At 38.6% G+C, this 144,179-nt stretch overlaps 4 protein-coding genes, 3 long non-coding RNA genes and 1 pseudogene across 11 annotated transcripts in view; 4 read left to right on the top strand and 4 right to left on the bottom strand.

Moving 5' to 3' along the window:
* Positions 1-21,275: 21,275 nt before the first annotated feature.
* On the top strand, positions 21,276-23,142 carry LOC106415640 (AAA-ATPase At1g43910). Its single transcript, XM_013856397.3, has 3 exons — positions 21,276-21,791; positions 21,889-22,465; positions 22,541-23,142. Exons 1-3 carry the CDS (start codon positions 21,358-21,360, stop codon positions 22,973-22,975), a joined length of 1,446 nt encoding a protein of 481 aa, XP_013711851.2. The 5' UTR covers positions 21,276-21,357; the 3' UTR covers positions 22,976-23,142.
* A 4,268-nt stretch (positions 23,143-27,410) lies between these two features.
* On the top strand, positions 27,411-31,449 carry LOC125589058. Its single transcript, XR_007325250.1, has 2 exons — positions 27,411-28,678; positions 28,762-31,449. It is a non-coding gene; the product is annotated as an uncharacterized LOC125589058 (long non-coding RNA).
* LOC106411486 (ras-related protein RABC1-like) lies at positions 31,284-33,071 on the bottom strand. Of its 2 annotated transcripts, none has more exons than XM_013852256.3 (7): positions 32,926-33,071; positions 32,689-32,850; positions 32,537-32,605; positions 32,085-32,150; positions 31,843-31,964; positions 31,633-31,761; positions 31,284-31,545 (listed from the first exon to the last, which is right to left on the bottom strand). In XM_013852256.3, exons 2-7 carry the CDS (start codon positions 32,822-32,824, stop codon positions 31,429-31,431), a joined length of 639 nt encoding a protein of 212 aa, XP_013707710.2. In that variant the 5' UTR covers positions 32,825-32,850; positions 32,926-33,071; the 3' UTR covers positions 31,284-31,428. The 2 variants fall into 2 exon arrangements, with proteins under 2 accessions (XP_013707710.2, XP_048617183.1); XM_048761226.1 differs by having other exon boundaries at positions 32,918-33,020.
* Positions 33,072-60,844: 27,773 nt separating this feature from the next.
* On the bottom strand, positions 60,845-63,591 carry LOC111207439. The gene is made up of 2 exons (XR_002659638.2): positions 61,390-63,591; positions 60,845-61,289 (listed from the first exon to the last, which is right to left on the bottom strand). It is a non-coding gene; the product is annotated as an uncharacterized LOC111207439 (long non-coding RNA).
* Positions 63,592-63,935: 344 nt separating this feature from the next.
* Positions 63,936-66,182, top strand: LOC125589057. The gene is made up of 2 exons (XR_007325249.1): positions 63,936-65,339; positions 65,987-66,182. It is a non-coding gene; the product is annotated as an uncharacterized LOC125589057 (long non-coding RNA).
* Positions 66,183-84,162: 17,980 nt separating this feature from the next.
* On the top strand, positions 84,163-94,969 carry LOC125588272 (annotated as a pseudogene).
* On the bottom strand, positions 94,733-98,722 carry LOC106407780 (transcriptional corepressor SEUSS). Of its 4 annotated transcripts, XM_048761225.1 has the most exons (11): positions 98,496-98,722; positions 98,049-98,292; positions 97,453-97,967; positions 97,238-97,357; positions 97,072-97,120; positions 96,736-96,950; positions 96,590-96,658; positions 96,386-96,483; positions 96,213-96,306; positions 96,025-96,094; positions 94,733-95,916 (listed from the first exon to the last, which is right to left on the bottom strand). In XM_048761225.1, exons 2-11 carry the CDS (start codon positions 98,143-98,145, stop codon positions 95,108-95,110), a joined length of 2,136 nt encoding a protein of 711 aa, XP_048617182.1. In that variant the 5' UTR covers positions 98,146-98,292; positions 98,496-98,722; the 3' UTR covers positions 94,733-95,107. The 4 variants fall into 4 exon arrangements, with proteins under 4 accessions (XP_048617182.1, XP_048617180.1, XP_048617181.1 ...); XM_048761223.1 differs by having other exon boundaries at positions 97,453-98,292; XM_048761224.1 differs by having other exon boundaries at positions 98,049-98,577.
* A 45,183-nt stretch (positions 98,723-143,905) lies between these two features.
* LOC125589056 (protein TRACHEARY ELEMENT DIFFERENTIATION-RELATED 6-like) overlaps positions 143,906-144,179 on the bottom strand; it is a 6,725-nt gene continuing 6,451 nt past the window's right edge. The window contains exon 2 of the mRNA XM_048761221.1: positions 143,906-144,179. This exon is cut by the window's right edge and continues 115 nt beyond it. Coding sequence (XP_048617178.1) covers positions 144,040-144,179 — 140 coding nt within the window. The 3' untranslated portion in view covers positions 143,906-144,039.

Here is a 144,179-nt window from a genome sequence, read left to right as displayed (position 1 = left end):
TAATGGAGTTTAAGTTTAAAATTTTTATTATAAATTTTAAAATTTTAGATTTATGACTTTGTATGTAATGTTTAAGTTTGGAGTTTAGGGTATTAAATTTAGGTTGTAGATTTAAGATTAGTGTTTGAAATTTAGGTTTCATTTAATGATATAAGATTAACAAAATGATTAGATTTAAAATTTAAATAAACAAGTTTAAGCTAAATAAAACTGATGATATAAAATTAACAAGATGATTAATGAGTTTAGGGTTTGGAATATAGTGTTTTGAGGTGTGTGATTTAGGATTTAGGTTAATAGATTTAGGGTGTAGATTTAAGATTTAATTTAAATTTGAAACCGTACATTGAAAAAGATCTAATTTTAGTTAAAATTTAAGATTTAAGTTATATACTATCAAAATATTGAAGTTTTAAAGTTTAGTGTAGGGGCTAGGGTTGAAACCTAAAACTTTAATCACAACTCTTAAAACTTAATTATTTTCATAGACTATACATTTTAAAATATTATATTTTATGTAAACAATGATTTTAATGTTTAAAAATAGAGTTTGGAGTTAAAAGATAAATTCAGGGTTTAGGGAATGTTTAGGGTTTAGAACATGAAGTAAAAAAATATTATTTTTGTTAGATTTATTATTAGTGTTGGATTTTCTTTTTTATGATATTACTTTTGTGTTATCTTTGGATTTTATGGTTAATTATTATCAGTAAGTAAATAACTAAAATAAATTTTCATTGACCATTTTAGACATAATCTTGCTCATTACTCATTAGAAACCAGAAGTGATCCAACATATAAAAGCTACAAATGCCATAATAATATCAATGGCAATCGGACTTCCTCTGCTTCTCCAAGGCAACCACTACATTCACTAACTACCATCCAAAATATACATAAGGCCAAAATAATTCATAAGTTAACAAATATACCAACATATATAAGACTAATAACTTCCTTAATATTTCCCAAGCTGGACTCAATCGTCGGAACGAGGAACCGCCGTTGAGGGTCCTTCCCCGCTAGTCAGCCCCAGCTGGGCCGCTATTATTGCATTCAGATCAAGAAGAGTACCCATCTTCTTTGCCTCGGTAACTTGTTTTTGGATGTCTCTCGGGAAGATGTCTAGTCGCTTAGCGCGAACGGGAAGAACGGTCGGAAGATCGGATCTCCACTCTCCTGAAAACGTAAGGAAGAAGGGTCAGGACGCGACGAATAAAACTTACGACTAAAAGAGCACAGTCTATAGCTGCGAGAGAACGTACTTCGAGCGATTCGATCTTTAAGCTCACGGATCTTCTCGACGGAGATCTCTGACCAACGATAGATTCGAAGCAGAGCGACGGCACGAACACTCCTCAAGAAATCTTCGGGATAAACTGGGGAGGTAGGATGGCCAACTGCATACAAAGCAAAAAAAAATGGTTGGTTAGAATCGACAAATCGCTTACGGTTCGCGACAGAATATTCTACCGCAAGAACGGTTCCAAAGAACTCGATAATCATCTTGGGGAGGCTCCTCGAAGGCCGAGCTGTCGGACTTAAGGAAGAAGTAGGAGCGCTGCCAGTTCTGCGTCTTATTCGGATGACCGGCACACACATTGCAGTTCGGTCGCATCTTCACCGAGTAGCTGCCATCCTTCATGTCGGTTATCGAGGTCATCTCCTCGAACGACCTAACACTCATCGGCATGTCGATCTGCTCCGCCAAAACCGACAAAGTGACCGCTAGTCGCAGCGAGCCATTCAGCAGCTGACTGATCGCGAGATCTCGACGTCTGGCGTATGCTGTGATCAGTCGCGGGATGGGGAACCAGCAACGAGTGTCTTCCTGAAAATAGGATTCGTACACCGTCTGCCGTCTGGTACCCCATCGGAGGAGACCAGGGTCTCTGCGCTTCCGTAGGCACAAGGAAGGTCACGCCTACGGCACCCGCAGCCCGAAGAACCCTCTTCATGCTTCCAGGAGTCGGTTCGTCTTCTCTACGCCCTCCCAGTCCTGACCGGCCAAGAAGGCAGGACGCAATAAGTCGGGATGGAGTTGAGGAAGCTCTTCGAAAATTCCGTTGGGGTAAAAGGTAGTCGGGAAAAACTCGGCATCAGAATCATCGTCCCCCGAGAGACCGACCTCCGCAGGTCGAGCTCTCAGGGCGACCGAGTCAACAGGCATCGCCCCGCTCTGCCCGTCTCTCGAACATTCCATTGCATCCCTCGCAACGACGTTCTGGCTTCCTTCTCTCGCGAGTCTCGCAGCATCCGCAACCAGAAGTCGCTGAGAGCGAGATAGATTCGCCGTATCCATCATCACCGCGCGATGAATCGCCTCCGGATCTCCGACACGACCCCCGTCGGGATTCCTTGTCGGATTCGACGTCGCTGCGACTGCCTTTCCCTTCTGTTGCTTCGATAGCCTCTGACCCGACGACATCGCGGAACGGAACGGTGAAGAATGCTTCGAATGAATCTAACAACGCTTAGAGAGATAAAGGTAAGAGAGACAAAGTACCTTTGATCGCGGAGAAAAACTATAAGAAATGAGAGGGGATCTGCGTATTTATAAGGAAAAGAGAGGGGGGGGGAAACTCGAGGCGCCATCATTAGGTCTATTCGGGCCTAAACGGGCCTCGAAATCCGCCCTAAAAACCCAGCGGACCCTCGCGACGTTTCGACTTCTCGGTGCATTTAAAAGAGAAAAAAGGGGGGGAATTCGAGGTGTCGTCATTAAGCCTAAACGGGCCTAAATGGGCCTCGAAACTCTCCCAAATGTCCAGCGGACCCTCGCGACGGTTCCGCTTCTCGTCTAGATCGGACGTCGGTCATCTTAAAATCGGAACAAACCAACGGTTAATCTAGATATGTCGGTCGGCCTCCCTGCGACACAACGATCAAAAGGAGCGATAAAGCCTCTACTGCTCGCTTCCGAGAGAACGACGTTGTGCGACTCGTCGACCAACCGCTCTAACCTTCCGACAGGCCTTCTATTCCCTCAAACCTTCAAACCTTAGAATCCATCACGAGCCATAAAGCACTTCGCTCACTAATGGACTAGGGGGGGACTTACTGTAGAGGATGGATTTGACCATCCCACAAGGCCCGAGGAATAGAAAGGACTGGCCCGGATAAGGTAGAGCGACGGCTCGATCGGTCGGCTCAAGAGTCAGGTCTCTCGGCTTGACTCTTGAGTACTTTTTGTCAATCATCATCGACTAAAGTACATTCGGCTCAGCGGCTGCTCGGACGCTTACGGGCTTCTCGGCCCAGCAGAGGAGGCCCACCAAGATGGCGTAAATTAGGTCAAGGACGAGGCATCAGGACGTCTATATAAGGGAGAGGGGAGACAACGAGAGAAGGATCCGAAATCACTGACTAATACTTGGCGGCTAGATTAGGGTTTTCACCTTTGCTTCATCTCGCCGTTAGTTGTACTTTTCCGGTAGCTCATCGAGCCACCGGCTTCCTTTCTGTCGCACTCTCTTCTTTTCCTTTGTAACCGACTAAACGTTTTTCTTCGACCATTAATAAAACGTCTTTGTTTAAACCCACATCTTATTTATTACCGTTTTCCGATCAAACACTTAAGAAAAGCTGTCTCAGCCTGCAAGAGAGAGAAGAGGATGAGAATATTTGTAAGAAGTATATAAACAAAGAGACAGAGAAAGAAGAAACAGAACCTGTTCAGCCATGGCTACTGGTGCATTCGTCTCTCTTTATCGAATCAGAGGCGTTGGGATCTGAGGAGACGCACGAAGGAGTGAAATTGAGGGGTTTGCGAGGTCTTGCGGAGATGATTATGAGACGTAATCGTCGTTCAAGGAGAGATCGTGGTTTAGGGTTTGGTGGAGACGATGATGATTGATATACAGAGTGCAAAATGGAGGAGTTTGGGAAAGACGAGATCCCATCCTTATGTGGTTTCTTCGATTGGGATGAATAAGATGAAAAAAAAAAACCAAACTGAAGTAGAAGATGGAGGATGAACAGAGAGATTGAAGTAAACAACGAAGAAGAAGACAAAGAAAATGAATTAATTATTTTTTTCTTTTTTGAAAGAATACCATTACTTAGGCAAAAAAAAATATTATTTTTATCAAAATGAAATATTTTGGTGCCAAAATGAAAATTTGCCAAGTGTTTTCGCCTCCAAAATGACATTCTAGCTATAGAGTACTGATTTTTGGGTTTTCGCTTAATGAAAATCTTTCGTAGCACGATTTTACTGCTACGATAGAGTTGTGCTTTGATTTTTTACACTTTTAGTAGCAGTTAGTGAATTCGTTCTACCGCGAACTGCTACCAATACCCATTTTTTTTGTAGCGCTAATCTGTCATGCTAGGACTGCTAGAGAGAGCTAACCGCTGATCTAGGAGACTAGTGAGCATTATCAACCCGCGCCTAGGGCTTAGCTAGAAGCTATCGATCGATATTGTCATCTGACAATCGATTGATATTGCGAAAGATGTATCGATCGATATCCATATAGGATCATCGATCGACACTTTCTTGTGATCAAAAGACGACAGTTGAGATCCAAGATCTAGTTAGTTAACCAATGAAACACTGCCATCGCTGATCACTGTGATTAAGGAGTTGAGCTCTAATATATCATGCATGCAACTGTTAGGCATCTATAGGATTATAATCTCTAACACCTGAATAGAAACTCTGCATCTAATATCTTCCAATAAAGTTACACCCCAAATCATCTTGTTAGTCGAGCAATAGACTTGCTCAATTAGAATTGCTATTTACTTTTAAACCATAAAACAACAAATACCTAGAATTAATAACCAGACTAGATTTAATAGGTTCCCTAGCTCCTTGTGGATTCGATCCCTAAGTACTGCAACTGAACCTCTTATTTGAGAGAGTAATTCACTCCTTAGGGTAATTTGAGTGGTATCAAATTTGGTGCCGTTGCCGGGGAGCTTTGATCGCCATTAGATTTAGTGTTATTGATTCTTATTCTTTTTTCTACCCTCATTCTGTCACAAAAATTTTTCTTGTCTTTTCAGGTGCATGCCCAGCAATACCAGAAGCAACAAGGACAAACACCTGCTATTCTCAGAAGATCCTGCTCACTTGGAACGCACGATCCGAAAAGACCAACGTTCCACATCGCTCGACGCAGCAGCTTTCACGTTGACTGATTCTCGCACGCAACCGTCGACCGACACCCGACCTTCATCGTCGACCTATCTACATCGTTCGACATCGATCGATACTACACCGCGTACATCGATCGATCATCAGTCGCGAAACATGGTTGCGATTGTTATTCTCAGACAGGACGAGAATGGAAACCTGTATGACCAAGATGGTCATCTGCGTAATGCAACAGGTCAAAAACTAGACGCTCAAGGGAATGTAATCCCTGATACTGATGCTACAGGAGCTGCTCAACCTGTAGAAGAGGCTGCTCGACCAAGGACACTGGCTGACAACAATCGTCCAGATGAGTACTACGCCAACATATCAGCTATTCGACTTCCAGAGATTCAGAAGCAGAATTTCGAGTTGAAGCCTCAGTACTACACACTCGTGTCGCAGATGATAAATAACTGGTATGTTTTTCTATTTTTTGAAAGTTAATGGTATTTTTTGAATGAATCGATTCGATCACGGCTTTGGTTCAGCAAAACGCTTATAAGCTGATCCGACAAATGAGCGAATAAACAAATACGATGGCGACAGTTACCACTGTCTTTACACGGCTGAGTCCGATAGATAACGCCGGATAAACCAACACTCGAAGACACGTCTTCTCCCCCATTTCATGTTTCACGTTGAATCCAATTTCCCTCTACACTTCTGAGTTTCTGTCGATTGAGATCAGTAACTAACATATAAGGGATTCTGATTTTTTTGGTTCTGTTTGGATGATGAAACAGACACGGGAAGAGATGAAATATATAATGAAATATTCATTATAAATAACAAAGTGTAGAGACCTCAACAAGCAAAACGGGTTTAGCTCAGTGGTTTATTCTTTAGACTCGGGTTCGAATCTCCTCCTCCACATTTTATGAAAGCAATTGTTTTAAAATATTTATTATTTTAAATGTAAAAGCCACGTAGGATTTTCTAACTTCCGGTGATTTATTCTTTAGACTCGGGTTCGAATCTCCTCCTCCACATTTTATGAAAGCAATTGTTTTAAAATATTTATTATTTTAAATGTAAAAGCAACGTAGGATTTTCTAGCTTCCACAAAATATTTTTTATAGACAGATAAGCGAATTTTAATGGACAGATCAGATTCAGTTATATTTGACTAACGGTTTAGTGGTCAATGTATGTCGAATCTTATCTTTCTTGATTCATGTATGAAATTTGAATTAAAATGATGTTGGTATATGTTTTCGCACAGCTTGTGTGTGTATGTACTGATCGGGAATGCAGCATTCTGTTGATGTATGAATTAGCCGATTTCCTGTGTCGTGACTATCGTGTTACTCTATCATGTTTTCATGAGGTCTTAGGTTAGATATAAGGTGTTTAATATCGTGTTACTCTATCATGTTTTCACGACCGATGTGTCGTTTTTCAAATTTTTCGAAAGCCGTTAGCAGGATAGCCTTGTTGTGGTGGGTTTCTCACCAAATGGTCCTATTATTTTTACTAGACGGGTCAATCTGCTGGATTTAGGTGGTGCATTCTTAGGGGCACATGTCCCACTTCGGCTTCCAACGAACTGTTCATGATTTTATTTTTTTTTGGTAAAACCTGTTCATGATTTGCCAATAACAACTTATTTTAGAATTCTTCGAAGACTAAAGATACATGTAACCATCGTTTAGTTCGCAGTTTATTTGTAGTGTCTACTTCATGTTGCTTTCTTACAACAATTGTGTTAATTATCATTATTTTGCAGTTTATTTGTAGTATCCACTTCAAGTTGCTTTCTTACAACAATTGGGTTAATAACAGGTATAATACTCACCTCAAAATAAATCAGTTTACTCCGTAGGTGCAATTGTCGTGGACCAGAATATACTGCATTGTTTTGGAAAAAAAATCTATACTTTAATATAACTATTTTTCTTCTTGAATGTCTGACTCACAAACCAATTTAAGTTGGCCAAGTAGGCAAGTAGCATCATCGTTAAATCGTTAGATGTAATTACTTTTTAGTAAATCACACTTAGCAATGTTAATTATATATGAAAGAAACCCACTATATATACTTTTTTGACTAGATTCATGTTCACACGATGATATATATTGCTTTTCTAATTCAAACTTTTCATCCAATTGTTTTTTCCATCTGGCACCGCAACCATCTTAACATTAGTCTTTCAATAATATTTTAAAAAACAATAATCAAACAAATTGCCACCCTCCATTCAGAATCTTTGTAACTTCGCCAACAAGTACTTTCTTGTTTATTTATTTTCCCTTTTTCTTTTCTTTGAAATAGACCGACCAGTCTCTTTTGCTGTACATATAAAGTCCATTCATATGTCAGCTTCCACTTATTTCCTTGCGTGTCATATTTTACATACAATATCATTTTTTTTTAAAAAAATTCAAGCATGCCAATTGTTTTGTTGTCTAGTGTTAACAACAATGGCGGAGCTAGACCAGAATTTTATAGGGGGCATACTATATGTAATAAGAGAAAATATAAGTGAAATTATTATTAAAACTAATAAAATGACAAAATTTGGAAGAAAAATCAGAAAAAGATGAAAAGGGGGCAACATGAGATTTGAACATAAATTCATAGAGGGCATTAGAAGAGATATTTTACCATTGAAACTATGGGATTTTCTAATTATCATTAAAGATGCAAATTATTTGAACATTTTATAAGGGGCAACTGCCCCCTTTCTCCTCTCCCCCACCACTGGTTTACGAGTATTAGGTTACGCCGTTACGGCACCTACGCTCAATCGGGCGGTTTAACTATAAAACTCAAGAAATGAAACTGAAAGCGTATATCTTGGTTTAAAACTCATCTTATACCACTTCAATATATCATGGTTGTGGTAGGAGATGAATTACATCCCTCCACAAGGCTCATCGAATAACATGCCCTAATTCAGTAAGTTGGATTAGTTTAGTCGGCTCGGCGGCTAAAGACGTCAGCTCGACCTTAAAGTACTTTTAGCCGGTCGACTAAGCCGACCCGAAGTACCCGGCTTGGAGAGAACTTTGCCCAGGCCTGTATACTCGTCCTCTCACATCAAGGCCCAAAGAGGTACGAAATTAGGGCATCAAGAGCAGGAGACCTATAAAAGGGGAGGAGGAAGCAACAAGAAAGGGGACTTTGGGATTTTACACACTGAGCGGCTAGATCTAGGGTTTTAGTCATCTCTTTGATCTTGTGGCTTTGAGATTTCTGGGTTGTCTTTCTCACTTTCTTGTCACTCTTGTAACCCTTTGGTTCAAATCTAATAAAACGTCTTTAGTCATCCCATTTCCGAGTTCTTTCAACCTAGTCGACTGAATCCCGTTCAAACAATTGGCGCCCACCGTGGGGCTGACTAAAGTAACGTTCTAGATCTATATGGCTCAAGACGACGCCACATTCGGCGCTCCGGGCAGAGAACCAACCCCTACGCCTGAAGCCGCACCACCCATCACCGCAGATTTCATGAGCTCTATCATGGCTCGACTCGCTCATCAAGACGAAGTTAAAAAAACGACAAACGACCAACTAGCTGCTTTAGTCGCGGCACTCACAGCTCCTGATGCCCAAACGAGCCGTCCCTAGCAGATATGCCGTCGCCTCTTCAACACAAACCTAACAGCAACCGGAGGCGACCACGTCTCAGACGACTCGGAGCCTAATGAAACCCTTCTCGCCGATACCCCCCAAGTAGGCTCAGATCTCGCAACCATACGCGAGATCGCCGAGCTCAAACTCAGCTTCCAACAAATGAGCGAGAAGATCCATCAGGTAACCAACGCGGCCCCGTAAATCGAGAGCGTACTCGCCGCAACCTCGCGCACCCCTTTCACTAATGCGTTGACTAGTGTGCAACTCAGAAAGATAGAGAAGCTGCGCCTACCAGAGTACAAACCCGGCGGAGACCCGGTGGAACACATGACAGCTTTCAACATCGCGATGGCGCGGGCTCGACTCTCCGACGAAGAAAGGGACGCAGGCTACTGCCAACTATTCGTCGAGACTCTCCACGAGCAAGCCCTAACCTGGTTCTCCCAGTTAGAGGACAACTCAATCGGAAGCTTCCGTGACTTGTCAGCAGCTTTTCTCAAAACATACATTATGTTCACAAAGCGCAGCGCTACTGCCTCTAGCTTGTGGAACCTCAACCAAACCAAAGACCAGAGCCTCCGCGACTACATGGAGAAGTTCAAAGTCGTAGTCTCGAGGATTGAAATCCCAGACAGTATCGCCATCGACGCCCTGCGGAACACGTTGTGGGTTCGTTCTAAGTTCTGAGAAGACTTATACCAAAACCCAACTACGCCACTCCAAGACGCTATCGAGCGTTCTGATAACTTCATCCGAATGGAAGAAGATACTAATGCAATTCTCAGCAAGATGAACGCACCCAAAGCTCAAGCGGCTAAAAACGCCAACACGCGACAAAAACCACGCCAGCATGCCCCAAGCGACAAAAACGGCTGCAAAGACGGATACATGTATGTCGTCAACGAGAATAACATGCCTATTTAAACTCTCGTAGTCCGTGGAGAAGGTTGGAACAAGTGGATAAGGGAGCTCGATTCGTCTGACAAACCAGTCAACGCTGTTTGCGCGACCCAACCTACAACAACAGCAGGTTCATCGGCAGGCCCTTCCAGAACCGTCGATCTCACCAAGCACTGCAAATATCACGACGTCAAAGGGCACGATACGACAGAGTGCAAGTCACTCTATGCGCACTACCTCTCATCTCTCGCAAGTGGCGACTTTAAGTTCGAACCCCTAAAAGCTAAGCCAAAGAACGACAAGTGCTGGAACAAGAATAAAGAAAGGAGAGCCCAACGCAAAGCTACAGGCAAAGGTCGACAAAGCGAAACTCAACAACGAGACGACGAGGAGGACACTCCGAGGGGTAACGGCGAGGGAGACTCCTCAGCCGACGAAGAGCAACCAGCTAATCGCAGGCGCATTGAGGTTATACTCTCTCAGCAAACCTTATCGTCGGACGACAAAAACGACGACACGCCTGTACTCGAAGATTTGAGAGACGTTCTGAAACGAAAGTTCGAGCCCGAAGATAGCAACAGCTCCAAGCACAATGATCTCCGAACGACGTTGGATGCACGGAAGTCCCGGGGTATCTCGACAGGTGACCTTCGAGATAAACTCAACGCTGGCGCATGCGATCTTCGCATCTGTCTCAATCGTTCGAAATCCACGGACCTCCGAAGGCGTTTGGAGCAAACTAAGACGTCAAGCAACGACAGTCCGTCGTAAAACAACGACAATAACATATAAACCGATTTACGCGCCTTCTTAGACTCCAAGCGAGTAAAAACGAGACAGCAGCTAAACGTCATTATGGGCGGATCACCTCCTTGCGGCAATTCTGTTCGCTCTGTCAAGGATTACCGTCGACAGGTCGCGACTTCGCAGAGGTGGCCGACTAGGCCGTTAAGTCACCCTCCGATAACTTTTTCGCCGGATGACACCGAGGGGATTCACGTACCCCACAACGACCCTCTTCTTGGCGTCCTTGGAATTGGGGAGTACGACGTCACCAAGGTCCTCGTTGATACAGGAAGCTTCGTCGACCTCATCTTCGAGGAACTCTGCAGAAGATGGGAGTCGATCTAGACGACATAAAACCGTCCTCCAGAACATTAACCGGCTTCAACGGATCCTCCGAAATAATACTGGGAACAATCCGCCATCCGGTACGCGTATGTGGAGTCACTCGAACTGTCAAGTTTGCTGTTGTAAGCACTTAGACTGGAACCCCCTGGATACACTCAATGCAGGATATTCCACCTACTTATCATCAGTGTGTCAAGTTCCCCGGTACAGACGGGAAAATCAAAACATTGCGAGGAGATCAAAAAGCCGCTACGGAGCTCCTAGTCGCCACAATCAAACTCCAACGATCGTCTCTATCCGTTAACTCTGTTTCTCCTGCAACCTCTAAAGTCTGCTCCCAGGAAGGCGAAGTTCTCGAGTTACCTATTGACGATACCGATCCAAGCCGGACCGCAAGAATTGGTGCATATCTGTCTGAGGATATGCAGCAGTCAGTTCTCAACTTCCTCAAGAAGAATGTGTCCACATTCGCGTGGTCCATGGTGGACATGAAAGGAATTGATCCGGCTATAACGACTCACGAACTAAACGTCGACCCGACATTCAAGCCTGTCCGACAGAAGCGACGCAAACTTGGTCCCGACAGGCCAAAGGCTGTAAACGAAGAGGTCGACCGGTTACTCGGCGCTGGCTCAATTGCTGAGGTGCGCTACCCCAAGTGGTTAGCAAATCCAGTAGTCGTTAAGATGAAGAACAGGAAGTGGCGCGTCTGCGTCGACTTCACTGACTTAAATAAAGCCTGCCCAAAGGACAGCTATCCTCTCCCCAACATCGACCGTTTAGTCGAATCCACAGCTGGAAACGAGATGCTCACCTTCATGGACGCTTTCTCCGGGTACAACCAAATCATGATGCACAACGACGATCGCGAGAAGACGGCCTTTATCACAGATAGAGGAACCTACTGCTATAAGGTCATGCCATTCGGCTTGATGAACGCAGGAGCAACCTACCAACATCTTGTGAACAAAATGTTCGCAGATAAGCTGGGCGTCACCATGGAAGTATACATCGATGACATGCTTGTCAAGTCGCTACATGCCCATGATCACTTCCGTCATTTGCAAGATTGCTTCGAAACTCTCAAATAATACGGCATGAAACTGAACCCGGCAAAGTGCACGTTCGGGGTTTCTTCAGGCGAGTTCCTTGGTTACATATTCACACAGCGGGGAATCGAAGCCAACCCAAAGCAGATCTCCGCGGTCCTGAACCTCCCAAGCCAAAAAAATAGTAGAGAAGTACAACGGCTTACGGGTAGGATAGCTGCACTCAATCGGTTCATCTCTAGATCCACCGACAAATGCTTGCCGTTCTACGATCTCATACGAGGTAACAAGAGTTTTATCTGCGATGAGAAATGCAAGGAGGCATTTACTCAACTCAAGCATTATTTGACAACACCACTCGTACTCGCCAAGCCAGATGTCGGCGACGTTCTATCTCTTTACGTCGCAGTGTCGCAAGCAGCAGTCAACAGCGTTCTGATAAAAGAGGACCGTGGTGAGCAAAAGCCAATCTTCTACACAAGCAGGTGCATGACCGGACCAGAAACGTGATACCCAACTCTGGAGAAGATGGCGCTGGCAGTCGTCGAAGTGGCGAGAAAGCTTCGCCCATACTTTCAGTCACATTCAGTGGAAGTATTAACCGACCAGCCCCTCCGAACGATACTCCAAAATACCAACAGGTCCGGAAGACTAACGAAGCTCGATATCACGTACAAGAACCGAACCGCGGCAAAATCTCAGGTTCTTGCGGATTTCTTAGTCGAATTGGCCCCTGAATTGGAACAAGATTTCACACTCCCAAACCCAAACTGGACACGGCATGTCGACGGATCTTCGATTAACAAGGGCGCAGGTGCCGGAGTCCAACTACAGTCCCCGACCGGAGAACTGATCAGACAGTCTTTTAGCTTTGGCTTTCCAGCTTCGAACAACGAAGCAGAATACGAATCTTTGATCGTTGGACTCCGCTTAGCAAAAGCTGTCAAGGCTAAATGCCTAAGCGCCTACTGCGACTCGCAGTTAGTTTCCAGTCAATTTAGCGATGACTACGACGCCCGCAACGATCGGATGGACGCCTACCTTAAGATAGTACAAGGCTTAGCCGCAGAGTTCGAATTCTTCAAACTCATCAAAGTTCCCAGAGGGGAAAACGTCTGTGCCGACACCCTCGCAGCCCTTGGAAGCAAGCTCCGGGATCAAGTTAAATGAACCATCCCAATACACCGCATTGAGAAGCCGAGCATCGATATCTCGACCGACCAAACCGTCATCATAGCCCCAATCACCGAAACTGACACGCCCGATACTGTTGGATTCGGCCCTGACTGGAGAACTGAGTTCATTGACTATCTCTCAAAGGGAGAACTTCCAACCGAGAAATGGGCAGCCCGCCGACTAAAAACACGCAGTGCCCATTATGTCGTCCTAGACGACGAACTCCATCGATGGACTGCGAGTAAAGTACTCCTCAAATGTATCCATGGTGATGAGACAGTAAGGGTTATGGCCGAAACGCATGAAGGCGCTGGAGGAAACCATTCAGGCGGACGAGCATTAGCGATCAAAGTGAGAAGCCTAGGCTTTTTCTGGCCGACGATGAACGCAGATTGCGAGTCCTACGCTAGAAGCTGCGACAAATGCCAACGACACGCACCAAGCATCCATTGTCCAACTGAAATGTTACGAACGACGACCACGCCGTACCCGTTTATGCGATGGGCAATGGATATCATAGTACCCATTCCCTGCTCCCGCCAGCGACGTTTCATTCCCGTCCTCACTGATTACTTCACCAAATGGATCGAAGCTAAAGCCTACGCTCAAGTCACAGACAAAGAAGTCCGTGGTTTCGTCTGGAAAAACATTATCTGCCGCCATGGTCTACCTTATGAAATCGTTACTGATAATGGATCACAGTTCATGTCAGGAAACTTCAAGGAGTTCTGCAGTAAGTGGAACATTCGATTAAGCCCTTCCACCCCTCGTTACCCACCAGGAAACGGCCAAGCGGAATCTTCCAACAAGCTCAACATCGACGGCATTAAGAAACGTTTAGACCTGAAAAAGGGTCATTGGACCGACGAACTCGACGGAGTCCTATGGAGCCACCGCACAACACCAAGGGGATCGACTAAATCGACACCTTTCTCTCTTGCATACGGTACCGAGGCTATGGCTCCCACAGAAGTTGACGTTTCAAGCCTCCGACGTTCGAAAATGCCCCAGTACGTCGGACTCAACAAGGAGATGCTGCTTGATGCCCTCGACGAGATTGAAGAACGACGGGACCAAGCTCTGCTACGAATCCAAAACTATCAACATCAGATAGAGAGTTACTACAACAAAAAGGTTCGGGCCCGACCCCTTGAACTCGGTGACCTTGTCATGCGCAAAGTGTTCGAGAACACTAAGGAGCTGAACGCCGGTAAACTCGACGCTAGGTGGGAAGGACCTTACAAAATCATCAAAGTTGTCAAACCAGACATCTACCGACTTCAAACATCACGCGGAGAAGAAGTGCCTCGAGCATGGAACTCAATGCATCTATGACGTTTCTACTCGTAGGGACATCATCATCATTTAAAAAAAAACCGAGTAGATGCACCTCCGCGGTCACTTCTACTCGACCGAGTAAATGCGCCTCTAACGGCTACTTTTACTCGGGAAAAACGAACTACGAATGGCTTGATCCTCTACCGAGGTACGTAGGCAGCCTTAACCGGTCCAGCTGTAACAAAACCAAAGCCAAAATCATGTCCTTTGTTTCGACCTCAATCGAGTAAATACCGGTTATCGAACCCAACGGCTCCCGTATCTCCAGCAGGAGGTACGCGGATACTCACGTTCCATTGCCTAGCTATGTCATGATCAGACACTTAGCCTAACGACCCAACGGTCGCGAGTTACCTATGCCCAAAGAGCATTGACCGACCAAACAGAGTGAATCTTTACCTTTTCTCGACTAACGCGTAACGGATTAGCTACCCAATTACTCGATTGTCATTGAGAAAACGGATGAAAGAACCTTCCACTCTTAGATTCAGTTTCTTGTTTTCGAAATACAATGACGCGTAACGGATTAGCTACCCAATTACTTGATTGTCATTGAGAAAACGGATGAAAGAACCTTCCACTCTTAGATTCAGTTTCTTACAAAATCACCAAAGTTGTCAAACCAGGCATCTACCGACTTCAAACGTCACGCGGAGAAGAAGTGCCTCGAGCATGGAACTCAATGCATCTACGTCGTTTCTACTCGTAGGGACATCATCATCATTTAAAAAAAACGAGTAGATGCACCTCCGCGGTCACTTCTACTCGACCGAGTAAATGCGCTTCGAACGACCACTTTTACTCAGGAAAAACGAACTACGAATGGCTTGATCCTCTACCGAGGTACGTAGACAGCTTTAACCGGTCCAGCTGTAACAAAACCAAAGTCAAAATCTTTTCCTTTGTTTCGACCTCAATCGAGTAAATACCGGTTATCGAACCCAACGGTTCCCGTATCTCCAGCAGGAGGTACGCGGATACTCACGTTCCATTGCCTAGCTATGTCCTGATCAGACACTTAGCCTAAGGACCCAACGATCGTGAGCCACCTATGCCCAAAGAGCATTGACCGACCAAACAGAGTGAATCTTTACCTTTTCTCGACTAGCGCGTAACGGATTAGCTACCCAATTACTCGATTGTCATTGAGAAAACGGATGAAAGAACCTTCCACTCTTAGATTCAGTTTCTTGTTTTCGAAATAGAATGACGCACCTAGATGTTATCTCAATCGAAATATGACAAGAGCTGAACAAAGTCCCTTAGCGGGTTATTTCGTTATCTATTTGCAAAAGCTGAAGGTCAGGAATCTATTGTTTCTTAGCGAGTATATCGCGAGACTCTAAAGATAACTGAAATTTACTTAGAAAAATCGCAAGTACAGATAAGGACTACGACAACACACAAATTTAAAGTCCGCTTAAAAGAGCTACTTACCGACAAAATGAAAGTATGTCTAGTCGTACAACAGCAGGGTCTATCAAGACCACAAACACAAAAGGCACAAAGAAAAACAAAAAAATGCAAAGCGTCAAGGCACAGAATCTTGATCGTCCTCCTCCGGCGTTCCAAGAGTAGCAGGACCGACTGGGTCTTCAGTAGAGGCAGCAGCCGGGTCTTCCACTCGAGTAGGAACAGGGACAAGGGACTCCACAGTAGGAGGCAAGGGGTTTGGAACGTCTCTATCCCCGACTTCGTTGGTCGTCTCTTCCTCGACAGGCTGCGGCGGCGACGTTTCCTCGGCTCTATCATCTTCCTCCTCTTCGTCTTCTCGTCCTTCGGAGGAAGAATCCGAGACGCGGACAGGATCCTCGATGCCCACGTTCTCGGTCTCTTCCTCTCGAACCAGAGTGTCGCCTATCTCGAGGTTGTCCTTTTCAGGGACCTCCTCCAGGTTCTCATTCCCTCGACGTTCCTCAAGACCACCTCCCTTTGGGACCTCGACGTGCTCAGCGGGGACCGACGTGACGTCAACCAATGGCTCTTCTGATGGCTTCTCGGTAATTTCGAGCGAGGTAATGAGCTGAGAAGCCTTCTCCGGTCAGATCAAATTTACGTTCGATCCATAAGGATCAAACGATGCTCTAAACCTGTCCTCGACGAAGTGAGAAGGAAGAACCAACGGAGAAAGAGTGAGGTCGCTATCAGATAGCGGACCTACACAAAGTTTCGTAGCCTCCGCCTCATGGATCTTCTCCTGCTCAGCGAAGACGTCAATCATTTCTTGTGGGATCTCCGTCCCACTGGCCTTTATCATCTCAAGGCACTTTTTCATCCCCGAAGCTTGACCGTACAAGTTCTTCGCTTTCCTAAAGGCATCCAAGCGAGTAAAATGGTCGCGTACGCGACCAAAACAACGATTTGCCTTCTCGACCATAACAACTTCAACCCTTTCTCTCTCACGAGTAACCTCCAACCCCCGGGAGTCCCTCAAGCGTTGCCTCTCTCTGATCAATTTCTCCACTGCAGCGTCCCTTTCTGCGAGTAGCTCAGCCTTCTCCTTCTCAAGGGTCACAGCCGCTTGCTCCAAACGAGTGTTCTCTCGGGCAAGCTCTTTCTTCGCCGCTCTGTCGGATTTGAGCTTACCCTCCAACTCTTCGAACTTCACTCGAAGAATTTCCTTCTCCTTCTCAGCCTTCTCGTTAGCCTTCTTATGCTCCGCCCTTACTCTCTCGATGGCCTTTAACCTCGCCTGAGCAAGCTTCTCTGAAGATCCCAACTGGATCATCGTCTGCTTCAGAGCACTGTCGTACTTCTCGACAAGGAAGTTCATGCTCCTGTCACTCTGCAGAATGATAAACACGGACTACGTGAGATGGATGAACCCAATAAATCAACAAGGAGATAAAAGATAAAGGGTAGCGCAGTTACCTGCGCTCTCGATGAAGCGGCGTCAATGTATTCATTCCTGAAGTAAAGATCTTCCAGTTGCGGCATCTCTTTCGTCCCACCACGAATTTGGCGCGTCAGTTCCGCGCATCTAAGGGGATTAAGGATTAGGGGAGTTGTCTCATCATAAGAAAACTCGACGCGATCAGGGAATTCGATCCTCCTTCTCTTTGCTAGAGAACCTTCAGATCGAGAACTTTTTCTCGCAGAAGAGTCGGGAGCAGACCTCTCATTCGCAATAGGCTCATCACCAGAACCCCCTTCTCGCGAGCTGGTTTTCCTCCTCTCCTCCGACAGGTTTTCAGGAGTGCCGCTGTCCTCCCCAACAACGTCGACTAAGGTCGCATCAGCAGCATTCGTGTCGGAGGTAGAAGGACGGGGCTCTGCCTCAACAGACCTCTTAGTTCTCTTCTTTGGGCGACCATCTGGCGCCGCCCCGACTAAAGCACCCTCTCGCCCTTCTGTTAGGCCCTCATCTCTATCAACAGAGGAAGCTGCCCCGCCATGAGACCTTTTTTTCCGTCCTTCTTCCTTTTTGCCTTCGAACCCTCGGAAGTCGCATCGAGGGAAGCAGACTCTTCGGGAGGAACCTCGTCGGTCGCTCCCCCCTTAGTCTTTTTGCTCTTTTTCTTCTTCTTGGGACCTGAAGCAGAAGTCTCCGCTCCGACCCCTTCATCGACTACAATAGGGGCCCCCTCTCTGGAGGCTCCTTCTTTGGAGGCCCCTTCTCTGGAGGTTTCACCACCTTCAGAAGCACCGTCGACTCCGGAGTTAGACGGTCCCTGAGGATCGACTGTAGTCGATTTCTTCGAGAGCAATTGCAACTTCCCTTTCAACAGGGCGCTTAGATCCGAGACTCCATCCATTTTTCTAGCTTTGTCGAGAAATCTCTGTTGTTTGCGAGTAAACAAAGGAAGGCGCGACTTATGGGAACCGAGAACACAAGGAAGACTCGAATCCCAATCAACTACAAAAGCAGAGAATCAACATGAAATTCGCAAAAAAAACAAACCTCGAATAGTCCCTAAAAGTAACCAGCAGGCTTACCTCTAGCGATCCTAGCTTGCTGGCGACGTATCCACTCTCGACTGAGATCCGGCCAACGAAGATGATTGTGCGCCGCGATCGCTTGAGCACTCTTAAAGAACTTCTCAGGGTAGGCGATCGTATTCGGGTGACGAACTGCAAATACAAGGATAAGAAGGGTTAGAGCTAACGACTAAAACAAAACTCCAATTGACGAGCCTCTACCGAGTTGCTGGTTCCACAAAACGCGGTAGTCGTCCCCCGGCGGCTCTTCAAAAGCATGTTCATCAGATTTCACGAAAAAGTACGCGTGTTGCCAATCATGCGTCTTATTTGGATGACCGGTCAAGACGTTGTAGTTCGAACGCATTTTCACTGAGAAAATCCCGTTTGGCTCCGCCTTCGTGAAAATCAGCTCCTCGAAGACCCTCACGCTCATCGAGATGTCCATCTCAGCTGCCATTACCATCAACATGACGACTATTCGCAGCGACCCGTTCAAAAGTTGACAGATGGCAATGTCTCGGCGGAATGCATAAAACGTCACCAACCGAGGGATCGGAAATCAAAGCTTCGTATGCTCCCCGAAGTAGGACTCATACACGCACTGGTAACCAACCAGAGGCGACCAGGGACGCTGCTCAGGAGACGGGATGATGTAGCTAACGCCAGCACCGCCGTTCGCCCTTAACAGATCCTTTACAGTATGGTGAGAAGCACGTGATCCAAACACATTCCCCCACGACTGAGCCCGCGGGTCGCGCAACAGTCCAGGCGGCAGCCGAAGATGCTCCTCGAAGATCCCACCAGGATGATAAATAGTTGGACGACAGTCAATTTGGTCGAAACGAACTCTCTTGTAAACCCGCCTCGAAGGCGTCGGGGACCGACCAGACGCATCAGCGTCGCCACGTTCGGAACCAGCTGCAGTATCGCTTTGGTCTCCCCCTCTGTTCTCACTTCCGCTCACGTCGCTGCTCCCGAATTCAACGCGATCTGCGCCTTCATCACGAATCAGCCTATGGGCATCAGCGACCAAAAGACGCTGAGATAGAGTCATGTTTTCTGTGTCCCGGAGAGCATCGCGATGAATCAAGTCGAAATCGTCCAATGGGCTGCCGGTCGCTGGCGCATCTCTGGTCGGACTTGGAGAATCTGCGATGTCCTTCCCTTTCTCCTCTCGCGACAGTCGACTTCTCGGAGGCATGTTCCTTAACTCAGGAGACAACTAAAACTGCCGAACGATACCAACGAGTCTATACGAAGAAAAACTTATCTAGAGAGAGAAAGTAAAAGTAGAGAGAAGGGAGAGAAAACGGAATACCTGAATCTGCAGAGAAGAATGACGAAAGCAAAGACGAGAAACCTATTTATAGAAAAAATGAAGGCACGTTTTACGAGCGCAATTATTAGGTCTACGAAGGCCTAAATGGGCCTCAAAGGCCGCCTAAATGCCCAGAAACTTACTCGCGACGGTTCAGTTTCTCGCTTGAACCGGTTTTCAATCAAGTAGTCAGACCGGAATCAATTCCTGGTCTCGATTTAAACCGGTCCCCGGTTAACCAAAAACTGATCCCCGTCGTTTTATCCGAAATAATCTATCACCCGAGTAAACCGTGTCTCATCATAAAGACAGAGAGGCAAGTAGGCGAGTCAAGACAAGCGCTACTCGGAGCGACCAAAGACACCTACAGAACATCATGCGACTAAAAGCACATACCGACGACTAAACGGGAAGGATCATCCCTTGCATTAGAGCCAGCTATCCGAATAAATCTGACCCACAAATTCACTAAGACCGCCACGTCGCTCACAAGTGAACTGGGGGGGGGTACTTATTGTAGGAGATGGATTACATCCCTCCACAAGGCCCATCGAATAACATGCCCTAATCCAGCAAGTTGAATTAGTTTAGTCGGCTCGGCGGCTAAAGACGTCAGCTCGACCTTAGAGTACTTTTAGCCGGTCGATTAAGCCGACCCGAAGTACCCGGCTTGGAGAGAACTTTGCCCAGGCCCGTATACTCGTCCTCTCACATCAAGGCCCAAAGAGGTACGAAATTAGGGCATCAAGGGCAGGAGACCTATAAAAGGGGAGGAGAAGCAACAAGAGAGGGGACTTTGGGATTTTACATACTGAGCGGTTAGATCTAGGGTTTTAGTCATCTATTTGATCTTATGGCTTTGAACTTTCTGGGTTGTCTTTCTCACTTTCCAGTCACTCTTGTAACCCTTTGGTTCGAATCTAATAAAACGTATTTAGTCATCCCATTTCCGAATTTTTTCAACCTAGTCGACTGAATCCCGCTTACAAATGTTATAAAGATTTTCTTGTCATTGCCGATCTAATTAGATTTTGTAATCTTCGAAACTCCACAAACCATCATGTTGTTGACCATTTTTGGTACCTTAAGAAATTTAAAGTTTTTGGAAGCCCTCCAAAAGCATTTATATACTTTTATCACTTAATCATAATATATTTGCACGCCTCTAACCCGGTCACGTGAGCTTATTAGATTCATTGTTTTTTTGATGAAAGGCTCCCGATCCTTTCCCAGTTGAGAAACATTTTTAAAATAACATTGCGTTAATGTTTTGATTGACAAATATATCATGCTAATGTCTTATTACCACAAGTAGTCTCACATCAAATATTAATCATTTTTATTATTATTGCCATTGATTTAATTTACAATGTATTAAATGCAGTCTCTTGACCAAAGATGAATGACACATATTTATTATGTAAATACATTCATTTTAGAACTGTAAACAAATATAGTGATATGTACAAAAAAAAATCAGTTTAATTTGTTTTAAAGTCTGTGTACGTAATTTTCTAAAAGTGAGATGTGACTCGCCTTGTCTTTTTCTATTGACGTAAATGACGTCTTCCACTTTCTCATCTATGCTCGGAGCTTTCCACCAAGTTTCCTACACTTACCCTAAAAACCAAAATTTTCTTTTTCTATTTTCATTAAATGATGAAAATGACAACTTTTATTAATTTAAATGTTAAAAATGCAAACTTTCTTGTTCACCACTCTATATAACTAAGTCTCTCACTCTTTACCAAAGCTCTTCATCACCTTACTTCAAAGCAAAAGCAAAAAAAAAAAAAAAAAAATGGCGACTCTCTATAATCAAGTTCCTTCGGTATCTGCAATTTTCTCTCTCTACACATCTTTTTCTGCCATCACGATGCTCTTTCGTACAATCCTCAACGAGATTGTTCCCAAGCGAATCCGAGAATACGTCGCTCTGAAAGCTATGGACTTCTTCTCATCTTACTTTCAGTCAAATTTCACGTTCGTGATCGAGCAACGGTGGGAGTTTGTGGAGAACCAGACTTTCCGTGCGGCTGAAGTTTACTTACCAACACGTCTAGCCGGACTCTCCACAGGCAAACTCCTCGTGGGTTCGAGCAATCTTAAGAATCCAGCGGCTGAGCCAAAACTTGGAATCCCTGTGAATACTAAAATCATAGATGAGTTTGAAGGGATTCATCTTGAATGGACTCTACACTCTGTTGAGACTAAGAAGTATCTCCCAGAGAAACGGTAGGCTATTTTTTTTTTCCTTTGAATCTTTTTTTGTTTTTTTTTTTGTTTTTGTTCTTACATTACAGTGTTGGTTTGTGGTTGTTTAATGTTTAAGGTACTTTCACTTGACATGTAAGAAGGAGTTTCGTGAGAAAATAATGACAGATTACTTCACGTACTTGGCGAAATCAGCAGAGAAAATAATGAGCCATAGAGAGAATCTCAAGATCTATACTTACAACCAAGACCGGTCCAAATGGGAATCCGCCATTTTCGAGCACCACACGACCTTTGAGACCCTAGCCGTTGAGCCGCAACTGAAGAACACCTTGATCGAAGATCTTGATGCTTTCTCTAAAGGAAAAGACTTCTTCAAGAGTGTGGGACGTGCCTGGAAACGTGGATATCTTCTTTACGGTCCTCCCGGAACTGGAAAATCATCTATGGTCGCTGCAATAGCAAATCACATGAAGTATCATATATATGATCTTCAGATACAGAGCGTTAGAGATGACGGTGAGTTGCGTGAGATTCTCACCTCCACTAAGAACCGCTCAATTCTTCTAATTGAAGACATTGATTGTGGAGCCGATGCTTCTCGTAGACGTCAGACCAAGAAAAAGAAAGATGATGGCGATGAAGGTGATGGTGATGGTGAGCCACACAAGGGCAAGAAGAAGTTTGAAGTTGGTGTAAGTTGACAAAACATCCTCTGTTTTTTTTTTTGTTATAGCCCCTCTACCTTATGAATCTTCTCTTCTTGACAGATATCGTTGTCCGGTCTACTGAATTTTGTGGATGGACTTTGGTCGAGCTGCGGAGAAGAAAAGATCATAATTTTCACAACGAATCACAAGGAGAAGCTCGACCCGGCGTTGTTGAGGCCGGGAAGGATGGACGTTCACATTCTCATGGACAATTGCACACCCTTTGTGTTCAAGAAGCTTGTGGCTATGTACCTTAAGACTGATGACCACGCCCTGTTTGATCCCATTGAGAAGCTTGTCCTTGAAGTGAGTGCAACTCCGGCTGAAGTCACACAGCAGCTTATGGCCAGTAAGGTCGCTGACATTGCGCTCAAAGTTCTCCTTGAGTTCCTGAAAACCAAGAAGACGAAAAAGGAAGAAGATACCAAAGTGGAGGAAGATGGAGAGATTGAAGATGCTGAGACTAAAGAAGCAGAACCAGAAGAAGAAACTTAAGTGGATCTCTAGTGCTATTGATTATGTCTTGAAGTAGTAGTAGTAATCTTGTATTTCAGTTTCGTTTTGCAAATTAGAATCGTTTGCTGAGAGAAGATGAGACAAAATTGTGGCTGAACTACAAGTTTTTATGTATGAAAAATTTGGGACATAGAGTCTCATAAGTATATCTCTTTTTCATTTTAAAATCCGCTGAAGACGAAAAATTAACAACAAAACAATCTTAAGTCTCATAAGTATAACTCACTGTTTGGTTGAAAAAAATCCGCTGAAGATGAAAAATTAATAACAAAACACTATGGCATTAACTTTCTTTTAAGAAACCTTGAATCGAATTACAACAATGCAAGTACTATGGTCGCAGTTACCCCATGCGTATGTGTCTTGAAACCGTTTATTTGATGATATTCCCTGTTGGAGACGGGTTTCACCCCACTACAGACTCCCGGTCCAACGTACGTCATTAGGATTTGAGACAAGACGATATAAGTAGACAACGGTTATCTAGGCCCATCCCAAACTAAGAGAATGAATTGATAAAGGAACAACTAAAGAGAGCCCACGCGCCGATATCCTGAATTTAAAGTAGAACTTATATGGAGCTTTCCAAGAAGATGAATTGTACTGGAAACAGAAGAGTAGGGTTATCACATGAGTCTTCTACTTAAACATGGTGTTTGCCAAAAAAAAAAAAAGAAAAAAAAAGAGAGGCACATTACGACATTTATGGTTTTGATACCGAGCGGGTATATTCTGTAATGTGAAATTGGTTTCTGTCGATATAGGGCAAGTTTATCCGGGGAGACTAGGTAGTTTCTTAGCGAGGTGGCCCCAACAAAACACAAAAAACGGTAACAGAAAGCCCAGATTAATGATCGACTATTGTTCGGGTGTTGGACTGTTCGCGGACCATACTGACACGGTCCGCGGTTGGTACATTTTTTTAATTTTTTTTTTAATCAGAAAAAAAAATTAATTTTTTTTTTTCAAGAAACTCATTAAGGGTTTTATTGGATAATCATGGTCTAATGAAAGTAATATTAATGTGATATTAGTTTATATTTGAGAAATAAACCATAAATGTGAGAGTAACTGTCGATATTAATGTGAGGTTGGTTTACTAAAAGAAGATTTATTACGGGCCTTTAGGTTCACCAACCAATAGGATTATGTTATTTCATATTCGATATCTTTAAAAAAAACAAAATATTATCGAATTATATTATGTTTTTAAAATAAAAGAATAAATAAAAATAAATAAAAACATAGTAGTAATTACAATTTTTTTTTTAATGTCAGCAAAACACTAAACCCTAAATCCTAAATCCTAAACCCTAAACCCTTGGGTAAACCCTAAATACTTGAATAAATCCTAAACTCTAAATCAAAAACACTAAAACACTCGAGGGTTTAGGGTTTAGATTTAGGGTTTAGGGTTTTAGTGTTTTTTATTTAGAGCTTATGATTTATCCAAGGATTTAGGGTTTATCCAAGAGTTTAGGGTTTACCAAAGGGTTTAGGGTTTAGGAGGGATTAAGATTTAGGGTTTAGTGTTTTGCTCACGACGTTAAATTTTTTTTTTAAAGTTTTTAATTCTTTTTTTTCTGTAACTACTATTTTTTTTTTAAACATAATATAACTTGACAATATTTTGTTTCCTTTTTTTTAAAGATATCGAATTTGAAATAATGAAATCCTATTGGTTGGTGAACCTAAATGTTTACCCTAGGGGGTGAACCCAAGAATAACTCTTAAAAGAAACAACCCACAAATTCTTAAGTTAATGCAATGAATTAAGCGTAGGTTAATAAAATAACTAAACTTCAAAAACGTAGGTTAATAAAATAAACAATTTGTTTTGTTGTTTTAGAATTAAATGGTTTTTAAACTGAAATGGTGAATATATACTAGACAAACATTTATATTGGAGTTTGCATTTATATTCTATAATAGCTTGATATAATTGATCTGAACACTAACATGTGAACAGAGTTTGCCAGTGATTTTCTTCAAAAATTTAATTTTTCGATATGTATCTGGAGTGGAACTAATTTTTACAGATGTCCATCTTTTTTAAATGGTCACTTATGTAATTCACAGAAGAAATTAAAAAAAAGAAACAAAATCAATGAAACAGAAACGAGAACGAAAGCACAATTTTTATAGAAGTAAAAATGAAATCATTTATGAAGAGTCAATAGTAAACAAATTGAGTATATAAAACCTAATTCTCTTTCGTCATTTTACAATCGATGTTTTTTTTCTGACCGAATGTTAAATTTTATTCATAAAAAAAACTCTTTACATCAAGTGCATCCTTTGTTTAAACAACTCTACCCTTTTACTACTTATGTAACTACTTTCAATATATGAAAATATTCACAATCTTGTACCAAACCAAAATTGCAAGATATCTTCCATTCCCTTTACTCCCTTCGATCTCAAAAGACTGAGCTTATTTCTGATCCCTTTGTCAATCATCTTCTTCAAAACTGTCATAGGCAACATTTTATCACTATGTTTGACCTTGTTCCCTTCACGCCACAACACATACATTGCTACACGAAGCGCATATCTTAGATAGAATTGAGACTTCTTTTCCATATTCTCATCTTTGATCAGATGCACAATGGCAGTCCAGACATTAGTATAAGAGTTTCTCAGGATCCCTTTGGTGAGATTCTCCCAAAACTGAGAGGAATAATAACACTCAAAGAACAAATGATTTTGAGTTTCTGGAGCTTTCTTACATAACACACAAACTGTGTCAACTCCTTGATTCCAATGTGAAATTCTATCCATAGTAAATAGTCTATTCAGAATGGCCAACCATGTCATGAAAGCATACTTAGGTGTGGCCTGAAAGAACCAAACACCCCAAGCCCAATCACATTTTATCTTCGCCTCCCTTATTAACATCCAGGTCTCATGAGTCGATTTTTTTTGTTTACACCCTGACTCCCTTCTCCACAGGCTAGCATCTTCCACCGTATCACACAAGCTCTCTTTTATTTGTACCGGATCATCTTCGATGTTTCCTATCTGGTTTTGGTGATTTATATTAGCCGCAAAACTTAATTTCTTTTTGTGCATATGCAATTTTAAAATAATTAAAATGAGATGTAATACGTTAACTCTTCAACAACGATGATACATTTAAGAGACAAACATTTGTATTTGTCATTTTATGATCAATAAAGATTGTAATGTTGCAAAATATAAAAACTATTTAATGGACAAACATTAATATAAAAAACTTACTCCGCACATGTGTGTGGTTTATCATCTAGTTTTCCGTTATAATAAATGATGTACTTGTTACATCACAATACTAAAAGCCAAATAAGAGCTCCAATGAGCCTATCCACATAGGTTTCAAAAATCAACCAATGAAAAACTTGATTTTTACCACGTCACCTCAGCTTATTAGAAAATGAAAAAAAAATGGGTTCTTTGTGTGGACTCATCCTATTTCGTTTTGGCCCAAATCAACCCACTTCCGAAACCCTAATATCCTATGGAAGTGTCGATCAGTTCTGACTCACACTCTTCGTCTTCTCATTTTCGTGTTCATTATCTCTGTTACTGCGATCCATATCCTATCAATCAATATGTTCTTCACTCCCATCTTTATGGATTCTTTTCAAATCCTTTTTTTTCCATTAATTTCAACCCTAAAACGAGGATCTGAAACAGTACAATCGTCCGGTGTACCGGAGAAACGTCGGCTCTAGGTTACAAGGCTTCAACCTTAGTCACAAACAAACAATCTAATAGCAGAGAGGAGAATGGTATGAGCAAAAGAAGGCTCGAGAAACTGAGTTCCGACCCCGAATTGAACACCAGCAGTCGGCATTCCGGTGGGCCGCGACTTCACGCTGGGGCGTCCACAACCAGCGCAAGATCCGTCGACAGTTCACCATCATGCTTGATCACCTTCGGAGGAGCCCCGCGGCCGCAAAACGCCGGGATCTGAAGACCCGACTCCAAACCCTAACCGCTTCCAGATCGTCCGTAGCGCCGTCGTCACACAGGTCCGAGAAATCCGCGCACTCCGCCTTCTCGTTCCGTTGGAGAGAAGAGACCACGCCTGAAAGGAGAGCAACCAGAAGAACCACCATCCCCTTTGATGGTCCCGTCGTCGGCGGTCTCTCTTCACCAGATCCGACACAATAGCTCTAGATCCCGATGATCAACTTGTGGTACCGGCTTCTACTCCGTCGTCCTCATAACAGAGCGTGTCAGCCAGAAGATCCGACGAACCACCAGGACCGTTGAGCTAACGTTGAGGCCCACCGCTACAGAGACCTACCCGGATCTCAGAGAAGAAGGAGGAGTGCCTCCAAATAACGCCAAAACAAAACTGTTCCGACAACGTAGAACGAGATCCGAAAGAGAAAGAGGGGTGGGAGACCGCCGACGAACCGACAAAGTCGCCGGAAAGCTGAAACTCTGACAATGAGATCCACCGAAAAGTCTCCAGTCGTCCTGTATTTTAAAGCCATCTCAGCCGAATCAGAACTACTGCCTTCCAGTTCGTCTTGTGACCTATGTTGTTCTCCCATACCAAAATATCATCATCCACCAGCGTATTGCCTTCCGGTTCGTACTAGGTTCGTAAGTGAATTTTTTTTGTCTTCTTTTTTCCACACGTTTGAAACGCTCCCATCATACAACACATGAATAACAACCACTTCTTATGCAGCTCTGTCACTGTCTATTTAACTCTGTAGGATGATGCCGGGCAACATTCAGTTGATTTTTTAAAGAGAATTTATGTTCTTTGACACATGCACATGTTGAGATTAATGAGTTTGGTGGAAGCTCAATGTTAGCAAAGATGAATTCTACTTGACACCAGCAAATTATATTAAAGAACTTGAGGAAACTATGCTTCAGATTAACATAGATGAATTCAAGTTACTTCTCTTTATATCCATTTCTGGGTAAAATCTGGTTTGAGTTATTGAAAAGTCTTTATACTAACGAGAACTATGCAGTGTCAGATTATTTATGTTGTGGTGAGATTACGAAGGGAATCTCTAAGAGTATCTGTTCTGAGGAAGAATCATGTTCCTATAAAAGGGCCGTATTATCTGTTGTAGAGAAGACTCTGGACATGATATATCAGAAGAGTTCATCCCTTAGCAAGGTAGTTTAGTTACCATGTTCATATCTATTTATTTACACAATTATGGTTCCTATTTAAATTATTTTTTCTGTTTGAAGATCAGGTCGCACGTGTTTGCAACAGCGTAGTTATAACATATACCATCATTGATCCCATTGCTTGGCTTGCAAAGTTAAAGGTGTGCTCTAGATATTTATATAGTAATAGTTGAACTATAAAAACAATGTTAAAACTTATATCTCACTCTAATTATTATTATTTTGCAGCGTTTATTAGTTTTATCTTGAACCACCAACTTTTATTGGAAACACGTACGGTATGTTACAAGCTGCTGATACACTTTATTTGATTTCAGTAGTTCACATATTAGGACGAAACAGGCTTGAGATTAACGTACTGTGTGACATGCATCTTTGTGAAACAGCCTGAGAGGCTTTTCCAAAGGAATTAGTTAGGTGTCTGTAGTGAAGCTTTCGCTACAAGTTGTAGCCTACAATTAGGCCTGGAGCTGCTCCAATGGCTCCTGATATGCGAGTTAGACTATCTCAGATAGAGCCTGACTTCCTAACCAGGTCAGTTATTTTCCTTTACTGTTTAAACCATCATGGAATCCATTTTGTTATCTTATCATTTTCGTGTGATTCCTTCTTTGCAGAGATTAATGAAGGGTCAAAATAATAAGGATAATTCTAAGGGTTCACGATGCTTTTTTTACCTTTTTAAAGTTTAACTTTTAAAGCGATATGTATTCATTTCTTATGATTAGATAATTGAGCTTATAAGGTCTGTCATACACTCTGATGCCAAATTACAAATATCATCTGGTTTATGAAAATTAAGCTCACCAGTTTTAGGAAGATACAAGTATTGTTGTATATATGAAAATATTTTTGGGTTCGCACAAAAGTAAGCTCAAAGGTTTTGTTACTCTTTAACATGTTTCTCCCAAGAAACATAGAATCGGAGCTCTTTGCGTTTGCATCATCACGATTTCCTCCCCTCTCCCACATGTAATGTTATAGAGAACAATTGAATTAAGTAAAAAAAAATATATATAATTTGAAACCAACGAAAATATTATTTATACATCCGTCACGTTTTATATACACATTTCTCTGAAATGCCTTTTTGGCATGAATTACTATATTTTCCAGAATAAAAATCGAGAAATACAGTGTTCTTCTCTCACATAATGACAATATTTTATAAGAAACATAAGCTAATTCTTCAATATAAAATAGTCTTAATAGAAGGACAATTTTCTCGAATAGTTCTTTTTAAGTGTTTGTCACAAAAATAGCATACAAGAAAAAAAAAAAGACCAAAATAGCTTTTTTTTTTGAAATTTTTAATATTTATTTTTTTTAAATTTGAAACCTTATCCTCAAAACTCCACCTTTTAACTCTTAACTCTAAACTCTAAATCTAGATTAATTAACCCTAGGGTAAAAATGTGTGTTTTACCCTTTAATAAAACTTATTTTGGTCATTTTCTTCATTGAGGGCTATTTTGTGACAAAAACTTAAAAACGGCTATTTTAAAGAAATTCTCTTAATAGAATATTAAATTTGAACTAATATCTCAATAGTATATTCCGTTAGTAATGTATTCTATAAATATAAATTTAATATAGTCTTATGTTTTAATATAATAGATATAAGTGAAAATTACCTCAAATCAAAAAGCATACTAGAATCAATATAAGGATGTATGTAGTAGGAGAGGAATATTTTAAAAATAAAAACCTACTAATAATTATATCACAATAATAAACAAACTACAAACACAAGGGCTAAAACAAAAACAAAACAAAAATATAGCTAAACATATAAAAAAGCCTAGAGGAAACACATAAACAAAAAAACTAAAAACCAAAGATAATTAAATACTTAGGAAAAACAACTGAAAGCAATTAACGTCCAAAACTGAGAAATTAAAAAAAAAAAGATATTGTAGCCCTAAGACACAATTGAAAAGTATGTAAAAAAAAAGAAAGGTTTAATGAATTTTTTTTATCATAGTTTCACATTCGTGTGGTTAACTATATAAAAAATGAAAAACAAATACTTTCACAAAACTATTGCACATCGAAGAGCGAAAATGAAAATAATGTTGATAACGATCATTAATCCCAAATTATGAAAGATTAGAGATCCATATTACTTGATATCTCTTAAAAAATCATAGTGCAAGATAATTAGTCATAACTCCAAAAACATTTTTAGCTAAAAAAACACCAGAAACATAAATTAAAATTTCAAATAAAATTAAGAAAAAAAATACAGGAAATAGATACCACGTAGAAAGTCAACAAATATCAACGATTAAAAAAAAAATAACACCAAACTCAGTGTGTTAATCATGCAAATTATTTTTGATTTAAAGAATTGTAAGCATATTTTACGATAGCAAAAATATGTCGTATAGACTACATTGTGTTAGCAAATCATATTCCAAATTTATAAGAACCAAAGGAAAATATTGAAATTTATAAAACCAGTAAATATTTATAAAGAATATAAATCAAACAAAACAATCCACATAATAGTAAAAATGATAAATTAACAAATTTAAAATATATACGCGCGGTAAAATCCCTAGTATACATAATTCTTTTGGAAACCAGATTCATAATAGTTTTAGATCGTAAAAAATCAGCTTTGAGAAAAAAACGAGATTCATAAGTTTTAGATCGGAGAAATCAGCTATGATAAGTGTCCACTGGCAGATCAGTGAAGTATCATCCTAATGTCTCCGCTCAGAAAACTCTGCTTATAAGTTCCGAGATCAACATTAAGGATGTTGAAGTCACTGACTCACTGCAAACATGTTTGAGTTTCTTGTACTGCATGCAACGAGGAGTCGAGACCAATAATTTCTCAGGAAGATTTGAAGAATTTGACGGTGGAAACATCTGACCAGGTGAGATTTTTATAGTGCATCGACCAGAGTGAGATCCTTATTGAATCATTTGACAAATTTGTTGCCAGTAGAGCCTGGTGAATGGTAGAGAACCATTTAACAATGTCATGCTCTTACATTATAACAATGTCTTGGCTACGGGCACGTGAGAAACAAACTAAAACTGAACTAAAGTTCTGAACTGTGACACTTTCTTTAGCATGAAAGTAGGTAGAAGTATTAACATTTTTTCTGAATAAGATGGGATGATCTCAGATTAGAAAACCAGTGAACACAACTTTGAAAGTAGGGTTAAGATTTACATCCAAGATGCTGCAGTTTTTTTGGGAAACAGAGAGACAATCAAGAACAAGAAGACAAACAAGAGTGGCGTTTTGTGTCATAAACCGTAAAGCGTGTCTAAGACGAGCAGCAGTAACTCGATGAAGCATTGCTGGTGTGTGCTGGGTTTTGTTTGAAGATGTTCTTCTTCCCTCCAGACGAACCTTCAGCAGTAAGACTCGGCGTTTCCAAAATCTGTAGATAAATAAATCTTAAATACTTAAACGAACATACCCTTCCTTAGCAACAAAAGCTTGAAGAAAGGTCGCAGATTTTACTAACCTTAAGAACAAGCTCTTCAAAACATTGCTCAACATTGACTCGAGTCTTTGCACTGCACTCCAGAAACAAACATCCGTACACCCGAGCAAAGTCTATGCCTTCTTTTTTAGATACAGCTCGTTCACTCTCCTGGAGATTACACTGAGGTTAAAAGGGTTCCAAAATAATAGAAACTTAGACATGGACGACGACCAAAGAGAACTCTCTTACCTTGTCGACTTTATTCCCAACAAGCATCTTGATGCAATCCTGATTAGTCGAGTAGAGGTCGATTTCCTTGGCCCATATATCTGATAGATTGGTGAATGTTTCTCGTCGTGTCACATCATATACTACAATATGAAGAAGTTTCAAATGTCACTTACAGATAAAAAAAAAACACAAAGCCTTTATAAAGTATAGTCCGGTAAGATCAAATATCAAGAATTAAAAAAATTATTTGGTTCGCATACCCATTATGATGCCCTGAGCTCCTCTGTAATACGAGCTCGTTAGCGTCCTAAATCTCTCTTGCCCAGCTGAGTGATCAGAAAATAACCCAATACTGGTCAGAGATAACAAATTAAATTGAAAGAAAAATACAAGGGACATGACTAATCTCGTAAGGATTCTAGTTTCGTAACCATTCTAAATACAAAAGAATAGTTACTTAACAGATCTAAATACAAGAATCCAATCTCTTAACCATTCTAAAAACAGGAGACTAGTCTCTTAACTATTCTACATACAAGGCTAATATTTTTCAGGGTCACATAACAGCTTAGGCAACTATGATAAAGGCAATACAAGGAACTAGATTAAACATATCATATTCCACGTTGTCGTTGTCTTTTTGAAAAAAAAAACTCGAATCAAATAAGATGCGACATTTACATAAAAACACAAGATGATTATGATGTCTAACCTGTGTCCCAAATCGCAAGCTTCAGTTTCTTCTCTCCAATGGTAAGGTACTTGACCTTGAAATCAACCCCTAGAAAGAAAGACAGATCCAAATTCAAAACCCAAATGGGGTACATAGGTTGATCGTCATTTATAAAAAAAAAAACAACTCACCGATTGTGGGAGAAAGATCATCAAACGTATTGGAAGTGAAACTAAGCAAAAGAGAGCTTTTGCCAACACCAGAATCTCCGATCAATAGAACCTTGAACAAGTAATCAAATTCGGGTTGCCCCGACGGAGAACCCATCTAGAGAAACGAACCTTTTTTTTACTCTGCCAACAAAAGAAGAAAAAAATCAATAAAAACACAGAGAAACTTTTGAGCCAAAGGATCGTTTACGTTTTCACCTGCGGAATCGATGAGAAATTTACGGGGGGCTCTCTTCGAGATCCGCAACAAGAATGACACGAAGCAGAGACCAAAGCGGAGATATCTCAGAAATTGTATGCCTTCTTTTTTTAATCGACTTGCTTTTAGATTCCACAGACGCGGGCCCACAATAATACTCCTCTACGGACGGTTTGTATTACGGTGGAGATTTATTTGCATCCTCCTTAGTTTCTTCCTAACCGTTGGATCATTTACCAGTATTAATTTTGCTGGGAAAAAAAAAAACAAGAAGGCGATTGTTAAGATTTGAGAGAAGATTTGTGAAAATGTGTTATATATTTCTTATTGCTTACACCACTATATATAGTGGTTCATACAAGGTGGAGTCAAAGGGAGAATTGATTATAAAGATACTCTACATAATGACATGGTCAAACTCATAAAGACTACGGTTGAATGGGTCTTCCGTGTGGCTGGATGTAAATCCCCAATGGACTCTAGTCTTGAACTTGTATGGTCTAGGTTATGGATCATCCACTTCATGATTCATAACACTCCCCCTTTGATGCCATAACCATATAAAGTTTGTAACATGCTAATGTTGCCTCATTAAAACCTCTCCCGGAAAACCCAAAACCCAATGTGGTAAAAAGGGAAACCAGAGAAAGGAAAAAGAGTACAACACACATTACTCCCCCTGATTTGGACATCACTGAAGGTCATTGAGTCTACGCGTGCCAATCTTGTTGCGTGAACTTCCTGAATGTGCAAGAGGGCAATGATTTGGTGAAGAGGTCGGCTGAGTTTTCACTAGACCGGATCTGAAGGACGTTGACCTCTCCAGCTTTCTGCAACTCATGGGTAAAAAAGAACTTGGGTAGAATATGTTTGGTTCGGTCACCTTTGATATACCCGTCTTTGAGTTGAGAAATGCAAGCAGCATTATCTTCATATATGATGGTCGGACCCGTTGGGTCGCATATGGACGCATAATGTGGTCCTATACCTTTTGTTCAAAGATGAACTTCGATCTTATAGCTTATCTTTATGATAGCTTATTCATTCATACCACAGCTTGGTTGGTTCATGCTGAGAATTCGACCAACCATAAGTATTACCAAAATTTGGCTAATTTGTGGTGATGGTCTATAACCTTTTCTAAGGTTTAATGAATAACCATTTAACATATCTTAGGCTGGTTAGTATAAAACACAAGGAATTTAAAATTCCTCTATGGACTGATTTGAATTGTTCTTATAGAACTCTTCACTTGCTTACATGTAGTAATTTAATTCAGTCCATGAACAGCTTTAGGAAAATGCTGTTCAAGAGAATTTTTTTTCTCATCTTTTGATTCTGAGCTCAATACCGTTTGGTAAACCTTTTGGTACCAATAATATTATCATCATCATCCAGTGAGTAATATATAACATACTACATCTTTTGAATTTCTTCCAGACATCATATGTAGTGAAATATGTAATAGTATCCACCACATTGGATTATATAGACCTTTCCCGGTCTGTCTCACGATTTATCCTTCTTTCAGGATTTATATATTCACTGGGCATCATATGACGTTTACATATTCATGGCCAATACAATACGCCTTTTATATATCACTTTAAACCCCACGTTTCTTTCATTATTCATTATGAGTATTCTTGTGTGGGTTTATGATCCTCAATACATATCTTTGTATTCATGTGCTACATACTTGCACATTTTCTATGAATGTATGTGTCGACACACTTATATATATATATATATAGTTCATTTTAGTTCCAGACATGGTATAAATCAATTTGAAATTTCATTATCTAGGACCTTAATAACCTTATAACTTGGCGTCCCAAGCTATATGGTATGGTACCTAGTTGTTCAGCTGGCCAGCCTTATATCTCAATGTCTGGAATGATTTCCTTTAATAAAACTCGGATTTTATCTCATGCACCTTTTTTTCTTTCCGAGGTTCCTTAGAATTTATGGAACTTTATTTGGAACATTTATTTGGTCTATCTTATATAGACTTTGTAGCAACTTGGTTGTGTCTTTAAGACATCAAAACCGTGTGGTGCTAAGCTGGGATGACATAGTCATTCTTTCTCTCGGGTCAATGTGTCTGGCATTTTATTTTTGCTATCATTGTAGCATATGGACGTCTATAAATTATTTTCTAGTCCGAGGATCTTTGCCAAGACATTGATGGTTGATACCAGATGGTAGATACCATTCTTTATCATTGTTTATACCAGCTTATTACTTTTCTCCTTTCATTGTTGGATATTCGGATTCATAAACCTTATGTAATCCTTGTTCCTTGGTCTATAATTAGATCACCCATTTTGGCTCAAGGTTTCTTTTAAACTTATGGAGAAAGTATATTCATAATATATATCCAACATATATTCCCAATCCTCTTTATGAGATTCTAAGATCACATTATCTTAGATGGCTTCATAATATCTTAAGATGATATATGTCTGGACTCATGATCCGTATCAGTCTGAGGTGGGAATATCTATGATCATTTATATGGCCTGATATAATTACTATGGCCTGATGCAGGTTCATTCTTTTATAACTCATGGTGTCCCCAAGCATATGGACTTTTAGAATTTGAACCTTATAGGTAATGGTCTTTATATCAAATTCAACCAATATGTAATATGGTTGTGGACCATGTTTCACGGATTTTAGTATGGTCATGTATCATGGGATTTGTCCTCACTCCCCCTCATGAACATACTCAAATTCGTGTTGCTTGGGACAATAAATTCCCTTGTGCATAGATATATTGTACACACGTGAGATCTTATGGGATAACATTTGTGCCCTTTTAAATATTTGCATCATAATCCGAATGGCTAAGTATGGTAATGCCGTCTAAGTGATAAATTTCGTGGGTTAATCAAACATGATTGCCCTGGCTATTTGTCTAATATCATATTGATCACTAGATCAATAGAGAATGTAGTCTCGACCACTTAGGCGATTTTAATTTAGGTACTCTTATTCCCTTTTGTCCATTGTTGGAAAGCATTTTTTCTTCTTAATTCAATGGACCTTATAGGGTGAATATAATGTCATTTAGGCAAAGCCTTGGTCGAGCTTCTTTTCCTTTCTTTCAAGGAATGTCCAGTTGAGTTCAAGAGTATTTTATAACTGAGCCTGGATGGCAGAGCATGTCGTGCCATTTGTCAAAGGCTTCTTTGAACTCTTTGGAAAAGTGAGTTGGAATATTAATCCTCAATCATATTTATCTTGGCACAATAAATGCATATAAATATAGTTTCTTATCAAACAACAGTTTGAATAAGATAATGATCATGAACTCAAAGCAATTCATTTTATTAATGAAGTCGTGTATAAAGCAAAGTATCAAAGCAATTCATGAAACATAAACTCAGGAAACATGAAAATGAGAATGTCAAAAGACAATTATATATTATGGCCTTCACAATGCATGTGTTGCCATATGGCGCTCAACTTTAGCTTCATCAGCTATAAGAGGCCTCATCTCATTATTCTTTAGCTCAATGTATCTTTTCTGAAGCTTGTCAAATCTGTTGATGGTATCTTTGATTTTCTGCTTTCTTTGTTCAGAAGCCAAAAGATATGACAAAAGGTCATTATAAGTGGTGAACTTCTTAGTCGTGTGTAACAACAGCACATCCTTTGGATGGAATGTGGAGTAGGTCTTGTATAGTAAAGAATAATGTGTTATCATTTCACCACATAGTTCAAGACTATAAGCAATATCCATCAGAGATGAATTATATTTGTCCACAGATTCAAAATCCTGGAATCTGAGGATCTCCCATTCATGGTTGGCCTTTTGCCACGATACCGGTTTGAACCTTTTCCTTAACTGTAACCAAAGATCACAAGGATCCTCAACATGGAGATACAGGTCTCTTAGTTCCTCAGTGAGATGATAACGAATAATCGTTATAGCTCTATGTCTTTCACTGTCAATGATATCATTGTACTCATTGATGCATTGTCCGAGTCCTCTGGATCTCAGGGCAACAAGAGTATTCTTTACCCATTCTAGGTAATTATCTCCAGAGAGATTTAGGGCAGAGTAATCTGAGGATTCAAATCTCGACATCTGAATATTTAACGAGTAATTCAAGCAATCAGAATTCTATGTAAGCAATAGAATAAATCAATGTATATGATTTCAATAAGGCTTTCCTTCAAATCATATAATCTATTTGCTTAAGCAATCTTAGTATGAGAATGATCAATTGATCATTGCATCTAGTAATCCTTTTAATTGTAATTAAAATTGGATTGATTATATATATAGGGTATTAAGACCCTTTAGAATTTGAATAAGGATCAATCATCATTTTATTAAATGAGATCAAGCAAGATGGATGAAATCAAGCAAATGCATGGATCAAGAAATAGCTGAATGCATGTTCAGAACTAAGCATTGGACTTAAACAATCTATATGTGATTCCTAATGCATGAGGATATTTGGTTTTCAAAGATCATAAAGCAAAAACCGATTCCTTCCCCCTTTTACAGGGTAAACCAAGACAAGAAAATTTTATAATTTTCAGGATATGTCTAGAACAAATTCAATTAGATTTTCAATCAATCGGTTTTAAAGCTAGTCTATGTTTTCAATTAAACAAACATGCTTAACTTTAAAAATAACCGATTTAATCTAATTAGATGCAAACAATATGAACCAATTTAGATTTTATTTTAAATGCCCCATGATTAGAATGATCTATTATATGTATGCATGCTCAGTTTTAATAAAACTATATGACAAGCGGATGCATGGAAATGATAAGTTCATAATATGTGTATGATCTAACAATTTGCTAATCCATGTTTGATCTAATAGATGCTATCAGGTATGTATATATGATCAGTATATAATTCAATCATCACAAAAGCAGTTTTCAAGGTTGGTTTTTAGATCAAGATAAATTTATATCATTTGTTCAAACTATAATGAACCGATTTCAAGGCCGGTTTAGATTTAGATAAATTTTGACAAACAACTATGTGATCAAATGATTTCAACGTAGTATTTATTTTAGCCTATGTAATAACTATTTAAATCAAGACTATAGGTTATAATATTTTGATAAATACTACCGAGTCAAAGATATGCATTTAAAACAATCATAAAAGTTTTAAATTTTGATCAGTTACAATATTAAACATCAATGGTCAAAGATATGCATTGATTAGGATTTAAGTTTTGATATCTTTGGGTTTGACAGAAAGATTATGGCTGAAAAGATTGTGGCCGGAAAAAGTCATGGCCGGAAAAAAAATCATGGCCGGATTTGGATTTAGGGGTTCAGCCAATTATTGCTTAGAGTTTAGGGGATTGATAAAAATCAAGAAAAAAAGATTTAGGGAATTGATATGTATAATGGCCATCAAGATATATATCCGGTTATAAAACAAACAAGGGGATTTAGGATTTTGATGTGGATAAGGGCCGATTTGGATCGGTAAGCACATCAAATGGGATTAAGATCTTGATGGCCAACTTATTCATCCGGCTATACAGCCGGTAATACGGCCAAACAAAGATTATGGGTTTCAATCCTTTAGTCAATCCGGATTGAAGGCCGGATCAAAATAGGAGAAAGGGGAACCGATTTTAAGGCTTGCTAGCTGAAAGGGGTTTATGATTTTCCCTAATATCTTTTATAATTTCAAATAGTTCTTAGAAACAAGATTCGTATAGATCTTAGATTATTAATAAGTTTTATAAGTTTTTAGAGATTCTTAGATCTTTAGAGATTCAAATAATTTTAGAATCAAGATTCATATAGATCTTAGATTCAAGATTAATATTTGTGATAATTTTAGATCTATAGATTTTTATAAGTTTTATGATTCAAATAGATCTAATAATCAGGATTCAGATATGTGGTGTTCTTAGGTTTTATGGATAGATTAGTTTACCTTTTAGAAAACACCAAATTGATCTGAATGGACCACCGTGAGAGAGAGCTGATCCGCGGATGAGCTGGTTGAAAGAGAGGTGGAGGAGCTGGCCGGAAAACCGTGAGAGGGATAGACTTGGCCGGCGGAGCAAGGCTGAGGGCCGGAAGAGATGGCCGGAAAAGAGATGATCGCCGGCGGATGGGATTGCTCAGGTGGAGAGAGTCTCGTGCTGATAACGTGTTAAGATTTGAGAGAAGATTTGTGAGAATGTGTTGTATATTTCTTATTGCTTACACCACTATATATAGTGGTTCATACAAGGTGGAGTCAAAGGGAGAATTGATTATAAAGATACTCTACATAATGACATGGTCAAACTCATAAAGACTAAGGTTGAATGGGTCTTCCATGTGGCTGGATGTAAACCCCTAATGGACTCTAGTCTTGAACTTGTATGGTCTAGGTTATGGACCATCCACTTCATGATTCATAACATCGATTAAGATCTAATAACGACCAGCTTTCATGTGAATGTTAAAGCGATGGTCTCGAAGATTGGAGTCTAGTCTCCAAAAGTTTGAAGTGGGGTTTTTTTTGGAGAAAAGCTTAGTGTATATCATGTTTGTCGTAAAATAAAAATCAGATTTGAAAGTTTTCAAGTGTAAAATATCTGTTCGGGAGATTCTGCATGTGGTGATTGAAGCTCGAAGGAGTTAAATTTCTTTTTGATGGTGACTGAAATTTTTGTTGTCAGAAATAAGTGTGATCTCAGTAGATTCTGCCTAATTCTAGAGCTTCCAATGGTGCAAATCAAACTTATCATTCAGATCAAATGGAACGAATACAGATCAATCAAGTTATGCAGGAGAGATGCAGCTCAACTTATACAGTTTTGAATAGTATAATCTGCTCAAATAAATAGATTATATATTTAACTAATAAAAAGTATAAGAAAAATCCGAAACACAAAAGATATAAAGACAATACATGTATAAATTACAAATTTTTATTTTTATCATATTATGTGTTTACATACACATATCTATATTATTAAAAGTAAAGTACATTTTGGTAATGTTTGGAAACATGGATAGTAGAATAAATGAAAATTGTTTGGAAACATGGATAGCAGATTAAATATTTTCTTTTATTTACACATTTAACCATTGCATTTACAATAAATTAACTACTTTCTTTTATATTTTTTTTTATTTACAGATTCTACCACTACATTTAAAATAAATTTAAATTAATTAATTATAATGATTGTTGTTTCTTTGTGGTGAAATTAAAAACACAAACTAATATATATAGTATATATTATATAAAACAACTTTTAAATACAGTATTACCTTATTTAATTTAGTCAAATATAAAAATTTAGAGAGTTCAAATTTTCAAGAAAACAAAATATCATAAAATTAATAATAATTCATAGAAAACTAATGCAAACAATTATTATTTTTAGTATGTTGTTTCATTTTAAAGTAAATTAACAAAAACAACAACAGATAAATAGTATAATTACATCAAACTGCATCAATTTATAAAAAAATTAATATAGTATTATGTACAAAATAAAAATATATTATTAAAAAATTATATTATAAAATAATATATTCTACTATATATGTAAATTACAAAACATAAAAAAATATATATGGATATTTTTAATAAAACCAACGATTTATGAGTTTACGTTGAAGACAAATTAAATCAAACACCCGCACGGGGGTGCGGGTCAAGTTCTAGTTATAATTAAAAAACTACATGATGATAGAAGGAAAGAAAAGTAGACAATGAAAATTTATCTAATAATTAATTTAAGTAAAATAAATAAAAATAGATTTCATAGAAGAAAATTAATTTATTTTAGAATTCACTATTTTTAATAAAAATATTTATTGGTTAAAACGGGTAAAAAGGGTTCAAGTTTAATTTAAAATTATTTATAAAGATTTAAACTATTATTTATTCTTTCATAATTAAACTTGATTATTTTAAAAATTAGTTATTGTATCGAGTAAAATATTTTAAAATTAAATTAAATATATTATATCAAACTGTATATAATTTTCAAATATTGTACATATACTTATATATATATATATAAATTATTTAATTTGATTGAAGTGTATAAAAGTTAGAAATAAAAGTCAAATACAATAAATTGATACTAAATACTATCAATCTAAATACTATAACATATTAAAATGGAAAATATAATTATCGGATAGCAAATTGGGTGTAATAACTGTGGTGTCTTAAAAAGCTACATTAATTTTAACAAATATAAATTACTTATTAGGGCTTTTTGCAAAATTGACTCAAAACTTGGAGTCAAACAGAAAACTAACCTTTTCTTTTGACTCCTTTTTTTTTTGAGATTTTAACCCCACACCTGCATTTTATCTACGAAAATGCCATTAACATTTTTTTTTTTTTTCGAAAATGGCTTCTTTACTGTCTCAACCTCATCTTCTTCAAGTATTTACAATATTGCCACTGCAATGAATAGTGACAACAACCTTGTACGAACTGTTTGGAGCTTTTAATGCCCTTTAATGCACGTAAATCTCTTTACACTCTCTCTGTTTCAATTGTTATGAACTAAAAACAACATTTCTTTCACTTTCTCTCTATATTCATCCAAAAAACTCAAGCTTTTGATTCAAAATATGGGCTATGGTTGACAGAGCCATATTTCTTTCGTTTTGACTTACGGTTGCTTTCGTTTGAGGTTCTGGGTGGTTGGAGAAGACCCTGTGTGCAAACGAAGTCATCTCACCTAGTTTAAGGTACGAATTTGAATTTTTTTTCAAGATCTGTTCGCGTAGAAGACTTACTAGTAAGTCATCTGTATGTAGAAGACTTACTGATGAGTCTTCTGGTCAAACGGACGACTTAAATTAAGTCGTCCAGCTTTGTTTGTTAAAAAAAAACACTCCAGACGACTTATATATACGTCGTCTACGAGAAACGGGCTAGTTTTGCATTTGACCGAATCGTGTCAGATCTTTGACTATTTCTGGACGACTTATAATTCAGTCGTCTCTGGGAAAGTTAAAATTTCAATATTTTATGAAAACTTGACGACTTACGTGTAAGTCGTCCTAGGTTAGTTTTGTAATTGAAAAATAAAACTTCATAATTTAACTTTAACCAGACGACTTTATATTAAGTCGTCCCTCCAGAAGACTTAATTTAAAGTCGTCCGGGGAAAGCAAAGTCGTCCAGAATTTTTCCCAATTTTCTGGTCAAACCTTGCTTATCCCGGACGACCTTAAATTAAGTCGTTTAGCTGGACGACTTTATATTAAGTCTTCTGGAGAAAGTTAAATTTCAAGTTTTATTTTTCAATTACAAAACTAACCTAGGACGACTTACACGTAAGTCGTCAAGTTTTCATAAAATATTGAAATTTTAACTTTCCCAGAGACGACTGAATTATAAGTCGTCCAGAAATAGTCAAAGATCTGACACGATTCGGTCAAATGCAAAACTAGCCCGTTTCTCGTAGACGACTTATATATAAGTCGTCTGAATTTTTTTTTTAACAAACAAAGCCGGACGACTTAGAATTAAGTCGTCCCTTTTAATTTTCAATTGCAAAAGTGACCTCTTTAGATGACTTACCTTTAAGTCTTCTGGACGACTTAATGCTAAGTCGTCTGCGGCAATGTTTATTGAACTTCTTCATTTTCTCTATGTTTACTAATGTGTTTTATTTTGAATATTTGCAGATGATTTTTCAGTTACATGCAGTGTTGGGATTTTGTGGTTGATGATCTCAAAGGAGCAAGATTGTTTTTATTGAATGAAGATTCAACACATGCTGAACTTGTTGCAATGGCTCAAGAAGATTATAACCTGGACATGAGAACAGTGAGTGTGGAGATTAGCTACTCATTACCAGCAGAAATGATGATGGCTCCAGGCAGTCTTCCCATTCATGTTACAAGTGATAGACAAGTTCGAAACTTGCTGGAGATACTCAAAACCCATAGAGTATGTCTTTGTGTATCAAGCCGCAGCAAGGTCGAAACGGTTTCAGAGAAAAGGGATATTGATGAAGCTGGTGAATGGGAAGAAGATGTTGGTGATGATGATGAAGCTGGTGAATGGGAAGAAGATGTTGGTGATGATGATGAAGCTGGTGAATGGGAAGAAGATGTTGGTGATGATGATGAAGCTGATGAATGTTTTGAAGATGTTGGTGATAATGAGTTTGTTGAAGATGAAAATCAAGATGGGGAGGAGGAAAATGGAGAAATCCAAAAGACATATGCTAAGACAAATGCTATTGAAGGAGGAAAATCGAATGGTACCAGTATCTATGTCAACCAGAGTTTTGTTTACCCGTCCAGACGACTAAAGTTTTAGTCGTCCAGTGTATTTTATTTTTAGACGACCTTCTACTAAGTCGTCCAGTGTATTTTATTTTTAGACGACCTTCTACTATCCCTTAGTGTATTTTATTTTTAGACTACCTTCTACTATCCCTTCAAGTCGTCCAAACCTTCTAGACGACTTATTTGTAAGTCGTCCAGTTGGAAAACCTTCCAGACGACTTATAATAAGTCGTCCAAACCTTCTAGACGACTTATTTGTAAGTCGTCCAGTTGGAAAACCTTCCAGACGACTTATTTCTTCCACATTTTCTTTCAGATGCTGATCAACAAGCTCCAAACCTTCCAGACAACTTATATATTTACAAATCTATACAAAGACAAGCTGAAATACAAATACTTCGCTTGTTAAAAAATCATGTTCACATACAAAGACAAGTTCAAACACACCACAAGAAAACACTCCTAATTCCGACGGATCTTCCGACGGACACCAAGGTCGTCGGACATTTGCGACGGAATACTGACAAATTTCCGACCAAATCCAAAAAAATGAAGTCGTCGGAATTCCGTCGGCCATTTCCGACGGAATTCCGACGACATACGGTTCGTCGGAATTTTCCGACGACTTTTCGACGACATTCCGATAAAAAATATAACCGTTGTAGTCGTCAGAAGTTCGTCGGTATATTCCGACGAAATTCCGACGACATTCCGATTAACAGCAAAGTCGTCGGAATTCCATCGGTATTTTCCGACGGAATTCCGACGAACCATGTGACCGTTGCCGACAAATACATATGACCGTTGTATAGCCGTTTGGGATTGGACAATTCCGACGGAATTCCGACGGACTTCTTTACATCCGTCGGAATTTCGTCGGAAAGTCGTCGGAGGTCCGTAAGCAATTTCCTATAAATACAACCCCTCCTCATTCAACTCATTCACACTTCATTCTCTCTTCATTCTCTTTAGTCATAACAATTCCGTGAAAATCATGTCTTCAGAAGTTTATTATCGTTCGTGGATGGATAAACCTCATTTGGATCCGAACACCAATTTGCTTACGGAAGAATACGTTCAAGGGATTGGAGAATTCATGAGGCTTGTTCAACAGCAACCGGATGCAAAAAGTGGTATGTTAAGATGTCCCTGCTCTTCTTGCAATAATAATAAGGTTATAAAAGAATTTGATGTTTGGACTCATTTGTATATGAAAGGGTTTTCACGTAATTATAAAGTTTGGTACCTTCATGGGGAAACTGGTTATGAATATGGTAGTACTAGCGAACCTCAGCCTGTTAGTGAACCTCAGCCTGATATTAGGTTAGAAGAATCTAGAACGGATATAGATTATGGTGTAGGTACTGAGCAGATGGTACATGATCATTATAGAGGGGAAGAACCAAACCCCGAGTCTAGGAGATTTTTTGACATGTTGGATGCAGGAAAACAACCTTTGTATCAAAATTGTAGAGATGGTCATTCAGTCTTATCATCTGCAACTAGATTAATGGGTATTAAGACAGACTATAATTTGGCTGAAGAATGTATGGATGCGATTACTGATTTTGTCAAAGGTATTCTACCTGAGGATAACCTTGCACCGGGTTCATACTACGAGGTTCAGAAACTTGTTGCAGGTCTTCAACTACCGTATGAAGTGATAGATGTATGTATTGACAACTGCATGATCTACTGGAGAGCGGATGAGACACGGAATGTATGCAAATTTTGTGGGAAACCTCGTTATCAGGAGACGAGGGGAAGAGTTCCGATCCCATTCAAAAGAATGTGGTATTTGCCTTTGACGGAAAGATTGAAGAGGTTGTATCAGTGTGAGCGCACAGCAAAAGCAATGAGATGGCATGCAGAGCATTCCACAAATGGTGAGATTAGACATCCTTCAGATGCAAAGGCTTGGAAACATTTCCAGTCAACATATCCAGAATTTGCGGAAGAGAGAAGAAATGTTTATCTTGGATTATCTACTGATGGTTTCAGCCCATTTGGAAAGCATGGAAGGCAGTATTCTCTATGGCCAGTTATTGTGACACCGTACAACTTACGGCCGAGCTTGTGCATGCGACGAGAGTTTTTGTTTCTCTCAATTCTAGTCCCCGGGCCAGATCATCCTAAAAGATCACTAGATGTGTTTCTTCAACCACTAATATATGAGTTGCAACAACTATGGGCGCATGGTTTTGAGACATACGATGTTTCGCGCAAAGAAAACTTTCAGATGCGGGCAGTACTTATGTGGACAATAAGTGACTTTCCAGCATATGGTATGTTATCTGGATGGACAACACATGGGAAGCTATCATGTCCATATTGTCAAGATGACACAGATGCTTTCCAACTAAAGAACGGAAGGAAAACGTGTTGGTTTGACTGTCACAGACGATTTCTACCACCTGATCATCCATACCGCAGGAGTAAGACTTCGTTTACGAAGAACAAGCAGGTGTTTGATGGTCCACCTGAGGAAGTTAGTGGGAAAGATTTGTTGAAGCAGTTTAGGTATTTTGATGCAGAAAGGACGCCAGATGTAGGTGGACATGAAAACATTCGAGTCAATGCGGTTGGAGAGCTACATAACTGGCACAAAAAGAGTATTTTCTGGGATCTACCATATTGGGAGAGTCATCTATTGCGGCATAATTTAGATGTCATGCATATTGAGAAGAACTTCTTCGATAATCTGATGAACACAGTCCTTAACATCCAAGGTAAAACGAAGGATAATTTGAAGTCAAGGTTGGATTTAGTCGATATTTGTGATCGTTCTGAACTTCACGTTGATGAGAACGGTACGGCCCCTTTTCCCATTTATCGGCTAGATGGTGCTAGAAAAGAAGAGTTCTTTGATTGGATTACAGAGAAAGTGAAATTTCCTGACGGATATGCATCAAATTTGGGGAACTGCGTTGATAGAAGCGAAGGAAAGTTTACTGGCTTGAAGAGTCATGATTGTCATGTAATTATGCAGCGCCTCCTTCCGTTTGCCTTTTCAGCATTATTGCCACGTAATGTTCATGAAGCAATTGCAGGGATTAGTGTTTTTTTCCGTGACTTATGCAGCAGAGTATTGACTGAAGAGGGTATTAATAATTTGAAGACAAACGCACCAGTCAGCATGTGCAACCTTGAGAAGATATTTCCTCCATCATTCTTTGATGTAATGGAACATCTTGCTATTCATCTCGCAAGAGAATTGGAACTTGGTGGTCCTGTGCAGTACAGATGGATGTATATTTTTGAGCGTTATATGCATCATCTGAAGAAGATGGTCAAAAATCAAAGCAGGGTGGAAGGATCTATAGTGGCACAGGTGATCAATGAAGAAACTGCAATCTTTGCTGAAAATTATTTTCCACCAGAAGTGCAAACAAAACACCGAAGACCTGCTCGGCACGATGATAGAGGGGAGAGAGCAACATATCATGTTACTGTCCCAAGCATGTTCAAGGAAATAGGACGACTTAGTGGAAAATTCACGAAGCGGAGACTTACGGACACTGAGAACGCTCATTTGCAAACATATTTGCTCACCAACTGTGAAGATGTTCTACAATATGAGAGGTAAAAATATTTATTCATTTATTGTTAGATTAATATTCAATAAATTTATTTCATATTGATATATTTTTGTATATAGTGTATATATGGCGGAGTTGCGTATGACTCACATGCATGCAACAGAAGATGAGCTTCGACAACTTAGAGATAACGGATTTGCTGCGTGGCTTCGTAGTTATGTGAGTCATATATCCTATTACCCTATGCAAATGATTAGTTTAAATTTAATATATATAAACTAATTAATTTTGCAATCATATATGTTTTTTTTATAGGTGAATGATGGTTTGGCCAGAGGTCTTGTGTTCGATGATTGGGTACGCGAATTTGTGCAGGGACCAAACTATGTGGTCAAATCATATCCTAAATTTTGTACGCGAGGATATGCATTCACAAGGAAAGGTCATTCTAAGACAACATATGATGCTGGTGTTTCATCTTCTTCTGGTGACGATGTCTACTACGGCAACATAAAAGAAATATTGGAAATCCAATTTCCTGGAATGGTTGGATTGCGTTGTGTAGTATTCTATTGTGATTGGTATGACACCACCCCAGATAGAGGAGTGAAGATTGATGCGTTTGGTGTTACATCAGTTCATTCGCGGCGGAAACTTCAATATTATGATCCCTTCATTCTTGGTTCGCAAGCTGATCAGGTATGTCAATATATTCATAATTTTTTACCAATATAATTAATTAATGTTATATATTGAACTAATACTTTGTATAATTGATATGTATAGGTGTGCTACATCAGTTACCCTCGGGTGACGTACAGAGACGATCCATGGGTTACTGTAACGCAAATCAACCCAAGAGGACGAGTGGATGGAACTTCTGATGATGATGAACCATTGCAACCAGAGTCTACCAGCAACGCCCAGGCAGTTGAAGATTTGGAAAATGTTCAACTCGTTGAGAATTTGACTGTGTTTGGACATGATGCTGTCGTACATTCAGAGCCGGAAGCCGAGGTTGGGGAGTTTGATGAAGATTCAGAAGATTCTGATTAGTTTTTTTTTTTTTTTTTTTTTTAATGGTCCGTCGGAAATCCCTCGCAATATACCGACGACATAGCGACGACAACGGGTTTCATTGAAAATTGGAAAGGTCGTCGGTATTTCGTCGGAAAATACCGACGACATGTTTTTCTATAAAGTTTCAATCATAAAAATCTATAAATTTAGATGCCAAAACTATGAAAATAACACATAATAAGTGTTTAGTATAGTATTAGATCGCAACCGTTCAAATATAACAACTCATTAAAATATTTATGTATGCATATCATTGTTTTCATAACATCTCATCTTAACATTATGTACTTATACAATCATATTTATATAAGCTTACACTACAAAAAATATTGTTGTGTAAAATCGTGTTATAAAACATTTTTATTGTTAAATCTTTATGCAAATACTATATATATTATCAAAGGTTTGGATTTTGCATTTAGAAACTTGAAAAGAACACCCTAAACACTAAGTCGTCGGAATTCCGTCGGAAAATACCGACGGAATGTGTCCGTCGGAAAATACTGACGGACACGTTCCGTCGGAATTTCAATTAGCCCGGGAGAACCAAACCGCTTGAAAATTTTCGCGAATCGGCATTTGGTATATTTTAAATATACCGACGGAATACCGACGAACCCGTGTCCGTCGGAATCCACGGAAATAAAAATCCTTCTCCTTTCTTCTTCGTTATCTCCGCGGCCTCTCTCTCTCTCAAAACTCTCCGGCGATTTCGGCGATTTCGGCGACTCTCCGGCGATTCCGGCCTCTCTTCACCGGCGAATCCTCTCCTCACCCTCCTATCTCTTCCCCAAACCCCAAATCATGTAAGAATCATCCCAAACCTTTTTTTTTTCAATTGTTTAGGGTTTTGGAAGTTGATCTCGGATTTTAGGTTGTTTGATTGAACATTTTAGGATTGAATGGATAGTTTAGGATATATAAGTTAGGATTGTTGTTTTAGTTTTTTTTGGAACATTTTTTGATTTTTAAAAACGTTTTTTGATTTTTTAAAACGTTTTTTTTATTTTTAAAAACGTTTTTTGATTTTTAAAACGTTTTTTGATTTTTAAAAACGTTTTTTGATTTTTAAAAACGTTTTTTGATTTTTAAAAACGTTTTTTGATTTTAAAAACGTTTTTTTTGAAAAAAATATAAATATTTAACAACATTTTTCTTCATTTATAAATTTTAACAACATTTTTCTATATTTATAAATTTTTTATAATTTTGTATACATATATATATATGTAAATCATGTATAGTAAAAATTTTAAAATTTTAAAATTTTAAAATTTTTTATATTTTTTTTTAAGTTTCCACTAATAAATATTTAACAACATTTTTTTTTTTAAAATATAAATATTTAACAACATTTTTCTTCATTTATAAATTTTTAACAACATTTTTATATTATAAATTTTTTATAATTTTGTTTAATAGTTTTTTTTAAAACGTTTATAAAACCTTTTGTAAATATATAAATGAAAATATGTTTGATGGGTTAATTTTTTTTTTTTAGGGCCGAGGATGAAGCCCGCCCCGCAGCCCGTCTTCGACGTAGTTCGGTGAGCGGTTCCCGTGCATCGGTATCGTCTCATGACTCGGTTCCCGCATATATTCCCGCTCCAGCTCCCTCTGCCCCTCACGCTGCCCCTCACGCTGCTGCTCAACAGGATCCGGGGGTCATGCCGGTTCATCTATTGGTTCAACAACCAGGTCGAGAGCATCTCCCGTTTCTCCAACTCAACCCACGACGAGGCCATAGCACTTGGTTAGTATTTTTTTTTATTTGTACCGTTATATTTTTTGCTTTAATTAACTTGCTAACTTGTATTTTTTTTTAAAGGTTCACCAAGTCGAAAAATGGCATTAGCCGGAGCATCAACCAGATGATGTACTCCATGCTCCGTTTTGGATATCCAAAGTGGAGTGTGATCCCTTCCGACGAACGAGAGTTGTGGTTTCGTCAGTTTGCGGTATAGTAACCCTTCATTTTTTTAAGTTTTTACATTTTTTTACATATATTTACTTATTAAATTGTGTTTGTTTTGTAGCAAGAGTTCAACTGGCACTCCGATCTTACGGAAACAGTCCGTAAGAAATTCAACGAAAAGGCCATGGACTCTTACACAAAGCAGATAAACGCGTGGAAGACAGTTTGGCAGAAGAACAAGAAGCCACGGTTCATCAACGGGGGGGTGTGGGAGCAGTTGATAGCTCATTGGGAGAGGGAAGACACTGCAGAGACGTCTTCTAGGAACTCCAGGAACCGGAAGAGCGATCGTGGCGGGAAAGGTATGTATGTGCACAACCTCGGCGCTTGCTCCATGTCTACTAAGGAGGATGAACTTGTAAGTTTTTTATTATTATTTATCTTTATATTTTTTAAATAAATATTTTATATATTTTTTGGCTAATAATGGCGGTTTTTTTAGATCGAAGCAAATGACGGTAATCCCGTTGATCGTCTCCAACTCATTAAGGTGGCTCACACTAACAAGACGACGGGTCAAATTCAGGACCCCGTGATCAGAGGTGTAGTTGATTTGGTGGAAGCTGAGATAGTTTCTCAATCTCAGCCTCTCTCTGATGACGGCGACTCCACGGGAGCTTCAACCAACCTGTCTCTATTGCAAATAAATGAGATGGTTGAAAAGGTAATTTTTTTTATTAATATATTTTTTTTATAATGTCGATTACTTACTTGTCCATATTTACTTACTTTAAATATTTTTGTAGGCGGTTCCTAAAAGGAAAGGAGGCCGTTTAGTTGGGTTGGCCCGTCGTGCTTCTTCGTATCCGGCATCTTCTTCGCAAGCTCCGTATGCCGATCCCATGATTCTCGAGGAGCTACATGACAAAGATGAACGGATTGGGGCATTGGAGGAGCAGAACACCACTATCCTTTCGGAGAATGCCACTATCCGTTCGGAGAATGCCACTATCCTTGCTGAGTTGGCATCCCAGAAGAAGTTCAACACCGAGATTATGCAGAAGCTAGATCGTTTGATGTCTTCGAGTTCTTCTTAGTTTATTTCGGCTTTATAAAACTTTCGGAATGTTTTTTTTTTCTATTTCGGTTTGTATGAATTTTAAACTTTATGAATGTTTTTTTCCTATTTCGGTTTTTATGAATTTAAATTTTATAATATTATTAGTTTTAAATTTCCAATTTTTTAAATTTATTAATATCAAAAAATATATAAAAATGCAAAATTAATTTGTAAAAAAAAAGGGTATATACCGACGGACAACGGTCGTCGGAATATACCGACGGACATATATCCGTCGGAATTTACCGACAAACTCATTTCCGTCGGAATATACCGACGAACGTGGTTCGTCGGTATATTCCGACGACCGATGTCCGTCGGTAAATTCCGACGCCTACAGTTCGTCGGAATAAACCGAGGAACCACGTTCGTCGGAATTGTAGTTTTCCGATGAACTCTGGTCTCGTGTAGCCGCATCGTAATATCGTCGGAAGTTCGTCAGAATGACGTTTCTTGGTATTCGTCAGAAAGTCGTCGGAATTTCTGACGAAATTCCGACGAATTTTTTTTTTCCGACGAAACGATACCGACGGACGGGTTCGTCGGAAATTCGTCGGAATAGACCGATTCCGACGAATTACCGACGATTTCGGCCATCAGAATCCCCCTGTTTTCTTGTAGTGACACAAACACAAATCTAATCATACATGCCCACGAACTTATCACCATCCACATTTTCTTTCAGATGCTGATCAACAAGCTCCTTCCATATATCCACCGCCATATTATCCCTCATTTTCTTCGCGTTGCACCTAGCAAAGTCTTTAGGGTCAAAGGAGACCCCAAGAGCATGACATTCAATGTACTTTACAGCGTACACGCCACAATCACCATTGTTGGCCGTGGGTACACCTTTCAGCGGTCTCTCATATGTGTATGGCTCCAACCCGTATTTGACCCGTATTTCGTCGGTGGCTGCGCACTCAACAAGCAGATAAGGGACCATCTGGAGAAAAGGCTCCATTATCGCATCCCATGCGTCTGGTACACTAGATGAAGGTATGCTGTCCCAGACGACTATGTGCCTCTTAGGGATCGATATCCAAATAGCAACCCAATGCTTGTCGTCCAAGTTCACTGGCGCATAGATATCATCAATGTCCTCCCCCCACTTCTTGTTTGATTGGCAAAATGAAGGTATTGATCCGTCATAAAAATTCGACGCCCCACCAGGTAGAACTCTTCCTAAACCTTTGTGATCAGGTTCCAATGTTTTGAAGAGCTGATACTGCTCTCTCCAAGACTGGGAAAAGTTGTGATCCAGGAAGCACATTCGCTCGCTCCTGAAAGCTTGTGGGTTCTCCTGATACCTCTGCCTTAGCACATTAATCCAAGCATCTATATGCTGCATATTAAATATAACAAGTTAGAAGTTACCAGACGACTTAAATATAAGTCGTCTACGTGGTCGTCCAAGTAGACGACTTTGTAGACGACTTAAATCGTGTGCAGAAGACTTACGCAGTCTTCCAGCCATCCTCTGGCTGTCCGGAGGAAGTGGTACCACCTTGTTGGTGATGTACGTGGTTTGTCCTCGGTCTTAGTTAAATAATGACTGCAAACAAAAAAGCAATCAGTTTTGGACGACTAAATCAAGCTATTATGGGTAAAGCAATCACTTACGGATCGGTTTTCAACCAATCAGCGAGTTCCTTCAACTTATCTTTGTTTACTGGCGGAAATGGATTATAGGCTGCCACTTTATCTTTTTTTTTCTCTGCCGTATAAGGAGATCTCGCAGTGGGAGCAGGTTTCTTCGCTCGTTTACTCTTTGCACGCTTGTCCAATACAACCAGGCTCGGTTCTGAAACTGGATCGCTTGGCTCGGTGGAAGCGAGGCTCCGTTGTTGATCGGTGGAAGCGAGGCTCGGTTGGTGATCGGTGGAAGTGACAGCAACAATCTCTTTGGAGGTGACACCATCTGCTTTATCCTCCGGCAAGATCTTATTTACCGAGTTCGCCTCGGTTGCTGTATCCTCCGGCAACCATCTCTGCAATAAAAGTTGCACACAAGTTAACTCTGGACGACTTAAATAAAAGTTGTCTGGACGACTAGTTGACCCTAGACGACTTAAAATTAAGTCTTCCGTGGTCAACTAGTCGTCCAGACAACTTACGTTTAAGTCGTCCAGGGTCAACTAGTCGTCCAGACAACTTTTACAGTCGTCTGGACAAACCCTGGATTTGATACTAACCTCTTTGATTTGAGGAGGCTGTTTCTTTTGAGGAGGAGGCTGTTTCTTTTGAGGAGGAGGAGGCTGCTGCTGTTTCTTTTGAGGAGGAGGAGGCTGCTGTTTGGTTTGATGAGGAGGAGGCTGTTTCTTTTGAGGAGGAGGAGGCTGCTGCTGTTTCTTTTGAGGAGGAGGAGGCTGCTGTTTGGTTTGATGAGGAGGAGGCTGGTTACTAACCACGGTTTCATTGGCATGAGGGGTAGCCTGTTTGTTTCTACCCCCGGTTTCTTTGGCAAGAGGGGTAGGCTGTTTATCTTGAGGGGTAGCCTGATTGGTTAGAGGTGGAGGGGTAGCCTGATTGGTGACACCAACCTTCTTCTCCACAGCTTCCAATCTATCGGACAACTTCCTAAACTCCCTCATGCACTTATTAAACCCTTTTTTCATGCAGTCAGCTACGCCCTTGAACATAATTTCCAACTCCTCTCTGGTCACCCCTCTAGCCTCTTCTCTAGCCTCTTCACTAGCCACTTTAGGAGCCTCTTTACGAGCTTTCTTCCGAGGTCTTGGATTGTCTTCCTCCTCCTCCTCCTCCTCCTCCTCCAACACAACCATCTCTTTGGCCTTCTTCGATGGAGTCACAACCTTAGGTTTTGTATTGACCTTAGTACCAGTGACTTCCCAGCAATCCATGGTCCACTTCCACGGTCTCCGCTCATACATGACTTTAATGATGTTCTCCGCGGGCAGGTCCTCAACCTCAGAGTCCCATTTTGGCCACATTTCACTAATGTCCTTCTCAACAAAGTTGATCACGCGGGTCTGCAGTAAATAGAAGAATCGAGTTAGATATTTGAAAAAAAATACTAAATAGACGACTTAATTATAAGTCGTCTACTAAGTCGTCCAGTTGGAAGACCTTCCAGACGACTTATAATAAGTCGTCTAATAAGTCGTCCAGATGGAAGACTTTCCAGACGACTTAATTAAGTCGTCCGATAAGTCGTCCAGCTGGGAAGACTTTCCAGACGACTTATTATAAGTCGTCCGATAAGTCGTCCAGCTGGACGACCTTCCAGACGACTTATAATAAGTCGTCTGCGCAGTCTTTTGGATTGAAGTAAATACCTGACTCAAGATAGCAGCTTTCATTGATCTGCGGCCTCTGCTGCCCTCGTAAGCCAGTATCGGTGGAGACGGACTGTCTGCTCTGGGACCACCAATACTAGCACCCAATTCCGGCATAGCTGTGTACGTCCAGACCTGAAGAACTTGTATAAACCCATCCACGGTGTAACAGCCAGCAATTTCTTTGTTCCACAAAGAGTCCATCAGCACCTTAAACGCGACTCTCCCCCATGGATAATTCTCAAACCGTTCTAAATCCATCACTAGCCTTGCCAGAGTAGATCGTGTAGCGGTTGAAAACTTTCTCCCTTCAATGAATCCAGTGAAGATGGAGAGGTACGCGAGCCGCTTGCGATCTTCCCTGGACCAATCCCCGCATCTCTTCAGTGCTGCTATTATCTGATCAGTAGTTGGCCCAGCTTCCAGATGAACTCCCAGCATCCCCCAGAAAGAAACCATCTCTGGGGTAACGTCACATTTTGGTGTCTCAAGATCCTCGATGTACTCGCAGTTTAGACCAGTGAGGTTTTCAAACTCTAACAGTGAAAACCTCAAAGGTTCTGGACCAACGAGAGACCACATCTCATACTTCTTCTTAATGTCCAGCTTGAAACTGAGCATGTAGTGAACCAGCCTTGAAGCCCAACCAAATCCCTGCTCCTTGAACTTGATGAAAACTCCCAAACTCGACTCCTTGAGCTCTTCAAATTCGTCATCAGTAAGAGCTTTCCTAAGAGCAGTATGCAACTTGCTGTTATCCGTATGATACGAAATGCTATTGTGGGCTTCTGGCTCTTCCCCTGATGTGTATAACCTACGGGGGAGTTCTGGAATATCCATCATTTTTGTCTGCAAAATAATCAAAGACAACAATATAAGTCCAGACGACTTAGTAGACGACTTATAATTAAGTCGTCTGGAAAGTCTTCCAAATGGACGACTTATATTTAAGTCATCTACTAAGTCGTCCAGTTGGAAGACTTTCCAGACGACTTAAATTACTTACAAGTCTTCCAGTCGCAGAAGGAGTTGGAGTACTCGTCATTGCGGTTATAGATCTGAAAAATAAGCGTGAAACGGTGAGAATGAGTAAATTGATAGAGACAACGTTTTATGTTCATCTTTTCCTCGAGATTGATGACTTAGCGGCGTTAGGGTTTACAGAGAAACGGCGCTAAGGTTTACAGAGAAGAAGCGGCGGCGCTAGTGTTTAGAAGAAGCGGCGGCGCTAGTGTTTAGAGGAAGCGGCGGTGAGAACGTTGGTGACCACGGTGGCGAGGGCGACGGTTTGTTCGGAAATAGTGGAAGCGGCGGCGCTAGGGTTTAGAGGAATCGGCGGCGCTAGGGTTTAGAGGAATCGGCGGCGCTAGGGTTAGAAGAAGCTGCGGCGACAACGGTGAGAATGAAGTGAGATAGATAGCCGACGTTGAGAACGATGGTTTGTTCGGAAATCGTGGGAATTCGAAATCGCCTTTGAGAGAGAACTGTTAGGGTTCCTGAATTTCGCGAAAAATGAAACAAAAAAAATAAAAATCACCTTATATATTGGGTAAATAATCCGGTTAGCTTTAAAAGTACATTGGTAAACTTTAAGGTTTGGTCCGGTTTAGACGACTTATTCTGGCTGATAATGTACAACAGACGACTTAATATTTAGTCGTCTGTTTTCAGACGACAAAATATTAAGTCGTCCTAGACCCTAAAATGAACCCCTAAACTAAAATGACTAGATTAACTAACTAACCACGTTATAAAATCAAATTATACTTAAATAGTGTTTACTATACACAGAAATGAACACGCATAAGTAATTTTAAAAATTTTCAAAAACGGTTTTAATGCTTTCCAAAATCTAACCCTAAGAACACATACAATACTACAACATATGTTGATGAAACATAAACTTAAGAATATCATGACTCACTACTTTCACTCGTCTATGCTGAAAACAATTGAAATTTGTTATATCTTAATTTATACCTCCTAAGACATATGTTAATTACATAATTCCCATTTTTCACTTATCAAAATATTTTTTACAAAATTTTTAAATTATGTTAAAGACTAACTGTCCAGACGACTTTCAGTTAAGTCGTCTGGACGACTTATTTTAAAGTCGTCTAAACAGACGACTTGCGAGGGGTAGAAACGTAAAAAAAATTCTGTTTTCTTGTTTGGTCACAAGGGGATAGTTGTAATTTCAATAGCCTTTTAGGTTACTTTTGCCTTTGACCCAAGTTGGGGTATTGTTTTGGGTTTGACTCCAAGTTTTGAGTCACACTTGGCAATTCTCCCTACTTATTATTATGCTAAAATAGTTTAAAAAAAGGTAGGAGATCGGCTTAAAACACATCAAATTCTTGGTGATAGTATTGTACAGTGTAGACAGATTCTCCTTGTATATTTTAACTGCTAACAAATATATTTTAACTGCTAACAAATATATTTTATTATTTTCTGAAATGAACTTCTTTTTAGTTATAACTGCGATAAAAAGGCAGTTCACCTACTTAAGTGGACGTCATGTGTTTTTCCCGCCATTCCATTCATAACCTAGATATGTCTCGTAAAGGACAAAAACAAAACAATGTAGAAATTGCTCTTCAAAAGAAAGGTTCCAATTTATATTTAATAAAGAACGTGATCTTATGGAGGTTTTAGAGAAAGGAGTTCACTCGTATAATAAATGGTCTTTAGCTTTGGAAAGATGGTCAGAATCACCTTCTGCCAATTCTCTTATGGCCATTCCTATTTGGGTTATAATACATAACATTCCGATAAACTACTACATAGAGAAAGCGATTTAGCTTCTTGATGATCTAGTAGGCCAGTAACAGAAATTGCATTTGATCCTAATAAAGTCCCAGAGTGAAGATTTTGTTTGATGCGTCCAAACCATTGAAAAAGGAAGAGTCATCAATTTACCAAAGAAAGGATCTATAACAATATATTTTTACTATGAACATATTCAGAAGCATTGTTTTTCCTGCCAAAGGATTGCTCATGATAAGTCAGTGTGTCCTATCTTCTTGTTTTGTTTTTCAACCAGTGTGTCCTATCTTTGTTCTTAAAAGACAAGCATTGGCTGAAGCCAGAAGATCTGCTAATGCTATTCTAAAATCACAGCCCATGCTTTTCCTGAAGCAATCTGATCCTTTTTGGTGTTAGATGAAAGTCAGATTGGAATAAATCCTAGTTTTGGAAGACCAAGAATTGCAGCTGAAGTTCTGGAAAGTATGAGGCAGTACCTACTTTCTATAGATCGTGAAGAAAGAAAGAAAGAAAGATAAGAGAAGATATGGTGAATAAATCAGTAAGAGAAGCCTAGAAAGATGTGTACTTGCAAAAATCTTCCTTGAGCTTAGAGCCTATTCCATCTATTACAAATGACCTAAATAAAAGTAAAAGGACAGTGTTTGGGTATGACAAATATAATTCATCTTCTCAATCGGATGGAGTGAGACCTCAAGTTCTAAAGTTACTGCGTCTACGATTGCTGCTGGATTTTTAATTGACCGTTCCATTAAACCGGTATGGGAGAGGCTAGGTAATGTGGCTAGTAATTATACCTTCAATTATGGATCTTCTCAATATGATCCGATGGGTTATATGATTGGTGTTTTTGATGCCAGTACTTCCGGAATCAATCATAAGAAGAAAGCTTCAAAGAATAGATTTGGTAAGAGTAAATGAAAAACTGAAGAAAGTTGACTCAAGTATTGACAAAGATTCAGTTATCAGGAAAGTAGGAGCTGAAGTAGGATCAATGGGAAAAAGAAAGATGTAAGATGAACTAGAGGAAACTTCCAAAGCCGCCAGGAAAACGATTATAGAGACAGTCCCGAGGGACTTGACTATCCGTGCATCAAGGAGATACTTAACCCATAAATACTTTTTCTTATGGAAACAATGTACAATATAAATGTTTTATTTGATATTCAAGTATATTTGGGGTATGAGAGAGTGTATACGGTTGAGCCTAAGGGTAAGTTTGGAGGTTTGGCGGTTTTTTGGAAAAGCTCAATGGCAGTAGAGATTTTGCCAATTAAAATCTGGTTGACTTGGAGATTCAAATTGGAGTGATTTTTTTTTGCATCGTGCGTTTATAGAGATCCAATGAAAAGTAAAAAGGAGCTAGTGTGGGAAAGAATCCATAGGATCGGTGTAAATAGAAGAAATGCGTCGTGTTTATTTGGGGATTTTAACACTATCCTGAATAATTGAGAAAAAAGGAAGTCCCAGAAGAGGTGATGTTGTTTTTGCGGATTTTAATGACATGTTGAAATTATGTAAAATGGAGGAGTTATCTGGAAGTGGTGATCCTTTTACGTGGGGAGGAACTAGAGGCAAGCATTGGATTCAGTATAAGTTGGATCGATGCTTTGCAAACACTCAATGGCTTATGTTATTTCCTACTGCTAATCAGATTTTCTTGGATAAAAGAGTTTCAGACACATACCATTTTAATCAACTTGTTTAACTCTTCAGGAAAATTCAAAGGTAATTTCAGGTTTGATAAATCTTTGTTAAATTTGCCTAATGTAAAGGATACTTTTTTGACAGCTTGGTTTAGTCAGAATCGGTCTTTAGCCTGTGAAGACTATATGCTTTGTGAACTTCTGTTGTTCAACTTTATGGGATTCTAGGTTTACCTAGTTATTTTGCTCAATCACTTTTCGCATTATGTTCACAATTGTGAAGACTATATGCTTTCTGATTTGCATAATTTTGTCTTGCCCGACAAACAAGTCATATCTCTCTTAGCCTTTGCTTATGAGAAATAGTTTTTCTGGATTTTTTTTTCAGTTTAACTATAGACCTAGTATGCAAATAAATTGTCATACATGCAGTCTTTATCTCATACATGAAGAATCACAACTCTTTGACTAGATAGTTTGTCATTGCAAACTTCTTTGAGCTTGTGTTCTTAGCCCTTATTTCTCCATATCGAAACTCAAAGTTTCATGGAAGTATTCAACTCACTATCGATTTATATAGTGGTCTTACTAGGCATAGACAAAATGATCCAAGTGGATGACCATTCCCAAATAGGTTATCGTCTCACTGGTCATATTTGTATAAAACATTTCATGATCATTTGAATGCAATCTTCAATCTTTAGATTGTGATCTATTCAAAAAGAAATATTTTATTTGGACACAATCTTTAAGATTTATCCATAATTTCATAGTTCAGTTCTATTGAACTTGTTGGGCTCAAGTTCGCTTATTTTGCTTAGTACAATCGAAACTTGTTTAGTTTGCGATCTAAGTGGTAGACCATTCCCGGTATGGGTTGTTTCCTCACTTTTTGAACTACCATTCTCCCCATGGACATAAGCCTTTGTTGAATTTGTTCACAATTCGAACATGCAATTTTAAATTGCAAATATTCGTTCTCAGAATCGCTTAGAGCGTTTTTGAACTTTAATAGTCATTTTTCGGATTTCGCCAAAAAGCTATCCTAAACGCTATTTTTCCTTTAGAAAAATGAGATAGTGAACCTTTCAATGAATGTCACGTGAATCATTTTCTAAAGGTGATTCGTCTTTTTACCAAAACGTTCTAAAGAAAAGCTAAAGAGCATTCTCAGAACTGTTTCAGACAATTTAAACGTTTTATAAAAACCGTTTATAAAATCGTTTAGAAATATTGTTCGCAATATTCAATCCGATTCAAGCGATAAGTATGAAGCAGATTTTATTGAGTTAAGTATGTTAGGACGCGAGAGTTCAGATTGAAAATTACGAAACAAAGAGTGATGATAACGATAATATAAAGCGGTAAAATCATTTGAAATCGATATGGAAAAGACGAATACTCATTTGATCACTTTACTTAACTCAATAAATCGCCCATAGGTGAGACAATTTCTGTACGATTTTGAGTCCCATGATAAAACCACGTGAGACTGTTTTACTTCACCCAAAACAGAATCTGCAAACCAACTACCACGCTATATTCTCGAGACTTACTTTGAAAGACTAGAGGTATTGCTGGAACTTTTGTATGTGGAAGTTTATGTATGAATTTGTGAGTTCTCAAGAGTACGAGAGTATATCTTTAATGGAGAGGTAAGATGTCTATTTATAGGAGAGGTTCATAAAGCTTAGTCATAAAGCAACTTGACATGTGTCGTTGAGTTTGCTTAAGCTTTTGACATATGTTACTAAATCATCAAGGTTAGACACCAAGTGAGCTTTAGTAGTTGCCATTTGTCACTAAGTTGCATAGCTTGGTCACTAAGTTAGATTAGTCACCAAGCTTACTTAGCTTAAGCCATTTATCACCAAATAGACTTAGCTTAGTCATCAACTTAGTAAAAAACTTTTTCATCATTTTACTCAGCCTATGGGCTTGCAACATTGATTGACTTTCTCCATATAAAGTACAACATTTACTTCACATTAGATTAGATTTTTTACTCAGCCCAATAGGCTTGTAAGATTCTATTCACATATACTTAATTTTTACTCAGCCCAAATGGCTTGTAAAAATAGTTCCAACAATAGATTGTCAATTACATTAAATAAAAATATTGACATAAAAAATTACGCATTATTATTAGCCTTTTTGACTATAAAACTTTAATTTTCTGATTCATTTGAGCAAACTTACCAAAACTATAATTATGATTGCTAAGTCTAAGTATGTCATTATTTATATACCATATTTGCTTTCTTAAAATATATCTGGAATAAAGACGGTATTAATTATATGCATTATGTCTTATATATTGAGGATATATTCTTTATTTTTCTAATATTGAGTATAGATTCCTATAGAAACATTTTCAAAAATAACATTATAAATATTTTATAATTAAATTCATATTTTTATATATAAAGTTGGGTTTGATTCTCTCCTAGGCTGTCCACATAGGCGGACACATCACTAATTAGAGTCTTGAGAAGCCGACACGTGTCCCACCATTTTATAACGTCACGTTCATTAAGTCTAGGTGGGCTTCAGTTCATATGGGCTTTGTTCTTGGATAGCCCAGTCTCCAGCATCTCTAATGCACTTCGATCCATTTTAGGGTTCTTCCCACGTGACCATCGTCACATCCACCATCCAGCTCCGTTTTTCTCAAATCCCACCACCGTCAAGCTTTTCTTCTTCCTCCACACCTTTAATCTTGAATTCTGAAACAGGAAAAAACAAACAAATCTGAGTATAAACAAACAAACAAAATTCTCTGAAACTGAAAAAAAAATGATTTGAAAATACAAATAAGAAGATTACAGAGAGGTGATGAACTAGAGTGGTGAGAACGAGTACGGCACACGACAAGCTTTAACAGAGACAAAGAAGAAGATGAGATAGAAAGAATATAAGATTCATTAAATAAAACATAGAAAAAATAAACAAATCAGTAGATAGAGAAAAAATGTAGAGAAGAGAAAGAAGAAAGAAAAACGTGTAATGAAAAGATAGAGATCTGAATCTGAGAAAAGTGTGAAGAAAACAAGTTTATGGATCGTTTCTTAGTGCACAGAAAAGGACAAAAGAGAGAGGTTGAAATTGATTCTCCACCGTTAGATTAAAATTTAATCAATGACTATTATTAAATCTGACACAGTCCTTGCCATTTGTTATCAACCATTTCAATATAAAGTCTAAGGTTAAAATTTTATAATTTATACATTTAATTATAAAAGTATTTTCATGGAGAATAAAGTTTATGGTTAAGATTATAGTTTAAAGATTAAGAGTTTGTTTAAAATTAAGGGTATAAAGTTTTAAATTTGCGTTAAGAATTGTGTATAATAGATATAAATTAGGATACTTAATAGAAATGTTCAGAGATTTTTACTTTTTATTATGCAAATGTAATACATGCATTAATATGTATGTGAAGATTTTAATTTTCCAAAGTTACTTTCAGATTCTTGAGCGTACTATATATTTGAGATTTCAATTATTAGAAGCGAAACATTTTTTTAGTATTTTTTCCGATGTTCCAATTTGTATAGTCAACTCACTTTTGCTTAGATGTTGTTTTGTTTTCTTAACTCATTTTTTTTGTTTATATAGTTCATATAATGTTATTAATGCTTTTATTTAAGATATATAATCTAATTTCCAGACATAAAGAACATAGTAAAATTTTTAATCTTCTATTCTTAATATTTTAAAAAATTAAACATAAAGAACATAATCAATCTTCTCATATAAAAACTTTGGGATCAGTAGCTAAATCTATTTGGTCAAATATGTCACCTCAGTAAGCAAAATTCTCAACACCCAATTTTTTCCTCTATAACTTTGGAGATCTCCCATCAAAATCACTTAAAATAGTGCATATGTTCAAGGCATAATAAAGTTATAAGCAAAAAGAACTTGTGAATATACACACTTTCTACAATTTTAATTTAAGAAGATAGACTAAAAAAGTTCATATGAACCCCACTCAACAAGTTCTTATATTTAATCGTCTCTCTATTAGCCAGTCCGTTTACGTTTTTAAATAGTACTTAAATTATTCATCTACACAAAAATATACATTGCATTTCTCAATAAATAATATTTTCTCACATGCATTATAGAATTTCTAATGGTAACTAAATATGTGACACTCAAAAGTGTTGCAACTGTTCTAATAATAACTTCCTCATTTTAAACAAATCACAACATCATCAAACGACTAAATACAAAATAACCACACCATTGAAAAACTATTACAAATATAATTATCTTAAATCATAACTCTAAGTACTATTTTTGGGTCAAAACACTAAGTGTTAACTTAAAATTAGTTTTTAAATAAAAAGATAAACACTATTCAACGTTATAAAATAGTTTTTATTATAACTTCCCGACCCTAGTTTTTCATATTCTCTACAAACCATAAGTCAAGATCACATGAGTATTTTAAAACTCATATATAATTTACCAACTCATATATATTTTTACCAGTGGTCTTGCATTTGTCCACAGTTATTAACAAAATCTTAAGTAGTTTATCATGATCATGCATTATTAAATAGATAACACCTTTAGGTTGTGCGTTCCAAATAGAAATTACATATTTCCATCAGTTTACTTTGGTATGTTATATGATATAAGGCAGTGGCGGACCCACTTGAGAGGATAGGGTTGCACATGACACACGTTAAATTTGGATAAATTTATGTTTTGTATGGATTAAGATTAAAATACCAATAACTCTGTTGGTCAAATTCCCTTTGTGACACTCCTAAAGGTCTAAACCCAGTTTCGAATCCTACAATTGACACTTTTGTTTTTTTTTTACATGGTTTGACCCAGGTAAAATTTAGTCCTCGATCCGCCACTGATATAAGGAACAATGAAAACATCCAACAAAGAATATTATAATAACGTTTAGAAGATCATGTCTTGAAATTTAGTAATTTACTGCAACATTATGAACACTTTCAAGGTAAAAATACGATTTATATTGATCACTTTCAAGATAAACATACATTTTATTACACCCACGATCTATTTCATAAAACTGCGGTTTATAATGATCACTAATATTTGACCCCAAAAAAAAAGATCACTAATATATATAATTACCAAATCCTGATGAAAAAAATATATATATATATATATGAAAAAATATATATATATATATATATATATATTTTTTTTTTTTTAACACTGTTGAATTTATTTCAAATAATAATCAAGGAACATCAGAGTATTGACCGATGGTCGAGGTAAAAACCAAATATGAAATGCAACAAAGGCAAATATAAACGCCACAGCAAAGAGAGCGCATGATCCGATGTCAGAAGACACCACTAAAGAGAAAGGATAAATAGAGAGAGATGACATCCATCCCTCAGGTGGCAGCTTCACTTTCAATCCTCTGCAACAGCCATGTTGGTCCACCACAGTGGTGAAAGCTCCAGTCTTGTAAAGCCCTAAGATGAAGATGAATGTCCGTTCTGAGGTGTCTCCACTCAGCAGACTCAGCAGACTCAACAGAAGCTGTGAGAACATCTCTTGCCAGCACACATGAAGATTCAAAAATAATCTTCTATTGACGAGTGTACACCATATCACAGACAGCCCACTGTATAGCCATAAGCTCAGCTTCTTTTTGTGACCCCACATTCGAGAAGGCTAGCCTGCTATGAAGAATAGTAGTACCTTTATCATCACGCAAAATCCAACCCACTCCACACATATCATGATTATTAACCCAGGACACTCCTATATTGCATTTCAGGTAACCCGGCGGAGGTCTCGTCCAAAGAGAGAGAGCACTGTAGCGTCGTCGAAGAGGTTTGGTGTAACGACCCAGATTCATAAATCAAAATAGTTCTGGTTGTTTTAATTATTTGTTTAACCAAAACCGGTTTGGTTTGGTTTAATTATAATTATTATAACTAAAACCCTCACTTCCATTTTGGTCAAAGCGTGCAATATAAATATTGTATACATCTCCACTTTCGTTGAAAAAGACCAGCGCCGTCAACCTCCTGATACCATCTTCTTGTTCTTCATGAAACCTAGCGGCAACCAAGACAACACCATCACCTTCATACCGTCATTATTTTGTGAACCCGAGGGAAGGTATCCCATCGAAAGAGAAGGAGATGTCACGCCTCATCACCACTATGTAGCGTTCACCGTTTGGGGCACCTTGTGTCACCGGAGATGTAACACGGTGCTGGAGACACGCCTTGCCGTCAGATATCCATCGCCTGTCTCTTATGGTCGTGCAGCGGATCTGAGAGGCTTTGATGTGGAGAAGAGACGCACGTACACGGAGCCATCACGTAGAGCACTTCCGGTGCCGATCATCACGTCATCATCTCATCGGAGGAGGGTCTGAGATCATTGCCGTGCCGGAGCCTTTATCAACTCTCGACATGGCCGTGATCATAACCGAGAGATGCGGAGGAGGCACGATCTAAATTGGAGTTGCGGCGTTTAACACCAACCAATACCATCGTTAACCATGAGTCATAGGAGGGGCAAGCCATGTCACCGGAGAGTCGTTCATGATCACGTTTGAGCCAGCCACCATCATCAACCGTAGTCCAAGCCGTATAGCAGCTACGTGTTATCTTCTTGTTACTTATGTTACAAGCAACATATTTAGCTTAAGCTAAATGTTTCATGCGTAGGAAACATGCAACTTTGGATGTTATTATTCTAAAACCTAAGCGAGATTTGAAGGGCGAGGCGTTTTCCCATTATCTCCGACCTTGGCTAAGGTGAGGGTCTATTCCGTAAATCCCGTACCAGTGTAGAATTCTCTCTATGTTAGTTTAGATTTCGAATCATGATCCGTCTGTTTGAATTGAGTCTGTCTGAGTCTTGATTGTTAGTTAGTTCATTCATTGTAAACTGGAACTAGGGGTCTAGAGGATTCAACCGTTGATTTGATTGTGTGATGTTAAGATATGCGATATATATATGTAAGTATACATAGTTATGAGTAGGGACTATGTGAGTGGGCGGGGGTTCAGAGATGTCTGGACTAGCGACGCAGCTTTGGTGAGCGGGGGCTCAGAGACGTCTGGGCTAGCGACGCAGATTGTGTGGGGCGTGGGTGCAGAGACGTTTGCATTCGACGCAGCTTTGGAGGGCGGGGGTACAGAGACAGACTGTACTAGCGACGCAGCGTATGTATATATATATCCGTATGAGGAGATGCGGGGTGTATGGACTAGCTATATGCTATCATCGCATTGTTTGTGTTGTGTTTGTGTGATGCTTTAGGCGTCTTGTTTGTTCATGTTAGAGCTAAACTTCCATAGTGGGAGTTCTATTACTCAAGTCAGTGGTTTGCGTGTTTAGCATCCCATACCTCACGGAGTAACTCCCATGTTACTCACCCCTCCTTTCCTTCCCCTTTCAGATGAGACTGACGAGCAGGAGTGATTGCTATCGGGCTGGTGCTTTGGGAGTTTTATTTCTGTCTTTTTCAGACTTGCGAATTTTATGTTGTTATCGATATTTTCGGGATTTATTATGTTATTTTGATTTATGGCTATTTATTGGATTTACGACTTTGAAGTTGACTTTTGAGAAGTAATAAATGGAGATTTCAGACTTTTTATTTATTTAAGTTATTTCGGAAAATACGGGTGTTACAATTTGGTATCAGAGCGGGGTTCCGTCTCGGCTCTGACCCGGGATGGCGATTTGTTGGGACGTGGTTTCGACTCGGTTTTGACTCAGTTTTTATTCGGTTTAACCGATTTTAAAAGATTTTTGAATCAGGGGATTTGAGAGTTTTAAAAGAAGAAAAATACAGCACATTTCCGTTCAGTGACTTTTAATCCAATTGTCTTTTTATTGACGATGAGTAAAACTCATCGTCATCCGCTCTCTAGCTAACAGGGTTTCAGCCAGATGTTCGAGAGATGGATGATGTCACAGTTTGATAGATTGCTCAGGTGTGTATCAGTTTTGTCTGTCGCGTTCGGAGATTGTCCGCATGTAGATATGTGATGTTGTTGCCACCACCCAAACTTCAAGCTATCACTCCACAAGTTTTTTTTTTTTTTTTTTTTTTTTTTTTTGTTATTGGAGATGATGTGGTATGAGATGTGAACCATGAGTTGGCATATGTTATTCGTGTGTATGAGTATATTTACTGCCTTGGAGGCATGGTTATTTTGTAAACTCGTGGGGATCACTTTTGGATTGGGGTGCGACAGCTTGCGTTGTGTGACATTGGAGTTACGCTTGGTATGTTTTCCAGTTTTTGGCAGTGTTGATCATTTCAGAGATGTGTCAGTTCGGACAGCTGACATAGAACGTTGGGAGCTATTTATATTGATTGCGGTGTACCAGTTATGCTTGGAGGGCCGATTGGTTCAGAGACTCGTTAGAGATGGAGTTGTGGTTTGCGATATCATTCTTGGGATGAACTTGTTATCACGACATCGGGTACTGTTGGATTGCCTGAGAGCAAGAGTTCACATTTCTGGAGAAGAGCATATTTTATTTGCATGCATTCTACATGCAGAGGAGTAATTGGATATGGGGAGTAAATGAATTTTGGTGATCATTTCGATGGTCAACATGAGTTGCAAGATCTTCTAGTTATCTCAGAGTATGGAGATGTATTTGAGGCCTTGGAAGGGCTGTCACCAGCCTGAGGAGATGTTCTTAAGATCGAGTTGGAGTCAGGGACAGCACCGGTTTCACGAGCTCTATACCGATTAGCGCCAGGAGAGATGGCTGAAAGAACATATGGAAGATTCATCAGACAAGAGATTTATCAGGCCAAGTAATTCGCCGTGGGGAGCACCAGTGTTGCTTGTAAAGATAAAATGATGGGAGTTTCAGGCTTTGTATCGACTACATAGACTTGAACATGGTCACCATCATATTGATGAGCTGTTGAATTAGCTGCATGGAGCTTCATGGTTCTCGAAGGTTGTCTGGGCATCAGGACATCATCAGATTGCTATAGTTGAGGAGTATGTACGGAATGTGGGTTTCCGTATACGTTATGGATATTATGAGTTTTGGTGATATCATTTTGGATCGACGAATGCACCAATAGCATTTGAGAAGCTTATGAATGATCTTTCGCGAACACTTGGACAAGTGCGCGATAGTACTCATCGATGACCCCATTGAGTTATTCTTGGAGTAGAGGGAGCATGATAAGCGTTTGCGGATTGTGTATTGATACATGGGGATCAGGTCATTCCATATACATTGCATCAGTTGAGACCTCACGAGACCTCACGAGACCCACTACCCTATTCATGATTCGTAGTGGCTGCAGTGGTATTTGCGTTATAGTTTTGGAGATAGTAATTGTACAGGAAGGAAGTTCAGATTCTCTGGGATCATTGGAGGCTGAAATCTATCTTCATTCATTAAAACTTATACTTGGACAGTGCAGTTGGATTGAGTTGGTAGCAGGCTACAGTTTGGATATTGCATACCATCTGGTAAAGACAACCAGGTGACAAATGCCTTGGGTAGGCACATGAGTGATGAATCAGGAACCAAAGAGGTTCATGAGTTTACTGGGATATATGCTAGTCTTAGATTGTGTGCCATTACTGTCGATGGAGAGACAGATGGCCTTGGGACTTTGGAGCAGGCAGTTTTGCTATGGAGGATACACCAAGCGCATGTTAGCGTTATGTCTTTGGTTAAGAAGATTGAGATCGAGAGTATTGGATATCATAAGTGTTGAGCGGGATAGTTTTGAACGGGATGTACCTGTACCGAAACCGAGTTGTGTGTTGGACGATAAGTTGTTAAGAAAAGGGATCTTACAGCAAATACATCACTTGTGTTTCTCTACCCATCGGGAACACCAAGGGGTACAAATATATGAAGTGTTAACTATAATTGGTCTAGTATGAAGAGAGCTGTAGCTTCATTGCGTCACAGTGTCAGACATGTCAGATGGCTATGACAGATGATCATTTATCTATCATGTTATTTTTGAGTTTGCTTTTGCCGGAGTGGAAATGAGGCATGGTGATTATGGACATTGTTATTGGATTTTAAATCACCCTATGTGGAAAGCATGCCACATGGGTAGTCATGAATAGACTTACCAAGTCAGCCCATTTCCTAAGTAACTAAGAAGACAGTCGGAGCTAATCAGTTGGAGCAGACCTACATTATTGAGTTTGGGAGATTTTATGGATGTCAACATTGTATCAGATTGGGATTCGAAGTTCACGTCTACATTTTTGGAGTCATTCCGAAGGAACTTGTGACAAAGTTCCACAGGAATACAACTTATTATCAGCATACAGATGGTTAGTCAAAAAAGACTATTCAGACTTAGAGGACATGCTCAGGGATTGCGTCTTATAGTGGGATGGAAGATCGGAAAGTATTTACCTCTTTGTCTACAACATCTATCTTTCGAGTATTGAGATTGCACCGTATGAGGCGCTTTATGGTAGGTTTTGTCGTACACCACTTTGTTGGACATAAGTGGGGGAGAGGCGAGACTTAGAACCATCAATGGTTCAAGAGAGGTTAGAGCAGGCGGAGGTACTCAAGATTCGATTTAAGGAAGTCCATGACCTTCAGAAGAGTTATGCAGATAAGCGCCATAGAGATTTGAAGATTCAGGAGGAAAACTTATTATATCTGAAAATGAAGAAATTTCAGGGAGGATCTAAAACTCAGAACCTAAAGAAGCCTAAGTCGAGTATATGGGACCATACCTCATTGTGGAGCAGATTGGGCAGTGGCTTATAGATTGCAGTTCTCAGCAGAGTTGACAGACTTTCAAGACGTAATCCATGTGTCAATTTTGATGAAATTCAGGAGAGAGACAAAGTTCATTTTGTAGCAGCCGCCAAGTGTTCATGACAAAAAAAAATTTGTATGCACCTTGCCAGCCAGTAGATATTATTTATCGGCATATGTAAGAGGTTCAGAGAATGATTACCATGTTCGTCAAAATTGTTGAGAGAGACAAGATCCAAGAGGACACCTGAGAAACTGAGACTCAGATGAGAATTGATTATCTAGAGTTTTTTTTAAGGATGGTATTGGAAAGCCAACTCAGGATTTGAATTCGAAGACGAATTCCGGTTAAGTAGAGGAGAATTGTAACGACCCAGATTCATAAATCAAAATAGTTCTGGTTGTTTTAATTATTTGTTTAACCAAAACCGGTTTGGTTTGGTTTAATTATAATTATTATAACTAAAACCCTCACTTCCATTTTGGTCAAAGCGTGCAATATAAATATTGTATACATCTCCACTTTCGTTGAAAAAGACCAGCGCCGTCAACCTTATGATACCATCTTCTTGTTCTTCATGAAACCTAGCGGCAACCAAGACAACACCATCACCTTCATACCGTCATTATTTTGTGAACCCGAGGGAAGGTATCCCATCGAAAGAGAAGGAGATGTCACGCCTCATCACCACTATGTAGCGTTCACCGTTTGGGGCACCTTGTGTCACCGGAGATGTAACACGGTGCTGGAGACAAGCCTTGCCGTCAGATATCCATCGCCTGTCTCTTATGGTCGTGCAGCGGATCCGAGAGGCTTTGATGTGGAGAAGAGACGCACGTACACGGAGCCATCACGTAGAGCACTTCCGGTGCCGATCATCACGTCATCATCTCATCGGAGGAGGGTCTGAGATCATTGCCGTGCCGGAGCCTTTATCAACTCTCGACATGGCCGTGATCATAACCGAGAGATGCGGAGGAGGCACGATCTAAATTGGAGTTGCGGCGTTTAACACCAACCAATACCATCGTTAACCATGAGTCATAGGAGGGGCAAGCCATGTCACCGGAGAGTTGTTCATGATCACCGAGTTTGAGCCAGCCACCATCATCAACCGTAGTCCAAGCCGTATAGCAGCTACGTGTTATCTTCTTGTTACTTATGTTACAAGCAACATATTTAGCTTAAGCTAAATGTTTCATGCGTAGGAAACATGCAACTTTGGATGTTATTATTCTAAAACCTAAGCGAGATTTGTTGGGCGAGGCGTTTTCCCATTATCTCCGACCTTGGCTAAGGTGAGGGTCTATTCCGTAAATCCCGTACCAGTGTAGAATTCTCTCTATGTTAGTTTAGATTTCGAATCATGATCCGTCTGTTTGAATTGAGTCTGTCTGAGTCTTGATTGTTAGTTAGTTCATTCATTGTAAACTGGAACTAGGGGTCTAGAGGATTCAACCGTTGATTTGATTGTGTGATGTTAAGATATGCGATATATATATGTAAGTATACATAGTTATGAGTAGGGACTATGTGAGTGGGCGGGGGTTCAGAGATGTCTGGACTAGCGACGCAGCTTTGGTGGGCGGGGGCTCAGAGACGTCTGGGCTAGCGACGCATATTGTGTGGGGCATGGGTGCAGAGACGTTTGCATTCGACGCAGCTTTGGAGGGCGGGGATACAGAGACAGACTGTACTAGCGACGTAGCGTATGTATATATATATTTGTATGAGGAGATGCGGGGTGTATGGACTAGCTATATGCTATCATCGCATTGTTTGTGTTGTGTTTGTGTGATGCTTTAGGCGTCTTGTTTGTTCATGTTAGAGCTAAACTTCCATAGTGGGAGTTCTATTACTCAAGTCAGTGGTTTGCGTGTTTAGCATCCCATACCTCACGGAGTAACTCCCCTGTTACTCACCCCTCCTTTCCTTCCCCTTTCAGATGAGACTGACGAGCAGGAGTGATTGCTATCGGGCTGGTGCTTTGGGAGTTTTATTTCTGTCTTTTTCAGACTTGCGGATTTTATGTTGTTATCGATATTTTCGGGATTTATTATGTTATTTTGATTTATGGCTATTTATTGGATTTACGCTTTTGAAGTTGACTTTTGAGAAGTAATAAATGGAGATTTCAGACTTTTTATTTAATTAAGTTATTTCGGAAAATACGGGTGTTACATTTGGATTCCTTCAAATCCAGGCGCACTGAGCTCAAACCACACGTTCGCTTCTTCTTTCGCTTTCGATAAGACTGAGACTGAGGAATAATGAAAAACTAGTTTATTTTGCAGGTTATATAGGGGAAGATCGGATTTAGTGATCATGGCAGGGACCACTTGTAATAATATAAGATCGAAAGACTCATGTTCATGATATATTAAATATATAATAGTACCTATAGTGTATCCACAACATACATAACCATGACTATAGTCATGAAAATGCAACCACAGCTCACATATCCACAACCATACTAAATCAACCAAATATCTAGTTACAACGACCGCTTAATTACACCAGAACATGATACAATTATGCATTACCATACAACTACCAAGTCTGCGGCAATAGCCAATCAACAACGACACCTACAATCCACAAGTTTGTCTGCATAAACCCGAACAAGTTACAACCAAAAATCATTCACTCAAGAAAATGAACAAATTCGTCAAACAAAATACAATGTAGCAACCATTATTTTGGTCTAAAACATCTTCCACCATCCAAAACCAAAAGCAATCCAACTCTACGAACCCCAACAATTTGTGTTCTACAACTTAACATGTCCATGTCCACATTTATGTTGTGTATCCACAACATACATAACCATGACCACAGTCACGAAAAACTGCTTTTTCATTTACCACAAATCAACGTCAATTTTTTTAAAAAATTACTAATTTTAATCTTAACCATTAGATCAAAATATAGCTATTCTAATATGACGGCTCACATTAAAGTCCACAAATCTATAAACCTAACAAATATAATTAGAACATTACGCGGTTAACTACAAGTGATCCAACAAGTAGTTAGTTCGAGGGGTCTTTTTGTCCACGAAATATCAAGTCTCAGCCCAAAATACATCTCAAGTGTAAATAACACAGTGTGTGAAAGGACAATTTCAAAGTAGCTAAAATTGTAAACAACTCATAGTAAAGATGGTTAACTCAATTAGTGCTTAAAATTAGAAGGGTGTTTAGTAAATTAACCATTTAGAAGTATGTTATGTTTGGAAAGTAAACAATAGAAAAGTAGGTTTTAGTGTAAATTTCGCGTATATTTTTTTGTTTCTCTCACCTTTAGCCACGAGAAAACGTTTATTGAACAATTAGCCGAACACGAAAGCGCCTTTTGCCGGCGAGCAAGAGGGAAAAAAACGGGTCGGTTTCCAGAAACTTACGAGAGAGAGAGAGGACATAGATGAAGTGTTGCAGTCACACATACTGTTTATTCAAACTTGTCCAAAGGAATTCTTGCCAAATCAAAAGACTTGATCAAGTCCTTTGGATCTGATGATCACACCAAGATATGCTTGGACAAAGGTGAGCTTCAAGTTGCTGGAAAAGAGAGGGAATCACAGTTCTCAAGCCAGTTTCGGGATATTGCTACCATTGTAATGCAGAAAACCCTAAACCCTGAAACCCAACGCCGTTATACCATTAGCATGGTAGAGCGTCTTATGCATGAAATCCATTTTGCTGTTGATCCTCATAGCAATTCCAAGAAACAGGTGAGTGGTATTTATTTAGCGATTTGTAGAGCTTCATTTTTTATTATTATTATTATTATTATTGAACTTGTGCAGGCTCTTGATGTTATCCGTGAGCTGCAGAAGCACTTCCCTATAAAGCCTTTGTAGAAGTCGGATAACCAGACTGAGATAAACGATATAACAAAATAACATTTAAGGAAATTGACGATTTGTAAAGCGAATACAAGAACGATAAGAAATCGTATTCGCAAATATACATGGAGTCGAGATATAATCTCTTTCCTTAACTCTAAATATTCGCTCCGTTAGTGAGACGGTACTATACGAATATCGAGTCCCAGGATACAACCATGGCAGACGATCACGATTCACTCATGAATCACCCTATCGAACTATAAACTCTACGAAACACTCTCGTATTTAAGACTTACGCTAAGGGATTTTCGCTGTTGGTTTGATGTGTAAAAAACGTTCGAGAAATGAGAAGAGAGACGAGTTGTATTTAAAGAGATGGACGAGGAGCGACTTCCCGTAACTGTTGCATAACGTGCGCTCGTTAGTGGGGATTTGGCAAAGATCTCGGGAGGTTCAAATTACGAACTTATTCCCCAAGACTCGCTATCTCTCTCTTTCTTATCTCGTTTAAATATCTCGAGAGGATAAACATCATGACGTTTTTATTTTGTAGACAAACTGCTTGTCGTTTCAAAATAAAATGCATGTTGTTTTTGAGATTTTAAATGGCAAAATGTTGAGCTTAACTTGGTCCAAAAAGAATATTCTTATCGGGCCGGAGGCCCTCCACCAAGACCCAAGACCCAAGACCCAAGACCCAAGACCCAAGACCCAAGACCCAAGACCCAAGACCCAAGACCCAAGCCCAAGCCCAAGCCGAGCCGAGCCGAGCCTAGCCGAGCCGAGCCGGCCGGACGGCGGCGGCGGCGCGCGCGTGGGGAGCCTTCCTCTCTCTCCAAGCTGTTTAACACATGATATCAAGTGACCATATATAAACAGCTCATTTTTTCTTGTTCCCACCGATGTGGGATGTTTCATTTTCTCTTCATACTTACCTTTTATTATTTTAGCCAATTGGGCTTTAGTAATTTAGGTCCAACAATCCCCCACATGAATAGAAATGACTCTAAACATATGCAGACTCTAAAAAAAAAAAAAAAAACTATACATATTCTAATCATGACTAGACTAGACAGACTTATCGAGAGTGTTTGCGAAAAATTCACTGTGTTTGAGTTGGTGGCGTTTTTAAGCCTTGAACCACTCATAGTTAATATCTGTCGGGTTTACTTTACCAGTTACCAGAAGGTGAACATGATGTCATGAACCAACCGGTGTTTTATGTAGACCGAGACAACAGGCATAACGCAGTTTCATTTTCTCGTAGAACTTAGTTCTCTATTGTATTCATTGTGGCCCTGAACTATTCCTGGTTTTCATGAGTGAACTTAGAGAATATAGCCTTGCATTCATTCTCCTAGAAACGGCCCCATTTCACACTCATTAGGTGATTGACCATGAAAAGTATTGAGTAATACTCCGCTTAGAAGCTATGGAATCATTAAAAGCTTATGCTTATCCTTTACACATTTGTTAGCACTTTTCTCATCTTAGGAGTTGGGAAGAGACTACTTTGTCTCAAGTGCTTTGGTTAGATTCTGCTTGATTTTGTTTTCCATTTGAACCTACGTCTTGGGATCTCCAGTCATGATAGGTAGGGTTGCAATCAAGCATCCTCATTCGTTATAGGCTTTAAACCCATTCCTTTTGATGATTTAGCAACAACATCTCGTGGCAAACCTTTAGTAAACGGATCCGCTAGGTTGTCAGCCGATTTGATGTAGTCTATTGTGATTACACCAGTTGAGATGAGTTGTCTAATGGTTTTATGCCGTCTTCTGATGTGACGAGATTTACCATTGTAGAGATTATTCTGAGCCCGAGCTATTGCTGATTGACTATTACAATGTATGCGTATAGCTGGCACAGGTTTTTCCCACATCGGAATATCTTCCAAAAAATTTCTAAGCCATTCGGCTTCTTCTGCTGCTTTGTCTAAGGCTATGAACTCAGATTCCATGGTAGATCTGGCTAACACTGTTTGTTTGGTAGATTTCCATGATATTGCTGCTCCTCCTAGTGTAAAGACATATCCACTCGTGGATTTTGAGTTTTTAGAATCTGATATCCAGTTAGCATCACTATATCCTTCTAAAACTGCTGGTTCTTTACCATAGTGAAGCCCAAAATCTTTGGTGTAACGCAAGTAATTGAGTACCCTCGTTATAGCTTTCCAGTGTGTATGACCTGGATTACTTGTATATCGACTAAGTACGTTTACTGCATGCGCCAGATCCGGTCTAGTACAATTGGTCAAGTACATGAGACTTCCGATCACACGTGCATACTCGTTTTGTGAAACCGCTTCACCTGAATTCTTTGTCAAGTGCATTTGGGGATCTAACGGAGTTTTCGCCGTACTATTAGAGTAATTTTTAAATCTCTCTAATATTGTTTGAGCATAATGAGATTGGGTTAAGATAATTCCGTTTGAATTTCTTGTGACTTTAACCCCGAGAATTACATCTACTAATCCCAAGTCTTTCATCTCAAATGTCCTTTGAGCATGTTCTTTGTTTGATTGATAATGTCTTTATTGCTTCCAATAATGAGCATATCATCTACATATAGACATAGCAAAACATACGCATTTTTGGTAGTTTTGTAGTATATGCATTTGTCACATTCATTTATTTTGAAACCATTTGACATCATTGTATTGTCAAATTTTTCGTGCCATTGTTTAGGAGCTTGTTTAAGCCCATAAAGTGACTTTACAAGTCGACATACTTTGTCTTCCTGTCCGGGAATGACAAAACCTTCAGGTTGTTTCATGTAAATTTCCTCTTCTAAATCACCATTTAGAAAAGCAGTTTTTACATCCATTTGATGGATTTCTAGGTCTCTTAAGGCTGCGATTGCTATCATCAGTCTTATTGATGTTATTCTCGTCACTGGAGAATATGTATCAAAATAGTCAAGGCCTTCCTTTTGTCGGAATCCTTGAACTACAAGCCTAGACTTGTATTTTCCACCAGGTTTTCGTGTCATTATCCATTTATTCCCTAATGCTTTGCAGCCAGGTGGTAAATCCGTTATGTAATAAGTATAATTTTGCATAATCGAATCAAATTCACTTCTGACCGCTTCGTTCCAGAATAGAGCTTCTGGTGAAGCCATGGCTTCTGCCAAAGTTTTTGGAACATTTTCTACTAAAAATGCCATTAGGAAATTTTCTCCAAAAGATTTTTCTTTTCGAGCTCTTTTGCTCCTTCGAGGTTCATCTTTTTCTTCATTTTCTGAAATATCATTTATAGAAATCTCGACGTTTGTCTCAGTTTCTGAGTTTTTGTCATTGTCTCTTTCTTCTCGAGTTCGTTTTGAACCTTGTTTTTCCTTATATGGAAAAATATTTTCGAAGAAAGATGCATTTCTTGATTCCATGACTGTATTTTCATGAATGTCTGAAACTTCAGATTTATGTACCAGAAATCGATAAGCATTACTGTTATGTGCATATCTGATGAAGATGCAATCCACTGTTTTAGGTCCAATAGTGACCTTCTTTGGTGGCGGTACTGCAAATTTTGCTAGGCACCCCCACACTTTGAGGTATTTATACGAAGGTAAATTACCTTTCCAAAATTCATATGGAGTTTTGCCAGTTACTTTGTGTGGAATTTTGTTGAGGATATAATTAGTGGTAAGCAATGCTTCCCTCCACATGTTCTGGGGTAACCCAGATTCCTGCAACATTGCATTCATCATCTCTTTTAGAGTTCGATTTTTGTGTTCAGCAACTCCGTTAGATTCTGGTGAGTAAGGAGCTGTAGTTTGATGGATTATTCCATGTTCTTTACAGAATGCATTGAATGGAATACCGTTGTTATAGCTTTCCAGTGTGTATGACCTGGATTACTTGTATATCGACTAAGTACGTTTACTGCATGCTCCAGATCCGGTCTAGTACAATTGGTCAAGTACATGAGACTTCCGATCACACGTGCATACTCGTTTTGTGAAACCGCTTCACCTGAATTCTCTGTCAAGTGCATTTGGGGATCTAACGGAGTTTTCGCCGTACTATTAGAGTAATTTTTAAATCTCTCTAATATTGTTTGAGTATAATGAGATTGGGTTAAGATAATTCCGTTTGAATTTCTTGTGACTTTAACCCCGAGAATTACATCTACTAATCCCAAGTCTTTCATCTCAAATGTCCCTTTGAGCATGTTCTTTGTTTGATTGATAATGTCTTTATTGCTTCCAATAATGAGCATATCATCTACATATAGACATAGCAAAACATACGCATTTTTGGTAGTTTTGTAGTACATGCATTTGTCACATTCATTTATTTTGAAACCATTTGACATCATTGTATTGTCAAATTTTTCGTGCCATTGTTTAGGAGCTTGTTTAAGCCCATAAAGTGACTTTACAAGTCGACATACTTTGTCTTCCTGTCCGGGAATGACAAAACCTTCAGGTTGTTTCATGTAAATTTCCTCTTCTAAATCACCATTTAGAAAAGCAGTTTTTACATCCATTTGATGGATTTCTAGGTCTCTTAAGGCTGCGATTGCTATCATCAGTCTTATTGATGTTATTCTCGTCACTGGAGAATATGTATCAAAATAGTCAAGGCCTTCCTTTTGTCGGAATCCTTGAACTACAAGCCTAGACTTGTATTTTCCACCAGGTTTTCGTGTCATTATCCATTTATTCCCTAATGCTTTGCAGCCAGGTGGTAAATCCGTTATGTAATAAGTATAATTTTCCATAATCGAATCAAATTCACTCCTGACCGCTTCGTTCCAGAATGGAGCTTCTGGTGAAGCCATGGCTTCTGCCAAAGTTTTTGGAACATTTTCTACTAAAAATGCCATTAGGAAATCTTCTCAAAAAGATTTTTCTTTTCGAGCTCTTTTGCTCCTTCGAGGTTCATCTTTTTCTTCATTTTCTGAAATATCATTTATAGAAATCTCGACGTTTGTCTCAGTTTCTGAGTTTTTGTCATTGTCTTTTTCTTCTCGAGTTCGTTTTGAACCTTGTTTTTCCTTATATGGAAAAATATTTTCGAAGAAAGATGCATTTCTTGATTCCATGACTATATTTTCATGAATGTCTGATATTTCAGATTTATGTACCAGAAATCGATAAGCATTACTGTTATGTGCATATCCGATGAAGATGCAATCCACTGTTTTAGATCCAATAGTGACCTTCTTTGGTGGCGGTACTGCAACTTTTGCTAGGCACCCCCACACTTTGAGGTATTTATACGAAGGTAAATTACCTTTCCAAAATTCATATGGAGTTTTGCCAGTTACTTTGTGTGGAATTTTGTTGAGGATATAATTAGTGGTAAGCAATGCTTCCCACCACATGTTCTGGGGTAACCTAGTTTCCTGCAACATTGCATTCATCATCTCTTTTAGAGTTCGATTTTTGCATTCAGCAACTCCGTTAGATTATGGTGAGTAAAGAGCTGTAGTTTGATGGATTATTCCATGTTCTTTACAGAATGCATTCAATGGACCATCATACTCGCCTCCTCTGTCGCTTCTAACTACTTTAATAGTTGTTTTAAGCTGATTTTCGACCTCGAGTTTAGATTCTTTAAATTTTTCTAAAGTTTCATCTTTGCTATGTAATAAATATACATAACAATATTTTGTGCAGTCATCTATGAAGGTCACAAAGTACTTTTTACCACCTCTAGTTTGTAACTATTTTAAATTACATAAATCTGTGTGAATTAAATCTAGAGGTTTATTAGTTCTCTCAACACGAGGTGATGGCGTTTTCGTGAGCTTAGCCTGTACGCATAATTCACATTTTTGTTTACTTGTTTTGCATTTAGGAATTAGATTTAAATTCATTAATCTTTGTATAGATTTGTAGTTTACATGGCCTAATCTTTCATGCCATATATTAAAAGACTCAACCAAATAAGCAACTGGCTCTTTCTTATTCATTGAAACTTTTGAAGCTACAACTTTCGGAGGGACTGTCATTACATTCAACTTGACAAGTCCACCCTTAACATACCCTCTTCCCAAATACATCCCATTTTTCCTAATCACGAGTTTGTCCGCCTCAAAATTTGTGGCGAATCCATTCTTGCTGAGCAAGGTTCCCGAGACCAGGTTCTTCCTCATGTCAGGCACATGCTTCACATTCGTCAGAGTGACCTCATGTCCAGATGTCATCTTCAAAATCACATTGCCGCGTCCTTCAATCTTGGAGACTGCAGTGTTTCCCATCTTGAGCTTCTCCTCAGTCATGCTTTTCTGATAGGTGCTGAACATCGCCCTATCGGTGCAAATGTGGGTGGTTGCACCAGTGTCATACCACCATTCCTTGGGGTTGTTTCTTTCAACCATGTTGGCTTCAGTCACCACAGCAACGAGATCCTCCTCTGTGAGATTTGCCTGAGCCTTCTCATCCTTGATCTTTTTGCGACACTCAACAGTCTTGTGCCCCACTTTGTGGCAGTAGTGACATTTCCCCCTGAACTTCTCCACATTCGCATTCGCATTGATTTCAATGCCTTTGTTCTTGAAGTTTTTTCCAGAAGCCTTCAGGGCTGCATCAGTTTTGGAAGGCTTGGCAGGAGAATGGGCGTGGGCCTTTCCTTTGCCTTTGTGCTCAGCCATGTTGACACTGTGCTCCTTAGCAGTGACCTTGTCAGCGTTTCGGTTTCTGGATTCCATCTGAAGCCTCATGATGAGCTCCTCGAGCCCCATCTTCTTCTTCTTGTGCTTCAAGTAGTTCTTGAAATCCGCATAGCTTGGAGGAAGCTTTTCAATGAAGCTGAGAGTTGTGAATGTCTCGCAGATGGACATTCCTTCAGCAGCGATTTCATGGCAAATGAGCTGAAGCGCTTCCACCTGATCCATGATGGGTTTTGAATCCACCATTTTGAAGTCGTGGAACTTTGAGACCACATACTTCTGGCAGCCAGCGTCCTCACCTCTGTACTTCTTGTGCAATGATCTCCATAGCTCTTTCGCCGTGGGGATCTCACAGTAGACACGGTACAATGGGTCAATGAGACGACCCAAAATGTAACCTTTGCAGATAAAGTCGGAATGCACCCATATGTCAACAGTTGCAAGACTGTGAACATCATCAATCCCGTACGGAATCAGGGGCTTGTCCTCCTGGATGAACTTGTCCAGTTTCATCGTTGTCAGGAAGAACATCATCTTCTTCTGCCACGTTTTGAAGCCTTTGCCATCAAACTTGTCTGGCATCAGTCCTTCAGTGAACAAGCTAGGTACAGCCGGAGGAGTTTGAACTGCCACCGGACCACTTGCAGTTGCTGATACTGAACCCGTCTGATAAAGACCAGCACCGAATAGGCTACGGCGTGTGGTTTCATCAGCAGCATTTCCCACAGGGAGGATAGTGCTCGTTGTTGCTGCAGCGGTTGTCACGCCAGTTGCATCAGTTGCTGCAGCGTTGAGTGGAGTCTGAATGACATCCGTGGTGTCAGTGGGGGTGTTCTTATCGTTTGTCATTTTTCTGTAGAGAAAACATGAAGACGGATTAGTACTCCAATCAACAAATAACATTTTATTTTTAAGCAAAAAATAATAGTCTAAAATCGATTTTCATTTTTGGTGTTTGAACCAAATCATATCGATATAAGTCTTGAGAAAAAACGTTTTGCAGACTCGCTTAAAAGCGTTCGCAGAAATCGTTTTGTATAGACTTAGAATGTTTCAAAAACTCGCTTAAGAAAGCGGTTATTGAAACGATTCATGTAAATAACATTTTGATAATGTATCAAAAACGTTTCGCGATAATGCTAGAAAGCAATCCGCAAAGCGTTATGAAACAAAATAAGAAACGTTTCGCGGAAGGGCTATAAAGCAAATCGCAAACTCGTTTTCAAAAAAGAACATAGAAACGTTTCGCGGATAAGCATATAGCAAATCGCAAACATCGTTTATGAAATAGGTAAGAAACGTTTCGCGGAAATGGTACAGAGCAAATCGCGAACAGCGTTCTAAAAACTGTTAACAAATCTTTGTTGAACCGTTTTTCAATCCGATTAAACGCTTTAAATAGAAAGCGAAATTAGAGTTAAGATTGTATTAGTCGGATAACCAGACTGAGATAAACGATATAACAAAATAACATGTTAAGGAAATTGACGATTTGTAAAGCGAATACAAGAACGATAAGAAATCGTATTCGCAAATATACATGGAGTCGAGATATAATCTCTTTCCTTAACTCTAAATATTCGCTCCGTTAGTGAGACGGTACTGTACGAATATCGAGTCCCAGGATACAACCATGGCAGACGATCACGCTTCACTCATGAATCGCCCTATCGAACTATAAACTCTACGAAACACTCTCGTATTTAAGACTTACGCTAAGGGATTTTTGCTGTTGGTTTGATGTGTAAAAAACGTTCGAGAAATGAGAAGAGAGACGAGTTGTATTTAAAGAGATGGACGAGGAGCGACTTCCCGTAACTGTTGCATAACGTGCGCTCGTTAGTGGGGATTTGGCAAAGATCTCGGGAGGTTCAAATTACGAACTTATTCCCCAAGACTCGCTATCTCTCTCTTTCTTATTTCGTTTAAATATCTCGAGAGGATAAACATCATGACGTTTTTATTTTGTAGACAAACTGCTTGTCGTTTCAAAATAAAATGCATGTTGTTTTTGAGATTTTAAATGGCAAAATGTTGAGCTTAACTTGATCCAAAAAGAATATTCTTATCGGACCGGAGGCCCTCCACCAATCCCAAGAGAAGGAGAGTCACGCCTCATCACCACATGTAGCGTTCACCGTTGGGGCACCTTGTGTCACCGGAGATGTAACACGGTGCTGGAGACAAGCCTTGCCGTCAGATATCCATCGCCTGTCTCTTATGGTCGTGCAGCGGATCCGAGAGGCTTTGATGTGGAGAAGAGACGCACGTACACGGAGCCATCACGTAGAGCACTTCCGGTGCCGATCATCACGTCATCATCTCATCGGAGGAGGGTCTGAGATCATTGCCGTGCCGAAGCCTTTATCAACTCTCGACATGGCCGTGATCATAACCGAGAGATGCGGAGGAGGCACGATCTAAATTGGAGTTGCGGCGTTTAACACCAACCAATACCATCGTTAACCATGAGTCATAGGAGGGGCAAGCCATGTCACCGGAGAGTCGTTCATGATCACCGAGTTTGAGCCAGCCACCATCATCAACCGTAGTCCAAGCCGTATAGCAGCTACGTGTTATCTTCTTGTTACTTATGTTACAAGCAACATATTTAGCTTAAGCTAAATGTTTCATGCGTAGGAAATCTGCAACTTTGGATGTTATTATTCTAAAACCTAAGCGAGATTTGTTGGGCGAGGCGTTTTCCCATTATCTCCGACCTTGGCTAAGGTGAGGGTCTATTCCGTAAATCCCGTACCAGTGTAGAATTCTCTCTATGTTAGTTTAGATTTCGAATCATAATCCGTCTGTTTGAATTGAGTCTGTCTGAGTCTTGATTGTTAGTTAGTTCATTCATTGTAAACTGGAACTAGGGGTCTAGAGGATTCAACCGTTGATTTGATTGTGTGATGTTAAGATATGCGATATATATATGTAAGTATACATAGTTATGAGTAGGGACTATGTAAGTGAGCGGGGGTTCAGAGATGTCTGGACTAGCGACGCAGCTTTGGTGGGCGGGGGCTCAGACACGTCTGGGCTAGCGACGCATATTGTGTGGAGCATGGGTGCAGAGACGTTTGCATTCGACGCAGCTTTGGAGGGCGGGGGTACAGAGACAGACTGTACTAGCGACGCAGCGTATGTATATATATATCTGTATGAGGAGATGCGGGGTGTATGGACTAGCTATATGCTATCATCGCATTGTTTGTGTTGTGTTTGTGTGATGCTTTAGGCGTCTTGTTTGTTCATGTTAGAGCTAAACTTCCATAGTGGGAGTTCTATTATTCAAGTCAGTGGTTTGCGTGTTTAGCATCCCATACCTCACGGAGTAACTCCCCTGTTACTCACCCCTCCTTTCCTTCTCCTTTCAGATGAGACTGACGAGCAGAAGTGATTGCTATCGGGCTGGTGCTTTGGGAGTTTTATTTCTGTCTTTTTCAGACTTGCGGATTTTATGTTGTTATCGATATTTTCAGGATTTATTATGTTATTTTGATTTATGGCTATTTATTGGATTTACGACTTTGAAGTTGACTTTTGAGAAGTAATAAATGGAGATTTCAGACTTTTTATTTAATTAAGTTATTTCGGAAAATACGGGTGTTACATTTGGATTCCTTCAAATCCAGGCGCACTGAGCTCAAACCACACGTTCGCTTCTTCTTTCGCTTTCGATAAGACTGAGACTGAGGAATAATGAAAAACTAGTTTATTTTGCAGGTTATATAGGGGAAGATCGGATTTAGTGATCATGGCAGGGACCACTTGTAATAATATAAGATCGAAAGACTCATGTTCATGATATATTAAATATATAATAGTACCTATAGTGTATCCACAACATACATAACCATGACTATACTCATGAAAATGCAACCACAGCTCACATATCCACAACCATACTAAATCAACCAAATATCTAGTTACAACGACCACTTAATTACACCAGAACATGATACAATTATGCATTACCATACAACTACCAAGTCTGCGGCAATAGCCAATCAACAACGACACCTACAATCCACAAGTTTGTCTGCATAAACCCGAACAAGTTACAACCAAAAATCATTCACTCAAGAAAATGAACAAATTCGTCAAACAAAATACAATGTAGCAACCATTATTTTGGTCTAAAACATCTTCCACCATCCAAAACCAAAAGCAATCCAACTCTACGAACCCCAACAATTTGTGTTCTACAACTTAACATGTCCATGTCCACATTTATGTTGTGTATCCACAACGTACATAACCATGACCACAGTCACGAAAAACTGCTTTTTCATTTACCACAAATCAACGTCAATTTTTTAAAAAAATTACTAATTTTAATCTTAACCATTAGATCAAAATATAGCTATTCTAATATGACGGTTCACATTAAAGTCCACAAATCTATAAACCTAACAAATATAATTAGAACATTACGCGGTTAACTACAAGTGATCCAACAAGTAGTTAGTTCGAGGGGTCTTTTTGTCCACGAAATATCAAGTCTCAGCCCAAAATACATCTCAAGTGTAAATAACACAGTGTGTGAAAGGACAATTTCAAAGTAGCTAAAATTGTAAACAACTCATAGTAAAGATGGTTAACTCAATTAGTGCTTAAAATTAGAAGGGTGTTTAGTAAATTAACCATTTAGAAGTATGTTATGTTTGGAAAGTAAACAATAGAAAAGTAGGTTTTAGTGTAAATTTCGCGTATATTTTTTGTTTCTCTCACCTTTAGCCACGAGAAAACGTTTATTGAACAATTAGCCGAACACGAAAGCGCCTTTTGCCGGCGAGCAAGAGGGAAAAAAACGGGTCGGTTTCCAGAAACTTACGAGAGAGAGAGAGGACATAGATGAAGTGTTGCAGTCACACATACTGTTTATTCAAACTTGTCCAAAGGAATTCTTGCCAAATCAAAAGACTTGATCAAGTCCTTTGGATCTGATGATCACACCAAGATATGCTTGGACAAAGGTGAGCTTCAAGTTGCTGGAAAAGAGAGGGAATCACAGTTCTCAAGCCAGTTTCGGGATATTTCTACCATTGTAATGCAGAAAACCCTAAACCCTGAAACCCAACGCCGTTATACCATTAGCATGGTAGAGCGTCTTATGCATGAAATCCATTTTGCTGTTGATCCTCATAGCAATTCCAAGAAACAGGTGAGTGGTATTTATTTAGCGATTTGTAAAGCTTCATTTTTTATTATTATTATTCTTATTATTGAACTTGTGCAGGCTCTTGATGTTATCCGTGAGCTGCAGAAGCACTTCCCTATAAAGCCTTTGTAGAAGTCGGATAACCAGACTGAGATAAACGATATAACAAAATAACATTTAAGGAAATTGACGATTTGTAAAGCGAATACAAGAACGATAAGAAATCGTATTCGCAAATATACATGGAGTCGAGATATAATCTCTTTCCTTAACTCTAAATATTCGCTCCGTTAGTGAGACGGTAACTATACGAATATCGAGTCCCAGGATACAACCATGGCAGACGATCACGATTCACTCATGAATCACCCTATCGAACTATAAACTCTACGAAACACTCTCGTATTTAAGACTTACGCTAAGGGATTTTCGCTGTTGGTTTGATGTGTAAAAAACGTTCAAGAAATGAGAAGAGAGACGAGTTGTATTTAAAGAGATGGACGAGGAGCGACTTCCCGTAACTGTTGCATAACGTGCGCTCGTTAGTGGGGATTTGGCAAAGATCTCGGGAGGTTCAAATTACGAACTTATTCCCCAAGACTCGCTATCTCTCTCTTTCTTATCTCGTTTAAATATCTCGAGAGGATAAACATCATGACGTTTTTATTTTGTAGACAAACTGCTTGTCGTTTCAAAATAAAATGCATGTTGTTTTTGAGATTTTAAATGGCAAAATGTTGAGCTTAACTTGGTCCAAAAAGAATATTCTTATCGGGCCGGAGGCCCTCCACCAAGACCCAAGACCTAAGACCCAAGACCCAAGACCCAAGACCCAAGCCCAAGCCCAAGCCCAAGCCCACGCCGAGCTGAGACGAGCCGAGCCGAGCCGAGCCGGCCGGACGGCGGCGGCGGCCCGCGCGTGGGGAGCCTTCCTCTCTCTCCAAGCTGTTTAACACATGATATCAAGTGACCATATATAAACAGCTCATTTTTTCTTGTTCCCACCGATGTGGGATGTTTCATTTTCTCTTCACACTTACATTTTATTATTTTAGCCAATTGAGCTTTAGTAATTTAGGTCCAACAATCCCCCATATGAATAGAAATGACTCTAAACATATGCAGACTAAATGCAGACTCTAAAAAAAAAAAAAAAACTATACATATTCTAATCATGACTAGACTAGACAGACTTATCGAGAGTGTTTGCGAAAAATTCACTGTGTTTGAGTTGGTGGCGTTTTTAAGCCTTGAACCACTCATAGTTAATATCTGTCGGGTTTACTTTACCAGAAGGTGAACATGATGTCTTGAACAAACCGGTGTTTTATGTAGACCGAGACAACATGCATAACGCAGTTTCATTTTCTCGTAGAACTTAGTTCTCTATTGTGTTCATTGTGGCCCTGAACTATTCCTGGTTTGCATGAGTGAACTTAGAGAATATAGCCTTGCATTCATTCTCCTAGAAACGGCCCCATTTCACACTCATTAGGTGATTGACCATGAAAAGTATTGAGTAATACTCCGCTTAGAAGCTATGGAATCATTAAAAGCTTATGCTTATCCTTTACACATTTGTTAGCACTTTTCTCATCTTAGGAGTTGGGAAGAGACTACTTTGTCTCAAGTGCTTTGGTTAGATTCTGCTTGATTTTGTTTTCCCTTTGAACCTACGTCTTGGGATCTCCAGTCATGATAGGTAGGGTTGCAATCAAGCATCCTCATTCGTTATAGGCTTTAAACCCATTCCTTTTGATGATTTAGCAACAACATCTCGTGGCAAACCTTTAGTAAACGGATCCGCTAGGTTGTCAGCCGATTTGATGTAGTCTATTGTGATTACACCAGTTGAGATAAGTTGTCTAATGGTTTTATGCCGTCTTCTGATGTGACGAGATTTACCATTGTAGAGATTATTCTGAGCCCGAGCTATTGCTGATTGACTATTACAATGTATGCGTATAGCTGGCACAGGTTTCTCCCACATCGGAATATCTTCCAAAAAATTTCTAAGCCATTCGGCTTCTTCTGCTGCTTTGTCTAAGGCTATGAACTCAGATTCCATGGTAGATCTGGCTAACACTGTTTGTTTGGTAGATTTCCATGATATTGCTGCTCCTCCTAGTGTAAAGACATATCCACTCGTGGATTTTGAGTTTTTAGAATCTGATATCCAGTTAGCATCACTGTATCCTTCTAAAACTGCTGGTTCTTTACCATAGTGAAGCCCAAAATCTTTGGTGTAACGCAAGTAATTGAGTACCCTCGTTATAGCTTTCCAGTGTGTATGACCTGGATTACTTGTATATCGACTAAGTACGTTTACTGCATGCGCCAGATCCGGTCTAGTACAATTGGTCAAGTACATGAGACTTCCGATCACACGTGCATACTCGTTTTGTGAAACCGCTTCACCTGAATTCTTTGTCAAGTGCATTTGGGGATCTAACGGAGTTTTCGCCGTACTATTAGAGTAATTTTTAAATCTCTCTAATATTGTTTGAGCATAATGAGATTGGGTTAAGATAATTCCGTTTGAATTTCTTGTGACTTTAACCCCGAGAATTACATCTACTAATCCCAAGTCTTTCATCTCAAATGTCCCTTTGAGCATGTTCTTTGTTTGATTGATAATGTCTTTATTGCTTCCAATAATGAGCATATCATCTACATATAGACATAGCAAAACATACGCATTTTTGGTAGTTTTGTAGTATATGCATTTGTCACATTCATTTATTTTGAAACCATTTGACATCATTGTATTGTCAAATTTTTCGTGCCATTGTTTAGGAGCTTGTTTAAGCCCATAAAGTGACTTTACAAGTCGACATACTTTGTCTTCCTGTCCGGGAATGACAAAACCTTCAGGTTGTTTCATGTAAATTTTCTCTTCTAAATCACCATTTAGAAAAGCAGTTTTTACATCCATTTGATGGATTTCTAGGTCTCTTAAGGCTGCGATTGCTATCATCAGTCTTATTGATGTTATTCTCGTCACTGGAGAATATGTATCAAAATAGTCAAGGCCTTCCTTTTGTCGGAATCCTTGAACTACAAGCCTAGACTTGTATTTTCCACCAGGTTTCCGTGTCATTATCCATTTATTCCCTAATGCTTTGCAGCCAGGTGGTAAATCTGTTATGTAATAAGTATAATTTTGCCTAATCGAATCAAATTCACTTCTGATCGCTTCGTTCCAGAATGGAGCTTCTGGTGAAGCCATGGCTTCTGCCAAAGTTTTTGGAACATTTTCTACTAAAAATGCCATTAGGAAATTTTCTCCAAAATATTTTTCTTTTCGAGCTCTTTTGCTCCTTCGAGGTTCATCTTTTTCTTCATTTTCTGAAATATCATTTATAGAAATCTCGACGTTTGTCTCAGTTTCTGAGTTTTTGTCATTGTCTCTTTCTTCTCGAGTTCGTTTTGAACCTTGTTTTTCCTTATATGGAAAAATATTTTCGAAGAAAGATGCATTTCTTGATTCCATGACTGTATTTTCATGAATGTCTGATACTTCAGATTTATGTACCAGAAATCGATAAGCATTATTGTTATGTGCATATCTGATGAAGATGCAATCCACTGTTTTAGGTCCAATAGTGACCTTCTTTGGTGGCGGTACTGCAAATTTTGCTAGGCACCCCCACACTTTGAGGTATTTATACGAAGGTAAATTACCTTTCCAAAATTCATATGGAGTTTTGCCAGTTACTTTGTGTGGAATTTTGTTGAGGATATAATTAGTGGTAAGCAATGCTTCCCTCCACATGTTCTGGGGTAACCCAGATTCCTGCAACATTGCATTCATCATCTCTTTTAGAGTTCGATTTTTGTGTTCAGCAACTCCGTTAGATTCTGGTGAGTAAGGAGCTGTAGTTTGATGGATTATTCCATGTTCTTTACAGAATGCATTGAATGGAATACCCTTGTTATAGCTTTCCAGTGTGTATGACCTGGATTATTTGTATATCGACTAAGTACGTTTACTGCATGCCCCAGATCCGGTCTAGTACAATTGGTCAAGTACATGAGACTTCCGATCACACGTGCATACTCGTTTTGTGAAACCGCTTCACCTGAATTCTTTGTCAAGTGCATTTGGGGATCTAACGGAGTTTTCGCCGTACTATTAGAGTAATTTTTAAATCTCTCTAATATTGTTTGAGCATAATGAGATTGGGTTAAGATAATTCCGTTTGAATTTCTTGTGACTTTAACCCCGAGAATTACATCTACTAATCCCAAGTCTTTCATCTCAAATGTCCCTTTGAGCATGTTCTTTGTTTGATTGATAATGTCTTTATTGCTTCCAATAATGAGCATATCATCTACATATAGACATAGCAAAACATACGCATTTTTGGTAGTTTTGTAGTATATGCATTTGTCACATTCATTTATTTTGAAACCATTTGACATCATTGTATTGTCAAATTTTTCGTGCCATTGTTTAGGAGCTTGTTTAAGCCCATAAAGTGACTTTACAAGTCGACATACTTTGTCTTCCTGTCCGGGAATGACAAAACCTTCAGGTTGTTTCATGTAAATTTCCTCTTCTAAATCACCATTTAGAAAAACAGTTTTTACATCCATTTGATGGATTTCTAGGTCTCTTAAGGCTGTGATTGCTATCATCAGTCTTATTGATGTTATTCTCGTCACTGGAGAATATGTATCAAAATAGTCAAGGCCTTCCTTTTGTCGGAATCCTTGAACTACAAGCCTAGACTTGTATTTTCCACCAGGTTTTCGTGTCATTATCCATTTATTCCCTAATGCTTTGCAGCAAGGTGGTAAATCCGTTATGTAATAAGTATAATTTTGCATAATCGAATCAAATTCACTCCTGACCGCTTCGTTCCAGAATGGAGCTTCTGGTGAAGCCATGGCTTCTGCCAAAGTTTTTGGAACATTTTCTACTAAAAATGCCATTAGGAAATCTTCTCCAAAAGATTTTTTTTTCGAGCTCTTTTGCTCCTTCGAGGTTCATCTTTTTCTTCATTTTCTGAAATATCATTTATAGAAATCTCGACGTTTGTCTCAGTTTCTGAGTTTTTGTCATTGTCTCTTCCTTCTCGAGTTCGTTTTGAACCTTGTTTTTCCTTATATGGAAAAATATTTTCGAAGAAAGATGCATTTCTAGATTCCATGACTGTATTTTCATGAATGTCTGATATTTCAGATTTATGTACCAGAAATCGATAAGCATTACTGTTATGTGCATATCCGATGAAGATGCAATCCACTGTTTTAGGTCCAATAGTGACCTTCTTTGGTGGCGGTACTGCAACTTTTGCTAGGCACCCCCACACTTTGAGATATTTATACGAAGGTAAATTACCTTTCCAAAATTCATATGGAGTTTTGCCAGTTACTTTGTGTGGAATTTTGTTGAGGATATAATTAGTGGTAAGCAATGCTTCCCCCCACATGTTCTGGGGTAACCCAGATTCCTGCAACATTGCATTCATCATCTCTTTTAGAGTTCGATTTTTGCGTTCAGCAACTCCGTTAGATTCTGGTGAGTAAGGAGCTGTAGTTTGATGGATTATTCCATGTTCTTTACAGAATGCATTGAATGGACCATCATACTCGCCTCCTCTGTCGCTTCTAACTACTTTAATAGTTGTTTTAAGCTGATTTTCGACCTCGAGTTTAAATTCTTTAAATTTTTCTAAGGTTTCGTCTTTGCTATGTAATAAATATACATAACAATATTTTGTGCAGTCATCTATGAAGGTCACAAAGTACTTTTTACCACCTCTAGTTTGTAAGTATTTTAAATCACATAAATCTGTGTGAATTAAATCTAGAGGTTTATTAGTTCTCTCAACACGAGGTGATGGCGTTTTCGTGAGCTTAGCCTGTACGCATACTTCACATTTTTGTTTACTTGTTTTGCATTTAGGAATTAGATTTAAATTCATTAATCTTTGTATAGATTTGTAGTTTACATGGCCTAATCTTTCATGCCATATATTAAAAGACTCAACCAAATAAGCAACTGGCTCTTTCTTATTCATTGAAACTTTTGAAGCTACAACTTTCGGAGGGACTGTCATTACATTCAACTTGACAAGTCCACCCTTAACATACCCTCTTCCCAAATACATCCCATTTTTCCTAATCACGAGTTTGTCCGCCTCAAAATTTGTGGCGAATCCATTCTTGCTGAGCAAGGTTCCCGAGACCAGGTTCTTCCTCATGTCAGGCACATGCTTCACATTCGTCAGAGTGACCTCATGTCCAGATGTCATCTTCAAAATCACATTGCCGCGTCCTTCAATCTTGGAGACTGCAGTGTTTCCCATCTTGAGCTTCTCCTCAGTCATGCTTTTCTGATAGGTGCTGAACATCGCCCTATCGGTGCAAATGTGGGTGGTTGCACCAGTGTCATACCACCATTCCTTGGGGTTGTTTCTTTCAACCATGTTGGCTTCAGTCACCACAGCAACGAGATCCTCCTCTGTGAGATTTGCCTGAGCCTTCTCATCCTTGATCTTTTTGCGACACTCAACAGTCTTGTGCCCCACTTTGTGGCAGTAGTGACATTTCCCCCTGAACTTCTCCACATTCGCATTCGCATTGATTTCAATGCCTTTGTTCTTGAAGTTTTTTCCAGAAGCCTTCAGGGCTGCATCAGTTTTGGAAGGCTTGGCAGGAGAATGGGCGTGGGCCTTTCCTTTGCCTTTGTGCTCAGCCATGTTGACACTGTGCTCCTTAGCAGTGACCTTGTCAGCGATTCGGTTTCTGGATTCCATCTGAAGCCTCATGATGAGCTCCTCGAGCCCCATCTTCTTTTTCTTGTGCTTCAAGTAGTTCTTGAAATCCGCATAGCTTGGAGGAAGCTTTTCAATGAAGCTGAGAGTTGTGAATGTCTCGCAGATGGACATTCCTTCAGCAGCGATTTCATGGCAAATGAGCTGAAGCGCTTCCACCTGATCCATGATGGGTTTTGAATCCACCATTTTGAAGTCGTGGAACTTTGAGACCACATACTTCTGGCAGCCAGCGTCCTCACCTCTGTACTTCTTGTGCAATGATCTCCATAGCTCTTTCGCCGTGGGGATCTCACAGTAGACACGGTACAATGGGTCAATGAGACGACCCAAAATGTAACCTTTGCAGATAAAGTCGGAATGCACCCATATGTCAACAGTTGCAAGACTGTGAACATCATCAATCCCGTACGGAATCAGGGGCTTGTCCTCCTGGATGAACTTGTCCAGTTTCATCGTTGTCAGGAAGAACATCATCTTCTTCTGCCACGTTTTGAAGCCTTTGCCATCAAACTTGTCTGGCATCAGTCCTTCAGTGAACAAGCTAGGTACAGCCGGAGGAGTTTGAACTGCCACCGGACCACTTGCAGTTGCTGATACTGAACCCGTCTGATAAAGACCAGCACCGAATAGGCTACGGCGTGTGGTTTCATCAGCAGCATTTCCCACAGGGAGGATAGTGCTCGTTGTTGCTGCAGCGGTTTTCACGCCAGTTGCATCAGTTGCTGCAGCGTTGAGTGGAGTCTGAATGACATCCGTGGTGTCAGTGGGGGTGTTCTTATCGTTTGTCATTTTTCTGTAGAGAAAACATGAAGACGGATTAGTACTCCAATCAACAAATAACATTTTATTTTTAAGCAAAAAATAATAGTCTAAAATCGATTTTCATTTTTGGTGTTTGAACCAAATCATATCGATATAAGTCTTGAGAAAAAACGTTTTGCAGACTCGCTTAAAAGCGTTCGCAGAAATCGTTTTGTATAGACTTAGAATGTTTCAAAAACTCGCTTAAGAAAGCGGTTATTGAAACGATTCATGTAAATAACATTTTGATAATGTATCAAAAACGTTTCGCGATAATGCTAGAAAGCAATCCGCAAAGCGTTATGAAACAAAATAAGAAACGTTTCGCGGAAGGGCTATAAAGCAAATCGCAAACTCGTTTTCAAAAAAGAACATAAAAACGTTTCACGGATAAGCATATAGCAAATCGCAAACATCGTTTATGAAATAGGTAAGAAACGTTTCGCGGAAATGGTACAGAGCAAATCGCGAACAGCGTTCTAAAAACTGTTAACAAATCTTTGTTGAACCGTTTTTCAATCCGATTAAACGCTTTAAATAGAAAGCGAAATTAGAGTTAAGATTGTAGAAGTCGGATAACCAGACTGAGATAAACGATATAACAAAATAACATGTTAAGGAAATTGACGATTTGTAAAGCGAATACAAGAACGATAAGAAATCGTATTCGCAAATATACATGGAGTCGAGATATAATCTCTTTCCTTAACTCTAAATATTCGCTCCGTTAGTGAGACGGTACTGTACGAATATCGAGTCCCAGGATACAACCATGGCAGACGATCACGCTTCACTCATGAATCGCCCTATCGAACTATAAACTCTACGAAACACTCTCGTATTTAAGACTTACGCTAAGGGATTTTTGCTGTTGGTTTGATGTGTAAAAAACGTTCGAGAAATGAGAAGAGAGACGAGTTGTATTTAAAGAGATGGACGAGGAGCGACTTCCCGTAACTGTTGCATAACGTGCGCTCGTTAGTGGGGATTTGGCAAAGATCTCGGGAGGTTCAAATTACGAACTTATTCCCCAAGACTCGCTATCTCTCTCTTTCTTATTTCGTTTAAATATCTCGAGAGGATAAACATCATGACGTTTTTATTTTGTAGACAAACTGCTTGTCGTTTCAAAATAAAATGCATGTTGTTTTTGAGATTTTAAATGGCAAAATGTTGAGCTTAACTTGATCCAAAAAGAATATTCTTATCGGACCGGAGGCCCTCCACCAAGACCCAAGACCAAGCCCAAGCCGAGCCGAGCCGGCCGGACGGCGGCGGCGGCGCGCGTGGGGAGCCTTCCTCTCTCTCCAAGCTGGTTAACACATGATATCAAGTGACCCTATATAAACAGCTCATTTTTTCTTGTTCCCACCGACGTGGGATGTTTCATTTTCTCTTCACACTTACCTTTTATTATTTTAGCCAATTGGGCTTTAGTAATTTAGGTCCAACAGCCTTCTCCAATGAGGCTGCGTCTCACCGTTCCTGTTCAAAACTTCACCTCGCTTCTGGATAAAGCTAAAAGAATGGGGGACATTTGGATTGTCTCCTAAGACGAATCGGGAACCCAAATGTCCACTGTAATGATTCTGCAACTTGTTGTAGATTTCTCTCTCTAATTCTTCTCTGATCGTGTCGATACATTCTTGTGCAGGTCTGTGAGATGGAACCGGGACTATTCCGAGAATGTGATTCCCTTGTGAGGAATATGCAGGGGAGATTAGAGATACTCGCTGTATCAGTTCATGCTGAAGGTGACACAAGCATGAATCATTACGATGATTATGATGATATGGCATTGCAGACGAACAAGCCCTTGAACTTAGCAAGAAAATGGAGAAGCAAGAGATGGGGGTACAAAGAAAGAAGAAGGAACCAAGTGCAGCACTTGCAACACCTTCGTTGGGGAAGCTAAGCAATACAGAGAGCATTGTAAGAGTGATTGGCACAAACACAACTTGAAGCGTAAGACGACGCGTAAACTGCCTCCTCTTACTGCGCATGGCTGAGATTGATATGGACGACTCCAAAGCAGATTTGAAAGACTTAACTCTTTCTGATTTTAAATGCAGTGCCTTCTTTGTTGATGTTAAATGCAATATCTTGTGGAGCTGATCAATGAGTTTTTCCCCATAATGCATGTAATGAATTTTGCTAACTGCTGCAGTTAACAGGAGTTATGCATTGTTTGGATCGAGAGAAAGGCTACTAGGCTAGTCAGAATTTAGGAAAGTTTCGTCAACACATCGAGATAAACTGAAGGATACACAGCACATGATCCATTGCCTCCATGATGATGCAACACCCATAGAAAGATGTACACTATAACTATAAAAGCATTAAGAAAACAAACTCCCCAAGATTGAGAAGAACAAAAAAAAAAAGAAGAAGAAGAAGAAACAGCAACTCAAGATGGTATCTGTAGTTGTGGACCTAGAAACGAGTTGTTGTAGGAAGATTTTTAACTCTTCCTTTTCTTAAGCACAGCATAGCTTATCCTGAGTTTGTGATGAGCTTTGAAAGCAGAGAACATTACCCGTATTAAGAGTCTCTCACAAGTCATCTTCATCATACATTCCAATCACACTGAAAATTGTTGAAAGCATTGACTGCACCCCCTAAGCGTTGGTTTCCAACATCCTGTTGCACGTTTGGATCTCTCACCATCATCCCAGCTCTTCCATTCATAAGACCATTGTTCCCGTTAATATTAGTCATTCCAAACCCTCCAATACTTGTGTTCACTTGACCGTTGTTCATCATCAGAACACCAGAGCTACTCACATTGCGACCTCCCTTTCCGTCATTCCCAAAAGACTCATGCCCTCCTCCTCCTGAGGTATTATGAGTTTGGTTGTTGTTCATCAGGATCTCATTAAGAATCTTCTGCACCGAGCTAGACTCATTTGCTTCATCAGCCGCAGCCTGTTGAATGGCTGGTAAGTTTGTGGAACCCATGTGATTATTAATAGATGTTATCCCGTTTTGAGATGGATAGTTGTTGTTAGACGAGGAAGTTGGAGACTGAAACGATGGCAGGTTGTGTTGTTGCTGGGATGATGGCGCCATGGTACCCGAGTTGCTTGGTGACTGCATCTGAATTGAGATTCCACCATATGGACTGCTTGGAGTTTTGTAAGCAGCATTCTGATTTCTTTGCTTCATCGAATTTTGGTGGATGCTGCCTGTGGAGGTGGATGCCGAAGCTGCATTGAAGGCATAATTTAATGAGCTTTGCCCACAACTCTGATCCTTGTTTGCAATCTGGGCAACTGATTGATGCTGCTGCTGCCTTGGCTGTTCATTGGGCTGCTGAGCAGAAGGACCAGGCAGTGCAGATGATGGACCTGTTCTCCGTGGAAACTTGGCTAAACTCTCTGTACCAAACATTAAAAAAATTTGACACGAGATATCAAATCAATCAGTCGCAGGTTATAAAAAAAAATAGATTCAGATTCTGCTTGGAAGGAGGCAGATTTACTAACCGATTGGTCCTGTTCTTGTTTCTCTGCTATAATCTATCAAGTCCTTCATACTATTTACAACCTCCGAGATCTGAAACATTGCAGAAGATCAAATGTTGGATTTAATTAATCTCATTATATTATTTTCAAAGATGAACAACATCTGCATAAATAGTTGAAATGGCACTTAATTTCACATTGACATATACCTGCAAACACCGAACATATCTCTTTGTGTATCCCAAATCATTGACGAGTGGTACTTCTAGGGCCTTTGCCAACTGTCTGGCAGATGCAACAAACCTGCATAACAGTGGAAGCACGTCAGTCAGAGAGATCACCACTAGAGAGAAAGAGAGAGAGAGAGAGAGATGACGTCTACATGTTGCAATTGTTTTGCAGCTCCGGAAGAGCAGAATCTGTTGTTGCATTTTGAGCCGCTTGTTGATATTTCTGCGCTGCTGACCCAAGCTGACTAACCTGTACATGATAATACAAAGGCAATAACTTCCTAGCATAACATATTATCAAAAAGATAAACCCAAGTTTCAATTACGACAACATAAAGAACAATTCTGGAAGTTACCTGCGGTATCAAAAGCCTGCGTGGAATAAGCTCTTCATGCCGCCGAGCACAGAATTCCCAAGAGAATATCTGACAAGGAAAATACAATAAAGGGTTCTAGTTTGGCAAGACAGAGAGAGAGAGAGAATAATTTGAATATAACCAACCTTAAGATCTGGTGAGAAAACTATTCGAAGTTGGCCATCACGAACAACTCGAAGCTGCTCAAACACACTCTCTTGTGTTGCTTTTGCATACTCCAAGACAATTTGACCAGATGAATTCTGAGACTCCCTCGGCATATCCACATACAAAAGTTCTTCCAAAGTGCCACTTTCATACTTTATCTTAAATAGCCGCGGGAGGACTTCCGCGGTTGCCTCTAAAACAATGAACGCAAAACAAAGGACTAATCAGTAAGGAATGACAACGAGAAAATGTTATAATTCTAAATGTAAATATTCTCAGCAGTACAAGAAGCACTGATCCTCCAAATAACATACCAAAACCACGCCCAGGCTTTCGGTTACATATCTCACAGTGCCACACATCCTGCAATGTATGTGAATTAAAAAAATACCCATGTAAGCTAGCAAGTATTTACACAGTTTCTTGAAAAAACACACGAGATCAAAAAAAAAAAAAAAAAAAAAAATTAGAGCAGTAAACCTGAGGGAAAACGCCAGTTGTTTGCCGGCCACTACCATACATAGAAACGCACCATCTCTTCTTGGCATTAGGAGCAAAGTACTCTGATACAAATTTTCTCCAGAACTCGATGTTATTGTCCTGCATTTAGTATCAACACAACGGTAAGTCGTGAAGCAAAAAAAAAAAAAAAAGAGTAGACGCTTGAGAAGAAAAAGTCATCATTTAGGCTATACTTGAGGCCTATGTTGTTGCCGGTACATATACTGTGTAAGACGCTGAGCACCCATGCCAGGTTCATAGACTGGTTTCATAGGCGGCCTCTGCTGCTGTGGTAATTGAGGACGCTGTTGAGGCATTGATTTCAGGAGGAGGAGTTGCTGCTGATGCTGATGCTGATGTTGAAGTTGCATAAGTCTCTGCTGGTGAAGTATATTATTCATTTGAGTCTGTGGAGATTGCCCCGGCATTTGAAGAAACTGCCTCTGCTGCTGCTGGAGAAACAATGACTGCTCTGAATGCTGGGGTTCCATTTTCACTTGTGCTAAGTTTCTCATGGCCTGAAGTTGCTGCGGTTCCAACTTAACGGATCCCAAGCTTGTCAACATTTTCTGGTCGTTGGTAACCTGACCACCACCAGGTTCCAACTTGACACCAGCTAACCCTCCTCCACGCTGCTGCTGCTGCTGCTCCATTTTCGTAGTACTACTCCGTTGTTGCTGGTTAGCTGAAACGTTGGAGAAGTGCTGACCTGACGAGGACAAACCACTAAACCCGATGTCTGAAGCAAAAGAGTGGTTGTTGTTGAGGAGTGAAGATGTGTTTGGCATACTCATGTTGTTACTGAACTGAGTCAGTGGAGAAGGAAATGGTGGTTGAACATTATTATCGCCACTGCCTACTGGATTTGGCGCCTCTGATGGTACCATACTCCCTCCCTTCCCAACAAGAGAGATAACCTCAGGCTTTGTGTTGGACTTGGACTACCAAAGATGTGGTCAATGCACGGTTAAGTCGAACAGTGTTGTTTCCGATCCGGATTGAGCAAATCTACTCCATTCGAACTCAGCAGGCACCTTGAACCCAAAAAAACAAAACAAACCCTAATTGAGGAGAGACACAATATGAGAACGATACTTACAAGCCGCTGGCGAAGAAGAATCTGTCTCCAATAAGCCTCAAATCAACCCAGAATCTGTCTTCATCTTTTAGGATAACCCAAAAAGAAACAAAAAACAATTCTCTGCCGCCTACAAACTGTCTTTTTTTTAAACTATACCTTATGGTGTTTAGCTCAAGAGTATTGTGTCCTGTTCTTCGCTGTATCAGAGAGAGAAGTTGATGAAGAGAGAGAATAGTGTCCCTTGCGGACGTCAAAATTGTATTCGATCTGATTTATTTCATTCCCTTTCTTTTTGCTCTCTCTCTCTCTCTCTCTCTCTCTCTTCTCCTTGAGATGAAGTCAATGACATTACCCTACTAGATATGTCTCTCTTATCATTTTTTATTCTTCCTTTGGTTTTTTTTTTTGTCCGCTTGTTCCTTCGGTTTTAATGTTGAAGTGTTTCTCCCATTTTTCTTATTTCTACGAACAATTTCCAAAAAAATAGAATGTACATAGTATTATCAAATTTATAGATTTTTTTTTAATATGAAAATATTGCCCACATTCAATCAATACTATAAAAATTAAGTTAGTGTTATAAATTATATTGTGGATGTCCATAACCGGTCCAATGCTAGAGAAAGACGACTGTGAGGAGAGAGAAAGAGAATCAGCATCTTGCATTTTCCTTATTAGATTATGATTTGTACTGTTTCCATATTTGTATTTCTTTTCTTTAGTCTTTCCATTATTCTATGACGGTGTAATTCCTTATATATAAAGGGCTCCTTATGTTTATGAATTATACATAAACATACAGATCCTATTCTCTAGTTTCACAACACTTTATCAGCACGATTACGCTTTAAACCCTAAGCTAAAGTCCGAACCCTAAAACCCTAATCTCATCCCGGCGATAAACCCTAAACCCGACGACGAACCATAATCTGATCGAGAACCTAAAACCCCATACTCAAGGCGTTCCCGATCTCTGCACGCGACCTCAGTCTGTTCCTCAGCTCGCGACTTCAGCCTGTTCGCGAGACACGATCTCAGCCTGCTCGACGCGACCCGATACCGTTCGATAGCCAGCACGTTCACGACCCGATAGCTGCTTGCTCCCGTTCGCGACTCGTCTCAGCTTCAATCCGTTCGCGACAGACAGCAACCCGTTCGCGACCCGACAACAACGATCAGCTCGCGTTCTTCTCTATTCGGTGGTCCATTTAACCCGCCTTGAGATTTAGGTAAAACTAAAACCTAAGAACCAAACCCTAAGGCAATAGATCCAATCCCTAATAACCTAAATTGAATCTTATTGCTTGATTAAAATCGAAACCCGAATTCCCTAAAGCATAGCCGCATGCATACCATGCAAACCCTAATCGAAATTTGATTTGATTGTTTATGTGATTGAATGTTTTGAATCTGATTATCATTACATAGAACCGATTGCTAGGATTGATTAATCTCATACTTGAATTTGGTTTATTGAATTGATGAACTAATTGAATGTTATCTTGCGATAGAAATCGCCTAAGTTGATTAGTTCTCATCTTGTTTAAAACTTGAAACCGACCGGCTTGTTCATATTGAAACCCTAATTGCATTAATCTCATTGAATATGATCGTTAGGTTGATAGTAACTAAACCCCTTGATGCATTGCTTGATTGTTTTATTGAGGTTTCATGATCACTTAGAATCGTTCTTGCTAATGTGAATAACCGATTGCATTAAGATCATATAGAAACCGATTGCTAAGATTGTTCATACCCTTGCCCGTGCGGCTTGTCTTGCATTATGCATGTTCGGATTGTTTGGCCGTTCGGCTTGTTAGCATATCATGCATGCATAATCGTATGAACTAAATGTATCATATCCGTTTGGTTGTGTGACCAATTTGCATTATATATTTGATTGTCTTGTATGCATTATAAGAACATTATAAATCCTAAGAATGAAATATATGATTTCAGATGTCGAAAATCAACAACTTGGATTTTGCTGCCCTAAATCTCTCTGGAGATAATTACTTGCAATGGGCACTTGATGCTAAGATCATCCTAAAATCCAAGGGACTCGGTGAATGTATCACTGAGGGCAATAATGCAAGTGAGAAAGATAGATATGGAGCTATATTAATTATACGCCATCATCTTATTGAGAGTCTCAAAGATCAGTATTTGACTATTGAGAATCCTCTAGACCTTTGGACAGAGTTGAAAATGAGATATGATCACCAGAGAACGGTGTTATTACCAAAGGCTATGTATGATTGGAAGAATCTCAGAATCCAGGACTTCATGTCCGTGGACGAGTATAACTCGACCATGTTTAAGATAGTTTCTAAATTGAAACAATGTGGTGAGGATATAACGGATAAGGATATGCTTGAGAAAACCTTTTCCACCTTCCACACAAGCAATGTGTTGTTACAACAACAGTACCGTGAGAAGGGCTTCACAACTTATGCTAATCTGATCTCTTGTCTCTTGCTCGCTGAGCAGAACAATGAACTGTTGATGAGAAACAGTGAATTGAGACCTCCTGGAACAAACCCATTACCTGAGGCACATGCGACCGTAGAGGCTAAGAAAGAGTCGAACCATGTCCAGAGTGATAGCCAACACAACCGTGGTCGTGGAAAATGGCATGGACGTGGTGGTCGAGACCGAAACTCGTTTGGTCAAGGCCAAGGCAACTCATATGGCCATGGCTCCTATGGAGGCCGTGGAGCCGTGGACATGGCTGAGACCGTGGTACATCTTTCAAGCCACAAAACTCGACCAAATCCGTATGCCATAGATGTGGTATGGATAATCATTGGGCTAATACATGTAGGACTCTCAAACATCTCGTTGACCTCTACCAAGAGAGTTTGAAAGGGAAGAATCCTGAAGCTCATATGACTTATCAAGATGGTGAAGATGATTTCAACCATGAAAAAGACGATCTCATGGAGAATGAAACGTCTGATTGTTTAAAAGAATGAAGTTGAATTCGACATCTATGTTTTTGTGTTCTTTGCTTTGTGTTTTCTATGTTTGATTGCTTTGAACTTATTTTATTAATGAACGAAAGTTTTTGATATAAAAGTTGTCTCTAAAGTCTCATAGAGGGCTACGACCAGGCTAATATCATGTTTCCTAAGGGTACGCATCTAGAGATATCTGATGCATTGTATTCACCCAGCTCTAAGAGAAGCCTATTGAGCTTTAAAGCCATTCATTCGAATGGCTTTCATATTGAGACTAAGGGCGAAGGAAACAAATAGTTCCTTCAGATCATAGAGATCGGCCAAGGCTATAAGAAAGTCCTAGAGTCTATACATGCTCTCTCTACTGGCCTTTTACTATGCTAAGGTCGAAATGATAGAGACCAATGCTGGTGAGTTCACGTCCCAAGCGTTTAATGATTACTGTATGTCCATGGGGGTAAGTGTGGAACACTCCATGGCACATATACATACACAGAATGGCTTGGCCGAATCATTCATAAAACGAATTCAGCTAATAGCTAGACCATTGCTTATGATGTCTAAGCTTCCGGCCACAGCTTAGGGACACGCGGTCTTGCACGCGGCCGGACTGATTCGTATCAGACCGTCTAGTGAACATAAATATTATCCATCACAATTGCTTACGGGTCATGAGCCAGACATATCCCATCTTAAGACATTTGGCTGTGCAGTCTATGTGCCAATTGCACCACCACAGAGAACAAAGATGGGACCTCAAAGGAGGATGGAGATATATGTTGGATATGATTCTCTCACGATTATAAAATACCTTGAGCCAACTACAGGTGATTTATTTAAGGCCAAGTATGCAGATTGTCACTTTGATGAATACGAACATCAAACATTAGGGGGAGATAGCAGTAAACTGGTAAAAGAAATTACATGGAATCAAACATCCTTATCTTGGCAAGATCCTCAGACTCAAAGAGTGTGATTTAGAAGTCCAAAAGATTATACATTTACAAAAGCTAGCTAATCAATTGCCAGATTCCTTTGCTGACCCGAAAAGAGTGACTAAGTCATATATACCAGCTGCTAATGCACCAATAAGAATTGATGTTCAAGAGGGACACAATCAAGTTGCTACAGAGTCTAGACAACGTTTGAAACATGGTAGACCAATAGGTTCCAAAGATAAGAACCCTCGGAAAACTAAGAAAGGTGCAGATAATGAAACTGAGGTTGTTAAAACCCTAGACACGACCGCGGCCGTTCCTAAATCCCGGGACTTAGCCGCAGCCGATCCCAAAGCCCTAATAGCGATCGCGGCCGATCATGAATGCTTAGATGCGGCCGGCCCTGATGTATCTAATATTGATTCTTGGGACGCCAAGATTCAAGGTACTGAAGGTCCTGATAATAATGAGATCTCAATAAACTATGTCTTGTCTGGGATACAATGGAACAGAAAGAATGTCGACATTAATGATATATTTGCATGCAATGTACCACTTGAAATCATGGATGATAATGGGGATCATGAACCCACGTCTATTTATGAGTGCACTCAACGATCAGATTGGATCAAATGGAAAGAAACTATAAACGTGGAGTTAAACTCTTTAAAGAAGAGAGATGTCTTTGGACCAATAGTCCGGACACCTTATGATGTTAAACCAGTCGGCCATAAGTGGGTCTTTGTGAGAAAGAGAAATGAACATGGTAATGTCGTTAGATATAAAGCACGGCTTGTTGCACAAGGATTCTCACAAAGACCAGGAATATATTATGAGGAGACGTACTCCCTTGTGGTGGATGCTACTACTTTTAGATTCCTGATAAGTCTGGCTATAAGAGAAAAAAATAGACTTGCGGTTAATGGATGTTGTAACTGCATACTTATATGGGTCACTGGATAATGAGATTTATATGAAAGTACCAGAGGGTATAGAGTTGAAAAACAAATCGAGTACTCGAGAACAACACTGTATAAAGTTGAATATGTCACTTTATGGATTGAAACAATCAGGCCGAATGTGGTACAATAGACTAAGTGAATACTTAGTGAAAGAAGGATATAAGAATGATCCGATCAGCCCTTGTATCTTTATAAGGAAATTCGGCCAGGGCTTTGTGATCATAGCAGTGTATTTTGATGATTTAAATATCCTAAGAACCTCTGGAGAAATCTCCCAAATAGTTGAATATCTTAAGAAAGAATTCGAGATGAAAGATCTTGGAAAAATAAAGTTTTGTTTGGGATTACAGCTTGAGTACATAAGAGATGGAATCCTTGTGCATCAAATGGCATATACAGAAAAAGTACTCAAGAGATTCAACATGGCCGAGTCTCACCCCTTATCTAGCCCCATGGTCGTGAGGTCTCTCGGCCTGGACATTGATCTATTACATCCTAAGATGGACGATGAAGATGTCTTTGGTCCCGAAGTGCCATATCTCAGTGCCATAGGAGCTTTGATGTATCTGGCAAGTCACACACGACCAAATATATGTTTTGCCATGAATCTATTGTCTAGATTTAGCTCTTGTCTAACCCAAAGGCACTGGGACGAGATTAAACATATTCTTCATTACCTGCAGGGAACGAAAGATTTGGGTTTATTTTATACTAACCAAAACAAAGAAGGTTTAGTTGATTTTGCTGATGCAGGTTATCTTTCGGATCCACACAATGCTCGATCACAGACAGGATATGTTTTCACACATGGTGGAACAGCCATATCATGGGGTTCCATGAAGCAGACGATCGCGGCCACATCTTCAAACCATTCAGAGATCTTGGCTGTTCATGAGGCCAGCCGCGAGTTGTTCAGAACAGGGGGAGTAATACATGTTGTACTCTTTTTCCTTCACCATGGTTTTGTCCCATTGGGTTTTCCTGGTAAGGTTTTAACGAGGCAACATCTAAAGCGTATTACAATCCCTGTATGGTTATGACATCCAAGGGGAGTGTTATAAATCATATTGTGGATGTCCATAACCTGTCCGGTTCATAACTGGCCCAATGCTAGAGAGAGAGAGAGAGAGTCGACCGTGAGGAGAGAGAGAGAGAGAGAATCGACATCTTGCCTTTTCCTTATTAGATTATGATTTGTACTCTTTCCTTTTTGTATTTCCCTTCTTTAGTCTTTCCATTATTCTATGACGGTGTAATTCCCTATATATAAAGGGCTCCTTATGTTTATGAAATATACATAAACATACAGATTCTATTCTCTTGTTTTACAACAGTTAGCCATTTTGTCTGAAAATTCGTTATTGTAAATGTGAAACCACATATTTTGAAATAAAATAACACTACAAGAAAACACAAGTTTAGCGAGGAAATTTAACGAGTAAAAGTAATCCTCGTAAGTTTACGTCGACTTTGCTAGGAACTTACGAGGAAATATAAAATCAGCGTTATTTCCTCGTAAAATAACGATGAAATGATTTCGTCGTAAAGTCGATGTAATGTCACGTGGCTTTTACGAGGAAATACGCTTTCCTCGTAAACTCGACGTAAATGTAGCGTGTGCTTTACGAGGAAATATTTTACGTCTACTTAGCGAAGAAATTTTGAATCCACCAACTTTGTAGTTGTAACATGTTTTTTTCGGCCACCCAACTAAATTTCGTCGTAAATTCCTTGGAAAATTACAATTACCAGATTTGAAAATTTCCTATAAATATGGACATTTTAACATCATTTTAAACACACCAACGAGAAAAAAAAAACGTTAATATTTTTGAGTTGCGGAGGTGGATGTATATGCATAGAGATGCTAACGGGAGAGTGACGAAAGAATACCTTGCGGGGCTGGGGACATTTATGCATCAAGCAGATTCCACACCGCTCGCCCAAGAAAGTGGTAAGATGTTCTGTCCTTGTCAGAAATGCAACAATTCGAAATTGGCAAATCGTGAAAATGGTTGGAAGCATTTAATAAATAGAGGTTTCACGTCAAATTACTATATCTGGTTTCTACATGGAGAATGTTATAATTATGATCAGATTGAAGCTAGTAGTAGTAATAGCAATTTTCAGGAAGAACCGTGTTGTGGTCGAAAACGGTTACGACGAAGTTAACGTCCAAATCCCCGAAGAAGAAAAATTCTTCGACAAATACTTTTTCGAAATAGATTCTTCTTTACGAAAAGCTTTGCGGAAGAAACACGAATCATCGGACAAGAGCTCGAGAAGGATCGCTACGCAGTGACCAAACACGTGCTCCGCTCGGTCGCTACGTAGCGACCAAGTTCGATCCAAAGCTCAATGGCTACATAGCGACCAAACGTCCATTCCGCTTGGTCGCTACGTAGCGACCGAGCTCGAACCAACGTTCGGTCGCTACGTAGCGATCGAGCGCTCGGTCGCTACGTAGAGACCGAGCTCTTCCGAAACGTCGATACGACATCAGTCCATGCATTCTCGTCTACGCTTCGATGCTATCTCCCGAATACTGTAGCGAACCCATCTCACGTACCCCGCCATTTCTAAGATTATCAATCCAACTATACCGTAAAAACCGCGGAAATTTCATTATTTATCGAAAGAAGCCGTAATAAACACTTCGAGTCGAAAGACGGCCCAAAGGGACCTAAGACATGACTCGAGGCCCAACTTACGATTTCTTAACCAACAGCCCGTAAACCGCTTGTCGGTTTACGCTTGGTTCGCAAGGGAAGATAAATGTCAAGTTTCCGCGGATAAATACGAAATTTTGAAGATAATTACGAAGATCGGAAAAAATGGAATATCTCCATTTTTATGCTATGGCAGCTTGAGGGCAGAAGAGGAAAAACGTAAACAGACCTTGGAGCCAGTATATAAGGGGTCCTAGGCGAGAGGCATGAGGAGGAACTTTTGGAGAGAAAACTTAGCACTTAGAGTAATTAGGAAAACTTTCCGTTTTTGTTATTTCGAGCTGCGACTCAATTAGGTTTAGTCGTCCTAGGGTTGCTAGAACTAGGAATCTCGCCGACAGCTCTCGAGCCCAGGCTTAAACCTTGTTGTAAACGATCATACGCAAATTCTGAATAAGACTTCTCCTTGCTCTCTTCTTACGATTTTTATACTTCTTCGTTGTCATTATTGTGTTTTGATTTGCTTGGCGTGTGGTATTAGCAGATATCCGGGACCTCTGAGAAATTAGAGTTTTCCTAGTTTCCTTATTTAAACGGAAATCGACAGTGCGAATTTCGGTTCCCACAGTTTGGCGCTAGAAGGAGGGGGGTACGGATCAATCTAACCCGCAAAAACCACTCAACGATCAGGAACGATATGCAAGACTCAACGTGGGCGAACGTCATCTGGTTCAAGGGGGGAGCAATGGTCGATCGAGCCAAACCTCGAAACGATCTCCTTGTTATCGAACTGACGATCCGAGATATCGACGTCGCAAGGGTGTTAATCGACACCGGAAGTTCAGCTGATATCATCTTCAAAGATACTCTCAAGATAATGGGCATTGATCAATCCGAAATCGTGAAATACCCTAGCCCACTACTGGGACTTTCAGGAGAAACGACCATGGCCTACGGATCGATTAATCTTGCAGTCAAAATCAGAACCGTGACAAGAGTCACAAAGTTTCTAGTTGTTGACCGTCTTGCATCTTACAACGTTATCATGGGAACACCATGGTTGAACGCCATGCGTGCCATCCCATCCATGTACCATCTTTGCCTCAAGTTTCCAACCCCTAACGGAATCGAGGTAATATGGGGAAACCCAAGAGTATCACAAGTGTGTTACGCCGCAGAACAAAAACGAAAAAGACCAGACCTCGAGACTGTTCCTAGAAAAACAGAGAAAAAGGTCTCCGACCAAGGTTCGCGAAGTCAAGATTCGGCTGAACTCTACTGGCAGTCTCGTAACATCGCGGCCCTAGAGGAAAAACGCGAACCAACTTGCGAGCCTGTGGTCACAGTCTGTCTCGACGAAGCATCTCCGGAACGATGCGTCGAAATCGGAGCCAATCTCCGCTAGCCTTTGAGGACAGAGCTCGTAACCTGTCTAAAAAAGAACCTCAATACTTTCGCATGGGCCGCAGAAGATATGCCAGGGATTGACATTGACATAACGTGTCACGAATTATATATCGATCCGACTTTCAAGCCCGTCAAACAAAAAAAGCGGAAGCTAGGACCTGAACGAGCTTCCGCGGTCAACGACGAGGTCGAAAAATTGCTAAAAGTCGGGTCAATAACAGAAGTGAGGTATCCAGACTGGCTCGCCAACCCCGTAGTAGTCAAAAAGAAAAACGAAAAATGGCGAGTTTGCGTGGATTTTACCGACCTAAACAAGGCCTGTCCAAAAGATAGTTTCCCCCTGCCACACATCGATCGATTGGTAGAAGCAACGGCAGGAAACGAACTTTTGTCTTTCATGGACGCCTTCTCAGGTTACAACCAAATTATGATGAACCCTGACGATCGCGAAAAGACTGCGTTCATTACCGATCGCGGAACCTATTGCTACAGGGTAATGCCCTTCGGCCTCAAAAATGCTGGCGCAACTTACCAACGACTCGTGAACCGTATGTTCTCTCAACAACTCGGTAAAACGATGGATGTTTATATCGACGACATGCTCGTCAAATCCCCCCAAGCAAAGGATCACGTATCACATCTCGAGGAATGTTTCGTGCAGTTAAATTCCCATAACATGAAGTTCAACCCGACAAAATGCAAATTCACCGTGGCATCAGGGGAATTCCTCGGCTACCTAGTCACACTCCGTGGCATCGAGGCTAATCGAAAATAGATCAACGCACTGATCGAGATGGCTTCGCCGAAGAATAAGCGGGAAGTCCAGAGGTTGACCGGTAGAGTCGCGGCACTTAACCGTTTTATTTCGCGATCAACAGACAAGTGCCTGCCTTTCTATGATATCTTACAGGTAAATAAAAAATTTGAATGGTCGGAAGAATGCGAAAACGCTTTCCAACAGCTGAAGCGGTATTTGGCTTCCCCCCCAGTCCTCGCAAAACCAGTGGAGGGGGAACCATTGTTCTTGTGGATGCCGAATCTAGATACCTGCTAATGGAAAAATTAGCATGCGCGGTCGTAACATCGGCCCGAAAACTAAGACCATATTTCCAATCCCACACGATCGTCGTCCTCACGACTTTTCCCCTACGAACGATCCTGCATAGCCCGAGTCAATCGGGCCGATTAGCCAAATGGGCGGTATAACTGAGAGAATACAATATCGAGTACCGACCGAGAACAAGCGCAAAGTCACAAGTGCTTGTGGACTTCTTGGTCGAATTACCGACAGAGACCATAACCAACGAGGAACCAAATTCCACTTGGCTCCTTCACGTCGATGGATCCTCGTCCAAGCAGGGATCAGGAGTCGGAATTCGCCTCACTTCTCCAACGAACGAGATCTTAGAGCAATCATTTAGGCTGGAATTCCACGCCTCAAACAACGAAGCCGAATACGAAGCACTCGTCGCAGGACTGCGTTTGGCTCACGGCTTGAGGATACGAAACATCCACGCTTACTGCGATTCCCAGTTAGTGGCAAGTCAGTACATCATAGAGTATGAAGCCAGGGACGAATGGATGGATGCGTACCTCAAACTGGTCCGAAAACTAGCTCAAAAGTTTGACTGTTTTGCCCTCACGCGAATTCCCCGTTCCGAAAACATCCAGGCAGATGCTCTCGCGGCCTTAGCATCAAGTTCTGATCCAGGACTTAAAAGGGTAATTCCGGTCGAGTTCATGGAACACCCGAGCATCGGACCACCAATCGTCGTCAACCTCATAGAAGGTCAAGATGACGAAAAAGAAGAAGTAGCAATACAACCGCAATCAGAGCAATCTGATTACGGCTGCGATACCCCGTGGCTGAAGAAAATTCAAGACTACATTATCGACGGACGCCTGCCCACCGAGAAATGGGCAGCCCGCAAAGTCCGAACACAGGCCGCGCGCTACGTAACAGTAGACGGCAAAATTTACAAATGGAGATTCTCCGGACCCTCATGACATGCCTGGAAGGGGAAGAAGCGAAAAAAGTGATGGAAGAAGTACATTATGGGTCCTGCGGCAATCATTCCGGCGGAAGATCACTGGCAGTGAAAATCAAACGCCATGGATACTACTGGCCAACGATGATCGGAGATTGCGAGAAGTTCGCACGAAAATGCGAAAAATGCCAAAGGCATGCTCCAACCATCCGACAACCAGCCGAAGTCCTCTCCTCCATCACATCACCCTATCCTTTTATGTGCTGGGCCATGGACATCGTCGGTCCCCTTCATAATTCAGAGCAAAAGCGTTTCCTTTTAGTCCTCACCGATTTCTTTTCAAAATGGGTAGAGGCAGATTCGTACGCAAGTATAAAAGATGTCCAAGTCGAAAGTTTCGTATGGAAAAACATCATCTGTAGGCATGGAGTTCCTTACGAAATCGTAACCGATAACAGATCTCAGTTTATCTCCAGCCGGTTCGAGGCGTTCTGCGAAAAATGGAAGATACGGCTTAGCAAATCAACGCCTAGATATCCGCAGTGTAACGGAAAGCTGAAACGATTAATAAAACCATTCTCGACGGACTGAAGAAACGCTTAGAGGCCAAAAAAGGCAGGTGGGCCGACAAACTCGAGGGAGTCCTCTGGTCCCACCGTACCACCCCGAGGCGAGCAACATGAGAAACCCCTTTCGCTCTGGTGTACGGAACGGAATGCATGATTCCCGCAGAAGTAGAATTCCTCGGTGTTCGAAGAAGATTACTTCCCGAACGAGAGGAGCTCAATAACGCAATGCTCCTCGACGACCTCGATCTCATTAACGAGCGCCGGGATCGAGCGCTCATCCGAATCCAAAGTACCAACACGCAGCCGCGAAGTACTACAATTCCAACGTACGGAATCGCAGATTTAATCAGGGAGATCTAGTCCTTCGCAAAGTCTTCCAAAACACCGCTGAACGAAACGCGGGAAAACTCGGAGCAAACTGGGAAGGACCCTATAAAATCGAAAGAATCGTCCGATCAGGCTCCTACGAAATAGCCAACATGCAAGGCAAAAAAATTCCAAGGACCTGGAACGCGATGCATCTCAAAAAATACTATCACTGACCAACTCGCAATCACCGAACTACGAGACGGCTTGATCTCCATAAGGAGTACGTAGGCAGTTTGTCAAAAGGCAAATTCAGCTGTCCCCCCTCATCAAAAAGGGGGGGAGTGGATACGTATACTCGTATACTCTCAAACTCGAAAACATCCGACCACGCCTTCGATGTTTCCGACATATCTCAACCAAGCAAATTATCTTTTATCCGCAAAACATTTTTGAATTTCGAAGATAAATCAGCCGTTAGGAAGAAGCAGCCATTGGCATCGCGAGACGTCGCGAGAGATGCTTCAAGGATTACTTCTTCTGAACGACGAAAACGGACACTCCGTCAAAAAATGATGAACATTTTAACACATATCTTGCGCAAAAACTCTAAACAACGGCATTTGCTGCCAAGTTCGGTGCTGATCACATCGAACTCTCGAACGTCCTAAACAGACATAGTCATCTTACGAAGATGACTCTCGTACATCCGACACAAGGATAATAGCCCTATAAAAGAAACCCGAAATTTTGGTCCAGCACTTCCGGTTGGCTTAAAAATTGTCTCCGGAGAGATGCTCTATTCGTATCTAACAAGTCATATAAGCCGAGAACCTATCGCGGACTTTAAATCGGTACGAATCAGGTTAAAATCGCAACATATAAATCGATAGCCGACTAGTCACCGCACAAAATCTTAAACCGAAAGTAAACCTAGGTCTTGCCCTAAACCCAGCGCACTGGTCTCTAACATCTCAAGGCATGATATCCAAAAGATACGAGATCCCAAAACATCTCAACAAAACATTTCACATCGAAAAAGGATTTGAGACGACAACTCATCACCCTTCTTCCACTCCATACGTAAGCTTATGAAAAATGCAACTCGACCATCTTGTCATAAAAGCTGCAGAGCGGCGGGGATTCGAAGCCACACACGGCCAGTCCCGAAACACGAAATAAAGCCATTTAAAGCTGAAACATCAAACATAAAAAAAATCTCCAGCAAGAGATCTAACCAAAGTCATCCTAAGAGCTCACGCTTCCTCTTCACCCGTCGCTTCATCTAAACCTGGAGCCGCGTCACCCCCGAGTACGGGATCTTTCCCCTCAAGGCCTTCTGAACACGTCGGAAGGAGGCACGCGGATTTCAGGTCAGCTAGGATGAGATCGAAATCTCCATCCACGACTGCCAAATCTCCCTTGCAGCCGGACAGTCGGGCCTCTTCGGCCTCTAAGGTCGGAGGAGTCTCACCTTGGAATGACTGAACCACGGCCATCCCGCCCTCGATCGTCGCCAAGGCTAAATCCCTGTTCCGAATGCACTCGAGAGAGCCTAGAAAGGCAGAGATCTTCGCCAAGCGAGCTTGGAACTCAGAACTAAGAGCGTCCTTGGCCTCTTGAATCCCGCGGCTCACTAATCATGCATCATTCTCAATCTGACGCTGAAGACGACGAACCTCTGAAGATTTGGCCTTCCTGGCTTTCTTCTCCTTGAGCAATGAACTCGCCGTCTTCCCGAGGGCCCTCTCGAGCTCCCCTATCGCGATCTCAAGTTTCAACACTTTCACGGAGTGAGAACCCTTGACAGCCGTCAGCATGGCCTCAGTTTCGGACCATCTACCCCGAAGTTCCAACAACTCCCCGGTAAGACGACTGGTCTCAGAACCGCACTCGCTGATCATCCCGTCGATCAAGGACACGAACTGCGAAACGAGAAGAAAGTGAGAGATTCTTTGTCTTTTAGAAAAATATACAATGATCAAGAAAGTGAGTGAGCGACAAACCTTTCCGCGAAGCCCCGACGCTATGCTCGAGCCTCCTTGCTGCGAAGATTCCCCATCACCGCCCTTGGTAAACTTCCTCTTCCGGCCCTTAGGCTGAGTAACCGGAACAACACTAGGAGCGTGCAGCGCGAGAACGATCTCCTTCCTGGCCGGAGGAGACGGCATAGAGTCAGCGGCCCTCCCCTTATCTTCGACGAGAATCGGAGTCGTGGACGATCCAGCAGGTAAAGCCGAAGCATCCGGAACAACCGAGCCTGCGAGAGTTCCCGTATCTTGCGGAGTTACGCCCTCGGTCCCATGACCCAGAGCAACGGCCAGTGCAGAAGAGGACGGTAACTCGGCGCCGGCTCGAACCATTTCTTTCTCAGCTTGGCGACGAACTAATTTCTCTCGAAAGGAGAGATGATCGGCAACGCAAGCCGGCGCTTCGACCGGAAAAGTCGGAATCGGCGCCGGAGATGTAGCCTCGCCCATCTCCACATCGGAACTTCGCTTGTCACCATGGGAAGAAGACATGTTAAAAACAAGAGATTTGGAGCTAGAGAGTTTTTGAAGGTTTGAAGAAGGAAAGGTGTGAAGCAAATGAATGACAAGAGCTCACTACTTATAAAAGTATGGGCTCAGGATTTTATATTTTTTAAAATAAACATTTTCTCGAGAATTCTCTTCCGCGGAGTTTGAAGTAAACTTCGTTCAATACGCCTAACTTCGCCAAAATCGTCAAGCCGCCCGCAAGAGTCTCGACTCTAACGAGCTGGGGGGCTAACTGTTGGGGTCGAAAACGGTTACAAAGAAGTTAACGTCCAAATCCCAGAAGAAGAAAAATTCTTCGACAAATACTTTTTCGAAATAGATTCTTCTTTACGAAAAGCTTTGCGGAAGAAACGCGAATCATCGGACAAGAGTTCGAGAAGGATCGCTACGCAGCGACAAAACACGTGCTCCGCTCGGTCGCTACGTAGCGACCGAGTTCGATCCAAAGCTCAGTCGCTACATAGCGACCAAACGTCCATTCAGCTCGGTCGCTACGTAGGAAAAACAAATTTTTATTTTTTTTAAATGCAAATGAACCGAAAAAGGAAACTAGGAAATGAACTAATGCAAAAATGACTAAATGGTTTTTTTTACATATATTTAAATGCACAATATAACTACTATATGGTATGCACGAAATAGGTGTGAAACAAAGATGAGATTCTCTTTTTTTTTTTAATATATATCAGAAGCAGCACGAAATATATATAAAATAAAACAAAGAAACAAATTTTTATTTTGGTTTTCAGATTAATAGAAACACAGAACACCTTTTTTTTAATTTTAAGGATGCAACATAAATGAGAAAAAAATTCAAAATGAGAGATTTTATGGTATACAAAATTAAATATGGAAAGGGGAGCTGGGGGAAATGAATGCAAACAACTAGACTAATATGTGAAAGGAATTTCGTGGATCAAACTAACTAGAATCTTTCTCTCTTTTTTTTTAATTTTATTTTCTCAAGAACACAAAATGCATAAATTCAAACTTGAAGCAAATAACAATTTTTATGGCTTTTTTGGTTTTATAAATGAAAACTAGCAAGGAATGAAACAAAAACAGGGATATATATGGATTGATATCACCTGATATAGGAGCTTTAAGCTCTGATACCAAATGTTACAGGTTGGGAAGCTGGGTCGATAAGATGGATGGGCGATGGATCGATCTTATCGATAGAGATGGAGATCGGGTGGGAAGATGGTGAAGATGGCCGACTTACTGTCCTTCTAAGTCCAATCTATCCTGAAAAAAAAGGAAGAACAATGAGTTTATGAATAATGAAAATAAGAGCAGAAACTGAAATAAACAGATAGAGATAGAATGGGATGGATTGATGGATTGATGATTGATGATCGATGATGGAATTGGTGAAGGGGTAGAAGATGATTGACTCTCTCAATCTGTGGGTTTGATTGACTCTCTCAATCTGTGATCTTCAAGGCTCCTGAATCTCTCAATGAACCAATGAACCACAAATCAATAGGACAGCAAAGAATCACTCTTTGAATCCTAAAGACAATCGATTTTATTCAAAGACAAACTTTGATAAAAAACATATAAACTTTTATAAATTCTTAAGATCGAGGGTATCTACAAATGAAGGACTAAGAGAGCTTATATAATGCTCGGAAAGATCTAAACAAAACGTTCATAAAGTAAAAAGAAAGGAAACAAATCTCCAAAGACACAAAATCGGAAACTAGCCGTTGGAGGGATTGTGGGAATTTGGCTTGAAAAGGGGGAGCTTGAATAATCTTGAATCTGGACGGTTTAAGAGGATAAGATAACTTTTTTGGGACCTTCCTGGGAGCTTGATAAGTGCTGATCTCGTCCATAAACTGAAAGAAATATAGCTGTTGAAGTTTGAATGCTTGAGACTCCAAATAAGGTAAGTGTGGCCATAAATAGATCCTCCTGATCATGTGGGCTTTGGTGCATGGTAAGAAATCTTATACTCCTCCTGGATCGCTGGATATATTTCTCAGATGATTATAAACCTCTCCTGGTCGCCATTGTTTGGTTTGACTAAGATTGAACCGGCGAGACTCCAAATTAGGCAATTGCAGAACTGGTTTGACTGGTTTAGGGAAATGGGCCATAACTCCATATTTTCGTAGACTTTTCTCCTCATTCTTGGTTTTTTGTAAAGATAAGAGATCCATATTGAATTCCATGCTTTGGTTTTGGTCGGAACGCTTCTTCTTTGGGCTTGGAACAACTTCTAAACTCGGATACTCGCAGATGGACGGGTTGGAGAACCTCCGGTTTGTAAAATTCATATTTTCCTGGTACCAGTAGCTTTGAAGATGATTCCAAGTGTTCTTAACTCCGTTTTGAGTGTACAATTCATGAAAATTGGTTTCATGGCAAACTTCCTCCTGGTTGGTAAGATACACCATTGTTACTGAACACGTATCCTTAATGGTCCTTTGGTTAGCGGATTGGTGCAACTGGTTGGCCTCTGGTTCAGCTACTGATTTGATGGCCGCATCAATATATATATATATATATATATTGATCTATCTATTGCCTGAAAGTCTCAATTTCAGATACATTACAAGTATTCATAATTAAATTAGAGAGCCAATAAGATATAAGAGAGAAGATCATAAGGTCATATAAATGTGATGAATTTATGACAAGTATGATAAAAGAGGCAATGTCTTGGAGTTTTTACCAAAAATTTTCAAAACTCTAGGAATTATATTCAGTACACAACGCATGGTTTTCCATGGCATAATGGTGTATTTGAAAGGAATAACCATACTTTTATGTAAATGGTTAGGTTCAAGCAAAAATTATCTTATCCTCGTGGATAGATGCATTATGTAATGCATTATATATATTGAATATGGTTCTTAGCAAAGTAGTTCTCAAGATTATTTTTGAACTACGTAAAGGCTGTAAACGTATTATGGCACATTTTAAGTTATATGAATGTTCAACTAAAGCAAGAATATATAATCCACATGAAAATAAATTAGATTTCAGAACGATCAGTGATTTTTTTAACCATGAGAAATATACAGGATATAAGGTATATTGGCTAACAGATAGTACGTGATAATAGAAACCAATCAGATTTTATAAGAATGTCAATAGTTATGGGAGTCATTGTCTAAGAAGTAGTCATTCAAGAAATTAGGGTAAATAACATGTTGCCTTATAATGAGTAAAACACAATGAATGACCATATACTCCATGATGAAAATGTTTCCAATAATGATCAATTACATGAAGTTAAAAAGGAACAAGCATTAAGAAGATCTACTCGTATGAGTAGATCTGCTATTTCCAATAGGTTTTTTTTTTGTTTACAACAAACATCTGTTCTATCACTCAAACTAGAGGTGGTGTGGGAATCCAGGCCGTAGTAGAACAACCAATAAAAATAAACTTCTATGAAATGCTCTTGTAGTCTTGGCTAGTGAGTCCCAAAAGAATTTTATCAAATAGAATCTGAAGAAATGAATATTAAAGATCTTGTTTCTTATTCAAAGCCATAAAATATGTTAATTCTGATTGATATACTATGGTTATTACCAATTTTAGATCATGATAGAAGTCCTATTTGGAGTTTATTATATGTTTTGGAGTTTTTTTGGAGTCTTTTCGTGTTCAGGTACGTTTTGGGGAACTTTGGAGATTCAAGAGCTATTTTAGGTGAAAAACTGCACATATGCGTCAGAAGTTTAGCTATGGATGGATAACTTTCCACGGTACGATTGAACTCATATTTTGACAAAAGATATAAATTTGAGTTATATTTCCAATTCCACCGGTTTGAGGTCAATCAGGATCCTGGATCAAAAGTTATGATCGTTTTAGTGAAGAATGATCTGCTTGACGCACGAAGAGGAAGTTGTTGAGAATGAAAAAGCGTAAAACGACACTCAAGGAGTGACGATCGACGCTCCACCAAATTCAGGCCCGAAAAGTTTTGATAAAGAGCCAAGAGTTACAGTTTCAGCCCAGAAGTTTCTCTTATTTACAAAAGACCCAGAACGTGTTTTAAACTCTATATAATGTTTCTAAGCCATTGTTGACGGCTACATTTTCTTTTATTTTTTGTTTTAAGTTTGGAGAGAAGATCAAGTCTCCTTCAGAGATTGATTGAAACTCCTTTGGTATTTTAATTGATTTATTTTATGATATATATTCAGACCATGCTTTGTGTTTCTACTTTCATGTTTGAGTAATTCTCCGGTTAGTTCATGGATATTATTGTTGGGAATGTCCTAAAATCTTTGTACTTACTCTTGTTAAAGTCGTAGTGTCGAGATTGACAATCGTATAATATTAGGTGGTTATAATGTTTTGCTAGAAACTAATTATAATCTATGAATTGAGAATTCATTACTAATATTATATGATCTTACAGGGTTACACACCTAAGCAAACTGGATCATAACTATAAATATATTTGGGTTTTATATGTTATATTATATAATGTATATAATATAAATATATGACATAGGTACACGTTAATGAACGTGTGCACTCCTCTTAATAATAAGGATATGGGCTTAGCCCACATTAACCTAATTATGTTTATAATGATGATTATAAAAAAAAGAGAGGATGTGACTATTGTTTTGAGAAGTCATCTCACGTGAAACCCTAATAGCAATAGAGACAAAATGTTTGTCAAAGCTTGAGATTTGATCTCGACGGTACTAGCATCACGTATCGATCCAGTTTGTGTGCTTGTGGATACCGGGAGAGACACGACGTTTGGAGTGCTAGAAATCTCGATTTGGTTTATTCATCTTTCCGCTGCGAATAACGAGTTATATTCGGAATCCTAAGATTTAGATTTATTTCAGTACTTGCATGAGACCTAGGCAAACTAAATTCATAGGTTAATTTATAAATCGTTATAAACCGGTATGAATTCCTACAGTGGTATCAGAGCTTACTTGTTTAATACTGAAATTACACCTTGTTAAATCTATAATTTGGTATAGATAATAAATTGATATGCTCGCATGTTAAGAAAACCCTAATTTGATTACGGTACAAATACGCTGATTTATATATTAGATGTATAAAGGCATGTTAATTTAGAACATTGTGGACAACCAAACGCCTATATGGAGATATATGTTTTTGTTTGTGGTGCTCTTGAAAACTAATGCGCTTATGTGCAGAATAATTTTATTCAATATGGACATTATGATTATTGTATTCGATTAGTTTTCATATGTTGTATTGTCTTGAATTGAACTTGTGTGTCTCGTAGTCGTTGTCTATATAAATATAATATTTACATTTTAACAAATGCATTATAGTAATGTCTCAATTGTTTATGTAAATGAATATATGTAGACTATCTTAATCATATCAAAGTGTTGATATGGATTTAGATATATATATTGATTTGGTTAAATCAACTTATTATCGTTCTATTTGGATTAGAACTAATATTATTCAATAAATAATATATTAGTTTAATTAGATTAAAATAAATAAATTATTTATAATTCAATTAAAATACAAATTAGATATGTATTAGTTATATTTATATTTTATATTAGATATAAATTTTAAATATAAATTGAAATTGAATTGAACTTTGTTCCTCAATTAATTTCAAGTACTTTTGATGTCTACCCAATCTTATCAACTATCAAGGCTCGTTTCGTTGTAAGATGGACTTGCCAGAACAAGATGTCTGCAATTACATGAGTGAGGTTGATGGTAACGGTTACCAGATGAATATAAGATTGGTTTACTTGACTAAGCTATCAAAACGGTTTTGGGCTTAGAGGCATAGGTTGGAAAAGACATAAGATGTCATCTGACAACCAAGAATTATATTGGATATAATTAGCAAAGTGTTACTTACCTAAATAACTTTATATTCGGGGGATGAGCCAAAGCTCACTCGGATTTTAGTGAAATATGGATCTTGGATTATTATATTCATTCGAGGAAAATGTTTTGAATATAATATGAGTTTTCTTAATTGTTGAGATTTCTCTAACTCCTGAACATCATATTAATATTTGTTATTCTTCTATTAATGTTGACTCCTCACAACCCATTTTCATTCCACTATGCCCTTGAGAAGGACAAATTGAATGGATCAAATTTCCTCTAAAGGTATCGAAATCCGAGAATTGTTCTCAAGCAAAAGTTTAAACCCTACTTGGAAGATCTGAAAAAAAAAAAAAAGACTTTTGAAATATTGTCTAGTGGTATTTATATTATTGAAGTAAATGTTACTACTTCTGGTTCTACTTCTTGGGTATTGGATATCGGCTATGGTGCTCATATTTGTACGAATATAAATGGCCTAAGCAACAGTAGAATTTTGGAGAAAGGACAAGTGGACCTATGCATGGAAATTGGAGCAAGAGTTGTTGCATTAGCCGTGGGAACATTTCACTTGTCTTTACCTTCAGGCTTGGTTTTAAAACTTAAGAACTGCTACTATGTACCTGCTATAAGTAGGAATATTATTTCCATTCCTTGTTTGGATTTGGAAGGATTTCAGTTTTCAATCAAAAACAAGTGTTGTTCTTTTGATCGTAATGATATCTTTTATGGTAGCGGTCCATTAGAGAATGGACTTTATATTCTAGACCAAAGTGTGCATGTCTATAATATTAGTACCAAAAGATTCAAGTCTAATGACATGAACCAGACTTTTCTTCGGCATTGTCGTTTGGGCCACATAAATGAGAAACACATTCAAAATCTTCATAGTGATGGAATTTTGAGCTCATCTGATTATGAATCATATGAAAAATGTGAATCTTTTTTGGGGTAAAATGACTAAGGCTCATTTTACTGGACACAGTGAAAGAGCCAAAGACTTATTGGAACTTGTACATACTGATGTATGCGGCCCAATGAATATAAATGCTAGAGGAAACCATCAGTACTTCATTACATTTACTGACGACTTCTGTAGATATGATTATGTTTATCTAATGAAACATAAGTCTGAATCTTTTGAAAAGTTCAAAGAATTTCAGAATGAAATACAAAATCAGCTTGACAATAAAATAAAAGCTCTTCGATCTGATCTAGGTGGAGAATATTTGAGTCAAGCGTTTAATGATCATCTGAGAGAATGTGGAATTGTTTCACAACTCACTCCTCCAGGAACACCACAATGGAATGGTGTGTCCGAAAGGAGAAATCGAACTTTATTAGATATGGTTCGGCCTATGATGAGTCATGCAGATCTTCCACCATCCTTTTGGGGATACGCTCTAAAAACGTCTGCGTTTACGTTAAATAGATGTTCATCAAAATCTGTTGAGAAGACACCATATGAGATGTGGACTTGAATGGTTCCAAATTTGTCTTTTCTGAAAATTTGGAGGTTTTGATGCTTATGTGAAACATATGTTTACTGATAAGTTTGGACTAAAATCTGATAAATGCTTCTTCGTTGGTTATCCCAAAGAAACCAAAAGTTATTACTTTTACAATCTCATTGAGAACAAAGTGTTTGTTGCTCGTAATGGTGTTTTTCTTGAGAGAGAATTTCTTTCTGAGAAGAACAGTGGGAGTAAAGTACAACTCGAAGAAGTTTGAGAAACACATGATAATGTTTCATCATCCCAGGAAGATGATCAATTAGATTTACGAAGAGTCGTAGAATCTACACCTGTGGAACCTGAAGTGCATAGGTCCGAAAGGACACGTCATGAACCTGATAGATATGAGGTTTGGGTGACGGATCATCATGATCTATTGATAATATAGAGTGATGAACCTACGTCCTTTGAGGAAGCTATGATGGGCCCTGACTTCGATATATTGCTTAAAGCTAGCATCTCAGAGTTGGAATCTTTGTTTTACTGAGGCAATCAAAGAGTTTGATTTCATTAGAAATGAAGAAGAACTTTACGTTTACAAGAAGACTAGTGGGAGCGCAGTTTTTCTTGGTGTTGAATGTAGATGACATACTTCTTATTGAGGTTGTTTCTCAATGAAAGACAGGGGAAAAGCTGCATATATCCTTGGAATAAGAATCTATAGAGATAGATTAAATAAGACTATTGTATTATGTCAAGATACTTATATCGATAAGGTCTTACATAGATTCAAGATGCATGATTCCAAGAAAGGCTTTTTGCCAATGTCTTATCGCATAACTCTTAGCAAGACTCAGTGTCCTTCGACACACGATGAGCGAGAGAGAATGAGTAGAATCCCGATGTTGCATGTGCTTTGAGCATGACGAGTCGATACACTGGACAACAGTCAAGAATATCCTCAAGTATTTAAGAAATACTAAGGAAAAGTTTTTGGTCTGTGGAGGAAGTGATGAGTTTGTTGTAAGTGGTTACATCGATGCCAGTTTTTCAGACTAACAAAAATGATTTTCGATCACAAGTTGGTTTCATCTTTTGTCTTAATAGAGAGTGGTGGGTTGGAAGGGTTCCAAGCAAAGCACCATAGTTTCAATGGATGCAAATGTTGTTGATCCATTGACCAAACCTCTTCCATGGTCTAAGTATAAGAGTCATACTGCAGCCATGGGTATTAAATATCTTAAGACGTGATCTTGATTTTAGTGGGAGACTTTATTTTTATGATATGATGTTCATATGGACATACATTAGTTATGTTTTCAAATTAATGAAATTGTTTCAGATTTATTTGATTATTGGATAATTAAATAAATGTCCCAAAATAATGTATATCATTCTTATAGGTCATTAAGTACGTGACTTGATCATGAACCCTATAAGTGAAAGATGCTATAAATTACTAAGGTCCCTAGTCAAGGTTGTTAACCTGGGACATTAATGACCATGAATGGCTAGTATGTGAGGTGATTGATGACTAAGTTTCATGGAATCATTCAATATGTGGTATTGAAGTCAATCACATGGATATTTGTTAGAGAACACATGATCGGACTGACCCGCTATGAGAACTCTACAAGATTGTTATATGAGTGTCATAAGAGTTTCTCATTACGACTATAGAGTATAGTCCTTAGACCTGAGTTCATCATGATTCTTTATTTATGGATTAGTTCACTTTGACCTTGTCAAACGTCAGCCGTAACTGGTGATTATAAAGGCATTGATTAGGTGTTCAATGAAGTTTGTTAAGGAACATGGATGGAACAAGATGGGATTTGTCCCTCCCATATAACGGGAGATAAATATCTCTGGGCCTATCGAAGATTTGATACTGAAAAATGCATGGCCGTGCTCAAACGAGGTAATTGTCAGTCGTTTGTTTTATCAGTATAAATCAGAGTTCGATAAACGTGATATAGCTTAATAAGGATGACACTAGTTCTTGCCTTATGCTGAGATCGAGATATAGAGACAAAAGGATTATGAGAATAGATGATTCTAGTATAAGTGGAAAATTGTTGGGAATTTCCTAAAATCATTTGTAATTACTATTGTTAAAGTCGTGGTGTCGAGATTGAGAATCGTATAATATTAGGTGGTTATAATGTTTTGCTAGAAACTGCTTATAATCTATAAATTTAGAATTCATTACTAATATTATATGATCTTACAGGGTTACACACCTAAGCAAACTGGATCATAACTATAAATATATTTGGGTTTTATATGTTATATTATATAATGTATATAATATAAATATATGATATACGTACACGTTAATGAACGTGTGCACTCCTCTTAATAATAAGGATATGGGCTTAGCCCACATTAACCTAATTATGTTTATAATAATGATTATAAAAAAAGGAGGATGTGACTATTGTTTTGAGAAGTCATCTCACGTGAAACCCTAATAACAATAGAGACAAAAGGTTTGTCAAAGCTTGAGATTTGATCTCGATGGCACTAGCATCCTGTATCGATCCAGTTTGTGTGTGTGTGGATACCGGTAGAGGCACGACGTTTGGAGTGCTAGAAATCTCGATTTGGTTTATTCATCTTTCCGCTGCGAATAACCATGTATATTCGGAACCCTAAGATTTAGATTTATTTCAGTATTTGCATGAGATCTAGGCAAACTAAATTCATAGGTTAATTTATAAATCGTTATCAACCGATATGAATTCCTACAATTATGAGCTTAATGTCAAACTGATAATCGATTAGGATTGATAGGGTTTTTCATAGATTTCTACACCATGCTGGCTTGTGATACTAGAATCTAGAGTAGTTGGACTAGCACGAGAGTGTGACAGATTATCTAAACCTAGAATCATAGGACAACTGAGAGGCACGAGAGTTAAATCAATTAACGGAACCGGAAACCTGTGTGGATTAGATACCTAGGCGCATACGAGAATTGGTATAGGATTTTTTGAACATTATCGATCTGAGCGTTAATGCTTGTCTGAAGAAGTATCGATCGACACTATGTAGTATCAGTCGACACTCTTCCTTGTTCGCATGTAAGAGCTGGAACATAAGATTTGAGTTCTAGAATTAAACCTATAAAACCCTTACCATCCTTGATTTGTGTTTTGAATATATTGATTGATGATTCCCTAGATCTAGCGTTTCTTTCTGATATCTTATAACCATTTTATCTTATTTCTTTGTTTACAATTTTTTCTATTATAGATATAGCTTAGTCTGGAACCGATAGTATATTGTGTGAAATATCAAGTACTATATCGATACTTTTATTTGAGAGAGTTGCTTGAGGTTATTTGAGCACATCACGAATAAATGAATCGGTGAAGTAAAGTCAATGGCTGATAATGAAGTATGGAAAGTTGTTCAATTACCTTAATCAAATACACTAGACGAGTTTAAGTGGATCTTTAATACCAAACTAAAATATAATGAACGACATAAAGCCAGACTTGTAGCCAAAGGTTTCAATCGAAAATAAGGCATTGATTAGACTGAGTATTTTCTTATATGTCTATAAAAGACTATAAGAATTATCATGGCCTTGGTAACTCAATACGATCTTGAGTTCCATCATAGATGAGAGAAATGCCTTTCTTAATGGTGACTTTCAAGAAGTCTGTATGCGCTAACCTAAAGGCTTCATAATCGAAGCGCAAAGGAGGACATGGTCTGCAAACTAAAGCAATCAATCTATGGACTGAAACAAACCTTGGGGTAATGGTAAGCTGAATATTAATTTTAACATATCTAAAGGGAACAAGAAATCAATTGAGCACATATAAGAAATCAACACACCCACAAGTGGTTGGATTTTCAAACTCAGATACTGGTGGACATAATGGTTCTATGCATTACAATTTTAGTAATGTGTATCTCATCAGATGAAATGCCTTATTATAAAAAAAATTACAAAAAATTATAGTTGTAAGAAAATTATACCAGCCTTACAGAATTCATCAAACCTCTTGTTGCAATACTTCAATCCATTATTTGTTCTCAAACACTTCAGGTTCTTTCCGGTTTTAGTCTCAACCTCTGTTTTTCATTCCTTTTACTTATCAAACGCCTTGTCTTTAGTTCTTAGCTGAAGCAACATTCACCGAACTAGAACCTTTGAACTTTCCTCTATCTGGACACCCCTCTTCCAATTCCCTTCTTTACTGTAGATAAAACATCCCTTATTATTCTTGCTGGATTTAGATTTAGAGAAATTTATTTCTTTATACTTAGACCTTCCTCTTGAGAAATTGTTCTCTCTTTTATCAGGCCTTCCTGTATCTCCCACATACAGTCCTTCAACATCTGACTTGGACTTTTCGAGAGAACCTCTTTCTCTTAGTTCAGTCTCCTTTTGTATGCTGCAGTGATAACATCATTGACTGTAAGAGTATCCTTCCCACTGTGGTACGTTAAAGTGTGGACCGATGGTTCATACTCTAGAGGTAAACCAGTAAGGATTTGAATAGCCTGGTCCTCATCAGATATCTTGATATCTAAGTTCTCTAAATCCTTACCCATTTTCAAGAATACATCCATGTTCTGCTCAATTGATTTCTGATCATCCATCAGGTAGCTTGCAAATCTCTGTTTGAGATAAATCCTGTTAGGAAGAGACTTAGTTTGATAATCCCTCTCCAACGCCTTCCATATGCCAAGAGCTGAGGTCTCCTTCGTGACCTTCCATATGATCTAATCACTCAGACCTACTGGATCAAGCGAAGAACTCTTTTGTCCTTCATAACCTTCTTAGGATCAACCTTAGCCTCAATACTTGGCTCAGTCTTCTCACTTGCATCATCTAAATCTGTAGCTTCCTCTAGATCAGAAGCTAGGCTTAGAATCTCAAGCGCACACAACATCTTGTGTTTCCATATTCCAAAATCACCAGATCCATCAAACTTTTCAACTTCAAATCACATTGAGTTGGTTCCATCTTATCTTATTGTATATTTATCAGATCCGAAACAAGATAGGACCGTAACAGCTGTGGGAACCGAAATTCGCACTGTCAAATTTGTTAGCAGAAGAAAGTGCAACTTTCCTTGAGGTCCGGATTCTCTGCCAGAGCCAACAACAAGTGACCAAATAAATGTGGGAAATAAAGATAGATAGAAAAACAAGTTTTAACAAGTAGATCTTTAGTTCGAACTCGCGTATGAGTGTTCCAAAGATGAAAATGTACATGAAGTTCGTCTGGAAACGAGATTACAATAGAAATCAAATAACATAAGCCGTAAAACCTAACTAAGTTCACTATCTCAACCACTTATGTCGAGAGGACCTAAGTTAGCCGCAATTCATTTAGCAAAATACAAAAGAAAGATGAAAAAGAGGTTTTTATTTAGTTCGGACTGAACCTTATGAAAGGCTGCATATGTACCCCTTTCGAGGATTAAGCCGAACGTATTTCAATTTACAGAGTTTGAACAAGAGACCGAACCGCCATTACGAGTTCGCCTAGTAAGGGAGTGGAAGCCATATAAGACTAAGCATGTCGAGAATAATGCATACAGTTTGTAATTGCAGAGAGTTCTAAGAGCCTAAAACCGTATTCCTCTTCTCTGTCCCGTATGTGCTTATACATGCCTCCAAAGTCGGCTGTCTTTCCTTTCCCTTCGAGATTCGAGTTTATCCTTTTGCAGAGATATTGCGTTATCTTCTTAAAGTCCATGTCTATTGATGTGCTCAAATTACCCATGGAGAAACTCTCTCAAATAAGAGATCGATTGTATTACTTGAGGATTGTATCCACATAGACTCGATATCTCACACAATAGACTTGAGTTTCAGATCAAGCTAGGTTAAATAATATAAGAAAGCCAGTAGTAAATAAATAGAGTTGTTTGTGATGGAAGGAGGGTGCTAGACTTAGAGTTTCAATCAGGTTATTAGAACTCAAATCTATAGATGATAAGCGTTGATCCTAGAACTCGAATATTAAAGTAAGATATCCAGCTCTCGATGTGAATCTGATCAGAATACCAAGTCATATGTTCCAGCTCTTGCGTGTGAACAAGGAACAAGTATCGGTCGAAAGTATAGAGTGAGTGTCAATCGATACTTCCTTAGAAAAGCGTTAGCGACCTAATCGATATATTCACTAGATGTCTTGACCAGCTCTCGAATTTATCTAACAACTTAGCTCAGCAGAATTATTATCAAGGTATGAGTCTACTCTCGTAGTTGTTAGCAATCCTAAAATCAGTGTTCTAGTTAGATACTCGTGAACACAAGCAGTTAGATCAGTTTTGTGAAGGATCCTGTAAAATCACCCTAGCAGTTTTATATCTCAGAATTTCATTCAAAACCCTAGAGAAGCTAAATCTAACCGATGGATCTACTCAGACATGATAGATGAAACAAAATGAATAGATGAATAGATATAATATAAATCAAAACCAAAACAAAAGGAGTTCCAAGAGTACTCGTAAGGAGTTCCAAGAGGACTCTTAAGGAGTTCATGCCTTATATCTTAACCTAATACTATAAATAAAATAAATTGTAGAAAGCATAGCCGACAACAATGGTTTGGAAAACTATATAAACTATGTATAAAATCGGCCATGGGTATTCTAATAATTTGTGGTGACTTCTGGGCTTAATTCAGTTTTGAAATAGACTCGGTCCATCTTCTCAAATCAGTGTCGAGCGACACCAAGGATGTAGTATCGATCGACATTCCTTCATATCTTCGATAGCTTCCTCTTGCGAGTCAGACATGTCACTGTTCAGTAAAATGTGCAAAACTTTAGATCTAACCGTCAAATGGACCTCAAACCGGTGGCATTGGAAAGATAACCAAAAGTTATATTTTTATCACATGGTATATCGATGGTATATCATTTATCTTGGAAACTTCACATTTATCCTCTTTTTTCATTCTTCTTTATCCAAGTCGAGTAAACCGCCATTGCATCTGGGCCCGTTCTCATATTATACCATAAGTGAGCTTTTGTCGTGTTTTAGGTGGTTTATGACTTATGCGTTTTTACGATTTTTCTCAAAAAGATCGTCAGTTTATCTGATATACGTATTTTATGTCGTTGGTCCTATGAACTGATAAAATAAAATCATTTAGTAGAGACTACGATAGTGTTAATTTAACCAGTATCGTCAAGATTTTTACGAGACAACAACTTCTCGCTTGTTTCCTTCGTAAAATCATCACAGAAACTCCGATTGCGACGAAACGAAAGACATTTTGATTGAGATTCAAAAGATAACATTATGAGGGACTCATAGTGCTGGTGTTTACTTTAATATAAACAGAAACTCCTGTTGGTGCAGTGGTTGAGGTTGAAATTGTTTATGATCCAATCGGGGTTCAATCCTCCTCCCCCAGTTTAATTTTTAAAATAAGATGTTTTATTAATTTTATTTAAATAATAAAAAATGAAATGTTAACGTTTTAATATTTTCCTCAATTTAAAGCCACGACATCGCCATGTCATTTTTAATAAATAGTTAAACTCACAGAATTTAGGTCAACATTATTCAATGTATGTAAAATCTGCTTGTTAAGCAGAATTATGAAATTCAAATATATATTGACTTGACCTATGTTTTAGCACATGTGATGAGTGTATGTACGGATCGGGGCCGCGTAGCTGTGTTGATGTCGGAATGGCCGTTTTCCCGAAACCAACCGAATCCAACTCTGTTACTTGCTTACTTTGAATTATTTTATTGACTGTAAACAGATTTTTCTACTTTGATATGGAACTTATATGAACAAAGAGTAGAAACGGTCTTTTAAAATTGAATCTCAAATATTACAATAACCAATGTTATCTTGTAGTAGTAAAAAATCCAATTTTAGTCTATCAATGTTGCATGACCTCATTTCAAAGACACAACTAGTGTTTGTATCTGGAAGAATAATTTCAGATAATATTGCTTGCCCAAAAAGTTTTAATGGGTCAAGTACAAACCCGTCTTCTGCAAGACTAATAAATGGGGATGCTGTTTACGCCAATATTTTTTTTTTCTTTTTTGGGGCATATATTTATATTTAATTTTCGACCATGTATTAAAAATAAATAAGATGTTGGCCATAGACAGTGTTTTATTTTTAACTAGCTTGTATTTTTAACGTGGTTTTCAAAGAGATTACAAAATGCATTCGAAAAATATCAGTAAAACAAATAAAATTATCAATTTATTATTCCAGGTAAACTGATTACATTGTCATACAAATATATAGAAAACATAAAATATTATCATGATTATATTTCAATCAATTGTAAGACAGAATCATCGATTCTTGTTTTTGTAAATTCAAACTACTCTTAGTCATATACTGTCCAATAATAATTAAAACCAAATTTACACTACAAACCCTAATTCCAGTTTATCTCGAATCACTAATTATTCAAAATGAACCAAGGTTTCTAAAACTACACTAACTTCAAACTTTAACCCTCCTAATATACTCTACAAAACTAGAATTCACTTAGCTAATCAATCACAACAAAAATGTGTAAAGAAATATGCAAAGACAGAAGCAATAATTTAAACGATATTAAGTTTAAGATAATATCCAAAAACAAAAAAATACCGGATCCAATCGACCGGAGTGATAAAAACATAAACTTCTAACAAAGTTTAGAGATTTTGAAGCAATGAGTTTAGTCATACATGTTTGGTTCACCAAGCTTGAACCAATCAATATTTGGAACCTTCACATTCGCCATCCTCGCTTCTGCAAGCCGTAGCTCCGATTCAAGGTTTTCCTTGTCGGACTTCATGGCATACGACGGGATGAGTTTGTCAAGTAACTCCAGTTTGGCGCTGATAGCCATCACTTCACACTCGACTTCATTCTAGAGGACAATTGCATCCAGTTTCGCCTTCTGCATAGCTAGCGTAGCCCTATAATGCAATTGGGTTTCCATTTTTGCCTTTTCGAAAGCCTCATGAGCGGTTGAGCCATATACATCTTCCAAAGGACATTTCAGTTTCAAATCCCTGTTTCCTGCCATTTAAAGACTCAGATCTAAAAATATTTCATATTCAAAAGCATTCAAATGGCTTCAAAACAGAGAAAATTTCAAAAATAAATTCTTTATGCTTAAATAATAAACAAAACAATCACATTAGTTTGAATCTATAACTTTTTAGAATCTAATATATAAAACACACAAAATACATATCCAAAATTTGTATCACTTTGGGCATAAGACTTCCTAAAGATTTTGTGGGAATTCTTATAGCATAAAACACATTAAAGATTTCCCAAGAAGTCTTCCAAAAGTCTTCCAAGAATCTCTGAGAAGTTTTCCAAAGTCTTATTCAGATCTGAAAAATCTGCATATTCAAAAATATTCAAATGGCTTCAAAACAGAGAAAGCTTCAAAAATAAATTTTTTATGCTTAAATAATAAACAAAACAATCAAATTATGTTGAATCTATAACTTTTTTAGAATCTAATATATAAACACACACAAAATACATATCCAAAATTTGTACCACTTTGGGCAGAGGACTTTAGAAGACTTTCTGAAGACTTCGTGGAAGACTTGCCTAAAGTATTCCGAGAAGTCTTCTGAGAAGTCTTTCAAAGTTTGTCTCAGATCTGAAAAACCTGCAAATTCAAAAACATTCAAATGACTTCAAAACAGAGAAAAACTTTATATGCTTAAATAATAAACAAAACAGTCACATTAACTTGAATCTATAGCATTTTAGAATCTAATATATAAAACACACAATAATACATATCCAAAATTTATAGATCTACCTTTGAAAGAGTGAAAGATGAGAACCATGTAATGAAAAATCTACAAAAAGAAGATAAATTAGTGAGAAGACATAAGAAAAAAAGAGAAATGGATTTGAATTTTGGTGTTTTGATTTTCAAAGAGATTAGAGAGAGGTTGGAGAGTTTTAGAGTGAGAAACATTACATTTTCGTTGCAGCCATTTTAGAAGAAAAAAAAGAATGCTTAAATTTTCTTTATATAAGAAGACAAAAATTCCAATTAGGTTAAATACTTTCGATACATAAGACTTCTCAAGAAGTCTTTAATACCCTAAAATCAAATACATGAGAAGACTTATGTATGACTTCGCTTTAGACGAGGAATCTAAATTCTACTAAAATTTAGGCGAAAATATGTCAGAAGACTTCTTGGGAAGTGTTCTGAAAGTCTTCCTCAAAAGCCTTCTAGAAGTTTTCTAAACCATAACCTAATCAAATAAATAATTAAATAGCAAAAAAAAATTTATTAAACTTAAAATCAACTTATAAAGCGTTTAATATACACAAAACTAAACACATGTATGTTAAATCTTTTAAAAAAAGTTTAAGATTCTAAAATCTAACCCTAATACAAACAATGCTATAACATATGTTACTAAATCCTAAACCAAAGTCTTCTCAGAGTCTTCCAGACCCTATAATCAAATAACAAAGCAAAAACACTTCTTTGAACATAAAAGAAACTTAGAAAGTGGTTAAATCAAATAATTATATAGTCATTAAACACATATATGTCAAACTAAAAAAAAATTAAAAAATAATATTTCAAAATCTAACCCTAAAAATAACAACAATACTATAACATATGTTACCAAACCCTAAACCGAAGGCTATCATGACTCAATCTACTTTCATTCATCTATGTCAAAAATAATTCAATTTTAGTAAAACTAAATTTTCATCATTTAGAAATGTTTGTTAATACATGATTTTGATTTTTTATCTTTCAAAATATTTTTTATAAAATTTATTAATTACTTTTAAGATCTAATACATGAGACCCCTAGAAGACTTCTGGAATACTTCGATTTAGGCGGAAAACCTAAATTCTTCTAAAATTTAGGCGGGAACCCTAAATTCTACTAAAATTTAGGTGGGATATGTTGAAGTCTTCTGAGTCTTCCAGACCCTATAATCAAATAACTAAAAAAAACACTTCCTTAAACTTTTAAGATACTTAAAAAGTGATTAAATCATGTTATTAGATAGTCACTAAATACATATAGGTCAAATTAAAAAAAAAAAAACAAAAGATAAGATTTCAAAATCTAACCCTAAATATACCAACAATATTATAACATATGTTACTAAACCTTAAACCAAAGATTATCATTAATTAATCTACTTTCACTCATCTGTGTTGAAAATAATTCAATTTTAGTAAAACTAAATTTAAATCATTTAGAATTGTTTATTGTTACATGATTTCAAATTTTTTTCCCATCAAAATATTTTTTATAAAAAAAATTAAATTATTTTTAAAATCTATAGAACGAGAAGATATACAAAGAAGACTTACAAAGAAGACTTTTTTGTATGTCTTTTCACGTGGAGAATTATAATAGTAAAACTCAATACAAGTTTTTTGTTTAATCATAAGGAGGTTGTTGTAATTTCACTAGCCTTTTGGGTTATTTTTTCATTTAATTAAATTTGTCGTCCACTTTTGTATTCAAAATCATGTTTTAAGTCATTTTTGACAATTTTTTTCATAATTAATTTAAGGTTTTTATCCAAATCAAACTTAGTTAAGGAGTTTTAACGTTAAAAATCCTAAAAGAATCGTTGTTCTACTTTGATTCCCTGATACTTCTACTTTTCCTTTAAATTTAGAGTCACCACTGTCACTTCTTTATATTTCCAATCGTTCTTCGATCCAAAAACAATTATGAAATTTTGTGATATTAAAAAAGTGGAAAACAAAAAGAAGAGGAAAATAATACTTTTTCAGAAATATCTCTTCAGGTAAATTTGACGGATACCTTGGTTTTTTTTAAAAATCCTACGTAGGAAGAAACAGATTTTTTTTTATAAAAAAAAACATAATTCATCATTTTTTTTTTGAACTATTTCTTGCATTAAATTAAAATAAGAAGAGTAGCAAAAGTGGCTCTCAGCCTACTTTAATACATACTTAATTAGAACCCCATTAGACCATAATACCCTTATAATTGAAAACCCAAACAAGCAGCCTAAATTAATTTAAAACAATCAAACTTCCTAACTACCCCGACGTGATTAACGAAGCGGAGAGAGTAATTCGTGCCCTAGTTAGAACCCGACAAGAGAAAAGAGAACATGGAGATGGCGAGAGATCACAGGAGAGTAGAGATGAGATCACGGTGAGATCAGAGAGAACTAGAGTTGAAGTAATACACTGGCGAGGGTGTTGTGCTCAGGTCTGAGAGCCGAAATCCTATTCTTGATAGTGGAGGAGATTTTCCTAATGATCAGATCAGGCGTTCGATGGTTCCCTCTGTGTAAGCGGTCATTGCGTTCCCACCATAGATCTTATATCGTGGCTTGCCAAGTGATGATGGATAATTCATCATTTTTACTCATAAAAATGCTTTGATTTTACAGAGAGAAAGAGAGGAACCTATAAATGACAATCACAAATAAAGAAGATGCTGGGTTTATAGAATCTTCAGCAAGAAGTAAATATTGACGTTAAAGGTGATATAGATTATGCATTATATATTACTAGGTGTATAGCCCCCGCGCCGGATACATTGTTATTGTGTTAAGTAGTCTCGTGTATGAGATATTGTCGGGTGGGTAAATGGTTAATGCGTTGTGTAGTTTGGTGTAGGGGATGCTGTTGTTCCTTTTTTAAACATTTGTATTTTTGGCTTAACTTAGTGGTGATGAACGGGACATTGGATGTTACACAACTTCATTAGATTGATATAAGAATGAGTGGTGAATTCATATGTGTTGATATTTTCAACAATTTTTTTGTAATGATTTTTATCTATGATTAGTATTATTAGCATATTCATGTTCAAAAGATGGTGCCATGGTGTTGGTTAGGGTGAAATGAATGAATTGTTAGTATATTTTTTGTTAAATATGGTGTAAGGGATATAATATTAAGCATCTGCGAAAGTAAGTTTGTAAATTGTTAAATAGTTGGCCGTGTAGTTTGTATTTGTTTAGCTAGCTCAATGTATGTGTCGTTGAGTTTTACTTGAGTTGATTGGTTTGGTATAATTGTTTTGAAGTTTATTTGTAAGATTAGACAAAAAGAGAGGTAATCATTAATGATTCCTCTTTTTTGGGATTCTAGTTTTTAGTGTTTTGATTGTTTGAGTTATTGTGGTTTCTTTTAAGCTGTAAAATAAAGATATGTGTAAAATTAGATTGATAAGTAAGGGAGATAAATAGACGACCACAAATCTTGGGTATGAAATATTTTTGATTATTGATGTTAGCACAATATAGACAGTGATATAAAGGGAATTATGTGTTGATTATTTCTTACGGATCAATGAGGTGACTGATAACGACTCGAGTTGTTTCTTTGGTGAGGTCAGAGCCCTGGACAGAACAATTTTGTCCAACCACATCTGCGAGTTTAAATATTAGTTATGATATCGAAACATAATATAAACCCAGATGCGATATGATAATATACTTGGGAGTTCTAGGGTTGTGTTCGCAATCACTTGGAGATTGTCGAACAGTCTAATCTTGACTGGAGATTGATCTCATGAGCATATTTGATGACTTCATCAATAATGGTTAGTGAGATGAAACGAATGAGGAATGGATGATCAGTTATCTTGTACATGCTTGAGAACCCAGCAACCTAAAAACGATCGACTTTCGCAATGGAATCTGCTTTCAAAGATGGCCTGTAATGATTAGCACGTCCGACGGGAGTAAACCCATGAATCACAGAATCTGCAAATAATATTATTCAACCGTGATTCCCACAAACTCCATGTCTTTCTTGAAGTTCATGAAATCCCAGAAGCAGAGGAAGCCAGAGGCTATGCTCTGACTACTATGACCAAGACGGAGAGACTCGAAGGTTGAGTGACGGACGCCGGGACGTCGGTTTGAGGAACTGGAGAGGTAGAGAGAAATTTTTTCTAGAAGATGGTTAAAGCTAAGAGGAATCAATGGGTTTTGCGGAGATGCAGATTGAGTTCATCAAAGATGAGAATCATATATATAGGGTTTACAGAGGGGTTACAAATCAGGAACATTTATGATCAAGCGATTTGAGATGGGGACATGAAGAGTTCACCGGTGAAAAAATAGATTACGAACAAACACACGGCGCAACTCTCTAACTCGGACTTGTTTGAGACAATGGTGAAAAGAACCCAAACTCATGTTAAACGACAACAGTTTACAATATGGGAAAACTATAATTGTTGCAAACTTGAGTTTTTTTCATATAACGTGATGAATCCCATTTAAAAATGAAACCTATAATACACTTGTAGACCCGACCCTCAGAGGAAGCCGAAGAAGCAAGGGCTTCCGACCTTTATAAATATATATTAGGTTCGACCATCAATGTACAAAGTATCATTTAGTTTAGTGGTATAAATGTTGGTGTTTATATCTCAATAAGCAAGGTTCGAGCCATGAGCTTGACATTTTTTCACACTTTTTAAAAATGGAGCCCACAAAACGCTGACGTGGGGCGCTGAGGAGTGAACAAAAACTCAACTATTATAATATAGACTAGATTTTCAACTCGCGCTACACACAAGTTTATTTTAATAATAAGTTTAGTTTCATAATAATTTCAAAATAACATGTATATGTTTTAATTACATTTTATGTGAAATCATATACAAAATATGCTTTATTATTTTGAGGAATTGATTAAATTACCACATTTTTAATACTATTTTCATATTTACCTTAATCACATTTACCTTTAGTTTTTAAGAAGTAACACTTATATCCCTAGGGTTAACTTATATAGACTTAAGGTTTAGATTTGAGGGGTGGGCTTTAAGATTTTTTTGAAAAATAAATACTTAAAATTTAAAATATATGTTTTTTTTAAAAATAGTTAACAAAATAATTTTCGAATTTCAAAATAAATATTCAAAAAAAATCGAGAAAACAAATTTGAAACATTTTTATAAGAAGGTTAGAATTTAAAAACGTATAATTCTAAAACTATAAAATATCTTTTTATTTAAATAATTATTTTTATTTTTATATATTTAAAAAATAAGGGTAGAAGGTTCTTTCGACTATTTAATGAAACGTCATACTTTATGTATTTGTAAAAATGTGCCTCTAATGAAAGGAAACATGAATAGTGGTGTACCAAAATGTGCCTAATATGAATATTTTTCATATCTTTATTTTCTGTTGTCGAGAGCCTGAGACTATACTCTAATGTCAATATTATTTATAAATATTACTTGAATTTTCAACTAATTTATTTTTCTTCCATGCGCTGGTGAAACAAAGAAGAGCAAGAAATAGGATCACACAACTTCTAGATGACAATGGAAATGTGGTGGAGGATGAAGAAGGATTAGTAGCCATTGCTACTAGTTATTTCAGACAAATTTTCGAGTCTTCAAAACCGGAAGATATAGCTGATGCGTTGGAAAATGTCTCGACAACGATAACTGGGGCAATAAATGAGGATCTTACAGCTCCAGTAACTGAATGGGAAGTTAAATTAGCGTTGTTCGCCATGCATCCAGAGAAAGCCCCAGGACCAGATGGGATGACAGCCCTATTTTATCAGAAGTTTTGGGATATTGTCAAAGAGGATTTAACTCGTATGGTTAATCAGTTTCTTTTTGACGGAACAATGGCTCAGGGGCTAAATGACACCGATATCTGCCTAATTCCTAAAACGGATAAGCCCAACGAAATGACAAAGTTTAGACCGATCAGCCTATGTAATGTCAGCTACAAGATTTTATCTAAGGTCTTATGCCAAAGATTAAAGAAGATTCTTCCACAACGAATATCTGAAACCCAGTCAGCCTTTGTTGCAGGTAGACAAATTAATGGCCATTAAAACGGATATGAGTAAAGCATATGATAGAATGGAATGGTCTTTCATTGAGGCGGTTATGCGGAAGATGGGTTTCTCAGAGATTTGGATTGGCTGTATTATGCGATGCATCACCTCGGTTAAGTATAAAGTCCTGATGAATGGGGAACCAAGGGGAAATATTGTTCCAGGGAGAGGTTTACGTCAAGGAGATCCTTTGTCTCCTTTCATATTTATTCTATGCACGGAAGCGCTCGTTAGCCTTCTAAATCATGCAGAGAATCAAGGGAAGATAACGGGGATGCGAGTCGCACGCGCTAGCCCCTCGGTATCGCACCTTCTCTTTGCTGATGATAGTCTTTTCTTCTGTAAGGCGGAGCCCCGTGAATGTGAAGAAGTTATGAAAGTAGTCGGGAAGTATGGAAAAGCGTCAGGTCAATGTATTAATTTTGATAAATCTTCATTATTCTTTGGTAAGAGGATTGCAGTGAATGATAGACAAAAAATCAAAGACACTCTTGGAATCCATAAGGAAGGGGGACTGGGAACATACTTGGGAATACCAGAGGATATTAGCGGATCTAAGTGCAAGCTCTTCGCTTTCCTAAAAGAAAAAATATTATATAGAGTGAATGGTTGGACATGTAGATGGCTATCGAAAGGAGGGAAGGAAGTTTTGATCAAATATATTCTCCTAGCTCTTCCCACATATGTCATGTCAAGCTTTTTACTCCCTTTGGAGATTTGCGAGAACCTTGCAAGTGCCATAGCTCAATTTTGGTGGAGTTCAAACCCACCAAAACGAGGGATTCACTGAGCTAAATGGGAAAAGATGTGTGCTCCCAGAGAGGAAGGTGGAGTTGGATTCCGCATGATCCATGAATTTAATTTAGCTCTGCTAGCAAAACAGCTATGGCGTCTTGTTAAATACACGGATTCATTAGTAGCGAGAGTACTTAAGGGAAAATATTACCGTCTCAGTTTGCCCCTGCGAATTGCCGTGGTGGATAACCCATCTTATGTGTGGACAAGTATTTCAGCGGCGAAGAAGCTTTTACTCTTGGATATCAGGAGTAAAGTGCATTTAGGATATCAAATCAATGTCTGGCAGGATCTGTGGATTCCTTCGACGCCTGTAAGACCGGCCCGACCCAGGGCTCCAGTGGTAAATCTGAAGATGCTTGTAAGTAGCCTTATTAACTTTGAATCAAAGGAATGGGACGCTCGGATACTGGCACAGTATGTTGATCAAGAGGATATACAATTGATTATGAGTTTGGCCATAAGCCCGACCCTTCGAAGTGATTCTTTCTGCTGGAGTTACACTAAAAATGGCCAATACACTGTTAAGTCTGGGTATTGGGTTGCTACAAATATTTTGAAAGCAGAGGAGGAAACATAAGTTTTACGGCCTAGCATAACGGAATTTCAAGCCTTTGCTTGGAAAGTGAACGCACCTCAGAAAATCCGTCATCTCATATGGCAATTAATTTCAGGGCAGGTAGCAGTAACAAGGAATTTAATACGTCGGAATATGCGGTGCGATAACTACTGCCCAAGATGTGGAGAGCCAGAGGAAAATGTTGCCCACACGATCTTTGAATGTCCCCCAGCATTACAAGCATGGGAACTATCATCAACGCCGTCAAGTTCCCACGTTTTCCCTATATCAAGTATGTACGCCAATATGGATTATCTTTTCTGGATGAAGAATGCAATTAGGAGGCCAGAAGATGATAAAGACTCTTACCCCTGGATAATCTGGTACATCTGGAAGGCGAGGAATGATAAGATATTTAGGGGGATAGATAGGGACCCTTTGGAACTGGTCCGGTATGCAGAGAGTGAGTGCCAGGCTTGGTATAATGCTAAGGAGTCTATACCTACTCCCCCACAGGCATCAATTACTGAGTAAACACAAGCCTTAAGCTTGGATAATATGTGTATGGTGGATGGTTCATGGACATCCATAAATCAATTCAGCGGCATCGGATGGTTTTGGAAGGACAACACGGGGAAGATCCAACTTATGGGGACACAGAACTTAAGAAGGCGGGAGACAGCATTACACTCGGAACTGGAAGCATTGAAATGAGCTTTGGAATGCATGCTTCAGCATTCAAACTGTCAAAACTTTGGAACAGATTGTAAGGACATGATTGCGATGATAAAGGATTCCCAAGCATGGCCAAACTTTTCAACAGAGCTGGAAGTCATCCAACTCATCCTGATGTGTTATTCGATTTCAAGATCACCTACGTGCCAAAAGCGCATAATGAAATTGATGATTCTTTAGCTAGGAATGCTCTATCTTTTCACAGATCTCTTTGTTTTATTGGTTGTTCTACTCCGGTCTGGTTACCCAGACCACCTCATGTTTGAGTAATAAAATAGCCGTTTGTTGCCAAAAAAAAAAACTAATTTAATTATTTTAATTTTTAGCCTCATTGATTTTTCTTATGTTGTCATATATATATATTAATAACATTTTGTTTCAAATATCTTTCATTGATAGAACTCATGTGAGATCATTTTTACTTTTATATGTTATGTTAATTGTTTTAATAAAGTTTCATAAGCATATGTCCTATAAATTTTATCGGTGAATTACATTAAAGACTTATGAAAAGTCATCATATGGTTTGCATAATTTTTAATGACCATATTTAAAAAAAACTTATTGACTATAGAATATTTAGAGTTTTTTCTTAAAAACATTTGTGATTAGTTTAATGAATATTTTTATAATGATTTTCTTAAAAACATATATGTCAAAATTTATTAAATTTTAATTGTTGATTACTAAATAACTATGTTTATTCATTTATTGATAAACAGCTTGAGAAAACATAGATAAATTATTTGAAAAAATATAGATAAACGACATGTTTAACAATTTATTTCTTACATAAGTAAATTATTGTTACCATCACTTATTTCTAACAGAGCTGTGTAACTTATTTTAAACTAAATAATAATTTGGTTCGGTAAAAAAAGAATCACAATCAACTATTATTTTTCTAAGGAACTCATATAGCATATTATAAATTTAAAATATTTTATTGCTGAGACCAATATAAATAAAAAAATAAATACTAAATTTCAGTTTACCTTTATATTTATTTGATCATATTAAGTATTATGAGATTAATTATTTATTTTATTTTGATTTATAAGCTATTTGTATGTTTTGACATACTTTAAGATATAATTTTATAATTCTGACTTTAATTAATGAAGAGTTAGCATATAGTAAGCATTTTTTTTTATTTTCGTTTTGTTTTGTTTTTTTAGAAAATTTAAGATTTATAAGAATATTAACTTAAGATGCTGACTTTAAATATTTTTATTGGTATTTGCAGTTATTTCTGATTTTTAAAGCATATAGTGCATATCATATTAAAGGTTACAGACACAATTAGATTTTTTCTTTTCAATCTCGTATTATATTAAGTTTTCAATAATTATCTATAAATATCAATCTAACTTTAAAGATAATTTTTACAAATTTTAATTTATATTTTTATATTTTTGTGCTGATTTTTATTTATTTTTACACACGTGATTATTTATAAATATTTTTTAAAAAACTTTATTTCTTTTTGAATATTTTTATTTTGTTAATTTTTTGTTTAATTTCAAATATATACTTATTTTATATATCAAGTTAATTATTTTTAATAAAATAATCTTTTTATTTACTTTATCAAATTAAGATGCTGATTTTTATATTATTATAATGATATTTTAAAATTCTATGTGAACACTTAAATAATATATATCCTCAATTCTGAAATCATATGTTATTTAGATTCATATGTAATGAAAAAGTGATTTAGATTTACATTGTCTTTATTATTTGAAATCCTTATATTTCTAAGATTATCTTTGTTATTTAATTTTATGTTGATCTTCCAAACATTTATTTTTTATAATAAACTGATCCTTTTAGTTATTTGGCAATTTTGTTTACTAAATTTATCATTGATATTTTTTAAAAAGAAATAGCTTCCATTTTGAAATCATATTTTGTTAGATTCATATGTAATGAAAAGTGCTTTAGATTCATATTGTTTTTATTATTTTAAATTCTTGTATTCTTTAAAATTTGTTTTGTTAGTTAATTTGATGTTTGTCTTTCAAAGGTTTACAATATATATCAAATTGATTCCTTTAATAATTTTGTCTTTTCACTAAATTGAATAGTAGTTTCCATTTTATTTTGAAATAAATATTTTTTGAAAATCTTGAAAATTTTAAAATAATAATTCAAATGGTAATTTGACATATTTTGGTGTTTTAAAATAATATGTGGATATTCTCAATGATTTATTGTATCAAATTACATATAGTACATATATTTTTTTGAATATTTTCAGCAATTTATAACGTAATTTTTAAATCATGTGTCTTAGATTTATATAGTTATAATGATTTGAAAATATTGCATTTTTAAATTAACTATTATATTTGTTTTTTATATTTATGTTAATTTTTGGAACTTTATTTTATATAGTATAGATTTGTACATGATGTTTTTAATTTTATAAGTTTAACTTATTTGATAATTATTTATATTTTGTTTTGAAATAAAAAATTTCATAATATTAACATTTTTAGAAATACCAAATTAAAAAACGATTTGGTATATTTTTGGTGCTTTAAAATAATATGTGAACATTCTCAATAATTTATAATATCAACTTATATATAGTATATGTTATTTTGAATATTTTCAGTAGTATATAACCTAAACTTTGAAAATCATGAGTTTAAAATTAGATTTATATAGTTATACGTGTTTGAAAGTCTTGTATTTTAAAATTAATTATTCTTTTGGTTATTTATTTTTTAAGTTTTGAAAAATATTAAACATTATGTTAACTTAATATAGTATTTATATTTTTGTAAATTTACCTTATTTGATATTGATTTATATTTAAGTTTGAAATAAATATCTTTTTTTTGTAATATTAACATTTTTTTTTCTAAATTGTAAATGTCATTAATCAAAATGAAGGTTTGGTTACAAATTTAATCGCAACCAGATTTTGCTCGAGAGCCATTCTGAATCTTAGGGGCCGTAAAAATTTTAAAAAAACCCCCAAGACACAAATAGATTAACTCAAAGCTTGCCAACAATGGTGAACTTTGAAGTTAATAATTATAGGACAGGAGACATCAAATTAAACTCCCCACCCAAACGCTTCTTGACTATCAGAGTAACCAGACCATCAAGAGAATAGCTAGAGGCAAGTTCAGTTAAGCACTCACCGAAGTGGCTCAAGCAGGCATCGAGAAAGGCGGCTGGCTTCCGCTCCGGAGCTCCACTAGAGGAGGAAGAAGCTGACAAACGAGCCCAAGTTAACGCAGCAGACGACGAAAATGTAGACCTGAACAACACCGCTGGAAGTGAAAGCACAAGTTACGGTCAAGCGCAGCCGGTAAATAAAGCTCCCCATCCGGCTACACGACACAAAGGATGCGGCGGAGACAGCAAGTGAACGAAAAAGTTATCTGCCGGAGCTTGGGAGCAGGGGAATGAAGTACTGAAGGAGATGTAGAACTTCTTTAAAAACAAGCGACCGAACCGAGTATAGAAAGCTCATCTTTGAAAGCAGGTGACGCCATCACAGGGGTTGTCCTCAAACCCTCAGGAGTCGGCATCGAGAGCAGCAAGGAAAGCCAATCAAACTCTGAAAGGCACGCTATGGTTGACGTGTCTCATGACCTAACGAACAGAGGTCCTCTGAGGGGTGAACCTTAGCACCGCTGTTACTCCAAAGCGGAGAGGAGAAGCTCTGACAAGACCTTGAAAAACGAGTCCTGCTAGACGTACGAGTACAGGCCGACGACGAGAGCAGAGGCGGAGGCAGCGACGCTTCACCATCTTTTCCGGCGAAGGCAAGATCAGATCTGACCCAGATCTGCTCCGATTGAAAGCAGAAACCAAAGATCGAAGGCTCCTTAAGCTCCCTGAGAACTCCTCTCCTCGTTGGTGCTCCAGAGAGGTCACATAACCATGCGACACTCGACTAGATCCACCGAGATTCCAGTGGAAATCCAGCAACACCACACAAGAAGGAGAAGGGTATGACAAAGAGGCTAAGTGTTGTAGCACCACAAGCTGAGGTTCCCCAAGTCCGCAAGGGCCCTACGACCAGGTCAGGTGCACGAGTCATAAGAGCTGGATTCACAAAGGCTGTCCAACATATCCTATAGCAAGACCAGACCGGCTTTAAGCAATTGCTGATTCAAGAGATGGCCGAGTTAAAGCTTGAAGATCCAACCGACCCTGCTGAGGTTCAAGACCCATCCGGCTCTATCCAGTTCCTTCTATTGACCATAGCCAAGTCGGCTTAATCATCTCCACATTCAGCCTTGACCCATCCGTCCCAATTGATCCCGGTTTAGAGGCTTAGCCGTCTGATCCGATTAAGGTAAGCAGGTAAGATTTCAATTGATTTCTAACCGGTTTATTGTTTTTGATTTTTGTCTGGTTCATTTATTTCGATTTGGTTAAGACATTATGGGCAAATTGTTAAGTCCTTTTTTATTTCTTTGAGTCTAATAATTCAGGCCTTTGTTAGCCTTGCTTTAGAGTCCAAGTAGAGTCGGCCCTTTTCTGTTTAGGCCTTTTCGTTTTAGAGTCCAAGAGTGTCTTTGTTGTTTTGCTTCAAGTCCCCTAGAAGGGCAAAGCTGCATCGGGTATTTAATCCCCCTTATGAGCGGTCGTGTATTTTTTTTTAGACAAGATGATATATGAGTCAGTTTGCCCCAGCAAAACCCTAAGCCTTTCAGTCGTGAGAAACTATTGAGAGCACTGTTCTTGACATATCAAAGAGCCGGCCATTGTTCTTTGTGGAATCCATCGATCCATTCCATTCCTTGTCCGATCTTGAGAGAGACACACGTCCAGCAAGAGCCGGAACCATCTCTATCCATCAATCCATCCGCTGATCTTGTTGAGAGAGACATACGTCCAGCAACAGATCCCATCTTCCATCTCTCTATCTTTTCCTTTGTTTATCATTTAGAATCGCATTTTGTCTTTCTTTGTTGCTGAATTTGTTTTAGATCATATAAGAAAAACCTCATAAAAATCATTCATATAGTTGTTCTTTGTTTCCAGTTCATCATAAAATCTAAGAAAACTCATAAAAAGATCTTACTTGTCTCCGGTACATATCACGACCAAGAAGCCCTAGACGAGCAGCCGGCCCCTTGAGACCATCCGTTCGTACCGGTTCCGAACCTTGCCTGTCCTCCAGTCCGTGCCTACAACACTAAGGAAGAAGGGTAGAACGCATGACGGACTGGGGTGGCGACCGGAGCAAGAGAGCTACCGGTCACCAGAGGAAAATGATGAGGCGGCTGATTTAGGGTTTGTGGAGGCTGAGGGGAGAGTCTCTAGAGAGAAACAGTTTCTCTCTCTCTCTCTCTTGAAAATTTTTGACATTTTATAAAAATAGTAAAAATAGTAAACTTAAATAATGATTTGTCATACTACGATTGGTAGTTTAAATCCTACGTGAACGCCATCAATTGCTTATAGCTTCAACTTTTATATAGTATAAATGTTAGTTAAAAATAATTTAAGTTGTTAATCATAAAAATACGAATGGATTATGAAAGGAAATTAATGGCAAATTTCTAAGAGGGATTCTACGTGTATATATAGATTGTGACAATGTTCGTGATGTTAAGTTACCCACGAACTCGTACTTAAACACGAATCATCATTCATCAAACCAAGTTTTTTTTTTTTTGGTTCAACAAATTTAATTTATCAACCACTTTTAAAATTATAATATTTTAATCTTATAGAGATTAATTTAAGCCCCAGATACAGCAATGTGATCATCTAATATCACCTAGGAAGTTTTACTTATTTACCAAGGAACCTACATGAAATATATCGAACGCCTTTTATTTTACCAAAAGAATAATTCATATTTATACGAACACAATTAAATTATAAACATAAAGTGGAAGAACATCTTTATCCCATGGAAAAAGAGAGTGTTTAGAGGCTGGGGTCCCACCAAAAATCCAAACACCACTGTTTCCGCCTGCTAAATAAGCGTCATGTTTCCTTTGTTGCTTGTACTGTTCGTGGGCTCCACCGACACGTAGCGGCCCACGATTGGTTTTGTTTTTTAATTTTTTTTTTCAATCAGATAAAAAAAAAAAAAATTAAAAATAAGCATCCGCTAATGAGGTGCTGGATAAAGATGGCCTTATGAGCGAAAGCTCATTTAAGAACGGGAAGATCCAACTACACCGTCTTTTCCCATTTTTTCTCCCCTTTTTTGACTAAATCTTCTATATGAACATCATCCTCAACAGATAGCACCACTGCCTCTGGTCCATGAGGTCCCTCGACTATAGCTTCGTTCATCTTATAGTGCTCATCGA

Source organism: Brassica napus, chromosome C6 (assembly GCF_020379485.1).
Source record: "Brassica napus cultivar Da-Ae chromosome C6, Da-Ae, whole genome shotgun sequence".
Taxonomy (NCBI): Eukaryota; Viridiplantae; Streptophyta; class Magnoliopsida; order Brassicales; family Brassicaceae; genus Brassica; species Brassica napus.
Note: the sequence above shows the minus strand (reverse complement) of the source record. Positions and strands in the feature narration are given on the sequence as shown.

Coding starts and splice junctions, on each gene's coding strand:
- LOC106415640 (XM_013856397.3), top strand. CDS start 21,358: ATGGCGACTCTCTATAATCAAGTTCCTTCGGTATCTGCAATTTTCTCT. Junction 21,792..21,888: donor AAGTATCTCCCAGAGAAACG/GTAGGCTATTTT, acceptor TTAATGTTTAAG/GTACTTTCACTTGACATGTA. Junction 22,466..22,540: donor AGAAGAAGTTTGAAGTTGGT/GTAAGTTGACAA, acceptor TCTTCTTGACAG/ATATCGTTGTCCGGTCTACT.
- LOC106407780 (XM_048761223.1), bottom strand. CDS start 98,145: ATGGTACCATCAGAGGCGCCAAATCCAGTAGGCAGTGGCGATAATAAT. Junction 97,121..97,237: donor CAACTGGCGTTTTCCCTCAG/GTTTACTGCTCT, acceptor CATACATTGCAG/GATGTGTGGCACTGTGAGAT. Junction 96,307..96,385: donor CTGCAAAACAATTGCAACAT/GTAGACGTCATC, acceptor ACTGTTATGCAG/GTTTGTTGCATCTGCCAGAC.
- LOC106411486 (XM_013852256.3), bottom strand. CDS start 32,824: ATGGGTTCTCCGTCGGGGCAACCCGAATTTGATTACTTGTTCAAGGTT. Junction 32,606..32,688: donor TGATCTTTCTCCCACAATCG/GTGAGTTGTTTT, acceptor CTTTCTTTCTAG/GGGTTGATTTCAAGGTCAAG. Junction 32,151..32,536: donor GCTTGCGATTTGGGACACAG/GTTAGACATCAT, acceptor CTGATCACTCAG/CTGGGCAAGAGAGATTTAGG.